Source organism: Phodopus roborovskii, unplaced genomic scaffold (genome assembly GCF_943737965.1).
Source record: "Phodopus roborovskii unplaced genomic scaffold, PHOROB, whole genome shotgun sequence".
Lineage (NCBI taxonomy): Eukaryota > Metazoa > Chordata > Mammalia > Rodentia > Cricetidae > Phodopus > Phodopus roborovskii.
This window is the reverse complement of record NW_026126433.1, coordinates 50,915,170-51,059,348: the sequence shown is the minus strand read 5'-3', so window position 1 is coordinate 51,059,348 and position 144,179 is coordinate 50,915,170. Positions and strand designations below refer to the sequence as shown.

The 144,179-nt window shown below is 39.3% G+C and overlaps 1 protein-coding gene across 10 annotated transcripts; it reads left to right on the top strand.

Annotated features, from left to right (window-relative positions):
- Positions 1 to 35,619: 35,619 nt before the first annotated feature.
- Positions 35,620 to 140,399, top strand: Enah (ENAH actin regulator). Of its 10 annotated transcripts, none has more exons than XM_051186462.1 (16): positions 35,622 to 35,766; positions 53,532 to 53,670; positions 85,903 to 86,068; positions 90,606 to 90,783; positions 104,052 to 104,108; positions 108,593 to 108,677; positions 118,756 to 119,027; positions 120,084 to 120,902; positions 122,733 to 123,043; positions 123,712 to 123,857; positions 124,015 to 124,072; positions 124,829 to 124,877; positions 129,494 to 129,560; positions 134,927 to 135,005; positions 136,985 to 137,042; positions 137,473 to 140,399. In XM_051186462.1, the coding sequence occupies exons 2-16, from the start codon at positions 53,615 to 53,617 to the stop codon at positions 137,508 to 137,510; spliced, it is 2,439 nt and encodes an 812-aa protein (XP_051042419.1). In that variant the 5' UTR covers positions 35,622 to 35,766; positions 53,532 to 53,614; the 3' UTR covers positions 137,511 to 140,399. The 10 variants fall into 10 exon arrangements, with proteins under 10 accessions (XP_051042423.1, XP_051042419.1, XP_051042421.1 ...); XM_051186467.1 differs by lacking the exons at positions 35,622 to 35,766; positions 53,532 to 53,670 and adding exons at positions 40,493 to 40,634; positions 131,404 to 131,466 and having other exon boundaries at positions 120,792 to 120,902; XM_051186461.1 differs by lacking the exon at positions 35,622 to 35,766 and adding an exon at positions 40,507 to 40,634.
- Positions 140,400 to 144,179: the final 3,780 nt, after the last annotated feature.

The following is a 144,179-nucleotide window of genomic DNA, read 5'->3' as shown; positions in this document are numbered from 1 at the left end:
CTAAGTTAATTGCTCTATGATGAGCAGGGCTTGCAGGATTGGGGATGGGGTTAAGAAGCAGTTGTCAGGCCAGACCCACCCAGACCAAGAATATGGTTCTACCCTACAAACTGCCTCCTGATGCTTTCTTCGTACTAAGGTATAAATGAGTGTGTGTGTGTGTGTGTGTGTGTGTGTGTGTGTGTAGGGGGTGCAATTCTAATTTAAAGTTGAACTTGCATTGTACACGAAAGGCTTCAATTGATGGGAACAGTTTAAACATTTTACCAGAGTTAGAAAAGAATATCATTTAAAAAAACAAAACAAACAAACAAACAAACAAAAAAGGTGCATCCCTTCCCCTGTGATTGTCCAATTTGCAAGTTTTTCCCATGGAAGAACTGGGAATGAACTTACCAGCTCTGTTATGCAAATATTTGCCTTGCTGAGAGGTCAGCATCAGGCCTCAGCCTGCCTCAGGCATACAGCCTTCGTCCTCCATGGGCTATGTGTTCTCAGAGCAGGCTTGATGTCCATCTCTGTTGCCTCCCTATCCAGGGTGTTCCTGCTATCACGCAATTTTTTATTTTTGTTCTTATTGTTGATTACTTTAGATGTTGGGGATTAAATGCAGAGAAGCATGAACTCTGCCACTGAGGTGGACCACTGGCCCCGTTTATAAACATTACACTTTATTTTTATCATGTACATCTGTATGTGGAGGATGGGAACACCATGGTGCCATAACATGTCACTGGAGGTCAGAGGACAACTTGTAAGAGTCATTTCTCTCCTTCTGTCATGTGGGTCCTGGGGTTATAACTCAGGTTATCAGGCTTGGTGACAAGCCCCTTAACCCACTAAGCCACCTCAGACTGTCTCCTCCTCTTTTTCCTCCCCTTCCTTTCCCCCCTCCCTTCTCTCCTCTTCCTTCACCTCTCCCTCTTCCTTCTTTTCCTACATTATTTTGTGTACACGCGTTGTCTCATGCATATTGTGAGTAGCAACAATAACAGGTATTTACCTAGTGTTTACTGGAGCCAGACAGTGTTTAACAAGGCAGAAGATGAAGGCCAGGAAGAGAAGGAGGACAGGAAGTATGTATTAGTACAGTGATGGTTTATGGTATGTAATCCACAGCATGATAGTTTCCAGTGTGTGATCTGCAGCAATGCTTCTCAGGCTCCGTCAGAGGACTGACTTTATGTTCAGCATTAAAGACTTCCAAGTCATTGCATACTAACACTTTAGTGACTGCTATAAAACTTCCCAATACTCTCAACTCCTGTCCTCATGAATTGTTGCAGATTAAACATGAATTGTTGCAGGCCAGCACAGCTTGAGGACTATATTTTGAGAGGCACTAACACATATCAGCAAAAACCTTCACACCTGTAAATTTTCATTTATTTAGTAAGTATGTGTTAAGTGGCTGCTATACAGCTTGGGGCTACAGTTCGGGCAGCAAACAAGAATATTTGGGTCATCACAAACATTCTAGCAGGCAAAACAGCAATACAATGCTAAGGAAAGGTAAAAACATTTAGAGTTTGAAACTAGTTGGGAAGGTCAGAAAAGGCTTTAAGAAGGTTTTTGTCTTAGGGCTGAAGAATGAACAGAGAGTACAAAGAGCCAGAACAGGGAATGAGCTTTCTGAGGAAATAGGTCATATGCAAGGGTCCAGAGACAGACAGACAGATGACAGAAAATTCATAAGATAAAAGGGACAGCCACTGTGGCTAAGGCCCGTGCCAAGGACTTTGAGTGATGTGGTTTGAATGTCCCTTCCCAAACGCATGAGGAAATGTCATTGCCACTGTAACAGCATTAAGGAGTAGAGCCTTGGTGCTGGAGAGACTGCTGAGTGGTTAAGAGCACTTGCTCTTATTACAGAGTACCTTGGCACACATCTGCCTCTAAAACTCAGTTCTGGGGGATCTGATAACCTCTTTTTGCCTCCTAGGGCATTGTACTCAAGTATACATACCCTCATATAGGTGCACATCCGTACACAGAACTTTTGAAAAAGATACAGGATCCTCAAGTAGTGAGTAGTGGGCAGGGGAGAAGGCTCAAAGGGTGCATGCCTCCAAGACTGAACCTGAGATTGGTCTCTGAGACTCACATGACAGAGGGGCAGAAACGCTTCTACAAGTTGTCCTCCAACCATCACAGGCGTGTGACAGCATGTGCGCCACCCCAGTATACAAAGAAATGTTTAAAGAGAGTTTGAAAGAGGTGATTAATGTCATTCTCTCAGAGTGAGTTCATTTATAACTTTGGTTCAGACCTTTTCTTCTCTTTCTCTTTTTCTCCCTCTACTTGCCTCATGCCTGCTCAATTGCCTCCTCTCCCTTGTTGAGCCAATTGAAGTCTCTCACTAAATGTCAGCACCTTGTTCTTGGACTTCCCAGCCTCCAGAACAGTGAATCAGACGAACCTGCATAATTTAGCATTTATTCATCTATGGCTGTCTGTTATGCCATCCAACAGCAGACTAAGATGAAAGTGATGGAAAGTTCTTGAAGGGTTTAAGCAAATGAGCAAAATGGCCATTTCCTTTTACTTTCCCTTTAATCTAAACAAACAATTTTTATAATAACTTTAATGGAGAATTAACGATTCATTACAAAATGCTTCCAGATGAACAAAATGGGGACCATTGTCTTGTAGGCAGGGTTGTGATTCTGTGCATCTAGAAACCCACTGTGGCAACGATCACTTCCCCAGGAAGTCAGTATGTTTCTAGTCTGCCTCTTTTCCTTGTTCCCACTGTCACCTGTGTACTAGCTAAGGATCAGCTGCTGTGGAATGCCACAGCAGAACCACTTAACAAGGCTTTGATTGAGTCAAGCCAGCAATATTCCCTCTAAAACTTACTTTTCTTCATTGTCACTATCCTGTTTGTTTATGTGGTGTTGGAGATGAGACCAGGGCTTTGTTGATGCTAAGAGGCATTCCTCCACTGAGTTCTTAGCCCTAAAACTGACTTTTTAAGCCTTTGAAAGTGACCAGGTGACAGTTCTGGCCAATGAGTGGCTAGAAAGAACATTTGGAGGTTTTAATAGAAACCTTTTCCTTCCCTTTCATTACCCCCAACACCCTTGACCCTTTTTTCTGTTGCATTCCCCCAGGCTGCCCCAAACTCCTATGCACCCACCTGTGACCTTCCTGCCAAGTGGCTGGTGTCTCCCATCTACTGCCGTGCATATGAAAGGAGACCATATCAGGTACACCACGTATCCCTCCGTCCTAACCTAAGAATCATCTGTCCCTGGAGGAACACAGAAGGCGTCACACACAAGGACAATACCTGCCTAGTAAAGGTGGTAAGGCAGAACAGGAGTTCTGGAGGCCTGGGATTGGAACACCCACTTCTGATCTTATTGTGTGATAATAATAAGATGCTGTAAGTCTGATTGTCTGGATTTTCAGCTTGGAAGTGATCGAGCTGTTCAATTGGAAAGGGATGGCCCACAAAACCAGCTCGTCTACACAGCACAGCATTCTCCCGCTGCGGCCTCTCCTGTCTTTGAACATTTAGCTATTTCAAGGGGAAAAAAGGGCTTTTCTTTGATTCTGACATCCCTTGGCCCCTCTCAGCAGGCACTATGATGGGATACCTAAGCTCTGCCTCTGTCCTTTGTCTCCTAGAAGAGGAAGGGCAAGAGGCTTCTGGTGGAAACTGCTGATACACTACACCACAGCAGAATGTGCTGTTCTCATTTATTTTTTAATACAAACCCATTTTTGCATGTGGGCACTGGCAAAGAATTGATGGTTACGAAATATTGGACAACAGTGGTTATATAGGAGATGACACACAGCAAAAGAATCTTGTCTTCAAATTACACAGAATGCAGAACCCACTGTGGTTCATGACACAGCTCTCACATTTTTCCACTCTTACCCTGTGGGGCTCCAGTGAGAGGGACTGCTTCCTGTGTGCTAAGTGAGTGTGTAAAAGTACCTGGCAGAGCTGTGGAAAATGTGTGTAGATGCCCCCTGGAAAGGTAAATACAGCAGGCTGTCTACTGCTACCTGGGTCTGCCTCAGCATTGGGGAGCTATATTGAGAACCGAAAAGAACAGTCTTCAGGGATGGAGTCAGGAGGGAGATATCAGAAATTATGTAAGTTGCAGCTCCCATATGCAGCAATGCAAACAGAAAGGACAGGTTCAAAGGTGGTTTCTTCCGAGGCCAGTATCACCATTGCTGATGAACACTGTCACCAAGGCCACATGGCTACAAGGCAAACGGCTTTCCAAGATTATAAGCTGTCTTGCAAACAAAGAGCCTCTACTAAAAATAATTTCATTTATTCAGACAAAACTGAGAGAATAGCCCTAGATGGTATTTCAAGGACAAAGGATCAAAAGAGGATAATCTCTTACACTTACAGAAGGGTCCTTTAAAGGACTATGCAAAGAGACATGTTTTAAAGGAACGTGTGCACTCTTGGGGTAGCCATTGAAAAGTATCAAACAATGCATAATGGAGCCTTGTTGGTTTGTATCAAGGCTGGGACTTCCCTGATGGGAAGCTGAGAGTTCTGGAAGAAGACAGTGAATTGAAATCCCTATGACCTTGAGGCAGCAGCTGAAGTTTAATGTATGTACATTTTCAGTCGCTAAAATTTTGTAGCATCTGGAGCGTGATTAATACCCAAAGAGCTTTAAGAATTTCTAATGACACTAATAGCTATCGGGTGCCACTGAAAAGTGGTCCTGCTGCCAAAGGGACAAATGGCCAGCCACTTAGAGCCTCTATGGGGCTGGAATGAGCTTGAGGCCAAATGTAGTCCCCTCTTGGAAACTGTGCTCAACTTCCCAAACTATAGCCGAACTCTAGGAGTCAATACTCACTTCACTGGATAAAACAGTTTTCTTGGCATTTCCAGAAAATTTAAACATCCTTGGAAAGTCTTAAAAATCTTTAAAACCCAACTTGGATAAAAGAAGAATATTATAAATACAAGCACAGTGACCTATTAGGGAAAATGTTTAAAGTTAACCTCAATTATATAGAGCATATTACAACTACTATGTCCTTATTAATTTCATACTTTCTGAATTTCTGAGTATACAGTATTGCTATATACTGGAAACTTGATAAGAATACCGACTTTTGGGTGTGGGAGATGGCACAGCATGGAAAGTCTCTGTTTCAAGACAGGGCTTCTGTGTGTAGCTTTAGAGTCTTTCCTGGAACTCGATCTTTAGACCAGGCTGGCCTTGAACTCACAAAGATCCACTTGCCTCTGCCTCCCAAGTGCTGGGATCAAAGGCATGCACCATCACGCTTACCCAGTCGTGTTTTTATCATAGCAATAAAAAGGTAACAAAGACAGGTACTTGCTGTGCAAGCCCAGTGACCTAAGTTTGAGTCCTAGAACACACACATAAAGGAGGGATGAGAGAACCAACTCCACAAAGTTGTCCTTTGACTTTCATGAAGGTGCTGTGTCACACCTTCACACACACACACACTCACACACACACACACACACGCACACCCGCATGCACACGCATGCACACACCGCACACTAATAAATTAAAAACGTTCAAGAATAAATGATACTAATAACACTGGCTTTCTTTCATGGTGTTGAACACTGAACCTCATTCATGTGGTGCGATCTCACTACCACTGAGCAGCTGCCCAGCCTTGAGAATACTTTTAAGAGAGGAAATATTTCAAGAGACTCATTTAAAAACTAGGTAGCCTTCTGCAGAGGGAAAGGATAAACTGGACTCTACTTTCTTAGGCACTGGCTTGGTGACCTTGGCATTTGGAGCTATGCTTTTATAGAGCAGTGCTACAGTAGTGTTAGTACTACAGTTGTTGTTATTCTCGATTGCACAGTGCTCCATGGTCAAAACACTATCCAGAGAGCCCTAGGGGCAGGAACCTATCCTGATGAGAGATTTACTTGAAGTGTGTGTGTGTGTGTGTGTGTGTGTGTGTGTGTGTGTGTGTGTATGTACTTTCAAGACAGGGTTTCTCAAGGTAACCCTGGCTGTCCTGGAACTCACTTTGTACACCAGGCTGGCCGCAAACTGAGACCTGCCTGCCTCTGCTTCCCAAGTGCTAGGATAAAAGGTGTATGTCATCATTGTCCACATGATTTACTTAAAATTTCAAATGAGAATAAACTGTCCTGAAAAGAGGGTAAGAAGATAGTACCCTCACAGTTCCAAAGTGCAGGAATTCTGGCTACCCTCAAACTCTGAGTTTCATGGTAAATAAAGCAAGGGACTGCAGAATGACAAGTTTACCTGAATTCACTGAATATCTGTGCTTTGGATCCAATTTGGCTCCCCTTCACTTCCAATTGGCTTCCAGACAGATAAAGAATGTACAGCTCTCAAGACCATTTGTCAGGAATTCCCATGCCTGAGGTCGGGGCAGTAGCATGGGTCACAGCAGCTGCTATTACCACAGCTGCTGGCTATGAGCCCTGGCAGGGCTATTTCAAGTCTGCTGAATGCTCCTTGCCTTGCTTGCAAAGATGTAAGAAACACTTTGAACTCTTCAAGGACAAAAAGGCCTTGAACAGCCTTGGTTCCTAGGCATCCAGCCTTCTGCTAGTTTGGCCAGGGTAGGTTTGCTCCTGGTGGGGAAGGTTTCCGGTATCTGTAGGCTGTAGTTTTTTGGCAAGCTGATGCATAATCATCCTTCCTTCAAAACCAAAACCTTTGAAAAGATTTCTGCCCTTTTCTTTTTCTGGTAACCACAGCTAAATATCTAATATGAGTTCTTCCTGAGATGGAAGCAGAGAGCATCGCATACAGCTTGAGTTGCCCTTATCTGAAATACTTAGAACTGGATTTTAGTTTGTTTGTTGGTTTAGCCAGGGTCTTGTTATGTAGCCCCATGTGTCTTTTAGTTTATGGCCAGCCTTTGAGAGTATCCTTGACTACATGACACTTTGTTTAAATACCACCGCCACCACAGAAAAAAGGCAGACAGGTAATATGGTTCATAAGGTAAAGTTGCCCACCACCAGGTCTGGTGACTTAAGTTGGATGCTCAGACACATGATAGAAGAGAGCCAATTCTTATAAGTTGTCCTTTAATCTCCATGTAGATGCTGTGGTACACAGGGGCACACCCACACACAATAAATAAAATGGTTTTTATTTGTTTGCTTGGTTTTGGTTTTTTGAGACAGGGTTTTTCTGTATAACCCTGGCTGTCCTGGAACTTACTCTGTAAGCCAGGCTGACCTCAGACTTAGAGATCCTCCTGACTCTGCCTCCCAAGTGCTAGGATAAATTGATTTTAAAGGAAAGAAAGAAAGAAAGGAAAGGAGGAAGGAAGGAAGGAAGGAAGGAAGAGAGGAAGGAAGGGAGGAAAGGAGGAAGGAAGGAAGAAACAGCGAGCAACCAAGTGTGGTAGTCACATGGCACCAGTACTCGGGAGGCAGAGACAGAAGGAGCTCTGAGTTTGAAGCCAGCCTGGTCTACAGAGCGAGTTCCAAGACAGCCAGGGCTACATAGTGAGACCTTGTCTTGTAACAAGCAAACAAACAAACAAACAAATGAAGAAGGAAGGAATGGGGGAGAAGAGTGAAACAAAAGAAGAGGAAGAGGAAGGAAGACTTCATTTTGAAGCATTGGGAATCTTGGATTTTTCACGTCAGGTATGTTAGACACTTGGTAGCTGACAGAGACTGCCATCTGCCCTGGGTCTAACCTTGTACTAACAACTTCAATCTCATGTGCAGATAGTTGTTATTACCACAGTGCAGTGTACTGTCCCCAAAGAACTGTTATTTCATAGCTGCCTTGTCATGCACGCAGCCCCAGAAGTAACCTCCTTTCTATTGACTGAGTAAAACCTCAGTGGTTGTCAGGGAAAAGGCAGACCACATCAGCCAAAGGAGCAGCTTTACTGGCTTCTCTTTACCTTTTTCCATCCTCCCAACCCACTGACCCTAAGTGCCTGTGATTCCGAGTCCATGCTTCAAATATGACTTTTTAAGCCACATCCCTAAAGACCGATGAGCTATTGACCTCCACCCTCCCCTGAAAGCTGTTTTTTTTTTTTTTTTTTTTTTTTTTTTTAATAGACTAGGAACAAAGGTACAAAGGTGCTTTCAGAGTGACAAAAAGATAAGATGGAATAGAGCACAGGCCACAACCATATGCACTGAATTTTTTAGTGTAACAAGAAGCCTAGGTGGGGCACATTTGTCATTTATCATGCAGGCAGCCCCGGGCAACAGCTGACAAGTGCAAAATGATGCCCTGCCTGTTGGCAGACTGTTGGGACACTCTATGTAGACCAGCATAGCAGCCCTTTCCTCTGCCCCCTCCACCCTACCCCCAAAGCCTGTTTTCAGCAAACATATGGGAGCCATTCGAGGGCCTACTTCTTTCCTTCCAGTGTCCGAGGCACGTTGACAACAGGGGATTTACAACAGCCCAAAATGGAGAATTTTGTTTTCTTTTGGATTATTCCAAGTTTGGGGCCTGTTATAAGTTTTGTAACCACATAAATATTTATCTGGGGGATTTGGTTACTACATAAACATAACAAATATGACACTGGGCCCCAGCACTGTACGTCACATAAATGTCCTTCCAATTCAGAAAGGGGGAAACCAATAGAGGCCTTTGGAACCGAATATTTTTATCATGAAATATTTTCATGGCTATTTTTATACTAGGCTTTTAAAATACCAAAATATATTTGTCCTTGACTGTATATAGCTATTCAGCCGTCACTTTCTGTTCATCTGCCAACTTGTTTAAGCATGTCCCTGGATTGCAGGGCTATGGAGAGAATGTGGATGGTGCAACACAGGGCTGCACCTTTATAAATACACTCAGGCTAACAGCTGGAGCCCAGGATAAAATGCGGCTGCTCTGGCTTTGTCTCCTCTGAAGGTGTCAGATATTACTTTGTATCCAAATGCCACAGATTTATATTTGTTAACAGGTTCTAGTTGACATAGATGCTAGGCATTGAAGAGCTGAAATGTTCAGTGCCCCAGATATTAATTATTATTATTTACTATTACTATTATTATTTGAGACAATTTTCTTGTAGTCCATTCTGGTCTTGAATTTACTATGTAGCCAAGAGGGACCTTGAATTTTTGGTTAGAGCAGTGGTTTCAACCTGTGGTGCGTTGTGACTGCTTTGATGTTCAAACCACCCTTTCACAGGGGTCACCTAAAACCATTGGAAAGCACAGATATTTACATTATGAGTCTTAATGATGTAAATTACAGTTATGAAGCAGCAATGAAAATAATTTCATGGCTGGGTCGTAGCATTAGAAGGGTTGAGCGTTTACACTGTAGCCACATCTCTATGCTTCCTTTATGTAACGCTGGAGATTGAGTTCAGGGCTTCTTAAATGCTAGGCAGCGAGTGTACAATTGAACTACACCCCCAACCCAATTATTCAGAATGGAGCACATGTTTATGAAAAATGTGGTGGAAAATAATACTGTGTACGTGTCGTCCCTCCCCCCAAACCCCCCTCACCCCCCACCCCGGCAGTACTGGGGATGGAACGTAGGGCCTTGTATTTGCTAAGTAAGTGTTCTATCATTGAACTGTACTTGGCCATTCTTTTCTTAACCTCTCTGTTTGTCACAAAGTCATCCTCCCCATCTAAAGGGCGAAGTCTGGGTGTGCATACATGAAGTTTGTGTTCTACAGGGCTATCAGAGTCAGCATGTTCTACCTACCTACAAAGGTTAAACACATAACCTTGATGCTGAGAGAAGATACCTGGCATAATGTTCCATAATGTTCCATAATGATAGTGGTTAGTACAAGAAAAAAGCAGCTAGCTGGAGGTCCCACTCCCTGGAAATCCTGTTCCCTGGATCCTGGCTTGGATCTGACTCTTCCATATTTCCTTAGATCCGTGCTACCACAACTAGAGGACGTGGCAAAGCAGGCCCATGTGTCGAGGAATGGTAATGGGAAAGTAGTATTACCTGTTGCCCTTGTCTTCTCCCGTATCTGTACCCAAGCAAATATTGAACAGCAAACTGGCTTAAGGACTTGTTCCATTTTTTCTAACACATTTATGGAGGTATTAGCTGAAATTTCTGACATTCTTTTTTATTACAATTATTTATTTATGGGGATGGGGGTAGAGGGAATGTGTGTCATGGCTTTCATATGTGGGTCAGAGAAAAAATCATGGGAGTTGGTTCTCTCCTATCATGTGGGTAGAACTGAACTCAGGCTGTCAGGCTTGGCAACAGGTACCTTTATTTGTTGGTCCATTTTGATGGCCCCAATTTCTGATTTTTCAAGCCCAGGAGACTCAGTTCTAACTGGAGATGCTCAGATATAATAGACAAGATGGTTGGTTCCAGCTCATCCTTGTTCTTCTTCATTCCTGATCCGATAACCCTTTCTATAGCCAACAGAGATCACAAATCCACCACTGGGTGCAAAGAATTTGAAATATTCCCACATCCTTCTTTACCAGCTAAACTTTCAGGGTCTCAAACCAACAACTGGCTGCCCACTCTCCTTGAAGGCCACACTCTGGTCGGTTCACATTAGTGTTTGGGAGGGGTGGTTAGAGACAGATCCTCACCTTGCTTCCCCTCCTCCTACAGTGGCTTACTCAGTTTAATGCTCACACATAATCTTGTTCCTTAGTAGAGCCCTGACAAAGGGGGAAACTGTAGAAGACACGAATGCTCAACCCCATGGGACTCCCAGCTCACTGGGGAGCTGGAGCATTTTAACAGAGCCAGCTGGGATCATTGTGGTAAAGGGACAGATGAACAATAAGGTGTGCACAGCCTAGGGTGTCCAGTGACTTTTAGAAACAGGTAGCAGAGTAGCCTGGGAATAGACACCACGTTCTGTGTGGCATGTGGCCACATATAGACCTAAATGGACAGAGAGACTTCTCCCCTGCTTCGGGCTTCAGGCCTCTGGCTCTTTATCTACATAAGAATGGAAAGTGAGCCATTCGTATATTGAGCACAGATGAAAACAAATGCTGACACTGAAGATTTCCCATCTAGCCAACAGAAATTCCCTTGGCCTGCCATACATGGGTAACTTGAGTCCTGGAATTCTAGCCTTGGTTAACCCAAATCCACAAATCTGCTGGAGTTGCGAAGCTTGGGGAGAACACTGTTTTTCAATTATGTTCTGTCCTGAGCCGACCCACTGAGTTTATTTCTCCCAATTTCTCCCACAAGTTTAACCCTCTGCATGGCAGTCGCTTCTTGGCAGATAACCAAAAATAAACAAATGAGCCAACAAACCAGACAGACAGACAGACAAAAGAAAAAAAAAGGGGGAGGCAGTGGTAAAGTCCTGTTTTTGGTTTTGGTTTTCACAGCACAATTTTAATTTCTAACTTGCCTGGAAAACTCCCCTAGTTGCTCGTGTAGTTGCCACATTTTGTTGGGCCTAGATATTCTGTTAAAAACAGTGCCACTTTGGGGCTGGCTCACATGTTAGGAGCACTTGTTCTTGCAGACCTGGGTTTGACTCTCAGTACTCACAAGGTGACTGCAACCATCTGTAACTCCAGTCCCAAGGGATCCAATGTCTTCTTCTGACCTCCGCAGACACCAGGCATTCACATGGTGCACATACAAACATGCAGACAAAACACTCATGCACACAGAACAAAACAAAACACGCTGCTGCTTTGGTTAGTGAGTCTTCCAAGGCCCTTGTGTGGATTGTTTTGACACCTTGTGCTGCTGTTGGAAGGTGGAGGAATCTGTAGGAGGAGGAGCTGTGAGAAGTCAGATCATGGAAGGTATGTCCTTGAAGGAGATATTGAGTCCCTGGCCCCTTCTTCTATCTCCTTCAATTTGCTAACACCAAAAACTGAAGGTTTCCTCTACCATTTGCCCCTACCATTGTGTGCTATCTTGCGAGAGGGCTAAAAGCAATGCCCCAGGGAACTATGAACTGAAACATCTAAAACTGTGAGCCAAATTAGATCTTTCCTCTATTTAAATAGCTTTGTATCAGGCATTTCATTTCAGTGATGGAATGCTGACCAACACAATTACAAAAAAAAAAAAAAAAAAAAAAAAAAAAAAGAAAGAAAGAAAGAAAAGAAATAAAAAAGAAAAACACATTAAAGACTGCAGATATAGCTGTTAAAATGCTTTTGTAGGCTGTATGAGGCCTTGGGTTCAACCCTCCCATCCCCACCCCTACCCAAGGTGTTACTAATACTCTTTGGTATTAGCATCAAGCCTTGCCTTCAGAAGGAAGACCTCTGATTAAAAGATAACATGACTTGGGAGGTACAGGTAAATGATCCTGAATTCAAGCCCAACCTGGGCTTCAAAATAAGATCTGTTTTGATTTAAAAAAAAAAAAAAAAAGCAAAACCAAACAAAAATAGATGGAAGGGAGGCTGGGAATGTAGCTTAGATGGTAGAATACATGCCTAGCATTCATGAAACTCTGAGTTTGGTCCCAAGTATTGCATGAACCTGTAATTCCAGCACTTGAGCAATGCAGGCAGGAGGATCAAAAGGTCAAGGTCATCCTCAGCTACATAGCAAGCATAGAGGGCAGCCTGGGCTACATGACACCTTGTCTCAACAACAACAAAACCTATGGGGGAATAGCAGCAATCTAAATGTATTTCTCTCAGCAAAATCCAGGTCTTCCAGAAGCTTCTTGTAAAACAAAGTTTTATTTTTCAAGTGTGTGTCTATGTATCCAGAGTGTTGACTCTAGCAACTTAGGAATATATAAGTGGCATATTAGGAAACTCAGGAAAATGAGGATTTATTTTTAGCACTGATTTTTCTTCCTGTGTGTGTATACCATGTACACCTTTAGCACTAATTTTTGTTTAAATTATAAAAAGGACAGAAGGAAGAGAAATGTGGTTAGCAATGTAGGAGTGTTGGGTCCCTGCTTGATCATAAAAGCACCAGAAGGAAAACCAACTACAACTTACTTGTTTCTCTGGAACCAGAATGACGTTGACAGAAGACATACATGAACAGCACAGGACAGCCCTCTTAACAGTAATATGTTTGAAGAGTGTGGGACTCCCAGGATCTACAGCAGAGGGAGTGGGCCTTTTCAGACACCAAGGGAGTTGGCTAGTATCATGTTAGCTTGACATAAGCTAGAGTTGTGAAAGGAGGGAAACTCAATTGAGAACATATTTCCATAATATCCAGCTTAATTAGTGATTGACAGGGGAGGGCTCAGCCCATTGTGAATAGGGGCCACCCTTGTGCTGGTAGTCCTGGGTTCTATTGCTCCAGCTAGGGGAAGCAAGCCAATGAGCAGCATCCTGCATGGTTTCTGCATCAGCTCCTGCCTTCAGGTTCCAGCTCTGTTTGAGTTTCTGTCCTGACTTCCTTCAGTGATGGACAATGCTTTGGAAGTATAAACCAAATAAATGTTTTTGTCCTCAACTTGCTTTTTAGTCATGGTGTTTTGTTCCAGTAATAAAAACCCCTACTAAGACACCAAGCCATGGGCTTTCTGGAAATGTGTCTCTGGACTTCACATGATCACAATTCCAAGCTGTCTATCCTGTATGTCTTGCCATTGTATGGGCTGACACCAGAGGGTTCCTGACAACTCTTTCCAAGCCAAGGTAGTGCAAGAAGAGAAGAGAAATCACAGGTGGGGTTACCCAGAAGGCTGTGTCTGCTATGAGAGGAGAGGGAGCTGCTAGAGAGAGCTCTCAGTCAGGAAGGGGATGCTCTGAGAAGAAACCAGGAGAGGAAAGCAGGTTGTCTGGCTCAAGAGTGGATGAGGGGCCAAGGTCAACAGACAGAAATGCCCAAGGTCAACAGATGGAAATGTCCATCTCTCCTTGCTCACAGTTGACTTACACTATATTGTCAAATGTGATCAAACATTTCATCATGGCTCATTGGCAAAGCTTGTATCTCAGAGCTTGAGAGCAATAGGAAGTATCTGGGGTTGGGGGAGGAGAATCTGGACAATTACAAAAGCAGTGTAGAGTCATGGGGCTCAGAGAAAGCTGGAGCACTGGTTTGTATACTCAGGTTTGCTACCACTCTACCTTCAGTAGATCACATAAGGCTGTTTCCTTTTCTGTAAACTGAGGACCGAGTGTGCCCTTTACTAGTTTCTTCAAAGAAGAGGTTCACCAAGCCTGCCACGGGCCCTTTCTGCTGTCCTTCTTATAACACACGCAGCCAGCCAAAAGCGTCTCCATGGGGGGAAGGGCAGATGACACCTCTTGTAGCCATCATCAGTGTCTTATTTCTGTGGAAAACTTGCCCCCAGATCCCACTACCCAAGCTATCAAGGCTTTTGACACTCAAGAGTATCTCCTCTCTCCCCAACATCCGCAAATTTCAGAACTAGCCCCAGTGAGCCCAAGCCTGCACAGCTAAATTTGCTGATATTGTTAGTGCGGGCAGAGATTTCTATCCTGCAAGTTGCTCCTAAGTAACCACTCAGAGGCTTAATATTAATTATAAATGCTCTATCAATAGTTCAGGCTTGTTACTAGCTAACTCTTACATTTAAATTAACCCTTATTTCTTATATATGCTTTGCCTCGTGGCTTGGTACCTTTTCTCTGTCCAGCATGCCCATCTTGCCTTTCTCTTTATCTGCTGGTGACTCCTGATTCTGCCCCTTTTCCTACCATTTTCAGTTTGGCTCTTCCTCCTAACCTCATCCTGTCCAGCTATTGGCCAGTCAGCTTCTTTATTAAACTGATCACAGGACATATGTTCACACAGTGTAAAAGAATATTCCACATGTTAGAGTACAAGGTTTCGGGCCATTGAGATGGCAACTGACTGGAGACCCATATAATAATCTGGAAGTCAAATTGGTCCTACTGGAGAGACAGTTGTGTTTCACACAGCTCTGCAGAGACCCAGACATTTTCTGGTGTGTTTCTCCACCATCCTTCAGTTATCCTCGTTTGTATGAAGAGGCCCAGAGTCACCATGTAAATTCTCAGCTTGTAGGCAGATGAGAGAAGACTCCTGCTAACACAATTTCTTTTTAAGCAAATAGTGTGGAAATGGCACGAATCACTTGTGCTCACAATGCATAAGGGACACCATGGTTTACAGTCACATGGAACTATGAAGGGCTGAAATCTCTTTCTGGGCAGTGATATTCTGCCTAAAGCCCATTGCTATAGAAGAACCTGGCACAGAGCTGGGCAGACAACCCTTAAGGAACTAGACAACTAACTATACCAGCTTGCCAGGGGGGGATCATGGGTCCTTGAGCAGGCATCAACAATGGGAAAAGGAAAAAAAAAAAAAAAACCACTAAAATTGTCAGGAACTTTATGTCTATCAGAAGAGAAATTAACCATTAGCAAACACTAGCTTGCCTCTTCTCCCTAGCTCCAGCCGGGACTATTTTAAGGGCCTCTATCACACAGTGAGCTATCCCAGCGATAGTCACACTTAGGAGGAAAAAATATGTACTTACACGAATTTTTACATGGGATTCTGTTTATGACAAAAGAAAACAAAAGGAATACTCTGGCTGAGGCAGAGAGGGCCCAGAGCCCTGGCCACCTACTCATCCTCCCTTCTCTGGTTGCCATGGAATCTTGGAGGCTGACACAGAGGCTTGATGGGAAGTGAAACTCCTCTCGTCCCCCTTGAACACCAGGGCTCCAAGGAGCCCACTTTGAAAACTGATCTACAGGAAGCAGGACCTGGAAGAGGCTGTCAACAATGAACGCTGCCACCAAAGCTTAACTGGGGCAGCAGTGAACTTGCTCCAGTTTGGGCAGACAGAGTACAGGATCCATGTTCCCAATATGGGTGGGCTGTAACCTGATTATTACAGAGACCCGTGGACCATCTGATCTTTGTTTTTCTGACATTGGGGTGTCTGTATATTATGATGGATTTATTTAAAAACACAAGCAGCAGAGCATGATGGCTTACTCCTGTCGTCCCAGCACTCAGAAGACAGAAGAATTATCTCTGTTTGAGGCCAGCCAGGGTTACATAGTGTGTTCTAGGCAAGCCTGGGCTATAGGCTGCCTCCAAACAACAACTAGCATAAACCTCAATTGTATCATGGTTGGTATGAAAATAAAAAATGTCATGTGCTCTAAGAAGTAGCTTCATAGTTTGCAAGAATGTACTGTCATGCAAAGCCATGAGAGGACAAGCCCCCTCCTAGCCCAGAGACAGCTATGGGACCACACTGCACAGAGCTGGTCAAAAGGCACATCTAGTGGTAAGGCACTGTTATCACTACCACCCAGCAATCCCTGGTTTTTCCTTCTCTTGGTGTAAAATATGGAGGAAGACCGAGGTGCGTGAAAGGACTGCAAACTGCAGCTCAAGATTGATCTGGACAGCATCAGACGAAGCCTGTGGAATGTGCAGAGCCGGGGGCCCAGTGCTAGAGGGCAGATGAATATGATGTTCAGTTTGGGTTATAGAAAAAGATGTAGGGAATGAGGAGGTGAGCTAATTTATTCCTAACAAAGGTAAATAGAAGGCTTATGTAGTAAAACCATTCAAGATAGGCAAAAACCGAGGCCATAGTTTTTCTCCTACACCTTTAAGACCAGATGAAGGCTCCTGATTCCTCAACCCATCCCCCAGAGAAATAATCTTCCCACTGGACCTTGGGTTAAATGTGATGTTAATTCTTCAACAGGTGCTCTGTTCCAACACAGATGGGGCAACTGCATGGACACAGTGACCCATGCTGGTAATCCCAACACTTGGGAGGTTAAGGCAGGAAGATCAATATTCATAGAAGAAGAAGAAGAAGAAAAAGACTAGACAAGGAGGGTAAATAATTGAAATGATACTTGACCCAATTATTCCTTTGAAAATATTCATATCAACTATTTCACATTTGGAAAATTAAGAGCCTTGACAATGCCACATGTGGATCTAAAATCTCTACGATTTTTTTTTTTTCATGTTGCTAGGGAGGGTGTAAACTGGTATAACCATTTCAGAAAACAATTTGTTTTGTTGTAAAACAGAATGTTTAATTAACTAAGACAGGTATTTCATTCTTTGAGATAGATGGGTAGGTAAATATTATATTTGTTTATTTTGTGTGTGGGCGGTGCATGCGGTGGTGTGAATGTAAGCAGTCAGAAGAACTTGCAGAAGCTGGTTCTCTCCTTCACCAGAGTAGCTTTCAGTGTTGAACTCAGTGCATCAGGCTTGCCATCAAGCACCTTTATTTGTTGTTGTTGTTTTCTTTTCTTTTTCTTTTTTCTTTTTTTTTTTGAGACAGGGTTTCTCTGTGTAACAGCTCTGGCTGTCTTGGAACTGACTTTGTAGGCCAGGCTGGCCCCAGACTCACAGAGAACTGCCTCTGCCTCTGGAGTGCTGGGATTAAAGGCATGTGCCACCATAGCCCTGACAATCTGTTGTTTTTATGAAGCCCCCAAACAGTAAAATACGATACACACACACACACACCTGCGAGCTTGGTAAAACTTTACTTTTAAAGACCCAAAGTCACAAATTTAGGACAGTGAAGGGGGAGGGGAGAGGTACTTGTCATGTGCTACTTAAATTGTAGGGAAGGCATCACAGGTGTTTGATTACGTAGTTTATAATGTATAGATATGGTTCATATGTATACATATATGTAATACTTTAATGCACATAATATATAAAACTGAAATCAATGTAGCTATAAAATTGTCTGATATACCAGCTCAAAAACATATGCTGTAGTGGACAGTGCTACTTGCCTGTAATCCCAACACTTTGAGGCAGAGGAAAGAAGATTGAGAGCTTTATGATACCCAGGGCTACATAGAAAATTCAAGGATACAAACTAATTTAGGTGTATGCCTTTAATCCCAGCACTTGGGTTACAGAGCCAGGTAGATCTCTGTGAGTTCATGGCCAGCCTGGTCTGTATAGACTGAGACTTCAAGCCAGCAAGTCATACATAGTGAGATTGTTGGTATAATAAGATTAAATAAGCTATCTAGAGAATCTGAATGTGATGGTTTATACCTGTAAACCCAGAACTTTGGAGGCAGAGACAAGGGGATTGTAGTGAGTTTGAGGTTTGAAACCAGCCTGAGTTGCATAAGATTATAGAAAGCAAGGAAGGAAGGAAGGAAGGAAGGAAGGAAGGAAGGAAGGAAGGCAAGCAGAACTTCAAAAAACAACAAAAACCGCTAAAAATCAAACAACAAAATAAGCCCTCACATCTGTTTATAGTAAGCAAATATTTCTACACTACAAAATAGAGATTTATGTCAAAACCACCAACAACAACAAAAATATGGAGTGATGAAGAAGAAACAGAATGAGCCCATCAAGCTGTCATCCTTACTGTAAAGCAGTTACAGTGAGGACCAGTAGTCATTTTCATAGTTGGGAAATGAGTCAGTCAAGACCATTGTTGGAGGGTAGAAAGATTTCTCCTGGGATTGGCCTTTGACTGCTACAGCAGAAAAGTTTTCCAGAATAAATTCACTTAAGTTAATGACAGATCATGTGCCTCTATGCCTCTGACTAAAATCCACTGTCTTTTTCAAACTACATTGTTGCACAAACCTATTTTTGCCAGTGGGAAAGTAACAGGCTATAGACAAACCAAGTTCTTAGTAGACACAATTCATTTGCTCCTCTCATTCTCAAAATTCAATTGAAATGGTTGCCTTCTTTAAGCTTCACACAAGCAATGGCTTTTAGGCACGTACTTGCCGCCATAAATTATGAAGTAGGAGCTGGAGAGATGGCTCAGTGATTAAGAGCACATACTGCTCTTGAAGAGCACCTGAGTGTGGTTCCAAACACCCACAACTGAGCAGGTGAACAACTGCCTGTGAATCCAGCTACAGGGGATTTGATGCCTCTGGCATCTGTAGCACCTGGACAGATGCAGCATACAGGTACATACGTGCATGTTCTCACACATGCATACACCTAAAATAATAAATCTTAACAATAGTAACCCATGAAGTCCTTCATGATTACCTACTACTGAGATTAAGTGAAACTGATCCCACAGTTTAGGGGCTACACCTGCTCTAAGACAGTAAGTATGACTACACTAAGACATGCTTTACTGATTTAAAACCCTTCCTGGTCCCAAGGACACAGTGGAATACAAATATCAATTTTGAACTGATGGTTCACATGAATGGAGCCAATTTTCATATCTTTGAATTATAGGTTATATTTTGCCATCAGATTTAAACATTGTAGTCCTCACCCCAGTGTCTCAAAATTCCTTATTTTGAAACAGGGTGATAGAAAGTATGTTCTTTAAGGGGGTAGGAGGTCACACTGGAGTAGTGTGGACCCCTAATCCAGCAGAAACACTATCCTCATGAGATGGGAGGTTTAGATAGGGACACAGATGTGCACAAGGAGAGAAAATGCCATGTGTAGAGGAAGACAGATACCAGGTTGTAGAAGCTCATACCAGAAGACACCCCCCCAAAAAAAAAAAGACCAACACAAAACTAGGAGATATGCCTTGTAAGGTCTCCCTTGTTCTAAGTCCTCAGTTTGTGGTGCTCTTGTTATAGTCCTCACAAATTCGTGCCTTCTTTTTTCTTTAAAGGTTAGAAAAAATGCTTCATCTTTCATTTATCTATTATAATTATGATCTCTGGGTTTTTAGTCAACATTTGAAATATAGGACCAGGAATAAGTATTCAGTTGTTTTCAACCTGTGACTTGTGGGCCACATGTATCTCAAGATACTTTTGAACATGGTCTAACAGAAAAACAGTAAACTTATTTAAAACATTATGAGGTTGGTGTGAGTGTGTGACTCACCTGTAGCCCTGGCTGTCCTAGAACTCACTCTGACGACCAGACTGGCCTCCAACTTGGAGACCCACCTGCCTCTGCCTCCCCAGTGCTGGGATTAAAGGCGTGCACACCATGCCTAGCAATTCTTAAATATAAATTTTAGAAATGACAATATCAAGTCACCATATCAAAAGGTTGCGTCTAATTAGATACTCTTTTTTTTTTTTTTTTTTTTTTTTGGTTTTTGAGTGATACTGTTGTATTATGTTGTCCAGGCTATCTTCAAATTCTTGTGGCTCAAGTGATTGTCCTCCTGCCTCAGCCATCTAAGGAACTGGGAATATGGGGTATATTGTTATGATAGGCTCAAAAGTGAATTGTTTGGTTTAAAGTAGATGCCCACCGTCTTAGACAAACTATTATATAATCCAAGCTGGCCTCAAACTCACTATCCTTTGCCTAGAGCATGTGCCACCATGCCTGGCTTTGCTTTTTTGTTCTGTGTTTGCTTTTGGGAATTGGTGGTAGGGACTGGGCACAGGGACTCACCTGCCAAGTACATACTGTGTCTCTGAGTATGTTTCTCTATCCAGCTCTCTGATCTCTTTTTCGTTGACCTGTTGGGACTAAATGAGTCACTTCCCTAATCTAATCTATGTTGCCATGTGTAACACTCATGATGCTAATATTTGCCCCACTTACCACTCACAGTGGCAGATGATCCCAGTGAAATGGCATATGACAAAGTGATTATAGTTGTAAATCAATGCAACTGTTAAAAGTATTTGTTACATTTTCTCTGTAACTCCAGCTCCAGAGGGACCTGATGCTATCTTCCTAGCCTCCAAGGGTACCTGTATTTATAGGCAGACACACACACACACACACACACACACACACACACACACACACACACACACAGACACACACACAGACACAGACACACACACATTCACATCAATAAGAATGTCTAAAAATAATAAAAAATAGAATGTTGAAAGTTGGGTCCCCGAATATTGCCTGCATAGCATGTCAGCCTGTGAGACAAAGTTGCTTCCCAGCTACTGTAGTGATTGTTGGTTACTGTGGTAACAGAGACCACACATCAGCAGACAAAGCTGGGGTCTTAGAGGAGAGGGCAACAGGGAAAGTCAGAATTTTTAGAGACTGTGAAGTCTGAAGCGAGGCGGTTCTAAGTGGGAGCTTGTGGAGGACTGAGTGAGGATTGTACTATGTTGTTTGGTCTAAGTGAATACAGCAAAGTGAGGATTTTGAGTTTCAAAGAGTCCAAGGGCATAAAATGCTACACTTCAGTCTGATATAAGTGAAGCCTACTATAGCTAGGCTGGCCATCCTGTCACCCTCCACCCCGCAGCCATTCCAATGTGTGTGTTCTTTTCCATTTGTTTCTCTTTTTTTTCTCTTTCCCTCCCATCTTCCCTCTCCTCCCTCCCCCTCCCTCTCCTTCCCTCCTTTCTTCCCTCCCTCCCCCCTCTGTTCTCTTCTTTCCCTCCCACTCTCCCCTCTCTGCCTCTGCCTCCACTCCCTCCTGTATACAACCTGGTGAATACTAGAAACTTGTTTGAATAACACCAAGTTCTCCCTCTGAGTCCTGAATCCAAGAACTCAAGCTCCTAATTGCATGGATTTGCCATTTATGCTCCTCTCCAAATGTACTCCTCTGCCTTGGCCATGCTCTTGGGGTCCCCTTGAGAGCCCCCTTGCTGTTCTAGCTGGGGATCCCTAGGGTGTTCCATCGCCCCTGCCACCCTTGTCCCTGTTTCCTGGCAAGGCTGGTGCACCCACAGCTGTCCCTGGCTCATTCTCTTTCCCTTGTGCTAGTTTCAGTTTGTGAAGGGTTGGGCACAAGAATGGCAACCTTCCCAGAATAAGACTACAAATAAGACTTCTCATGAATGAGACTAACAAACAGCCTGGGAAGGTCTCATGTGAATTAAGTGCCTGGGTTTTTATACATTTATTATCATTGTCATCATCACTATTATTAATGTATTCATTTGGCTTTTTTGAGACAGGGTTTCTCTATATAACATCCTTGGTTGTCCTGAAACTCACTCTGTAGACCAGGCTGGCCTCCAACTCACAGAGATCCTCCTGCCTCTGCCTCTGGAGTGCGTGCGCCATCACTGCCTGTCATGAATGTGATTTAAGAGTACAGTTCAGTGGCACTAGTTGCATTCACATGGTCATACAATTGCCACTTCCATCTATCTCAAAACCTTTTCATCTTGCAAAACAGAAACTCTGAATACCTGAACAACTCACTTCTCATCCATTTCTACTTCTCTCCAGCTCCCTGCTGCTTCCATGAGTGGCTTAAGGTATTTCACAGAAGCAGAATCGTACAGTATTTCATATAATACTATTCTCAAGATCCATGATTGTACCACGTGTCAGAACTTCCTTCTTTTTAAGGCTGAAGACCATTCCTTGTGTGATTACAGCATACTTTCTTCATCCGTTTGTTCATCAATGGGCATGTGTCACTTAATGTTTTGACTAATGTGAATATTACTGCTTTGAACATGGACATGTAAATGATTCCTTGGGTCCTTGCTTTCAGTTCTTTGGAGGATATACCCACAACTGGGACTGCCAGGTCACATGGTAATTCTATTTCCGCAGGAGCCACATCATTTTATGTTGTATGAGGCTCCGAGTATTCCATAATCTCATCCCTTGTCATTTTCTGTCAAATGCCTATCTGCTAACTTACTGGTTCTTTGTTGTCTTTTTGACAATAAAAATCACAGCAGTACCATTATTGGTTGGTTAAGGTGTTTCCAATATGGAGTAGTAAGTTAGATTATGTGTTTCTCTTTGTAGTAACGATTATCAAAGCCCTATTTTTATTTTTGTATGTGGGCAAGCGGGTGTGCAGTGACAGTGACACACATCTTTTATCCCACTACTTGGGAGGCAGAGGCACACAGATCTCTGGCAGCCCAAAGCTAGCTTGATCTGCATAGTGAGTTCCAGAATGGCCAGAGTTACATAGTGAGATCTTGTCTCAAAAAAAACAAAACAACAACAAAACAAACAAACAAAACAAAACAAACAAAAAAACTTAGACAAACAAACAAGCACTTTGAGGACATCACTTAAGTTTTGTTTTGTAATATTTAATTTAGTGTGTGTGTGTGTGTGTGTGTGTGTGTGTGTGTGTGTGTGCATGTATATGGCTATGTGTATAGGAATCAGAGAATTTTAGGCATAGGTTCTGGGGATCAAACTCAGGGCACTAGGCTTGGCAGCAAGTCCCTCAACCTGTTGAGCTGTTTCACCAGCTTCATCCAAGTTTTCAAAGGGGGAAAAAAAAAAAAAAAAAAACCAAGAAAGCAAGAAACATTTTTATAGGAAGTGTGCTGAGTGGACTCTTTCTCAGGATCATTGTCTTAATATGATAGATCCAGAGAGGCCTCCAGACTCCTGGAGAAGTGTTTTTTCCCCTTTAAATATCAGAAGTATTTGGCAATATTCATACAGGAAAGTGACACACAGAATGAAAAATCAATTCAGTGTTCACTCAGTATGTTAAAAGAAAAGCTCAATATTTGAACAAAAACATAGGAAAAGGGTCCTGGAAGGCTGTTGTTATATAATTCCATAAGCAGCCATTGCTACAGAATTAATGGACAGGTAACAGCAACCACCACTGTTTTGGCATTATCAGACCTTTGGGGATCATGCCTTCATGTGTGACTTTTGCAGAGCCTTTATTGAATCTTGGAAGTATGCCTGTGATTCTTCTGAAATGCTCAAGGAAGATATCGTTACTGCTGTAGTTTTGTGTATTGGGGGTCTTACAAATGATTATTAAAATTGAAATCCAAATCATGGGTTTATCTCTGGTTGTTGCCAACTAAAAATGTTATAACCTTGGAAAAAAGTTAAGCAACCAATCACAGACTGCCTTGATTTCTAAATTCATGTGGAATAATCATGCAGAAAAGAAATCCTCAGATTTATAGATTGAAAACACAATAAATCATTTATACTATTAGAAATATTTGTCTTACTCCATATGGAAAAAAATGTCTTCCTACTATAATTTAACTTGATATGTTTGAGTAAGAGAAGAGAGGTGATCAATACAAGTTACAATTCAAGTGTGACTATACTACTAAATTATGTTAGTTTTCTTCCTTTTTTTTTTTTTTTGAGCCAAACCATAAAAGAAAAACCATGACATACAACAATACACAGCAAGGATGAACAGGAATTTGTGAGGATGTCATGTTATTGATGCCTTATAGAGTAGACTCAAATGGTGTAATTCTTCATTATCACATCTACTAGCAAAGTTAATTGAGAAGTTCCTGACTTTGATCTTGTCATTCTACTGAGTACAAGATGCTGTCCCTTGAAGCATCAGCACTAAGACAACACAATCAAATTAGCACCATTTGATCCATTACTCAGTTTTGAAATCTGTTCACGTATGCTACTTCACTGGCTTTCCAAATATAGAATTTTAAGAACATTAGAACCAGAAAGTCAACCCTGTTGAAAAACAAAGTAAAAAGTCTTGCATGGTTAAATTGGTAGGATTATTTAATTGTCATACTAATTGTGATCCCATCCCCTTCTCACCCTGAGAAAACATGGAAAGCTTATGAGCAGGGCTGGCATAAACTGTGGTTTATGACAAGATGAAAATTTACATTCTAGACAGGGGATGATGAGAACCTGAAAGTAGAAATAAGGAGAACAATAGTGAAACATAATGATTATTAGCCTGTGAACAATGGGAGAAGTGTTCATCAAAGTAGTAGAAACAAGAGAACCCTGTTACATATCCACTGTCTTGTTGCAAATTAAAAAACTAATCGTCCCAAGTGTTGGCAAGGATGTGGAGAATGTAAAATGGAACAATTTTGTTAAATAGGCCAGCAATGTTCTTTAAAGCCAGACATACACTTATCGTGCAATGCAGCCATTCTAGTCCCACTACCCAAGAAAAAGAAAACATGCATCCCTCCGTTTGTTTGATAGTACTTGTCCCCTCTGAAACTCATGTTGAAATTGAATCCTCACAGTGAGATATTAAGGAGTAAGAAAGTCAATCTGGTTGTATTTAGAAGTGGAGCCTTTGAGAATAATTATACTGGCTGCCCTTGCAGAGGCTCCAAAGTTCCCAGCACCACATGGGGCCTCACAACTGCTTGTAACTCCAGTTCCAGGGATCCAATGTCCTCTTCTGACCTCTGAGAAAGCCAGGTATGTGTTTGGTGTACGGATATCCAGGCACACACACATATACACAAAGTACAAAAAATAAACTTTTTTTTTTTTTTAAGATCGTGACATTACCCAGGACTTACTTCTGCGTCATTATTTAAACTTTTGTAAGAGTGATACATGGGAAGCAGCACAACTTGGTAAGAGAAACACAATTAGAACTGCTCTACTTTTTCTTCAGGAAATGATCCCTCCTTTTAAACTTTTCATTTATTTCTAAGGCAGGATCTTACCGTGTACCTCTGGCTGGCCTAGAATTCCCTATGTAGACCAGGCTGCCTTCAAACTCAGCGGTCCACTCCTGCCTCCTGAGTGTGAGGCCCTGCCCCCACTCTTGAGATTCTTTGCTCCCTCCATGAACACGATTCTAAAAGGGTTCACAAGCCAAGTACATGCACAACCCAAGATTGATGAGGTTAAAAAGTACTTTATCCTGCTGGCCAGCGTTAGGATCAGCTATGGCCATGACCCAGGCAAGTCAACTAGAGCTTTTCTTAGGTTTCCCACCCCCCAGTCCACTGGAGGGAAGCCCAGGCCCTCTCTGGTGACCAAAGAACAGGTGAGCCAGGAGCTGCTGGCAACTGTGGTTACAGCTTTGTTAATCTGAGAGAAGCTAATACAAAGTAAAATAAAATAAAGTAAAAAAGCCCCAACCACGTGGCACTAGTCATCTCTGTGTCTCCTGAGGTCTCGTCAGCAGAGAAAGAATCCCTTAATTCTAGCCAACTTTCTCCACTGAAGCTTTTTTTTCAAATGAGTGATTCATATAGGTTTCTTATCGTCTGCCAAAATCATGATCCAGTCAACATTCCCAGAGAGCAGAGTTTGGGGCTCCTCCGGGGAAGAAATCAGGGTGTCATCCAGAAGCCAGAGTCAGATGGATATCCCATGTAAGTGATTCCCAGGACTCCTTGTAGCCCACTATACCCCAGGTGTTTGTGCTTCCTGTTCCCTATAGCAGCCTTATGCTTCCTTCTTTCCCACCGAGATGCCTGTTTCTATTGAGATCCAAATATCCTAGGCTCTCGGTTCCCTTAACACAGCCTTCTTGGATCTCACGTAATCTAGTGTCCGTGCAGTCACTCTCCTGGACTGAAGCCTAGTACATGCGGAAGCCAAGATCTGAACTATTGCTCTGAAATCTCCAGGAATACTGCTTCCTCCTTCCTTCCTTCCTTCCTTCCTTCCTTCCTCCTTCCTTCCTTTTTTCCTTCCTCCCTCCCTCCCTCCCTCCCTCCCTCCCTCCCTTCCTTCCTTCCTTCCTTCCTTCCTTCTTCCTATGTCTGAGTGAACTGGATCCCTTGGACTTTTCTGAGGGATGACATCAGTGTCTTTCAGTTGGGAAAAAAGCATGGCTCTGTGCCTATCCATGCTTGCCTCCTTAGCTGTGACGCACAAGCAACAGCCCCACGGATCGTGTGGCCAAGTGGAGCTGAGTAGCGGCTGTTGCAGTGTTCATGCCTACAGAGTTCATTAGGTAGGCGAGGGAAAGCATCTTCCTGACAGTTCTACCACCAAGAGTCTCTGACCTGAATGGTGTCCCCTAAAACTTGAACTTGAGCTTTTCAGTACCTTGTGAACCAGCTGAGAATGGTTTGAAAAATTCAAACGAAACTTTATTAAATATCTCTAGGCAACAGAAAGAAAATAAGCAGACAAGGAAATGAGAAGCTAGATTTTCACCTTATTCTTCTCAGCTTTTGCTCAGGGCTTCAAGAACCAGTCTTAGGTGACATAACTTGGTGCCTTAGGAGCCTTTCCTCGAATCGTGCTCTTCTTCCCTCACCTTTGATATTTTTCTGTCTCCGGAGGGGAACCGTAAAGTATAACAAGCAAGCAGTTGGGAGGAGTTCTGGTGTGTCAAAACCTAGGCCCTGAGAAGCCATCAGAGCACCGGCTGATGTGAGATCCTGAATTAAATTCTTGTGTCTGGAATGAAAGCTTCAATCAACACATTTTTCCCTTGGTGCAGCAGCCACCGCTCTACTCAAAGACGCTTGAGAAACGCCTGAAGAACTCACACTGGCATATGGTTAATTTTTGTAACATAAATTACCTCATACATTTAGTGGCCTTAAAACAGTAATCATGGGATAGGGGTGTAACTCAGGGGCAGAATGCATTAGCATGTGTGAGGCCCTAGGTTCAATACCCAACAAAAACAAACAAAAATTATTTCTCGTTATCCTGTGGATTAATTGGGCAGTTATTTTGGACTAGATCTGCTCACCAGATATTGGTAAGAATAGAATTGCTTTTTGTGATCTGCGGGTTGGCAGGTTATTGGTTCAGGAGTTCAGCTTGACTAACCCCACTCTCCTCTATACAGCCAGGCAGAGCAGTTCAGGCCTCTTCATATGACCATCTCAGTTTTCCAATGAGCAATAAGAAAGGACAGATTCCAATGTGTAAATCCACCACAAAAATTTGCTTCTGTGACGTTTGCTATTGTACCATTGGCCCAAATAAGTCATATGGGAAAAGTTTAGCAGCAGGGATAGACACTGGGAGGGACATCAGCATGACCAGTTAGGATGGAGAGAAGGGTAAGAAGGGGAGGCTGATCTACATGCTGTTGGTGCTGGGGCTTCCGTTGCCCCGGACTTTTATCCTGCAGAGCAGAGCAGGGTACTGGCACAAGTTCAGCTTCCAGCAGTACCAGGCATCTGTGGAAGCACCTCTGGCTATGTTTGGGCCTGTAGAAACATTACTCTCAGAGGGTTCTGCTTTCTGTTCTTTGTAAACCCCATCACCAAAGAAAGCCTTTCCTTTCCTTACCATTCCTCAGAACTTTGTCCTTGTTTAGCTATACCCACTCTGCCCACCTAGAGGCTTCATTCCCTCTCTCTAACTAGGGCCTTTGTACAGTTTGGGTTTGATGGCCACCAGTCTGCGATTCCACTGTGGTGCCTTCCAGAAATAAAGTCGTCTTCCTGATCTCAGAGCCAGGATGAGACTTGGTCCCAGTCAGCTAGAGGACTTCCTCACTCTGGCTTAGGATGGACAACCACTACCAACCCAAGCTGGGCCAGTCAAAATCCCGTATTTCTCTGAGGGAACTATATACAGTGAAAAGATTAAATCAAGACAAAGATAGCTGTAGGCAAAGCTAAGGGGTGGTGGTGACTCTGTTTGAACCCCTAGAACTAAGTACCCTGACGGGCATACTTGAACGTACACAATCACCAAACTGCTTTGTGGAGTTGATCATGTTATTGATCCCAGAATCTTAACAACAACAACAAAACAGACAACAAACAAACAAAAACAAACAAACAAACAAAAAACCCTCCCTGCATCTTCCACAGATTAAAGCTGAAAAGCTCATTTGATGAGGGAAATATTAACAGTGGAAGGTTAGTCCTGGTACCAGCACCTCCCTGTACTGTCGATTACTACCTTAGAAGGTGCCCCTCATTAGAAGATGGCCATGTGCCTTGTGTCTGATGGCTCCATGGCAAGCAGATAGGGTCCAGTCTAGAAATCAAATTGTTCCTTCTCAGTGTCTTTTACACATTTGCAATCACCACTTTGCCTGCCTCCATTCCTTGTTCTTGGCTCGCCCTCTTCCCTCTAGAGGAGTTGCTCTGGAAAGCTCTACTGAGTCACACCTGACATAAACTATGGACTTAGCCAGTGACATCAGCTCTCAAAATTAAACACACTGTCTAGTGCTTAGAATACCAGAGGAGCATGAAGACTCACAGGCCAGCATCCTTAGGAATTGCTTCTTAACTTAATTTGGGCATTGTGCAGCGGAAGAAGAATGCCAAGTCAGACTTGCTATTAGAGGGAGGCCTTAGGATATAAATAACTCAAGGCAAGTTAAAAACCACTCTCTCATTAGTAATAGGAGAGAAAACAGTGAAAAACTAGAAGGAAAAGACCAGACTGTGAACTTTTGAAGGGAAATATTGTTTGCAAGTGAGAGACACTGAATAAAATCAAGTTCAATGAGCTACTCAGTGAAGGCAACATTATAAAAAGCACACAAAACAGAAATCATTTACAGAAAGCAAATTATGAGCCGGGCAGTGGTGGTGCATGTCTTTAATCCCAAGATTCTGGAGGCAGAGACAGGCAGATCTCTGTGAGCTTGAGGCCAGCCAGGTCTGCAGAGTGAGTTTCAGGACAGGCTCCAAAGCTACAGAGAAATCCTGACTGAAAAAATAAAAAAAAAAAAAAAAAAAAAAAAAAAAAAAAAGAAAAAAAGAAAACAAATTATGAGATGTTTGACAGAGATAAAATGGCACCTGAGTAACACACAAAAACCTGAATGGGAAGCTAGGCTCTATTCAGTGTCTTTTTCTGAAATATAATTGTATTCATCTATGATAAATTTTAAATGAGTATTTAAATCCCGAGTCTTTCACAAGAATGCAAATGAAGGAATCTATGCTCTTTGCAAAGAGTTTGGTGGATTTCATCCTACATTAAGAGTTGCATGTTTGTTCTGCAAACAACCAAAGCTAAAGACAGCACAGGGTCACTGTAGGGTTATGTATACCCTCCCTACTTTATGTGATATGAATCAAACTGTTAAAAAAGAGAATGTAGACATTTCTCAAAAGACCTTTGAAAAAGTATATGGGTGACTAGAGAGGTGGCTGGGTGGTTTAGAATGAGTACTGCTCTTCCAGAGAACCCAAATTCTATTCCCAGAACTGAGATCCAGTTTCAGGGGGATCTGACATGGCTGCATGAATCCATACACAGGTACAGTTCTAGCATTAATGTGGAGATTCATTGCGCTCATTTATTGAGTCCTCATCACCAGAAGTACAAGGTAGGTCCAGGTGATCGGATGTCTGCCTAGGAGGGGGCTTTCTAATAGCTTGGGACATGGGAATGGATTTTAATTTGGGAGTGTGGTATAACTGTCACTAAGTGATAGTCAGGCTCTTTTTCTCTTTTTTCTTTCCTATTTGGGACCTTGAGCATGGCATGCTCTACTGAGCTATACCCCAGCTCCCTCCCTTCATCCCTCATCCCACTCCATTCCACTGACTGTTTTTCTTCCTTTTTCTATTTTGATATAGTATCTCATATAGGCCAAGCTACCTTAATCTTGCCCCTGTAGCTGAAGACGACTTTGAACTGGTGTTCCTCCTGCCTCCACTTCACTACTGAAGTTTGAACTTTTTTTTTTTTTTTTTTTTTTTTTTAATTAGAGGAAGTAAAATGAAATAGAAGAGATCTACCATAGGCTATGGAACTAGTCTTTCTCATCTATTACTTACAAATTCTTCTCACATATGAAGCGTGTCTATGTCCAATCCTATTAAAGGAATATTTGTACAGAAGATAGAAATGAGACTAAAATTCTTCCCTTTGGGGCTTTTTCTTTTCTTTCTTTCTTCTTCTTTTTTTCTTTTGCAGTGCCAAGCAGTCAAACCCAATGCCATGTGCATGCTTACCTGCAATGGCTTTCATTTTATTGTTGTTGTTTGTTTATTGCTCAGTTCATTTACAAGTACAGTATTCAGCCAGAGATGGGCTCCACCTCTCCATACGTAAGAGTACAGTATCACTATTTACTTCATCCTGAGGGGGTACTAGAGATTAATTTAAGCCAACAGCCCAGGCTGGCCTCATCCTGGATTTCTCTGTAACTGCAGATGACATTGAACCCCTGTGTGGTGATATTTTGTTTATGGCCTAACAGATAAATCTTGCCTGAGGATCAAAGTGCAAAGCTAGCCACACCAGTTAGCCACAGAGGCGAGGCAGTGGTGGCACCTACCTTTAATCCCAGCACTTGGGAGACAGAGGCAGCTGTTCTCTGTGAGTTCAAGGCCACCTTGGGCTACACAAGATTGAATCTGTCTAAAGGAGAAACAGAGCTCACACAAAGGTGATCCTAGGACTTGGGATCACACACCTTTAATCCCAGAAGTAGGGAGATAGAGTGATATCACTGGGCAGAGAGAGGCTTATAGGGCAGGAGGAGACTCTCAGACAGTCAATGCAGTCAACCTGAGCATTCGGCCTGAGATTTGTGGAGACAGGATCACCTCTTCAGTCTGAGGATTCAGTAAAGGTAAAAAATCTCTCTAGTGACTGGTTGCAGGGCTGCAGGTGTATTCCTTCCTCTACCTCCTGTGTACTAAGGTAACAGGCCTACATAACTACATCAACTTGAAGGTAATTTTCAAACTAGAACTTTGTTGGGTTGTTGAGGTATCAACAGTTTTTTGTTTTTGTTTTCAAAGGAAAATAAAATTGGGATTTTTAATGAACTGTGAACTCTACCTGAAAGATTAAAAAGCTACAAAAGAGGCAGTGTTAAGTAGTGTGAGTTAATTTCGGGGAAACTTGTTCAGGATATATCCTAGTGATACCATCTTTCTTCTCTGCTGTGATTAGTCAGGAAATAATCTTTATTAGCTTTTCTTTTGATCACCTTTTGAGGAAATACTCCAAAGTCAGTTGTCATCTGATCATAATATCCATGAAAACTGCCATCAAGTTTGATTACAGTAAATAGAAGTCAATTCAGCGTAAGAAAGAATACAATCCCTTTGTTTTTTTCCTCAGGTTACTTGCTAGATTTCAGGGCTCAGAATTAGATTATGGCTACACTTGTTTGTAACCATTTTCTAAAGCATGGCCATAGCTTGCTTAGTGCCCAGAAATGGACCCACATTCATTAATGCAATCATGGCTGAATTTTGTAGAAGTGATGCATTGTATTGTCTAGAATATGACCTCTAGTAATTAAATAACATAACTCCATTCTGGCTGTGGGAATCTCCTGCCAAGTCTAAGCACTGTCAAGCTAAAAGAAGACGTGAAGTTAACCCAATCAATCCCGATTCAGACAGGAGAGGGATGAGAAATAGAGCCAGATAACAAATGGGAAGAATCGCAAATGACAGAGAGGCCAATCATTTTTTCTGTCTCCTGGTTTAATTTTTGAACTGAGATTATATGTGGGCAGCTAAGGTGGCTGAAAGAGGAGTAATAAAAATGCCTTGAACCCTGCTGCAATGTCATGTTCTACATTATTTTCCCACCGTTTTGTGGGGGAGGACAAAATTTTCACTATGAATTGTCAGAAAATACAGTAGTGCTAGCTGTATAAAGTATACGATAAAGTTCATTCCAAATTACATTTCCATCCACCCCAGGGAACTTCAGGAAGAACTTTCTTTTAGGAGATGAGAGAGGGGAGGCCTTCAGCCCTTAACAGTGATTTTCTGACTGTGGAGTAGCATTAGTCATGCTTCCTCCCCATGTCCATAAATGGAGGAGAAGCCTACTGATGCTATCAGATGCATGTAAAAGGTCTGCTCTAGGGAAGTCCTGAGAGCCAGACTGACTGCATAGCCAGCAGCAGATGCATGCTTTCTTTGATTTCTATCTGCATGCACACTGCTTACAGCTGTGAGGGTCAATCTGCCATTCCAAAGGGGGTAAAAAGTCCCTGTGAGGAAAAGTTGAGATCCAAACAGTCTGTGTTAGGGAGAAAGTTTGAGGTGGGAATGTAGCTGTAGCTAGTGGTTGAGTGTAGTAGGGCTTAGCATGTGCAAGACCCAGGGTTAGGTCTCTGGCACAAAGAAGCATATTAATGAAATGCATTAATCTTCTGTAGACAGAGCTGCTGTATATCCACTTATTTCCTATTCAGTCACCTTTCAAATATCCAGGCCCCTACATGATGGGTCAGGCATTGTGTTTGATGGGCAACCCTTATGGAGTTCAAATCATTTTCGAAGACTTCAATAATTCCCTCACACCAACTCCAATTTTTAAGTGCTGTTTAGGTTCATGAAAAGACAATCCGCTGGACTTCTTTCCTTAGTGAACTCTTATACCACAGGAAGTCAGTATGATTCGGGAGGAGGGACAAAGGGCAAGAGCTGGAAATCTTGGGTTTGAGTAAACTTCTATTGCAAAGGCACTTCTCGATGACAATGGACAAGTTACTTAATCTCTCTGGCTCTCACAGTCCTCCTCTTAAAAATGAGTGAGCAGCTTAAGATTCTCCTCATCTTTAAAATTCTTTTATTTTATATAGTAACACAATCCACGAAGTTTCCCCTGTGACCAGAAGTTTTTAGCTTGTTTCCTTTTTGCCTTCTTTCAATGTTAGACCAAATATGAACAAGAAGTAATATTTTGACAGAGCTAACAAAACTGCCCCTCCACAAAATGACCTTTGGAGGTCAGGTCAGCCAATGCAAGATCTAAATCCAAAGGCAATGGTGTGACCAACTGTGAGCGGGCAGACTGCCATTCAAAAGGATGGAAATGGGTGTAGGCAGCCAACATTCTTGGCTGGTACATTTTTAATAAACACAGAAAACAAAAATAGCATTTTCCTCTTGGATCACTTAATTTGGTACCCATGCCACCAGGACATTTGCTGTTAGGATAAAGATGATGATGAAGATATACAATTTATTTAGACCAGGATGGATTAACTTTTACAAATGAGTAGCAGGTTATGGCATCACTTGTGAGGAATTTTTATTGGTGTTTCTTGTCTCTGACAAGAGATTGTTTGAGTCATTACAGCAATATCTCTCCACCTCTTTGCCTATGTTGACTTCTATCTGAAACAAGCTCTGTTGCATTTACTGTATTGGTATGAATGGACTAAAGAAAGCTGGTGTGACTTGTGGTTGAATGTGTGTCCTAATTTTCCCCCCAAGATGATTCAATATACATTAATACCACCCTTTTTTTTTTTTTAAAAAAAAAAGTCAAGAATAAAGGCTTTCATAGCAAATGTTCTTTATTTGTTGAATACTTGAGGTGCATGCATTTTAAAGTACAGTAATTTATTCAAATACGATGCATCTCATAGTTGAGATGTTTCTAATCACGCCATCATGGCTACTGTACTAATAATGCATAGGATTGCTTGATATGTGTATTTTTCTGCCTCTTCTTGTCATATGGCAACAAGGACATTTGACTGACAAGGCTGTTTTCTCTTCAGTCCTTGGAGATCCTTGAATAAAATGCTCTGTGATGGCAAGCTGTAATTAGCTATGTGGGTGGAAATTAGTGTTCTTCAAGCACACCATGTTTAGGGCAGAGGCACCGTGCTTTTTACTACCCGAGGCCACCCTGGTCCTGTGCCACAGCTGTAGGTCACTGCTTCTTGCAGGACTTCCTTCCAAACAGCACATTGTCTTTGTTGAGCTCTGAAACCAGGAGGCTTTTCATAGTTAAAAACAGGTTATGCTGTTCTCCAGACGAGTCAGGCATTGACCAAGGGATGACTATAATGTGTTCGCTTTTCATTTGAAAGTGCACATTTCCCAGCATTCATAACTATCTTTTGAATCATTGCCCGTTTCATAAGAACATCAAACTTTTGAATGGATTCCTGCAGCACTGGTAGGTCCTCCATTTTGGATGCAATAGGAATCCCGTAGCAGTAAAACCTTTTTCTTCTAACGCAGTCATCTTGAATACCGCACACACAGGCGGGCTATTTGTCAGGTTTAAGTTTTGATTAGATCATTGGATTTTTTTTTTAATATTAACACCCGCACCCCCTTTTGCAAATCCGGGCTTCTCAGTCTCCCCCTGTACCATGTGACTATAATACATTCGCCGCGTTAGTATTTTTCCATCTACCTTTTCAAGGAGGTGAGCTCCAGGCTAGGTGAAAGACAGAACATTTAAAATTATCCTCAGTTCCCATCCCTCCCCGCCCCCGGCCGGGATTCCCTTTCAGCTGGTGACGACAGAAAGGGTTCCACGGGCTGCGTGTCTCGCGGCTGCACGGGGTTCCGCGTGCCTCGGGCTACCGCGTTTCCCGGCGCCGGTGCGTTAGTTAGCTCCGCGAGTGTGTGCGGTCACCCGCGTGCCGTGCGCGCGTCGGCCGGGTTCCCGGGTCCCCAGGTCCCGCACGCTCGGGGGTCCTGGGGGACCCGGCGGGGGGGGCGACGATGACCACGCTTTGCGTGTTCGGGACTCCCTTCCACCCCGCCCCTCATCGGGGGAAGGAGGGGGAGTCGCGCCGCAGCGGGGGCGCGCAGAGACGACTGCGGGATGCCTGCCCGCGCGCCCGAGTCCCCTCCGCGATCGCGCCCGGCTGGCTAGTCACGCCCCCCCGCGGTCCGCTGCTCGCCTCGGCCTCTGGGCAGCGGAGGGCCGCGGAAAGAGAGCGAGGTCAAGGGCAGAGCGGGCGCCGAGCCCCCCTCCGGCCGCGGGGGGCGCGGAGCGGGGTGGGCGGCAACAAAGGGCGGCCGCCCCAGCCGCCGCCGCCGCCCCTGCCGCCGCCCCCTCGCGCGCACTGCCCCTCGCCCCGGGAGGGAGGGGGAGGGGAGCGGGCGACGCGGGAGCGGCGGGGGCGGCGGGAGGAGGGCGGCGCCTGCGTGCTCCTCCGCCGCCCCGCCCCCGGCGCCCCGCGGCGAGCCCGGCTCTCCTCCCGCGGCTGCAGCAGCTGCCGGTTCCTCGCGGCCTCGGCGGCGGTGGCGGCGGCGCGCTCGGAGCGGCCTGCGGAGCGGCGGACGGACGGACGGACGGACGGGCGCGCGGCCCCGGCGGCTCCCGTCTGAGGCGAAGGACGAGGCTCGGCGGCGAGGAGGCGGCGACGCAGGCGGAGGAGGCGGCGGCCGCCGGGGACCCCCGTCGGCGCCTCGGCCCCCGCGCCCCCTCCTCAGCCCGTGCTCGCTCGCGCTCGGCGGGCCGGCGCCTCGCCTCTGCGCGCGGAGATGGTGTAGCCCGGCCGCCGAAGCCGGAGCCGCCTCTGCTCGCGCGTCCCCGCGGCGTCCGCCTCCCCGCCCGAGGAGAGACCCTCTGCTCGGCGTCTCCCGCGCCGGGGAAGCCTCGGCGCCGCCGGCACCATGAGGTGAGGGGCGCGCGGGCCGCCGGCCATTGTGCCGCGGCGCCGCGAGCGCTCTGCGCGGACCCGCCTGCCCCTGGCCCGCGGCGCCGGCTCTTCCCCGCTCCCTTTTGTCCCTCCCGGCTTCTCCTCCCCCCGCCCCCTCCCCCTGCCCAGGCTCTAATTTGGGGGAGGGGGTCTCCCCCAGATGCTCTTCTTCCAGCCCGGGTTTTCCTTCCTCAATGTGGTGTGCCTGCTCCCTCGCTCCCTCCCTCCCCAGCCCCGGCTAGCGAAACCCAGGAGATGGGGAGGGGCTCGAGAATCGTAGCGTGCTTGTTGCCGAGAAACAGGTATTTTCCGTGTAGATGTAAAAATTCCCTGCACTTTTAGTACAAAGCTCTAGTGTTTAATTAAAAAAAAAAAGGGGGGGTGGGTGGGAAGGTGGGTGGGGGTGGGGGAGGAAAGTTTGGAAGGTCTGAGATCTCTGCGGAGAATAAAGTGCTTCTGATAGGGGTAAGCGGAGGAGCCGAGAAAGGTGAAATTTCCCAATGGTGGGGGAAGGGAGAGGATTTACTAGGTTTCCACTGGCGGGGGACAGTCAAGGCTGGGATAAGTTGTTTGAGGTTTGTAAGCCGGAGCGGGGGAGGGTTTTGTTTGGAAAGCCTTTCTCTCCGGTTCTGTAGCAGCAGCAGGCTGTGTTGCATTGCAGCAGGAGCAGCCGCCTTCCCCTTTCCTCTGTGATCAGTACAACACTTTTTTTTTTCAGCCCCCAAGGAAAGAATTGGATGTACCGTCGTGAAATGTTTTTTGATTAATACGATGAAACATATGGTGTGATATCTTTCTTTTTTGTTTTTTTGTTTCTCCAGTTGTGTAGGAGAATAAACCATAATGTGGTGTGTCATCCATTGGAGGGCCGCCCCCCCCCCCCCCCAGCCTTTCCTAAGCTTGTTTTGTGTCCATTACCTCCTGGTTTTGGATTGGTGCAAGACTTAGTGAGAAACGGGACCTGGTAGACTGAAGGCTGATCCATTTTGCGTTATCATCCTTAAAGGACATCTTTTAGGTTAAACAATTGTGGGTGAAGTAAATGACTCCATTTCTTTCTCCCGAGACAGTCTTTCAGCTCCTTTGGATTAGAATGTCCTTTGTGTTAAAGATTAATGGCCAACAGTTGCCAAGACCTTTATAATGTAAGGCAGTGAGATTTGAATGATACAATTACAAATTTCTTCTCTTTGGCATGAAAATGTTATGTCACTGGAATTCCCCCCCCCCCCCATTTTAAGTTCCGTTTTAAACTTTAGTTTTTATTAACTCCCCCCCCCCCCCCCCCGCCCCCAATCAGGGTTGAACACAGACCCGTTTCACTTTTTTTGTGTGTTGTGTTCACTTAAGCTTACTATGAATTTTTCCGATTCCAAGTGTCAGATCTTTATTTATGTTAGTCTTAGATTTTTGATTAATGCTTACTGACCCTTTTTTCCTTAGTGACTTCACACAAGCTATTTCAAATGTTTAAAAAGTGATTATGACCTTCAAACCAGAAATCAAGATTTATCTTTATAAAATGCAGGGTGAAAAACTTCAGTTATATTTTTGTGCATTTTTCTCAAGTTTCTAGTGGCCTTGAAAATTCAGGAACTGTTAACAAAATACACGACAGTTCTGTCATGTAATGTTATGTACTGTTGATTGCTACTTCAATGACTTAATGATACAGAGGTCTTATAGAACAAGTTAGTAATTTTTTCAGACTTGGAATACTTTTCTTAGCATTAAAAGTTTAAAATAAGGCATTTTAACATTCGATCAAAGTTGTCTGAAAGGTTATGTACAGGTATGTTAAAGTTTGAAGTATTTTGTAAAACTTAAATACCATATATTGTCTGTCTCTGGTAGATTATATCTGGACTTACAAGTTCTAGTTTCCAGTAAAATGTTAACATTTTTAAGCTGTTTTCTTCCTGTGTTTCTTACTAGTTACAGAGGTAGAGAACTCACCCTTCCAGTAGCATAAACAGGGAACATCCTCCCAGGTCTAAGGAGTTTGAGCTGTCTACAGTAAGTCTTTGTAGGCTGAATTTGCATAATTTAAGAGCAGAAAAGAGGATCAGCTAGTTTTCACTTTGAAAGGCTTGTTTGGCTTGTGTGTGACCAGTTACTTGGATAGCTCTGAGGGTGGGATGCCTTGGTGTGAGGTAAAGACTCCAGTGTTGGAAACAGCTGTGGGGATATTTTAGTGCTTAAGAAAGGACTTTGGCTAGTCTTTGTTTAATCTCAGATGCTGTAGGAACTAAATGTTAACCTTTTAATGGATTTTTAAAAAAGTTATATGAAGGATAGTTTTGGTGTTCAAAGACCATCCAGAAATAGGAAGGAATATGGAGTAGGAATTTTCTATTTAAGTTGATCGGAACTCTGAAGGAAATAAGTTTCTTATAGTGTTATTTGTGGCAAGATCTCTCTGATATTTTAATTTTAGGAGCAGCATGTTATTGTCACATAGTGTAACCTTATACAGAAGCGAGCTAAATACTTTACATTCCTGAAAGTCATAAGTCACACTCCACATTTAAATGCTGTATATAGATTTATTAAATTTTGATTAGAGGTGGGCAGTAAAAAAATGATTTAGTATTTGCACAGGACAGTGGAAGGAATTGAGGGATAAAGAGCCACAAACCCCAAAATACCAAGCTTGTACATATAGTAGCCTGTTGAATTTTTGGTTCTGTTTTTTCATTTGTGTAATGTTTCAAAAGTATAAGATTTTTTTTTTTTTTCAGTTGAGAAGTACATGTTTGGGATTTATCTTTTAAACACGGTTGATCACTCAAAAATTTTCCTTTTTTTTTCTTTTCTTTTTTTTTTTTTTTCAGAAAAAAGAGCCTGTTAAGAGTTAACATACTTAAATCCTTATCGTCTGATCTCTAGGAAGAGTTCAGAAAGTTTTGGATTGACCTTTACGTGTCATATTGTATGGCCCAGGCTACTGTAACAGTAGATACTCAGACTTTCTCTTGTAAAAAAACATAATGGGGTTGTGAGGATTTGACCAAAGCTACTTACTGGGTGACCTTGAGCTAAAACATATACCCTGACTGGCTGGCACACACACACACACACACACACACACACACATCCACTTACATATCACTTATACAAATCAGTGGTAAATATCAGCATGTATGTATGTAGTTGCACGTAGTTTATTTGTTTGCTTTTTGAGACAGGATCTTGGGTATTCTGTGCTGGCCTCAGACTCAAATGTGTAACTGAGGGATGATAACTTTAGTTCTGATTTTCCCATGTGATGACATGCACAGCTTTATGCTGTGTATGGAATTATGTCCAGAGCTTGCTACAAGCTAGACAAGCATTTTAAGATGTGTACTGTGTGAGCTTCCCTTGTTTTGAGGTTAAAAATCTTACTTTTAGACTAGTTGCACAAAAATTTGCTTCACCATTTGCCTTATTTAAGGATGTCAGGAGGTTACATTTTGCTAATGTGGTCCAGTAGGTAGTGGCTAAAATGCAGATAAGGGCATTGATGCATCTCTGGGATTGGTGAGGAAGAATGCCATGTATTCATTAGTAATATTTGCTTGAGATATGGGTCCAGAGGGTGGTTACAGGAATGCTACTTATCAAACTGTTTAATGCCCCGCTGTATTGGTTAGGTGAGGGAACTTTTTTCCAGCTTTCTTCTTGTGGGTATGTTTGGTCTTCGAAACTTTTTGTGGTTATGTTACCTTAATTCACTGTAATGATTAATATACATTTGTGAAAAGTACAATCAAGGTACAGAAAATTCAGGTTGTCTGAACTGTCTTGTTAATTGAGCCTCTTGGTAAAAAGATAGTCCTATTATTTTACAGGATTGTAGTTTCAAGTTATATATCCATGGAAGGATGAAAATAGTCTCCCCAGCCATAGGTCTTCTTAATGCCTGCAGCTGTTGAGTATGTGTCTCTTCCACAGATACTTATTTTAGAAATAGGAGCCACATCCTATTTTTGAATGTTAATATTATAGGTATTAAGTGAATAAACATTGAATATAAATGTAGATAAGTAGATACAATTTACTTAACTTTACATAGTATTCAGGTTTTTGGGTATCTTACTAATCTATTTGGAATAAGCAAAATAACTAGGCAGGTACATTTTGGACAGTAAAGAGGAAAATACATTGTTTTCATATTTTACCCTACATACAACTTCAGATCAGTGATTATTGTATAACTTTCAAAATATCCAGTCTTTATTGTGAGAGTAAGGAAGTGTTTGGAAAAAGGAGTGTCGATTTTATGTGGTTGTGGGCTAGTAGATAGATACTTAAACCCTGTTTCCTTTCTCCCCCCTCTATACCATCTTTGAAATTAATGGGTAGAATTTAGGGGAAGTAAAACTTAATGATCTGAGTTGAGGTACCACAGGAGATGCCTCTCCAAATATAAGTTTGAGAATTTTGCTTTATGGAAAAACACGAAGAGCCAAGAGTCTTCCCTGTGATAGATACCTTTGAGAAGTAATTTTTTTTTCTTCTTTTTTGCCTCTAAAGGATCTAATACTCTACTTCCAAGTCATGGTTCTATATTTTCATATCTGTGTTACCAGTAAAATACTTGGCAAATACTGTCTATATCTGAATGTGTTTGACTGGCATTCCTTTAGAATCTTCTGTTCTAACAGTAATAGTCACAGTTTTGGAGTGCTTGTAACATTCTAGAATTGTACTGGGTACAGCTCTGGTAGGATGTGGTATAGTATTTGCAGACATAAGTACTAGTATTACTTAAACAAAAACCAGCATCACTACTACAAGATGGATGTAGAATTTGTTTCTTACTCATTACCAAAGCTCAGAAGTAGCCAGAGCCTCCGATTCAGGTTTGTCTACCCACAGAGCCCTTTGAACCGTATTTCTGTTAACAGAAGAATAGCCTGCTTTTTAGTGTCTGATCAGAGACTTGAGCAGATTTAGCTTGTGTCCACAGCACTAATTGCTTTTATCCTTTTTGGTGCTTGAGATTCCGGTTTGGTAGTCAATGATATACATGACAGAAGACTGTTTTCTCGAAGCTGGAGAGTGGAAGTTTAGGGTCATTGGGGTGTGATGAGGGCTCTTTTTTGGCACTTGATGGGGTGGGAGTGGGGTTAGGAGGGATGGCTAGAGATTTTTCTTTCTTACAAAGCCATCAGTTTCACTGGCTTCATTTAACTGTACTTACCTTCTAAAGGCCCTGTCTCCAAATGTAGTTACATGCTGGGTCAGGGTATCAACAGTATAAACTGGGAGGGCACAATTCAGTCTGTGTAGCAGAACATGCTTGCATGTTGTTGGGAAAAGGTAATCTGTAACGTTTGTACTAATCATAGATAATGTAACAAAAATAATTCTTTAAAGAAAAGTATGTATGGGGAGCTAATATACCTAAGTCATTTATGATTTTTAGAAATGTGTTTACATTGGGAAGTTTCCATATTAGGATTTGAGTCCTTTTGATGTGAGACTGTGTATCTAAGTGTTAAGTAAATGATATGGTGTAAAATGGCATGGAATAGAGTAAAGAATACAGACTTTGAATTCAACTCTGGATTCGCAGTCTAGTTTTGACATTTACTAACTGATCTTTAAGATGTTTGAAGTTTTTATTTTATTTAGATTTGAATTTCTTCTGTAAAATTGAAATAATTTGTGCTTTTCAGAGTTGTTGGGAAAATTAAATAAGGCTCCGGCATAACACTTGGCACACAAAATGGGCTTGATGAGAAGAATAAATTCTGTTTCTAGGAAAGTCTAACATCTTTTATGTTAAGAATTTGAAAAGGTCCGAGGTGGTGACACTTGCCTTTGATCCCAGTACTCAGGAAGCAGAGGCAGACTTAACCTCTTTTGAGTTCAAGGCCACCCTGGTCTGTAGAATGGAGTTCCAGGCCAGCTAGGGCTACAAAGAGAAACCCTGTCTCAAAAAAACAAACAAAAATGGAGTGTTGATACGTTGGACTATATGGATGGAAATATGCTAAGAGAGGGAGGCTAGATCCAAAAGACCACATACTCAGTGATTGTATTAATATGTTGGTGGTTGCTAGGAGTGAGAGACGAATGGGAAGTTTGGTATATGTTATGAGTGTGGTTGTGTCTTTTTTGTGGGGAGGGTGGTTTTCGAGATAGGGTTTCACTTTGGCTGTCCTGGAATTCACAGAGATCCACCTGCCTCTGCCTCCCAAGTGATTAAAGGTGTGAGCCACCACTGACCGCCTGGTTCACTGCCTTCTTTTTGACCCAGTGAAAATGTTGAATTGGTATAACCTTGTGTAAATTTTGTAGTGTCTTGAGTTATAGGCCAATGTCTACCCCCAGGCCTTGGATTGTGTATGTTTACTTATTTTTAACTAGAATAGACAATACCAAAAGAGAATCTCATCTTTTTCTTACATTTACCCCTGATACTTTTGTTCCTTTGAATTAACATTGACATCTCCATGTTTACTTAACTGAGTGAGACAGGAGACATAACACTGTTGTCTTCTCTGCGGAGCCAGCTATGTGAGTGCTTATATTGAATCCTTGACAGTGGTGTCTTTGAGAACCCTGGGCAAGTTAGAGGGTATCTGTTACTGCTAACAGTTAGTTCCCTGGTTACATATAAAATGGCAGGCAGTCCAGATGGCTCTGCAGGTCTGAAGGTGCCTGCCACCCAGCCTGTGTTTGATCCTGGACCCTCATGGTGGAAGGGAAGAGCAGCTTCTGCAGGCTGTGCTCTGACCCCCACCCCAAAAATAAACTAAAAAAAAACAAACAAAAAAAAAACAACTAAGTCTTTAAAAATAATAAATATTGACTAAAAGCTACCCATAAAATGTGATAGAGCACATCTATAGTCTCTTTAGAAAACTGTTTAGTCTGAGTGCTGTTTTCCTTGAGTCTGTTTACAGTGATCTCAGATACCAGCGAGAGTTTTGTCTTTGGGGAACAAGATAGCTGTGGTGACATTTTTAAATGAACTGAGTACTTTTCCAGTGGAAAAGGCCCGCAGGAATACCTGATCTTGGTAATAATGATGGCATGAATTCAAAATAAGTACCCTTTACTGTTCTTCAGAAGGTCTTTATTTTCTGTTCTCTTTGGTATCTCTGTCATATCAATTTGATAGGGGAGAGGCTTTAGAAAAAGAACTCCAGAACATAAGTAAAATGAATAGTCTTTAGGTCAATTCTCAAGGGAGTCCAAATGCTGGATTTATAGTTCAGTGAAGGGCTGGCTCTTCCTGTTAAGGTTATAGTTACTCTGTATTGGTTAGGTGTTTGTTTTGATCTGCAATCCTGTTTTTGTTTTTTAAGGTAGGTTTTTCTCTGTGCATCCCTGTTTTCCTGGAACTAGATGTACAGAAGAGGCTAGTCTCAAACTTAGAGCTCTGCCTGCCTCTATCTCTCTTGAATGAGGGGTTAATGTTCATTTAAAAAAGTTCTTTATAATTTACTTAGTAATTGTATTTTAGCAAGTGAACAAGTTACTATTGTTCAAATAAACATCTAGTGAAAATTGCTTTTTCCCTTCCATTATAAAAATGGCACATATTTTTTAAAGTGTAAAGATGTTAAACACTCAGATCCAAACTAAGTAGATTTGTGTATTTATGTGTGATGTACTTGTGACTTGTGTCTGTACGCCAGTGTATATTTACATGTGTAGGTCAGAGGTCAGCTTCTGGTGTCTTCCATTCTAAAGTTTTTTTTTTTTTTTTTTTTTTTTTTTTAAAGACAGGACCTTTCACTGAACCAGGAATTCATCTGTTTGGATAGGCTGGCTAGGTAATATGCTTCAGGAATACACTTGTCTCTGTTTTCCCAGCAGTAAAGTGCAGTTAGTTGGCTTTTAAGTGGGACTGGGGATCCAAATTCAGGCCTTTATACTTATATAGCAGGCCTTTTAAAGACTGATCAGTCATTCTTTTTAGTCTTTTCCAGACAGGGTTTCTCTTTGCAGCTCGGACTGTCCTGAAACTCACTCTGTAGACTATGCTGGTACCCAGTTCAGAGAGATCTGTCTGCCTCTGCCTCTTGAGTGCTGGGATTAAAAGTGTCTGCCTCCATCACCTCCCTTGAATTACCAGGTTTTGATACACATTATGTACGTTATTAGAGTTCCTTTTCCCCCCCATATCTGGCCAGCTCATTGTAATCAGTCTTTTTAATCTTTGTCAGTCTGACAGTCTGATAGGGAAAAGTATTAGTGTGTACACACTAGTAGGATTGAATATCTCTTAATGTGCTTAGGCTAGGTATCTGTCTTTGAGTATCTGTTCATGGGCTATTTCCTCAACTTTGAGTATCTATATCTGTTCTTGACTATTTCCTCAACAGTATTAGTTTTTTTGATGATTCATATATTTTAAGGATACCGGTCTTTTATAGTGCATGTCTATTGTACTTCTTAACTATTATTTTTAACAGACCACCTCAAAATCTAGTATAAGGTTTATTGGTTTTCTGAGTAGTAAGGTTTGGTCTTACTAAGTCTGCTGTGTTATATTTCATTTAGCTAGTCTTCTAGCTTCATCTCTGTTGCTGTGTTACACACTATGCCCCAAAATAGTTAATGGGAGGAAAGGGTTACAGTTCATCATTGAGGGAACTCAGGAGCTCACAAGAACCACAAAGAAATGCTTCCTGTTGTCTTGCTTGCCCAGGGAATGATGACACCCATAGTGGGCTGGGCTGGCTGCCTTCAGTTAACAGTCCAGATAACCTTACACAGGCCTCTCAGGTGACTAGGCTGTGTTAAGTTGGCATCTCTGAAATAGTAAAACAATATCCTTTTAATGCATACATATCCAGCCTCTCCTGTATCTCCTTGTTTTTATTTACTTGGCCTCATGTTTTCAAGCCTAGAGTGAGTATATCAGTATGGAAGGAGACTACAGATCATGAGGTATTAATCATTCAGGGGGCATCATGTAAAATCTGCTATGGGTGTCTTCTAAATTTGTCTCCTTTTAATTTTGCTTGGTCTCAGAAGATTTGAAGTTTTTCTATCAAATTCATCAGCAGTCCATCTTTGTAGTCTCTCTCTCTCTGTTACCATGCTTTCTGTAACCTAAAAGTAGATTTAGAGTTGCCTATAATTTCTTCTGTTTTATAGTTTCATTGGTGTTTAATTTAAACATCAGGAATTGATTTTGGAGTAAGTGAACTATGAACTATGTAGTCAGCTAAATAGCATTTATTGAATAACCCATCCTTTAGACTTGAAAGACCATATTCATTTTTACTGAATTTCCATAAGTACTCAATTCTGTTTCTGAATTCAATGTCCCCCTAACTCCTTGCCCTTTTGTTTGTAGTAGCAGTGATTCAGGCATGTGTCAGGTACTCTGCCGTGGTCTACTGTTGAGCCATTCCAACTTCCCAGTACCTTTTTTAATCAGAGAAAGGGAAGATGTTCTTTAATTTTCAAGTTTTGATTTGCTTTTCTTCTGTTTTCAAATTAACTTCAGAGTAATTTTGTCAAAACTAGTAAAAATGAAGTAACCCCCTGACCCCCAAATATGTTCTGATTTTAGTTAGAATTACTGACACCAATGGATTAATGTGGTTGGGGAGCATAGTGAGCCTTTATTTATAATTCTGCCTTTCATTTAGATTTTCTGTCATCTTTAGAAAGTACAGCTACATACTTAATGTTTTTTAAGTTACACATAGCATGTAAAAAGTTATTATTATTATTTTTTTTTTCTTTTTGAGAGAGGCCTTGCTGTAAAGTGCAAGGCTGGTATGGAACTTTAAGCTAGGTTTGCCTCAAATGTGGGGTCTTCCTATCTCAGTTTCCCCAAGGCTGTGATTGCAGGAGTGTGTTTTCAGGCCCAGGTGACTTTTTGTGTGACAGTCTTAGGCTGATGAAGCTCAAGTTGCGATCTTTCTCCCTTGGCCTTCAGGCTGCTAGGATCAGCATGTATCTTGTTTAATTTTATATAATTTTTTGTATTTATTATTTTCAATCATAAATCTTGTGTTTAGAAAAAAAATTGCTAATTAATTCCATTGTTAGCATTTATATTCTCACTTTTTAAAGAGTTTTAAGAGTTCAAAACATTATGGAGTACCTACCACCTGAAAACTTACTGTGTGAATTCAGTAGATGTTGCTTGCACAGCTAAAAGCTAAGGGACTATTGTCCCACTTTTGTGGGTGGTGAAAAAGAGGCAGGGACAGCTAAGTTTTTCTCACGGTTATCTATCCAGTTTTCAGCTGTTTTTCTTGCTGAGAGCCTTGGTTTTTACTAGTAAGTTCTTAGGTTTCTCTGTAATTGTTAACTTCCACTGATTGGTAATTTGATGTTTGGTGAATAGTTTTATCTTGCTATTTCACGTACAAAGGGTCTATAATTTCTTCAAATAATTGGTGTAAGAACAAGACTATGTAGAATGAATTAGCCTAGAATGTTTCATAGATAACAGTGCATTGCAATGATGGAGAGAAATGGATTTATTTTCACTTAATCTTAAAAAATGGAACAAAATTATGAAAACTTTGATATTATGGTTGCACTTATGTTACATTGTTAGAATGCAAGGATAATGAATCAAGTGTTGGTTGCTTTAATATTCGTTTCATAATTTTCTGACAAAATTGCAAGGTATCAACAAACCAAAGTTTTCATGCTGTAGTGAACTTTTCTAATATGATAAACCCATTTTTGCTAAAATACTTAAGATGTAATTGTTTTCCTAAGGGCTTTATTTTGCATTTTTTTTTTTTTAAGATTATCTTCTTTTCACCTTGTCATAATCAGGTCTTTGTAGTTGTCACCAAGCATGTCATGTAACCTAAAGTGCTAATTAAACATTAAGAGATTGTTCTTTGACATACTTGAGAGGCTAAGACAGGAAGATGTTAAGTTCAAGGCCTGGGTTCTATAGTGGCTTCCTAGCCAGCCTTGTCTGTTCAAAAGAAAACAAAAGCCCAAACAAGCAAATAAAAAAAGAGAAAGAAAAAAATTTATCTCATATAATTTGAAGTCTAGAGGTAGAGTGCCCTCACTTAGCACACACTGGAGTTCTCCCTGACTTCTGAGGACCCAGGCCTCTTGTCATTTCTGGTACCCACCTTATCTTTACCATGCATGTAGGTCATAGGATCTCCATACCTTAAATTCAACTGGGTAAGTCTTGCAGAAAATAGAACTGTTTTTTCTTTGTTCCTATTCAAACCCCTGAAGGCAGTGATTTTCAAACTGTGGACTGTGACCCCCTTGAGGGGTTTCACATATCAGATAGTTAAATTACGATTTACAGTAGCAGCGAAGTTATAGTTAGGAAGTAGTGAAATAATTTTATAATTGGGGGTCATCACAGCACATGGAGCTGTATGAAAGGGTTGCGGCATTAGGAAGGTTGAGAAACTTAAGGTATAATAAAGTTCACTGCTGAAATGATAGGTGATAAATAGCTGAGGCTGTCAGCTATGCAGGGATATATAGAGTGAACTTTAAGACCCCGCATGCCTCTTCTCAGTCACTATCCTTAGTTTCATTTTTGTCAGGAGCATTGCATTAATTAGAAACAGTTTTCATCGACTTCATAAAGGGTTGTGTTTTTGAAGGGTTTGCACTTTCAATCTGTAGATGTTTGCATTGTGTGGCTTGGAATTGGAATAACTGATGGAGAGATTGACTGCAGAGGGGAAGTGGTGGACACTTTCAGAGGCTGTGTTGCCTTGGGAGGTATATTTAAAGGGGTCGATTTTGTTTTTATGAATTTTTCTTTAGTGGTTATTCTTTTAGGATTTCTTTTGCCTCCCGGGCAAGTTCTGGGAGTCTACAGAACCTCTTTGCTAAGATCCCTTTATCTGTTTTGTCTTCTCTTACATTTTCATAGATACATTGCTCTGAGTCATTTACTGTATTGGTGTATTATTCCTATCTAGTCTGTCATCTCTACAGTAGTCAGATCTTTCTGATTTAGATTTTATTAGCTCAGCCTCATCCTTATCAGCCCTCCTTATCTTCTGTGTTTCTTAGAATTAAAAACTAGCTTTTTGTTATCATGGCCCAAGTCCTACATGATTGCTTCCACTCTGTGATTCCAGAGTTAATAGAGTAGTCCCAAAGTGACTTATAAAGACAGCATGGAAATCACCCATTCCCTTGTACTTGGCTTAGTAGGGAGAGATGTATTTATCTGTTTTCAAGAGCAGTAAAGAAAAATCCTTGATATCATGAGGGTAGGGACTGTTTTACATATTTGTGGTTGATTTCTTTCTAAGTAGTGCCAGTCACACATGATATGTAAACTTCCTATAGTATTTATACCTCTTAGTTATAGTTTGTCAACGTTACTGAGTTTTCATTTAAAAGTTTTGAGTTTTGGAGCTGGATTGAACCCAGTACCTTGCTTAGCATGTCCTTGGTATTAATTGTCAAATCATAGTTACATTTTTAGAGTACAGTAGGATGTTTCATACATATTGTGTATGATATGGAATGATTAAATAAAACCAGTTAGCTTTCCCCTTGATGTATTTTTGTGATGGCATATTTGAAGTTGACTGTTTTGAATATATGGTATTATTGACAAGGTTCAACCTGCTGTGCAGTAGTAGATCCCTTGCCACTCTTATTTTGTATTGCCTCAATAAAGTGCATTTTGTTCTGCTTTAAGAGAATTGCTTTTGAATGCCATCTTTTAACATTATATATTCTTCTAAATTGGAAGTTTTCCATTTTTGGAGGCAGGTATTCAAGTTTAACAGAAAGAATTGTGTCTGTGAAGGACAGCAAGTTGGCTCAGTATGTAAAGGTGGTTGCTGTCAAATCTGATGAGCTAGGTTCAAACCTCAGAACACATGTGATAAAAGAAAAGAGCTACACATTATCTCTGACCTTCCTACATAAGAGTGTTCTGGTGGGTACTCACACAAACAAGCTTTAAAAAAATTAAAGAACATTGCCTTTGAGACCTTGCCTATCCCAAATTTCAATTTCTTTTCTACATAAATTAGGATTAATAATTAATTGCCATATTTTTGAGACCATACTAAGTTTAGAAGATTTCTGTATTTAGAATTTTAGAATTCCCGTGTGTGTGTGTGTGTGTGTGTGTGTGTGTGTGTGTGTGTGTGTGTGTAAGGAAGGAAGGAAGGAAGGAAGGAAGAGAGGGAGCCAGGCTGGCTAGGAACACACAAGAGTTGATGTTGCTCAGTAATAAAATGTATGTTTCACGTGTGTGAAACCTGGGTTTAACCCCAGCACCAGAGGGTGTTAGAAAAAGCAGCAAGTTGATTTTAAATCTTGAGTCTGAAATTTGTGGATAGCCTAGTATGTTAGGAAGTCAGATAGGATTCCTGTGTTCTTTGCGTTTTCTAGTTTCTGGTCTTTGCTCCAATTCTTGCTTGTAGATAAAAACCTTTACTTTCTGCTTCTCTGGTCATACAATTCTGCCTCTATTAATATGACACCCCCATTTGTTTGAGTCAGGGCCTCACTATATGTATGCAGCCCAAGTACTTTAGCTTCTCAAATACTAGTGCTTGATACCAAGCCCAGTGATAAGTTTTCCTTTTCTAAGAATTCCAGCCATACAGGATTAAAGGCCTAACATTGTGTCCCTTCTTTAGTGACCCTGCTTATAAATAAGGTCTTACTCTAAGATATTTCCTAAGTCCTAGCCTGAGTTTCTCATTTGGATATTTATGACAACTTTTATCTCATTCATTGCTCACTTTGGGAATTCAGGTTGCTTCATGACAGATATAGAAGGAAACTTGTATATATGTTTTTAAAGAAATACATGCAAAGGGTCAGAAAAAAGCTAATATCTCTGATAAATTCAGAGTTGGAGGATCTGAGATTACACAAAAAGCAGTTTTGTTTCTATACACCAGTAATGAACCATTGAAAAAGAGAAATTAAAAAAAGTGGTTTCATTCACATTAGTATCTAAAGGAATGAAATGCTAAGGAGTAAATTTAATCAAGGAGTTAAAGTTTGTATCTTCAAAATGAGAATTTTCTGGATGAAACAAAGATCTACATAAATTAAAAATACAGTTAAGAGGACGTTGGTACCCCAAATGATAGATATGAACACTGCCGTCCTGTCAAAATTGATAGTGGAATTTCAAGGGACCAAAAATAAACTTAAAAAGCAGAATTAGAAGGTCTATCTATATGTCCAGTTCCAAAACTTACTAGAAAGGGCTGGTGGGATGGCTGGCTTCACTGGTCAGTACACTTGCTCCCAAGACTGATGACCTGAGTTCAATCCTTAGGGCCCACATGGTAGAAGAGAAATTGACTCCTTCGTGTATATTTTTATGCTCACACATGCACCCTCTCCACCCCTCCCCACATATTTTTAAAAAATCTTCCTAAAATGTTGTAGTGATCAAAATATCCCAGTGAATAGAAGAGAGTCCAAAAATAAACTCTCAGGTACACAGTTCAGTCTATTTTCAACAAGAGTGAAAAGCCTGCTGGATGTGTTGACTTAGACCTGTAATTGCAGCACTGGAGAGGATGGGGCAGGAGGAGTTTTAACTAGTTTGAGGCCAGCTTGAGCTAAATAATGAGTCAATCCTACTTTAAATACCCCCCCCCCCAAAACAAAACAAAACCAAAGGAACAAACAAGCCAAGAAAAACAAAAAGAGTGATAAGATTATACAGGGGGTGAAATTTATCTTCTTTTTAACAAGTTACACTGAAGTTAATTCCCAGGTCTTCAAAATGAGATTTAGTGCTTTTCCCCCAGTTTCAGAGCGCACACGCGCGCGCGCACACCCACCCACCATCTAGGCTACATGAGACCTCTGAAAGAAGCAAAATTACTGGTTGACGGAAGCCTATTAGTTTGTTAGGAGTTATCTGAAGGAAACAAAAGAAAAACATGCTCTTGAATTTTAGTATTAGTGAAATGCAAAAAATAAAGCTCTTCAAAAGAATGTGTGTTTCATTGTTTAGTGCAAATATTTAACATTTAAAAATGAATCTTGTTTTGAGGTAGGGCCTTGGTGTGTATCCTCCCCTGCTTTCTGACAGGCTGTATCACCAAGCTAGCCTTGAATCTATGCTGCTTCTGCTTCAGCCTCCCACCTGAGACTGCAGTCATGCACTACTACTCTTCCTAAGACAACACCTTTTTTTTTGTTTGTCTGTGTATGTGTGTGGTGTGTTTGAATGCATGTGTGGGGGGCTAGGGATGAACAGCAGGCATCTTCCTTGATGTCTTTCCACTTTATGTATTGAGACAAGCTCTTATTGGAACCTAGTGCTCACCAGTTTGGCTTCCTGGCTAGCACTCTGCATCTCAATTTAAGTTTCAAACTTTGTCAGCAAGCACTTATTCATACTGAGCTATTCCCTTCAGCCCCTGAAAGATGAATTTTTCTATTCTACAAATACTCTATGAATATATCTATAGACCTGGTAGTTGATGAGCACTGAAAGGCTGGCAACCTCGCAGATGTTCTTCCTGTTCTTTTACGGCGGGGAAACTGAGGCTTAGATGGTGAGGTGACTTGGCTGAAGTCATACCTTTGGTAAATGGTAACTGAGCTTCAAATCTAAGTCCTTCCTGTTAAACATACGGCCTCTTACTAAATTATACCTTTCAGTGCTATTTACTTCTCTTTCAGATTTGATGTTTTTATACTTAAGGTTCTACCCGGTGCTGTCTGAATGCAAGGTGGAGCTTGTGAAGGAAGCAGTAGGAAAGATGGCAGATGGGCAAGACTGTATAAAGTTTTTAAGAGATGGATGGTGCCATGTACTTCCTATAAATTATTTCTTCTAATTCCTTTCATCATTCATAGTATATAGGATGCCCTTGTGTTGGAGTATGTAGTGGTAGAACCTTGTTTGAAACCCAGCTTTGTCTTATTTCCAAGCTTACATTTTTTTCCCCTTGAAGTCTCTTTAAAATGATTTGGAACTTTTCTGCTAGATCAGTACCTTGAAATTTAGAGCTTGCAGGGGTTAATATAGAAAATTATTTTAGTGGCTCTTTGAAGCAGCGTGTCAATTCAAAGTGCTCCTAAATAATTTTCTCAGTCAACACATTGTTATAAGTAGATTAACTGTTATATGAATTTAAAAGTTTTTTTTTATCATTTAAAGGTTTGGAAAACACTTTTAAACTGTGTGTGTGTGTGTGTGTGTGTGTGTGTGTGTGTGTTAAATCTGTTATGATAAATAGAGGTACTTCATAATGGTGGAGGTATTTAACTGCAGTTTTTAATTTTTGTTTCTTAGGTGAAGTAGAGTTTTACTTGAAAAAGTTTTGTGAAGTGATACCAGTTACCTATATGCACAATCCATAGAGTTCGTTCAGATTCTAAGATTTAAAATGTCTGTAGTTTTTACAGTCTTTTGAGCAGCTGAAGGTGTCTATTGATATTAAGTTATGAAACAGAAGGTGTCTGTGCACACATGAGCACTATTACCTGTTACTTTAAAACTATATGGGCCTGGAGAGATGTCTTAGCAGCTAGTGTACTTGTTGCTCTTGCAGAGGAGAGCCAGGTAACCTAGTACTCAAAGGCAGTTGACAATCATTTGTAATTCCAGTTCCAGAGAATCTGACTCCCTTGTTTATCCTCAGTGGGCACTGTACCACACTTGGTGCATGGATATATATGCAAGCAAAAATATCCATGTACACACGATTAAAACAAAACAAAACCAGAACTACCTTATAAATGTTTTCAAATACGGTATGGCCCCAAAATGAGCTTTTGCTCATTTTTTTGCTAAGAGAAACAAAACAGACATTGAGAATGAAGATATAATAATACTTGGAAGTTTAAGTAATTTAGAATTTGGATTTACCATTTTGTAGTTTTACAAGTTATTTATATAATTAGATGTATGTTGGTAAGACATGCAAGTATACACACACACACACACACACACACACACACACACACACACACACACGATACTTTGTTACCTTGGTGGAGTTAATTGTGGCTTGGCAAATCAAGAAAGGGAGTCTTGTACTGTTTTCAGATTGCAGAATCTTGTTGCTATGTAACTAGCATTGTCAGTCAGCATTGGGCGTAGTAAATTGGTATTCTCTGCCCCTTTTCACCACAGGCTCACTTTGTAAATGGTTTGGGACTATTTTGTAAGTTTTTATTTTAAAACGGACATTTAAAGATTTTTGTTGCTATTCATAATTGGTTCTATTTAAGGTTTGTAGAGTTTCTCTGCACATAGAAAACACTAAAATGCTTGTGCTGGGAGAGTTTATAGATCTGTTTCCAAGTTGTTTCAGGTTAGAACAGTGTATTTTGGTTTTGTTGCTGAAGAGATAGCACCAACTTCCAGAGTGTATTTTTTGCTTGAGAATTCAAGTTAAATATTTTGAACATCAAAATTTTATCATAGTACAACGTGTTTTGAAATTTACTTTTGGAAAGTAAGGAAAGTATCTTAAGATGCTTTTAATTGTAAATGATTTTTAAAACAGGAATCTTGAACTTTTATACAGTCTTATATGGAATATAATGATTTATTTTCCAGTAGGAGAAATGAAAATACAGTGACAAAATGGGTGATAGATAACAGTAATAACAGGGTTTCCCCTACAGTTCTGGCTGTCCTAGAACTCACAGTGTAGACCAGGCTGGCCTCTGAACTCACAGAGATCCGCCTGCCTCTGCCTCCCAAGGGCTGGGATTAAAGGTGTGCACCAAAACCACCCGGTGCAATGTTAATCTTTTTGAATATTGCACATAAAACATAATATAAAGTTTGCCCTCTAAGGTACATACTTCTGTTCCAGATCAAAAGACTGAGGCATAGAGTGATATAAAATTAGCGGTTGGTGGAGCCAGGCTTCCAGCGCCAGCAGTCGGACTCTTGACTATGCTCAACCACTGTGTTATGTTGCCCTCTTTTGGAATTACTTCATGCTATGTTTGGTAAGAGCAATGATAAAAAATGTATTTTTAATTGCTTTATGTAGCTTTTTCAAGTCAATATTCACTGCACTTTGCTATTTACTTTGTAAATCACTGACATATTTAGTATATTTTTTTGTAGATATTTGTACAAATTTTGGTGTTTAAAGCCAGGGTCTCATAATCTAGACCAACCTAAAACACTCTGTAGCCCATACTATGTTTGACCTCATAGACCTCCTGTCTCAACCTTACAGGTGTTATGAATTCTAGTACAATGCTGTCCAAAGCTTACAGCCAGTTATCATTGGGTCATCTACTTGGTCTAGTATTTTCTGAATTTTGGCTCTGGGTGACCGATAGTAACTGTGCTATTGCAAATCTAGAGAATAGAGCATTGGGCCTGGGTAAAAGAAGGGAAACATTACTAAGGCGGTGCTTACAAGATGAAAGTGGACTTTTGTAGATTCTGCTTTCCTCCTGCTTTGTTTAATGTGGACACTATATTTCTATTTCTGCTCTCCCCCTCTACCCCATGAGACAAGGTTCCTTTGTGTAGCACAGTCTGCCCTTGAATTTGCAGTCCTTATACAGCAGCCTCTTGACTGCTGGCATTATAGGCATGACCCACCAGGCCCTGCTTCTGTGTCTATACCTTAAGGACTTGACTTTTCCCTCTTTGAGCCCCACCCTGCTTTCTCAGCTGCTAGACTTTCCTCCCTTAAACCCAGAATCTTGATTTTCTGGATTTATACATTGTCTTGTGTTGCTCAGCAGATTTACTCCATAATTTCCTCTTCATGTTTCTTGCCGTTGCACCATGTTTTAAAGACAACTTTTTTGTTGTTTGTTTTTTAGTCAGGGTTTCTCTGTGTAGCCCTGGCTGTTCTGGAACTCACTTTATATACTAGGCTGGCCTGGAACTCACAGAGATCTGCTTAAAGACAGCTTTTACATTGCAGTTTATGTCCAGGTGATTATGCTGCATGCATTTTGCATTGTTAGCTTGGTGTATTTTCCATTTTTAATGTTTTTAAGAAACTCAGAATTTTATTACATGAATATTTCACTGTAATTTACCTTTCCCGCTGTCTATTTACATAGTTGAAATTTATTTTGTATAAGGAATAATGCCCTTTTAAACCCAAAGTTTTTTTTTTTCTTCTAATTGTAGGCTGTGTCCTTAAGATAAAATTCCAGAAATAGTAATAGATCCCTGAAGAAATAGAAACAGTTTTAAAAGCTCTTGAATCATATTGCCAAAATGCTTTCTAAAAGTGTTGTGCCAGTTTTTATTCCGGCAGGCAAATACACAGCTTCACAACACACAAGAGTGTCCACACCACAGCTTCACAACCTGCAGCTGCAGAGAATGTTTGGATGTTGAACTTTAAATGGAAGAGTCATTAACTATGGGTTCTGCTGAGCTTTTATCCTAAATTATGCTTAGGTTCTAACTGGTTATGGTCAGATTCCTGAGAAGGAAGGCATAGCTTACCAGACTCAGCTCTTTAAACTGTTTAAGTTTTGTTATGATGCAGGTCTTGCTCTGTTGAGACATTTCTCGGGCACATTAAGTGCCTTTCTGGTAAGAGTGAGCCTCAAGCATTTTGATAAGTTGACTGATGGGGAGAGATTGGTATGGTTTCACATGACATTTATTTACCTGGATAACTGGGTAGCTTTCCTCAGATGTGTAGTAGTATCTGAAATTGCTCTCTTAAGGATGGATAGGACATTTACCCATGAATGAAAGAGTTCATGGGAAAATTCCTACCAAAAGTTGGTCATAATAGTGACCTAAGTCTTCAATGCCTATATAACGTCATTTCTCTTTGGCCCAGATCACTTTGACATAAGTGATTTTTAAGGTTTTTTGTTTGTTTGTTTTCTCCTTACGGCATTAGCTGATGTCTTGGTCTTACTCCCCCATACAGCTTCTCTCTTCTCAGTGATATTGGGCTCCTGGTCTACACAGTTTGAGTGCTGCTGATTCCAAGTTCAGAATTGTTTTGGTTTTGTTTGAAATGGGGGTCTCACCCCATCACATATACTGCCATGAAACTCACAATGTAGCCCTAGTGTATCTCAGTCTTTTTTTTTTTTTTTAAACATTTTTAATTTAACTTTATTTTATGTGCTTTGGTGTTTTGCCATGAGTGTCAGGTCCTCTGAAACTAGAGTTCTAGACAGTTGTGATGCCATGTGGGTGCTGGGAATTGAACCCAGGTCTCCTGGAAGAGCAGCTGGTGCTCTTAACCACTGAGCCATTTCTCCAGCCCCCGTGTGTCTCAGTCTTTAAGCAGTCCTCCTGTTTCTGCCTCTCAGGTGTTGGGATTACAGGCATGAGCCACCACTAGCAATTTGTTTTGCCATATCTTTATAGAGCATTACGTGCATTTATTTGACTACTGTTGTGTTTTACTCTTAGAAAATCTTTTGAAAAAGAGAAGAGGACATATATGAAAACTGTGTCATCAATAATTTCATTCCTTCCCAAAGTAATAATCCTTCAGTATGTTTGATCTCACTGCTGTGATGAAACACCTTTGACTAGGTAATTAACAGGAACTTGTTACAGTTATAGAGGCTGGGAAGTCCAAGATCAAGGAACTAGCAGATTTATGGTATGATAAGGATTTATGGGTTCTAATGTTGTGAAAGACATACATCCATTTAACTTGTTGCCTCTAAGTCTTCTGAAGATATTGGTCCTGTTTAATAAGGATGATGGCTTAATGGTCTAATCACTTCCCAAAGGTCCAACCTTCTAACACTAGCACTTTGGCAATTTGGTAACATAGGACTTTTGGAGGATATGTTCAACCTCATTGGAACTGGAGTGTCAGTAAGATTTGTTATCAGTTGGTGGTGGAGGATGCCTTTAATCCTGTCAGTTGGGAGGCAGAGGCACATGGATCTCTGAGTTTGAGGCCAGCCTGGTCTACAGGCAGGGATACATAGAGAGTCTCTGTCTGGAAAAATAAAAGAAAAAAATTTGTTTTTTATACCAATCAAAAGATAATAGTTTATAGTAGGTGTGTGTGTGTGTGTGTGGGTGTGGGTGTGGGTGTGGGTGTGTGGGTGGTCATGTTTCCGCAGTTCTAGGGTGAAAACAGCAGACAATGTTGGTTGAACTGGAGTTATTCTAACTTGTAATTTTGTCTGGGCTCATTTTGAGCCCAGGTACATCCTCCTGTCTCAGCGTTCTAAATGCCAGGGTTATACTCATGCACCACGTGTTCAGTAGTCTTCACATAGTTCCTCCACAGTCCCATTTGTGTAGTTGTAAGTTGAGAGCCAGCAGTGTTTCCTTTAGTCTCCAGGGAGAAAAATCTTGCTTGAACCATTGTCCCTTCTATGGGATTAGGTCACTGTGGAGTGGGGAAAGGGGCTGCTGCTTCTGTGTTTCATTTTGTGGGAAAGGGAATGTTGACAACTAAGGAAGAAGGTAGCAAAGTTACATAGGAAACCTATAGGAATCATATCTGGTTGGTGATTTCCTTTGTTTGTTTGTTTTGTTAACTTGATACAAGCTAGTTACCTGGGAAGAACCTCAGTTGAGAAAATGATAATATCAGATTGTCTGTAGTGTCTTTTCTTGATTAATGGTTGATATGGGTGGCCCACCCCAGCCCACGGGTAGAGTGGGAAAGTTGTATAAAAGTAGAGCAGAGCAAGATAGTCAACAGCACTCCTCCTTGGCCTCTCCTTCAGTTCCTGCCTCCAGGCTCCCGCTTTGAGTGTGTGCCTTGAATTTCCTCAGTGATACAATGACCTGAGAGGTGTAATTAAGTAAACTAAAAGAAACCTTTTTCTCTCCTGGTTGCTTATGTTTACGGTATTTTTGTTGTTTTCTGAAACAGGTTTTCTCTGTGTAGCCCTGGCTGCCTGGAACTCATTCTGTAGACTAGACTGTCCTGGAGCTCAGAGATCTGTCTACCCGTTACCTCATCCTCACCCTCCTGCCTTGGAATTAAAGAAATGAGCCACCACCACCCGCTCGCTATTCATGGTGTTTTTATCATAAGAATAGAAACCTTAACTAAGACAGAGGTGAAATTCTGTGATGCTATTTCAGTGGTTTGTTAGATTGCCCAGGTACATAGTGCTTTTTAGAAATGCTCACTGCAATATTCCTTTTCTTTGAAAGAATAAGACTGGGTATAGATCTATGTGTGCAGTTGTTTTTGTTGTTCTTTAGGGAATAGGATTGTGCTGTATACCCTAGGCTGGCCTCCACATGGTAGTTCTTGTGTCCCAGCTAATCAGCACTCATCATTATGTCTGCATTCTAAGATTTATTAATTTGGCAGGTTTTTTTTTTTTTTTTGGTGTGTGTGTGTATCCCTGGCTGTCCTGGAACTAACTCACTCTGTAGACCAGGCTGGCCTTGAACTCCGAGAGATCTACCTCTGGATCCCTGCCTCCAGAGTGCTGGGATTAAAGGCGTGTTCTACCAACGCCCAGGAAAAAATTTTTTTTCTTTTCCTTTTTCAAAAAAGTTTATTTGCTTTTATTTTTATGTGCATTGGTGTTTTGCCTAAAGGTATGTCCATGTGAAATTTTGATATCTTAGAGTTATAGACAGTTGTGAGCTGCATGTATTTGCTAGGATTTGAATTTAGGTCCTCTGGAAGAACAGTCAGTGCCCTTAACTGCTGAGTCATCTCTCCAGCCCCCAGGCTTCCCCCCCCCCCGGGGTGGGGTGGGGTAATTTTTAAATGGAATATCTTTCTCCAATAATCTCTGTTCCTTTGTTTACTTAGAATTTCTATATAATGAATATAGTTTTAGGTATTTGAAGAAAACTGGAGTTTGAGATAATTTAAGAAAATCCATTTCCTGTTTTTTGTATTTATTATATAAGTGATTGTGCCCTGTTTTTAAAAATTAAACATTTGTTCTTTAAGACAACTAAGGATATTTTAACTCTTGGAATGAAAGTCCATCAGTTTCTTCTGGGGCTGGAGAAATGGCCTAAAGGTTAAGAGCACTGGTTAGTTGCTCTTCCAGAGGACCTGTGTTCAATTTCGAGCAACCCACATGGCAGCTCACAACTTCAGTCTCAGCGGATCTAACACATATACTGTGTACAGACTCACATGTAGGCAGAACACCCATCCACATAAAATAAAAGCCTGAAAAACATTTTTTTAAAAATCAGTTTCGTGTTCATCTCTTATGCTTGTGTTTCATATGCTTTTCAAGAATGGATTATGTATAAGAAAGGAATAAAGGACTCTGCAGTGGTCCACATTTACATTACTGAGTACAGTACTTCACCATCAGCTGTTTAATATGCGTTTAGAGTAGGTTAGGTGGTACTCATTTGTCCAACTAGAGACCATGTCAGACTGGCCTGGGAGGAATCAACACATCAACAGCTACAGAAGTGTCAGAATTTTGGAGTATTTCTTGTAGACCTTGGTCTTGGGTCTTCATACCCTGTGAGGTTCAGATGTTGAGGAAATTAGGCCCTCTTTTCATTGTGTAGGGCAGGTCATCCACCCTGACTGGAGAACACAGCCTAGAATGGGTCATCTCCACTATTAAGGAGCCTGTGATTTGTTTATTATTCTGACCTCCAGAAAATAAGGCAAGACTGTTTGTTAATAAGTAACAGATTAGAGACCTGGTTCTGACCTGGTTAAAGGGAGAAACCGGTCCTGGTCATATTTAGAGTCTGGATCCTGACATAGTGTGGATTTTTAGGCAGCCCGGCTTTCACAGTCAGTTGTTTAGCAGGAGATTAGCACTCCTTTTTCTGTGGACAATGTTACAATAAGGGTCAAATCTTAATCCAGTACTGACAAGGCTATTGGAATCATTGTTCCTTTGAAGTATTTGTCACACTATTAGGGTAGGCTGTGCAAAATTACTGATTTTGGCAATTTTAAATTTTAAATGGTTAAGTTCAGTACATTTAATTATCTCTTGAACTTCTTTTTTCTTTTAAACTTACACAGTCCTTTCCCTCTTTGTTGTGTGTTTGAGCGTTTTGTCTGCATTTATGTCTGTACACCATATGGGTGCCTAGTGTCCACAGAGGACAGAAGAGGGCATTGAACCCTTGGAACTGGAGCTACACACAGTTGTGTGTGCTGGAATTGAACACAGGTCCTCTAGAAGAGCAGTCAGTGCTCTTAATGACTGAGCCCTCTCTCCAGCATATTTCCCTCCCCCTTTTTGAGACCCCTCCCCTTTTTTTGAGACAGGGTCTTAGTATATGACCCTCGCTCGAGACCTAGAACTCACTGGTAGATCCGGTTAGCCTCAAACGCTAGAGATCAGCCTTTCTCTACCTTCCAAGTGGTGGGATTAAAGGCATATGCTTAGCTGTGAACATTTTTGATGGTTGTAATTTCAAAAAAACACAAGGAATACTCAACAGACAGATTCTTAACATTTAAAAAAAACATTCTCTCTCTCTGTGTGTGTGTGTGTGTGTGTGTGTGTGTGTGTGTGTGTGTGTGTGTGCGCGTGTGTGCGCGCACGCGCGCGCGTGTGTGTGTTTACCATGGTGCAGGTATAGAGGCCATAGGATTTGGTTCTCTCATTCTACTTCCATTTGTGGGATTCAAGGATTGAATTCAGTTTACCGGGGTTGACATCGGCATCCCTTGACTCACTGAACCATTTATCTAGGACTATAAAGAATTTCAAACAGGAATACTTGAGTTGAATGTTCTCTTTTTCCTTTTATATTGCACTTTTTTGCTCACTTAGCTGCTTTGGGAATTAGGATTCTTAGTCTTGAGATTCTGATAGGTTTTATCTCTAATTGTCATCCTTCCTTGTACAACTACCACATAAAGACTACAGAGTAAGTGGAGGAAAGAGGATAAGGTAGCATTGTTTTACAAACCTGTCCTCTAATGTTTATCAGACATGGAATAGGAATATCAAAGTAACTTTGAACATGGTAATGGCAAAAATTATGAAGATAGTTTCTCTGTGTGTGCATACTGAATTGCATAAGCAGTGTCTTTATTATTAGCCCTAACAATTTGAGATACACTGGGAGCTATGGCATGATGTGTGTTGGCTATCTCAGGAGCTTAGGGTGAGTTTGAGGACAGCGTTCTGTCACTATGAGCCTGAACAATAGGCCAGTGGTCCCACCAATCTCTTAAAAGTGACTCATAGGGGCTTGAGAGATGGCTCAGCAGTTAAGAGCACTGACTGCTCTCCCAGAGGGCCTGGGTTCAATTTCCATTACCCACTTAACAGCTGTCTGTAACTCAAGACCTGACACCCTCACACAGACATACATGCAGGCAAAACACCAGGGCACATAAAATAAAATAAAATAAATAATAATAACAAAGTGCCTCATGTTCTTGCTGGGTAGTGAGTGTAGTCTAACAGAATCCTTAGGGGGTTTTAGTTTTTATAGGCATTTCTTTAGGAGGAAGTTAAGAGAGAAAATTTATGGCACAGAAGTAATATGTTTTCATTGTTTTAAGTTAAACATGAAAATTCCACGAGTTGAGATTTTAGAGAAGCCACTGAGCGTTACTCAGTATGTAACTGGGAGAATATTGCTTGACATTTAGTAAGTACTTAGAAATGCTGTGAAATGGAGAGTCTATGTACTTGTCTAAGATTAGTGGATTACTTGTTAGTGAATGATGAAGTAGAAGAGATGGAGGAAAAGAGAGGTGATTATTCTCATTTTTGGGCTGTATTCTCTTGGAAGGAGAGATCAGGAGAGAGGAATCCCAAATTGGCAAATGGGTGATTAAAAGAAATCCCTGTAGCAAATTTTGCATCTAGATGATTCCCCTCCCTCCCTCCCTCCCTCCCTCCCTCCCTCCCTCCCTCCCTCCCTTCCTTCCTTCCTTCCTTCCTTCCTAAAATGGGCAAGCCATTCATACAAAGAGTTGCTGGTGGGATATTATTTTTAATTTTAGGGGCATGGGTCCATAGTTGTTCTTTTTTTTATCCCCAGTTATTGGAAAAGTTGATTGCTAGTGAGGCTGATGCTTTCCACTCAGTTGTCATTCCCCCCCCAGGGGCGTGTTTGGATGAGTAGAGACTGCTTTGGCAAGGGCAACAGCTGTTGAACAGTCTGTTTGGGGATTAGGTGCAAGTTGGTATGTGGTTGAAACCTGCCTCCTGGCTGCTGAAATTACGATTTTTGCCTCAAGGATAAACGATTTGCTGCTCACTCTGATTACATTTAGCTCTGGCTGGTAATGCTTCTAACTGATGTTTTTCTGCAAGAAAGTTCTCTTTAAAGAGTAGTTGGCAGCTACTGTAATTGAAAATGTTACCTGTGTTTTTTAAAAAAGTTTTACTTGGAATTGAACAATTAGTGGTAACAATGTTTGGACTTAAAGTTAATACTTTTTTGGTAATGGTAGAGATATAAGCCTTCTGACTGTCTCGATGAAAGCATCAAGTAATACCCAGTATGTGTATAGGAATGCAAATTCTAACAACCTTTAGCAGCGTTTAGATTTTCCTTAGCTGGATGATTGCTCGGCATCCGCAGTTGGGATTGCATACTTGGACCAGTCCCTAGTCGTGGTGATACTAATTATGTTGATTTTAGAGAAGAGACTAAATCAGTTGCAGCGTATTGTCAACTAAAAGCCTTTTGGTTGTCTTACGTGAATACCCATTCGATTGCTCTATATCAGGATTTAGCATAGATGCTTTTAATGTGGGTGGGTGTATGCTGGTTTTGTGTATCAGATAATGTATCTAGATCCTGAACCAGTGTCATAGAGTAAACCCAAACCTTTTTAGACTTGCCCTTTGTGGTCTTTTTGTGGTGTTTAGGTGCTACATTGTCAGCCCTAAAGAGTGAATAATGAATGTATAAGTAGGTTTGGGCATACTACTGTGTTGGCTTAGTTTGAGTGTCATTTTTGAGTACAACTTCAATTCTGTTTTAAAGGCGATGATGCAGTAATCAGTGAATTGGTGTACTTCAGAGTTGTAAGGTGCTAGATTATAGCTGAACTCAGTTGTCTGGCATAAATTGGGAATCTTCAAATGTTAATTTGTAGGTGGGCTCAGTTTTCCAATAACTAGAAGTTTACTCAGTGTAACTTTGGATTACATATGTTAGAAGCTATCCCCTTCCAAGATAGTTAAGTTGACTTTGAAGTCCTGGTTGATAGTTTTTGATTTCCAAACAACTAGCTTATCTTTTCAGAAATAGCTTTGTTTTTTCTTTTGGTGCTAGAGTTTAAACGCAGGGTCTTGAGCATACTAAGCAGATGTTCTACCGCTGAACTATATCAGTCCCTCTCTTCAGTTTTTATATGAGGGTGTCATATATAGTTAGAGATACGATTCAGATGAAATGTCCTGAACTTGAAAAGCCTGGAATCAGAGGCTATTATAATTTGGAGTATTTGTATAGACTTTACCAATTAAGCATCTGAAAATTTTCAGAATTGCAAACTTTTGGACATCACACACACACACACACACACACACACACACACACACACACACAGAGAGAGAGAGAGAGATGGAGTTAGGCTGCTTTTCTAATGTATTATACTTGAAATGTATCTGTAGAAGTAAATTGTTTACTTAAGGAAATCTGAACTTTAACATATTCCTGTGAGTTCTGAAATAATTTTTTGTGCAGTAATTGTGACTATGTGAAATTTTTATGCTTAGGGTTTGTGCCTGGGGAGCATATAAGATGGTGAGATGAGGTAGCATTGGTGTTGGGCTTTTTTTGATGTTATTTTGATGTATTTTTATGATGCTAAAAATTTGAAGCAAGCCATTTTAATTTTCTGAAAATAGGTCATTGTGATATTGCAATATAATAATAACTCAGTTTTTGGTTTCTGTTCTTACTGCCTAAAATACAGTTCTTAAAACTCTTGGATTGTTGCAAAATACACTGAGCTATGGGAGTTATGGTTGGGAATGGCCTATGATTTGATTAGTCAAACCCAGGTTTGAAAGGCTTCCCTGGGAAGCTGTAATAAAGAACACAAGTGCCCAGAGGATGGAGTGCCTCACCTCTGTGAGGGTTTCCTACTCAGGACCCTTCCAGACCCAACTCTGTGAAGCTCGTTATTTTCGTGTTCACTTGTGCCCTTTGAAATAACCTTCATATCAAATGGGTATTAGCATAAGTGTTTTCTGAGTTCTTTGAGTCACACTTAACAAATCAAAACCCAGGAGGGGATTGTTCTAATCCATCACAACCCGGGGCTTGAGACCTCATCTGAGGTGCATGTAGGGCACCCAGTCGGTTTGGAGAATCTAATGTCAGAAGTTGAGCTCTTTCCCAGGGTGCTGGGAATTGAACTTAGAGTCTCACACATGCTAGGTGTGTGCTCTTCTGCCCAGAAATGTTGTCATGAGTGCTGTGGAAGAGTGGGGCAAGCTGTTTGTTCTTGTCTAAGATAATGCTGTACATGTTATTACTCTCCTTCATTAGGAAGGAGTTATGATCAGGTTTGTTCCTGTGAGGCTTGTTCTTAGGGACTCTGTGTGCCCATTCACCTAGTTACATATTTTTTAAAAAGGCCATATGCTTACAGATAAACTAAATGCTTAGTGACAATCCGCTTACTGACAGACTAAAAAGAAGGATTTATTGGTTTACTTCACAAGTGACATTACTGATAAGCACCATTGTGTGGTCTGGGAAGGTGGAGGCAAACAATGGAGTTTTCTGTTCTTCCATATTTCTTGTTCATCTATAACTTACATCATTCCATTGTATGGATGACTCTCAGGTAGAGGAGCATTTGAATCGGTTGTAGTTTTATATATTATAAATGCTGTTAACACTCTAGTGTTTATTATTTTTTTTCTTGAACATTTATGTGCAGACCAAATACAGTCTTGAAATTGGAAATTAGTGGCGAAGCCATTTGATGTGTGTTCCGGGAATCAAGTGCAGGTTGTCTGTAAGAGCAGTACACACTCTTCACTGCTGAGTTATTTCTTCAGCCCAGCAGGGTTATTTCTTCCTGTTATGTTTTGTTTTGGCTGCACTGCCTGCTCTGGTAATAGATTAAGTAGCTTAGGTTACCCTCCAGTCCATGACAGTTTTCTTCCCTAGCCTCTTCAGTGCTAGATTATAGGTGCACATACAGCAGAAGGCTGTTTTTCCTGATGCACTTCAGCAGGTAGATGTGACTTAGTGGAAGCAGCATGGATGTTGTACTCATAGATGTAGTTTTAACATTTCACTAATTGCACTTTCCAGACTTTGGCCTCCATTTGTGTAAACTGGAGTTGTAGTGTATCATACTTTATAAAAATCCAGCTAATTGAATCAAGTATTCCCTTCTTAGTGTGCTTTTTTTTTCTAAAGTATGTTGTGTTTCCTTTTATTCTTATATCACTGTCCTTTTAAGTTATGATATCGCTTTCCTCCAAGAGTGGTTGACTGTCAGTTTCATAAGACTTATCCCCAAAACGTGCTTACCCAGTCCCTTGTTGGGATTTTCAGTCATCATACGGAGTTCTGTTCAGCAGTTTAAATTCTGCATTGTCCACTTTAAGTGAAACCTACAGAGTTGTAACCTGTGGAGTCCTGGAATGTCTACATTTCAAAGGCTCTTGATGCTTATGTACCAACAGCTCTGCAGAAAGCTCATTTTATTTGTTTCAGCAAGAGATGAGGTTGCCTTTCCCTGCTCTCACTCCCGTTTTCCTCCCACAGTAGAAAAGGATATCTTGTTTTAACTTGCATTTTTTGTTCACCAGTGAACTTTAGTGTTGGCCATAATTTTATTATCCCTCTCTAAATCTTTTGTGAATTGTCCAGTTTTATTTTCAGAGCTGGGATTGAAACCAGGGAATTGTCTGTTTTTTTAGTGTGCTTTGTTTGGAAATGGAAAATTCAGTTGTATTTTCTACCTGTTAAACTAATGGTAATGAAGTTTTTTTTTTTTTTTTCTTTTCTTTTCTTTTTTTCTTTTCTTTTTGGATTGTTAAGGTTGAAATCCCTGCACTTGGGGAGATTCTTAGCCCCAGATGCCCACATTTGAATCTCTTATAGGTTTAGTACTTTAACCCAAACGAGTGCTCTAACCTCTAGGCTTCAGTTTATTCTTCTGCAAGTGAGAGTAACAATGACTTCATTTGACTGTTGCTAGAATTAAATGAAACAGTGGTTGCAAAGTTACTATAGCTCTGTGCTAACTACTCATCAGGTTAGCTGTCTGTGCTAAGTCATTAATGGAAGTAGAATTCTTCTGTACCCCTTGTTTCTTGCCATTCATGACCTTTTCACTGGAAACTTCATCGTGTTATAGAACTTAGTAATTATTTTAAGACAAGGTGCTTATTTTTAGCTAATTATGATTACTCTTAAAATGATTTCTTGAATACATCTATTTACTTGCTTTTGATTTTCTAATTGTGTTTAAAAATAGTACAGACTTTTTAATACATCCTATTTAAGAGGGGCCTCTCCTGTAAATCAGCTTTGGGTTTCAGTAGAGATTAGTAACAGCAGCTGCCTTTGCTTTATACTTGTTTGTGGCAGTCTCTCCCTTCCCCTCACTGTGTCTTTATTTTGGCTGACACTAAATCACAGGACAGCCTACCAGGGGCCTCACACCTGTAGAAATCTTTCTTTCCACTAGCAGCCATGACTTCCTACTGTAGCTTCTCAACTAGGAGTGGGATCTTGTGAACCCCTTTCTCCCCATGCTTGGTGGAGTATTGAGTAGATTGATCTTATGCAGGTTTTGTATAGGTAAGTCACAGCTGTTGAGAGCTTGTGAGATATTTCTTAGCTAAGAACTAAAAGAATTACCTATTTTGCTATAGAATTTAAAAAATAGTTTGAGTTTGGTCTGTTTTAAAATTAGATTATAATATCTTTCCTGCTTCATTGGCATAGTTTATAGCCTTTGTGATACAGTACAACTAAGTGTCTGAATGAACAGGGACATCCCTTTTACATCTGTTTTAAACTTTTACTTTGGAATATGTTTCAAGTACTAGGTTATAGTATTTAAGCCCCTCACCACACCCCCTTGAGATATGCATTTAAGAGATTAACAAGTAACTTGATTCCCCTTGTTTTCCTGTTGTATAGATTTCTTGCAAGTCCTGTGAAGAATTCTGCTCTATAGCTGACATAATCCCTATTGTGTGTAAAACATTTAACCCTTCACAAACCCTTACTTAACATCTGGTTAATGATAAGCAAAGTATGCGCATAGCCATCTCCTAATCTTTTCTTTTGGGGCTTAAAAAACCTAAATTGGGTCTGTTTTAAAATTTTGAGTGTTTATTAATTGAAAATGTGGGGGGGGGGAGAGGAGAGATTTAGCTGATTAAGAAGGGTTTTTCAATTTATTTTCTATGTTCCACTGTTTTAGATCAACATTTGTACAATGTAAACTTTTGTTGCTCTAAGTCACTCAGATGGCTCTCTAACAGTCTACCATACAGTTTCCTACCTACCTAATTACTTATTTTTGTACTGTCTTCATTTTACAGCTTTATCTTTGATCATTATTACTCAGAAAGCCATTGGCATTTCCACTTACAGAAAAGAACAAAACAAAAATCACTGTAATGTCGTCATCTATGGAGGTTTAGGCAAGAGGGTTGCTGTAAGCTTGAGGTCTGCCTGCGCTTCATAGTAAGACCTGGTCTCAGCGAAACAAAACAAAAGAAAAGAAACAAAGCCACAGCAAGAAGAGTATTCACTTTATGTCTTGAATAATACTGTGATGTTTTGATTAGATTGGGCCCTGTAGGCTCACGTGTTTGAATACATAGTCGCCAGAGTGTGGTACTATTTGAAAGGATTAGAAGGATTAAGAGTTGTAGCCTTGTTAGAGTAGATAGATGTGGCCTTGTTAGAGGAAATGTGTCACTGGGGTGGTGGTGGTGAGTTTTGAGGTTTGAAACCCCACACTAGGCCCAGATTCTCACTGTCTCTGGATCAGTGCCTGCTGCTTGCACACCAGCATGCTATGATAACAGACTAAACCGCGGAAACTGTAAGGGAGACTCCAGTTATAGACTTTCTTTCTTAAGAGTTGTTTGCTCATGTTCTCTCTTCACAGCAGCAGAACATTGATTAAGAAAAAAAAAAAAAAAGAAAATTTAAATAAGAATGTCAAGGAATTCTGGTTTTTATATATGCCGTTAAGTTTGCTTTATGTTTCTGAGTTTAGTGGACAGTGTTATTTTACTTCATTCATATTGTGTAGTGCCCATTAGAGTTCCCAGAAATAGTTTTATATTATATAGTTGAATAAGATGGATCCCTTGAAATCAGCTATATGGAGAAAGACATTGGACAATGTTTTCATTTTGTTTTTTATTTTATTTTAGGGTGGTCTTATTGTGTAGCCAAGGGCTAGCCCCAGATTCCTAATTCTCCTGCCTTAGCTTTTCTAGCTCTGGAGTTACAAGGGCACAGTACCATGCCTAGCTCAAAATGTACTGCATTTCTGCTATCTTCTAATCTTTAGGGTCCTGAGGGAACAAGGGTTTTTATTTTGATTATTGAAACCAATAGCTCTAGGTGTTAAATTTGCAAAATTTTATATAGATTGTTTTAGTTTTAAACACTTGAATGTTGACATCATGTAAAAATTTTACATTTAGTGAATGCTGTTTTATTTATTCATTCACAGGGTGCAGCGTGCATGCCATGGTTCATGTGTATAGAGGTCAGAAGACAACTCTTTAGAGTTTTCTCTTTTCACCTTACTGGGTTCTTGAATTAGAAATCATACCATCAAACTTGCATAGCAAGTGCTTTTACTTGCTAAACCACTGAGCCATCTCACTGCCCTGCTAGTGTTTTTTGTATAATTTCCGGTATTCCTGAATGATGCTCCTTAATTGTTATTTTTGAAATAAACATGACTCATAGCCTTGAGGTACCCAGAACATAATTTTTTCTCCCCCAGACTGGGTTTCTCGGTGTAGTCCTGGCTGTGCTGCAACTCACTCTGTAGACCAGGCTGGCCTTAAACTCGGAGAGATCCGTCTGCCTCTGTCTCTTGCATGCCAGGATTAAAGGTGTGCACACACCACCACTGGGCGCCAGAACATACCTTTAATGAATGAATACTTCTCTGTACAGTTGAGGCTATGGTAGAATACACAAACATAGCTATTTCTTTACATTCCAGATTGAACTCAATACTTCTGTTAAATTTAAAGATGAGCAGAACTGGGAGAAAAGGAAAAGCCCACTTTGATTTAAATTTCAAATGTTACTGTATAATATTTTATAGGAACTGAAAATTAGCATATCTTAAACCCATTTCAAGATTTAAGAAAATAATTCAGTCTCTTGTGAATATGTTCCTTGAAATATAATAAAGGACTCTGTGTGTATGTGTGTGTGTGTGTATGTGTATTAATGTGAGAAGTTTTAAGAACTTATTTACAATTCTAAATGTTTAATTGCTTATATTGACTTAGGAAAAATGACACTTTAGGGTGAGATTCTAATTTTGGATGGCCAAGAAAATTAATTTCCTTTTTAGATTTATTTTATGAATGTTAATGTTTTGCTTGAATGTATATTGTATACACCATTTGCGTCCCTGGGGTCCAAAGAAGTCACAAGAGGGCGTTGGATCCCCTGTAACTGCAGTAATGGATGCTTATGAATCCTTTGCAAGAGTAATACGTGCTCTTAACTGCTGAGTAATCTCTCTAGTCCCATTAATGTATTTTTTTTTTAAAAAAAAATTGTTTAGCTGTGAGTGTGAAAGTTTGTGCATGTATATACATGTTTTGTTATGGAGACTAGAGATCACCCTCTGGTATCTTCTTACATCACTCCATCTTTTTTGGAGAGAGGGCAGGTTATTTTTATTGAACCCAGAGCTCACCCGTTTCACTAGATTGGCTGGCTAGCAAGTGCATTCATTAGTCCTCGATTCTACCCTGCAGTGAAGTACCACAATTATAGGCACTTGTGTTGCTTCCAGCTTAAGTGAGTTCTGGGGATGCAATTTAGGTCTTCAGGCTTGCTCAGCAAGCACTCTTATCAATTGAGTCATTTTTCCATCCCCAACTCACCTCCCTTTACACTATTGATATTTGTGTCCTTTTCTCCACTAAGTTTGTGTCTGGACTATTTTGTGATCAGACTTCTTTTTCAGAGCAGGTCTTACTCTAGTCTTGGCTGGCCTAGACAGCTATTAAGAAAAAGGTTTCACCATGGAGTTAGGTTTGGAATTTTTTGTTGTTCTATTCTTTCTTTTAATCCACTCACACTGTCATATATTTTTGGTATTTTTATCTAGATTATAAAATCACTAGAGTGGTGACTGGAGAGATGGTTCAGTGTTTCTGGCTGTTCTCCCAGAGCACCAAGATTCAATTCTCAGCCTCTCCATGGTGGCTCACAGCTGCCTCTAACTCCAGGCAAGGGGACCTGACACCCTCTTCTGACTTGTGCAGACATTGCGTGCACATGGTGCGTATACGTATATGCAAGCAAAAATACTTATATGGGTAAAGTAAATCTTATTTGAAAAACAAAATCACTAGTATTTAATTAAAACACTAAGTCACTTTATTTCATTTTGGTTTTTTTTTCCTTCATAAATCTTTCTTAAGTTTTATTTGTTATTACTGTTCTCTAAGAAGCAACTTTTGTTTTTTAACCCTCTCACTTGTTCTTTGGTCTAGATTTCTGCTCTTGTCTTATTATTCCTTTTTGTTTCTTTGGCTTTCTTTTATTTTATTTATTCTTTTAATTTTTGCTTTAACCTTTCCTGTTTTGTGATTCTTTGGCTTTTGTTGAGATGAGGTCGCTTTAGATAGCTGTGGAAGTCCTGGAGTTCTCTATGTAGACTGTCCTTGAATTCACAAAGATCTGCCTGCCTCTGCTTCCCCAAGTGTTCAGTTAAAAGCAATTGCCCCTATACCTGGCTTAACTTGTGATTCATAAAGCTGTATGAATGTCTCTTAACATAGATTACTAAATGTTTCTTTAAATTTGTATTTTAAACTAAGAGTAATGTAATTCTAAGGGTTGTGTAATTATATTTTGTTTAAAATTTGCTCTATCATTGTACTTCTCATATCAAAATATAATCTGTAAGAGACCCTAAGGAATTAATGAGGCTTCCTTTTTATGAGGTCTAACATATGGTTTAATAACACAGATCTTTAGGGTATGCTAGCAATGCTCCTATCTTGTATTTATGTGTGCATTTTTGTCTGTCTCCTTTCCTTGCTTTGAGACAGAGCTTCACTATGTATGCCTGGCTGGCATGGACCTCAGAGAGATCCTCCTGCCTCTGCACACTGAATTCTGAGATTAAAAGTGTTGTTCACATTTTCTTTCTTAATTTGGAGAAGGAGGTGAGAAAGGTTTTCATTCTGTATCCTTGGCTGTCCTTGAAATTACCATGTAGCTTAGGCTAGCTTTGAACTCATGGTAGTCTTCCTGCCTCAGCTTCCCAAGTATTGTAATTTCAGACATAAGCCTCCTTGCCTGACTACATCTCTATATTTTTGAGTCTTTAATAGTGTTGGTCATGACATGATACTTTTGCTTTTAATTTATGTTTGATCTATCAATTTTTTTTAGCAGATTATGTTAAAGGTAATTGTATTTTCTTTTGACAGTTATTAGTCATGTATACACACACACACACACACACACACAGGCTGTTTTTAGAGTGACTGTATTTGTGATGAGTAGATTATATTCTCATTTTTATCCGTGTGTGGTGTCTTTGTTATAGTCTGATTTTATTGTTTTTTGAAACATTTTACATCATTAGGAATGTTGTAAGATTACAGAGAAATTAATGTAATCTTCACAGTCATTCATACATTATTACTAGACACCCTCACCCCCCTTTTGTGGTCAAGTTCTCTTGCACCTAGGCTGGTCTCAGATGCTCTGTGTCCCTGAGGATGAGTTTGAACTCGTGATCTTGCTGCCTTCATCATCTGTGCATTGAGATTATAGGAGTATGCTACCATGCTCAAGTGATTGAACCCACTACTAGTGAATGCTAGGCAAACACCACTAACTAAACTGTATGACTACTTGCTTTTGAAAGCAAACAGGCTGATTTTCTGTCAGTGTGTGTGCATTGCAACACGGAAATTAGGCCCATGTAAACTACATGGACCCTCCTCTACATACTCACACTATACGTACCTTACTCTGGAAATTTTATAAATATAATTTTCTGTTTTTTGCATAATTTGAATGTTGTTTGAATATAGTTAAACTAGGGGAGGGGAATGCATGTTTTGGAGCTAGTCATACATTTACATACATACCTGGTAAGTTTCACTGCTGCCTTACAGCTGTATGTGGCTTTCTTGGTTCGATAAGAAGCCTTGTGCATTTCCGGGACCATTTTGCTTTAGAGATCAGGAGCTTAAAACCAGAGAGAGTCAAACTCAACATGAGCTCGATTGCTGAGCAAGTGCCATGTCCAGCTGATAGAAGAGTCAGTCATGTAAGTTTGCCCAGCAGGCTGTTAGCCCGTTGTTGGGTGGGTGGGGTATCTGGACATTGGGCTTTTATGAGGTATGGCTGTCTGTCACAGTAGCAGTGAGCTCTCAAGGACAGAGGGTTAAAGGATATGAGCTTTTTCAGCTTTAGTAGCAATGAGGTCAGCCAAGGAAAGACAAATGAGCTTTGGAGAAGTCCTTTTCAACAACAGAAGTTGTGGGAAGGCGTAAAATTAAGTCAAGATAACTAGGAACTCTAATTTCTAAACTTTTACATGAAAACTAACCTCTGCAGTAGTAAGGAAGAAATAAGATTGTTTAAAGCTGGGGCAAAGCGCAGCTTTGGGAACTCAGCATACTTGCAAGGATGGCGCCTTAGGTCTGGTCCCCAGCACCAGGATAAAACCAAACAAAACCCTTACCGTTACAGGTATTGTGTGGCCTCAGGAAAAGGGACATTTCTGAGTTACCAAAAAAAAAAAAAAAAAAAAAAAAGCCTATAAACATTTTTACTTTTTATGAATTGGATTACTCATCATTTTGAGAGTTGCCTTCTGCTAAACGACTCTGTTAACATGAATTGAGTTGACTGTATTTTGTTCAGTCATATTTCTGAATGTTAGATGAAACTCATTTAATGTTTTAAACTATATTTTTAGGCATACTATAAAGATTACACAGCTGTTGCTTAGAGATGCATGTGAATTGCTTCGAGCATTTGGATTATGATTTGGATACTATGCCAGCTGATAGCTGCTACAAATGAGAAGAAGCCAGCATGAGAATAAAATTCTTAAAGGGTGTGAACATGAGACTTCAGCACATTCTGGGTAATGCCTGCCTTGTTGGCATCAAACTGAATGGCCAGGTGCAGTTAGGAGAATGGCTTTAGGTTGTTTGTTGGAAAGTTGGGAGTGTGTTCTCCTCCTTTTGTTGGGAATCAGAATAAGTGTGACCAACTACTCATGTCAAGATACATCTCATTAATTCAACTCAATTTCCACACTTCATTTGATAAAACTTTTATCACTCAGTTGAAACATTTAGTTTGATTCTTTGTGGCATGCCTAATTGTGCATAGATTGAGTTGCTCGCAAGCAGCAAATAAATCTCTGACACTGTTACATGGTGAATTTTCTATTCTCTTGTCCTTCTTCCCAGTTGTGTCAATTCCTCATGCCTATTAGGTACATGCATTTATTTTTATTTTATGTGTTTTGCCTGCACATATATGTGTGTGCCATGTGCACGCCTGGTGCCTGCAGAGATCAGAAAAAGGCATCGAATTCCCTGGAAATAGAGTTTTAGGCAGTTGTGAGCCACTGTGGGAGTGCTGGGAACTGAACCCAGGTCTTCTGGGTTATTCTTAGCTCTTAACTGCTAAGTCATCTCTCCAGCCCCTAGATATGTAGTTTTATAGCCTCATTGATTATGCTTTTACTAGAGTGCTCTATATTCTCTGCCTATGGCAAAGGTTCTGTATAAATAAAATTTACCACTGACATTTAATTATAAAATTGCATATTATTTTTGTTCCAGTTATTTCGTGCTTTCATAATAGAATACTTGATGTTGGGTAATTTACAAAGAACAGTTTTGTTTCTTGTAGTTCTGAAGGCTGAGAAGACAACGATCAAGTGACCCACATCAGTCTAGTGGAGGCCTTGCTGTGTCATCCTCTAGTAAAAGAGTAGAGATGTTGGGGAGAGGGGATCTCTCAGTCTCTCTGTCTCTCTCTCATTTCTTTATGTAGTTCTAGCTATCCTAGAACTCTCTCTGTAGAACAGGCTGATCTCAAACTCACAGAGAGATCTATTTGCCTGCCCTTTGCTTCCTAAGTGCTGGAATTAAAAGGAGTGGATTTCTTTTATCATGAACCTACAACAGTTACAGCTTAATATACTCTTAAAATAATGTTGTAAATCCATTCACGAGGGAGTACTTTTATTCCTCTTCAAGGCCCTACCTCTAACAGTTCTGTTTGGGATTAAGTGGACTTCGGGGAGCACTGCAATTCTTTGAAAGGTAGCCCTAATTTTTGAAAGACTTTAAAAGACTTAAATAATGGTCATCTGTTTCTTGTTGGGCCTTATGATCCATTTGCTTGCTTGACATTCAGCAAGTGTCTGAATATGCTTTGGGTATTGATTGTGGATGCACTTCTGCCCTCAGTACTCTGTGTCTAGTACATGAGTATAGTGAGACTGGTACTGTGATAGTGCTCCTGGCACTCGGAGGCCATATTTGAGGTGTACAGTATGGAAAGGACAGTCTTAAGAAGACTCTGTGGATGTGAACTGGAAGATACAATGAAACAGTATAGTCAAGAAATTAGCTAAGTGAGGCCTTATTTGCAAAAGTAAGTAAGTGCTAACTCAGAAATGAAATTAGCAAGTTGGAATTGGAAGGATGGAGAGGAGAGACTTGTTACCCAGTGCATAAGATAAAACTTAGTATGGTTTTTAAAAAGGTGGGTTGATTTAGTTTTAGTTTTATTATTGTGTATGAGTGTTTCACATGTATGTATGTGTGTATGTATGTATGTATGCATGTATATTAAGTATGTCTAGTACGTTGGGGAGCCAGAAGAGGATTTTGAATTCCTTCCAACTGAAATTACAGATGGTTGTGAGCCACCATATGGATGTTAGGAACCAAGCTCAAGTCCTTCCAGAGAGAGCAGGGAGTGCTCTTAACTGCTGAGCCATCTCGCCAGCCCATATAGGTTGTTTTAGTGATATGTCACTCAAATCCCAGAAACAGCTTTTGTGCCCTGCTTGAAGATAGTCTCACTTACACTACAAATAAAAAGTACTTTCATATGTTTGTCATTTCACAAGTAAAATTTAAGAACAGTTTGCACTTAAACTTTGAATCTAGCAATATAACAAAGAAGCAGTATAACTGGCATTTACAAGAAAAAGACTGTTGGGCAGGCAGTACATGTCTATAACCCCAACATTCAAGAGACTGAAGCAGGTGGATGGCTGTGAGTTAGAGACCAGCCTGGGATACATAGTGAGTAGTGAGTTTTGGGCCAGCTTGAGCTACAGTGTGAAACTGTGCGTGCGTGCGTGCGTGCGTGCGTGCGTGTGTGTGTGTGTGTGTGGAGAGAGAGCATCTCTGAGTTTCTAGCTTTAACACAGTTTCTGACTTCAGCTTCTCCTAAGACTGAAAAGAGAACTTTTGCATTTTATGACATAAGAATACAGGATAGTATATTTTTGAAGGACATCAATTTGATCACTTGCACTAGATTCCAGCAGGCAGTCTCTTGACAGCCTCTTGACAACCCCTTTGTTGACATCACCAGAAAAGCCCACTATTAAGGCCTTTTTAAAACTTAACTAAAAAAAGATGTACTAATGAACATTGTATCTTATTTGAATGTTTTATAGGAGCACAGGGCATGAAACTGTCAAACCTCAGGAATGTCATACAGTTTATATTTGGCTGAAAATTTTAGACTATAGCTAGTGATTGTCTTCAATTATCCTGCACTGTCATTACTTCCAAATACTGCTATTGTGTGTACAGAACATCATAGGCTGGTGATTGCTAAGTCATGCTTCATTTTCTATTTTTCTGTTGTCAGGGACAGACCCATTAGCATTATCTACTACCCAGCAGTCCCCTTAGGATTTAACTTCCCCTACTCATACTTTTAAGTTCTTTGTGATGCTTTTGTGTTTGCATTCTAGGGTACTTGTCATCTGCCTCAGGATTAACTATAGACAGATGTGGGTTATCCACATGGAATGCCAGTTTTACTGAAAGCTTTTTAGGGATGCCTTCATATTAAAACAGGTTATATAATGGGGTAAATTACAAAATAATGGTATCTTAATGTGAAATGAGTAACTTCTAAGAAGCTTGTTTGCGATCAGTGTTCCTGGGCTTTTAGACTTACTCGATGTATGTGGGTAGAAAGGTCTACTATGTGCTGCTCAGTTTCAAACTTCAAATCTTTTTTGGAATTTATGTTGTATGGTAACCATCATAGCTAATCTGGGAACTAAAATATGTTGAACCTCATTTGAAGGGCCAAGTTCCTCCTCTTAATGGAGAAACTGTGTATGGAAAAAGGCAAAAAGCATGTTTTCCCAGCTGTAGTAGATAAATTGCTTTTCAGGACAGAATTGCCCAATTTATAAAGTAGTTCTGAGCCGAAGCTGGCAGCTGGTAAATGTAATGATACTTGCCAGACTATAAATATCTGGTCTGGAATCGTCAGTGTCCAAGAAATACTCTTGGAAAATTAAGAGTTTCCTTGGAGTAATAGGAAAACCAGGCTTTCTTCCAGTAGTTGTACTTAAAAATGGGAAATTTGAGTTGTGATTTAGCAGGACTAAGTATTCAATGCTACTGAATATTATATATACTAGTACCTTGTTCACATTAATGACTAACAGAAGGCAGTTTTGAAGATTTCATGTTCAACCTTTTTTCAAAAACAACAACAACAAAAAAAAACAGAATCTTGCTGTACATACGTAGTTCATGCTTCTTTCTTAGCCTCCTTCTTGCCAGGATAACATGAATTTCTTACTACACCTGGCTCCATCATCTCTTATGAACTTATAGCCATTGAAACCAGAGGTTAGAATTACATTCTAGTGTTAATGAAGTTGTGCTAAGTAAACAACAGCCATTTATAGTTTGCTGAGAAATTGCAAGGCCATCATGAATTCCCAGGGTTAGAAGTAATCACTGTATCTTACAATAGCCTTCACATAAGCTGGGTTCTGAAGGGTGGGTAAAAATAAAGGAAGTCTGCTGGTCTGTGGGAGAGTAGGAGTTGAGTCTGATGGATTCTATCAGAGTTATGTAGGCTCATTCTCCACATGTAAGAATGGAAGAGGCTTGTGGTAATTCAAAGTGTGCCATGGATTATGAAGATTATTTGGCAGCTGAGCAAATGTTAGAGTGTACTCCAGTTGGTAGTGTGTGTTCTGTGGTTTTCAAACTCTTTTATTAGTATTTCAATTTCCAAAATGCTGTTTCTAATAATAATGGTCAGTGTGTACAACTGTGAGTGTTCCAGTGCATGACAGGTACTTGAAGGGCTTTACATACATAGTTTCGTTCTCACAATAGATGCATGTGTCTCTTTAGAAATCGGGAAATTGAAGCTGTTAAAGGCTTTATAAATCATTTAATACAACCAGAAAATAAGAGTTAGCATTGAAATTCTCTTAGGCTTATGTTCATATTCTTTGCTCACCACCAAATTACATTTAATACTTTCTTTAATGTTTTGGGTTGAGGTGAGCAACTGAAGTCATATCATGATCAGCCCTATGCTGAAGGTTTTTACTGTGAACAGTCTGTATAAAATTTACTGAAAAATAAATCAGACCTTTAGATTTAAAAACTTAGAGTGGTGCCTGTGTCTGTATCCTCATTACTTGGGAATCTGAAACAGTAGTTTTTTGAGTCAGTACATAGCAAAACTTCAAAGCAAGCAAACACACAACTCACTTTTAAAATTCAATGGTGTGGAAAGCAGTTGTTTTATTTACAAATTTTCTTTTTTTTTTAATTAAAATCAATGCATTAATTGTAGAAAATACTAGGGTTGTAGATCCCAATTCTTCCTTCTCCAGAGAAATAAAGCCATTCATTATTCTGGCTTCCACAGATACTATTAAAAATGATTTAGTATTGGTAATATGTACACAGAGAATGTACACATTACACATACATACATACACACATATATACATATTGTATACAAATATGTATATATGTGTGTGTGTGTATATATATTTCTATGTATCATTTATGAATAGGGACATATTTTTTTTCCCTGGTTTTGATCTTTTTTTTAAAGGCAGTCTCATTTAACTGAGGCTGGCCTCAAATTCACTGTAGCTAAACACGATCTTAATCTCCTGGTGTTCGGATTACAGACATGAGCCATTGTACTCAGCTAATATACATTACTTTATAACCTGATTTTTTTTTGCCAATACTTTCATGATTTCTGTGGGCTCTGTTTTATTTCACCATATGATACTCCTCTATTTTTGTCAACCTGTTGCAATCTCACATTTGTTTCTGAATCTTGTCACTGTTGTAAACAGTGCTTACAATATTACATATTTAGGTTATAGCTAAATCTCCATACATTATAACCATTGTTCAAAAGTCATAGCTAAACAGTTAGCAGTTATTTGCTTCAGATAAATTCCAGTGTTGGCTAATAAGCCATATTGCAGCTCCATTTCATTGTATGAGTACGGTCATTTGACCTGCATGCGTATCTGTGCACTTTGTGTACACAGTGCTCCAGGAGGCCAGAAGAAGGTATTAGGTCCCCTGGAGCTGGAATTACAGATGACTGCACTGCAGTGTGTGTGAAACAAAAAAGTTAGAGCAAGTGCTCTTAAGTACTGACCATCTCTCTTGTCCTGTAAGCCCACTAATGTAATTATGAGTGCATAGTAGCAAAAACCTTGCTTCTTTATATAAATGGAGTTCTTAATGGTTTAAAAAATAAAAGCCTGGAGTCAGGTAGAGAGGAGAGTGCTGAGAGATCAAAGAAGGAGCAAGCCAACACCTTTACCTCATTAGCTTCCCGGAGGAAAACAGAGCGAGTTCCTGTTTCTTCCTGCTTATATTCTCTCCATGCAGCATCTCACTTTCTGTCTGTCTGTACAGACCTCCAGAACTCTTTGGCTAGCTAGTGGCTAGCTCCATCCTTGGATCTTCAGACAAGTAGGATATCACATCTTTATCTCATTTACTCTCGGTAAATGGTCTCTAAAGGTAAAAGAAGCATAGGAGGCAGATCTACAAATGAAGGGGACTCTGTTCCTGTTGTATCTTTGTAAGGGTTGCTCACGCCAGCCCCTGGGGTAAACTAAAATTCCAGAGGTCTAGTGCCCTGAGAAGCAGCTCTCAGTCAGTGAGAGACAGAGATTAGTGGACAGGTGCACCCATTCCCCCCACCTCCAGTCCCACCTCCCCAGGATGCACGACTCTGGACTTGCACAGCTTTTTAATGTTCATTTACTCATTGGCAACACTTTTTTTGGCTTCCCCCATTTGCCTGAGTTTCTTGCTGCTGAATCCCTTCCACACATACCGCCAGTGCTCAGATCTATGTCAGCATTTCTTTCTTTTCTTTCTTTCTTTCTTTCTTTCTTTCTTTCTTTCTTTTTTTTTTAAAGATTTATTACATATACAACATTCTGCCTCTGTGTATTCCTACATGCCAGAAGAAGGTTGTGAGTCACCATGTGGTTGTTGGGAATTGAACTCAGAACCTCTGAAATAGCAGTCAATGCTCTTAACCTCTGAGCCATCTCTGCAGCCCCCCATGTCAGTCTGCAGCCCCCCATGTCAGCATTTCTTCTCAACCTTCCTAATGCTGCAACCCTCAGGTTATGGGCACCCCAACCATAAAATTATTTTTGTTGCTACTTTGGGAAGGCGGAGGCAGAGAAGCAGACAGATCTCTGTAAATTCCAGACCAGCCTGGTCTGCAGAGTGAGTTCCAGGACTACACAGAGAAACCCCGTCTTGAAAAAACTAAAAAGAAAAGAAAAAACAAACAAACCTGCAAGTGTGTATTTGGACTGTGAGATATATTCAGACTGCAGAAGTTTTCTGTGGTTATAATTTTTTGTTCTGAAATTTTTGCATATAAGAGTTAGCCATACTTCTTAGAGTAGGAAATACTTTTATCATTTGTTAGTGTGTATCCCTTTATTTTTATTTAAAGCATTCCCCCCCCCCCTTAGCATCCTTCCTTCTCCCTTCCTCCTTCTTCCTCTGTCCTTTCTAAAGGTCCCTAAAGTTTCTCTGGGCATTTGGACCCAGGAGTGGGTCCGAATGATTCAATCAGTCACATGGAATGCCTATAAAAGTCTACCTGTTTAGTATAATTCCATTGTGTCACATCCTCATCAACCTTTAATCTTTTTGGTTTGTCTGCTGAAGTCATAGTTTTTAAAGCATTTTTACAGTCTTTTATAATGGAAACCTTGTTTTTATATTATTCCTAACCAGTTACTCAAGTTCCTTGGATAAAGTTCTATACTCTTTATACCTATGCTCTAGAGCTTCTAAACATATACACCTTCAATCATAGAACTGAGCATTGACGACGAAAATCTCAAATCATCGTCAATGCTCAGTTCCACCACCCAGCTCCCAAATAAATCACACATGGTGGCTTATTCTAAATTACAGATGTTCAGCCTTAGCTTGACTTGTTTCTTGCCAGCTCTTCTTAAATTATCCTGCCCACCTTTTGCCTCTGGATTTTTTCTTTTCTTCTGTAAATCTTACTGCCACTCTTACTCTGTGGCTAGCTGTGTAGCTGGGTAACTAGCCTCTGATGTCTTTCTCTCCTTGTTCTATCTTGCTCCTCCCTGTTCCCAGATTTCTCCTATTTATTCTCTTGTGCCTGCTAGCCCTGCCTATCCTTTCTCCTGCCTTGCTATTGGCGGTTCAGCTCTTTATTAGCCATCAGGTGTCTTAGACAGGCCAAGAATCACAGCTTCAGAGTTAAAAGTGGCACATCTTTACATCATTAAACAAATGTTCCAGAGCATAAACAAATGTAACACATCTTAAAGTAATACTCTACAACGTTTCCCCTTTTTTGGTCTAAAAAAAGAAAGGTCTTAACTTTAACATAGTAAAACTATATACAATAAGACTTAATTTGCAATATTCTATCCATGTGTAATTAGCATATTCAGAGAAAATAATGCATTATTTATCCTATCTTAGTGTATCCAAAGTTTTACACCTAAATTACTTTCTACGATAACTAAGGAAAACTGCAGCTATAACTATCTAGTCTTTAACTCCAAAGAACCCCAGAATGATATATTACCTGAGTAAACAGGAAGTACATTGCAAGCAACTTCCAAAACTCTAGAAAGGACAGACACATTGGAATTCCTGGAGAGTCACCCAAAGTTCCTCTGCAACCTTGGGGCATCCATCTTCAGCCTACAGGCCTAGAATATCTGATAAACTTTTCTGTGAAGCAGGAATTTTGATGGACTGTCCTGCCTTCTTTTGGCAAAGTTCAGCAGTCTTTATGTGTATTACATGTCCAATCTGCATGGCATAGTGGCTAACCTTGGCCTCAATGAAAGCAAACTCAAAGTTTCTTAATGCCCATCTGTAAGCGGTCCTGCCTGTAACAGTGGCCATACCCCTTTGGGCGTGGCTCCAGGCAGATGGAAGAGGGAAACATAAGGTGGGCTCTCTCTTAGGTTGGCAGATCCAGTAGGAAGGGCAGAGAAGCACTCCCATGGTTCTTTGTATTTTGCTGTGTAGGTGTTTCCCAGTAAACACCCATTTGTCCTTTATCATGGATGTAGTGAAATCTTTATACCCTTGCCTTCACTGTTACAGGTAAGACCGCTACACCCACCGTCCTTTTATAAAGTAAATTGGGTTACAAACATTTTAAGTGTTATATTTTATAGGTCTTTGAAGCGTTTGAAAATCATCTATCTAAAATATATCTATTTAACCTTAAAAATATACCTAATGTGACTACAAGTTAAATTCTTATAGAACTTCATTTCTTATTTATATATTTTTAAATAAACTGCATAAGCACATTACTCCAAACAAGAGTGGCAACAGATATACAGTGTAACAAAATTAACTTTAAATTTGTAGCAATACACTATATTCCGTGCTAATGCAAAATATCTGAGATTAGTAGTTGTCTTTTTTTTTTTTATCCTGTATTCCCCTAAATATAACAAACATCCATCTCCCACAACCCAACTCTTGGGAATGTGGGCCTTGTTTTCTCTAGATTGTGTCCTGTTATCTGTGGACAAAGTGTCTTTAGGGATTGTTAGGGGCTTCCTGAGAAAATTTGAGATAATAGCCAAGTCCTGGAAAGACCAGCAGCCATCTTTGTTTATATACCACCTGTCAAGTTTCAGGAGGTCTCCTTGATCAAACCAGATTCATATCAGCCTGGAATGAATCCATAGCCTCTTGTTTCCTGTAGGAACAAAACACCAAAACAGACTTGATTTCCATTTGTAAAATATACTTTGTGACTTTTTAAATTTAAGATATTCCTAAAGTATCTAGGTTGGTTCAGTTTTGCAGTCTTGTTCACAATCCCAGGTCTCCCAGCAGCATTCAAAAAGATTCAAAATTAACACAATAGCATACCTGACCCTGACTCCCTGTTATTTCCCATCTTATGCAGACTCTTTTCTTTCTATGACTGCCCGTACCCCCTCCCCCGTTTTTTCTTTCTTAAGCCTCCTGCACATTATAAAACACACTGGAACCCTTTTCGAGTTTTTTTTTTTTTTAACGTCTTGACCTTTTTTAAATGTGTGTCTTTTAGCCTTTTTTGACAGCCCAAGCAAACTTTAGACTGTTCAGCTACACCTGTTTCCTCCACATGCCTGAGTTTGCTGGCTCTGCCCACTTCTCAGGTTGGGAAAGCCAGGTGGGAGGTTCATGACTGAGAGCTGCACTAAATCTTTCTAGCTATGGAGTCTGCTACCCAGGTTGCCACAGAGGTTATTACTTAGCTTAATGCTGCTGAATGACCGGCAGTGCCACTTAAAGGAGCCATGTTCTTTATTTTATTGTATTGTATTTTATTTTTCTCAGCTTTTTTAGACCCTACATGGAAATTTGGGCCCATGTTGTTATGCCAGAATGTTGTTGCTTTGTTATTTATTTATTTTTAACTCTTTTGGCATTTTGCTCTTTTGGAGGCCCTCTTTCCTCTTACCAGATTCCTCCTATTTATTTTCTGCTTGCCAACCCCACACCTATCCTTTCTTAGCATCATTAAATAAATGTTCCAGAGCATAAACAACTATAACACCTTAAAATAACATTCTACAACACAGATGTTTTATTGTTTTTGGGAGATGGTAGAATACCATTTTTAATAAATATTTATAAATTTGCAAACAAAATAAGCATCACACACCAAAATTTATTAGATTTAAATCTGTATATCTTAATGAACCTCCTTTCTACATTTTAAGTATGAGGAAAGAATAGTGGTTAAGGGATTTTTCATTCTGAAAGGTAGCCTAACAGATTTACCAAAGTATTTTCAAAAATGTAAAGATTTTGACAAGTTTTTATTTTGAGGTTTGTCAATGGTGCATATAAAGATGCAATGTTCTGTTCTTGGATATATACCAGCAATGCTTTCTGTGGCTGAGAACAGCCATAATTAGCTAAGAGTTTTTCTCTGTAACCAGACTGGCTTTGAATTTTTACTCTTCCTGCCATCAGCCTCCTGTGTGCTGTACCTCACAGAGCCATCTTATTTTAAATCATATCTTCGATGATTTCACCGGACTAAAATAAAATAGATAAAATACAAACATGAGCAATGTAATGTCTAGAAAACTAAAGTTACTACGCTTGATCATTTTAAGTTTTTGATTTTTGTAATGTGTATAGGTATTTGCCTGCGTATTTGGTGTTTTGCATATGTATATGTATGTGCTACATATGTGCCTGGTGCCTGCAGAGGCCAGATTTCCTGGGACTGGATTTACAGATAGTTGTGGGCGGCTGCTGGGAATGAAATCAGGGTCATCTGGAAGAGAAGCTGTTCTAAGTGCTGAGCCATTTCTCTATCTCTTTTACTCTTAGAGATTTTTTTCTTTTTTTAAAATCCTCATTTTAACCTCTTATGATGGTCTTCCCTCTGCAGTTTCTTATCTACCCAAGATGCTAATAGACCAAAACATTGACATCCCATTCCTTATTGATTGATTCACCCAGTCTATTTTAGATTTGTAAGTCCATGAAATAAAAATTGTGATTACTGTTGGCTTAATATGTGTCACATCTGTGGCCAGAGTTGGTAGAGGGACTGTCACCTTTTGTGAGTTGTCTCCTGTGTTCTGTCTCCGTAAGATTGCCAGAGTTACATGTGTGTACTGTTGCATCTGATGAAGTTATCATTTATTTATTTATTTGTTTTTTTAAAAGATGGAGTCTTGTTTTACAACCTGGTTGGTCTTAACTCAGAGATCTGTCATCCTATGCCTCTCAAGTACCTGTATTAAAGGCTTGTGTGGGCCTGGCCAGTATTAATTTTTTGAGATAACATTTTACATTAATTCACAGGGTTGTTTGTCTTTTTCATTTCATAGTAAATTTGTTTCTGCACTTGTAAGCTTAGGAAACTTTGCTTATTTCAGTCATCTTTGCTGTACTTAGATAAAGTTGTCACTTAGTATTTGTTTCTCTTGTGACTAATGAGTTTATAATTTCTGTACTGAAAAATACCTTTCAATAATGTAATTAAAAAAAAAGAACAACAACCCAGGCTTTAGTCATTGACTTGTCTTTGTTGTGCCCAAGTCACAAAGATCCTCAAAGAGATCCCAGGGATACAGACCCACTGATACAAATGGAGGTTTATTGTTCATCCAACCATGACAGGAATCAAGTTCCCTGTCAGGTTTTACAGACAGAAATCACAGAATTCTATCAGTAGATATGGGTTGATTTCTGATTGATTGACATTTGGGGAACAATAGGGAATTTCTCAAAGTTATATTTTGGTATGAAATACCTGTGTACTGATTATTCTCATTAACCAGTGCTGACAGGGAACATTTCTGTGGTTTCTAAGGCTTTGTCTTGTTTCTTGCAGGTGGCCTGTTGTTCATAGATAGCAATAATTTTTAGAACTGTATCCTGGAGACTACAAGGGGAGGTTTTTGTTTCCCCTGGAGATTCTTTTGTGGCCAAACAGTTCCCATGAACCAAGTATCTAGGAGGCTAGGGGGTTTTTGGATTTTCTATGTGTCATGTGCTGAGTCAGAGGCTTACATGTCTTTTCTGCGGTCTGTCATGGGGCTGAGTGAGGGTCTGGTTTCTTTATTTCTCTCAAGTATGAGAACTTTAGGTTTTGTCACATTTATACATTTTTTTCCCTGTGTGAGTTATTAGAAGTGAAGCTTATTGAGTTTAGTTTACCTCCTTTTAGTCTCTAGTTCCAGAAAATTTCTAGGCAGCATAAAAGTTGAGATAGCACTACAGGACTTAGTACAGTGTTGCCGTTTGTATTTTAGGTTTTGTAGAATGTCCCTAATGGAAAATTAAAGCACGAGTTGGGGAGGGTGTGGTTAGCCCTTTCTGAGGGTTCTAGGGAAAACCCACATAGTGTGTTGTCTTGAGGTCTCCTGAGGCAGATATTGGTTGATTGGACAAATACTTTCATTACAAGTGGTAACCAGAGACATTGGGTCTCCTGGCTGGAATTACAGGTGGTTGTGAGTTGTCCAGTCTGGGTGCTTGTACTCAACAATTGTGCTCTTTATGAGAGCATTAAGCTCTCTTAACCTCTGAGCTCTTTCTCTAGCCCCCTATTCTTATACTTCAAAGGGGAAAAAATGTTCAAGTGTAGGATATTAACTTGACTAAAGGGAACAGAAGGACTCAATCATGTTGTTAGCCGTTGATAGTTTTATTTCCATGTTTGGAAGAACAGATACTCCTTTGACTGAATTTGTTAGAGACCTTTAAGTGATCCTAATGATAAAACTAATTTTGTCCATAAGCAGAAAATATTTCAGACAGGTCAAGACAGGTCACCATTGGATAGTTAAACAGGTGGTGGTTAATGTTTAGTTGTATTAACAGATTCACTCAGTTTGATAATAAATTAGATACATCTAGGATAAAATACTTCTGGTGTTCCCAAACTCCACCCTTACTATAAGTTGCCACTGTTAGTTATTAACAGTGTTGGTTAATCTTGGCTCATGGCTCTATGGCATACCTCACTTATCTTAAATATCTCTCTCTCTCTCTTTTTTTTTTTTTTTTTTTTTTTTTTTTTTTTTACAGTGAACAGAGTATCTGTCAGGCAAGAGCTGCTGTGATGGTTTATGATGATGCCAATAAGAAGTGGGTGCCAGCTGGTGGCTCAACTGGGTTCAGCAGAGTGCATATATATCACCACACAGGAAACAATACATTCAGAGTGGTGGGCAGAAAGATTCAAGACCATCAGGTAAGGGTCTGCCAGAACCATTTATAACTTGTGTGTGAGTGCAGACGTGCACATGTGAAGGTCTGTTTCTCTTACCACTTTGTAGGATCTGGAGATTGAACTATCATCCATCAAGTCTCACTGAGCTGTTTTGTTTGTTTTTTTTCTTCATTAGATTGTCTTATTTGGACATCCAAATGACCAGTTTTTATAATCTAAATTCAGAATAGACAAAGATGAAGTACAATGTAAAGTGTTTTCCAAAGATGTAATCCAAAGTAATGTTTAAAGCCATCCTGCTATAAAGTGCAGAGAAAATACAGCTAAATTCTATCTGTGCCCGTGAGTTCTTGTTAAAGTTAGGTCTATAATTTTCTAGTAAGATGTAGTGTAAATAGATGCTGCAGTAACCATTAATTTGAAGTTGGTTTTTAAAGTATTAATAGCTTGGGACATATTTCTCATGCATGCAATTTGAAACTTGCATTTATGCAGAAAATTGGGACTCAGAGAGGCTGCATCTCATAAAAAGAGAACAAAGAGAAAACCCTCTTCTTTTTGTCTGAGGAGATTTAGGAATTTCCCTGGAAAATAGAAACTGTAGTTTGTCCCTTACATAAGTGATTGACTGACATGGGTTGCAGTGAAACTCTTAGGATACCTGATTTAAAATGCAGCGCTTCTCTGATAGTTCTGGGCTAGTCTCCAGTAATTAGTTCACATCTTATCTTTGTTGCATGTCCCCTTCTTCCTCCCTAGCCTTTCCTTTTCTTCTGTGCTTCAATTTCCTCTCTGTGTTATAGTCTGTAGTCTCCTCAGTTTCTACCCAAAACTCCACTCATCACTGCCTGTCTGTTGTTCAGCTACACTTTTCATCTGTCTTCCAGCAGAATGGTCCCTTAGATTAGATCAGTGGTTTTCAACCTTCCTAACACTACAACCCTTTAATACAGTATTAATGCTGTGGTGAGCCCCTAACTATAAAATTGTTTTCATTGTTACTTCCTAATTGTAATATTGCTACTGTTATGAATCATATGTAAATATGGCTATACAGGATATCTGATATGTGATCCCTGTGAAAGGGTCATTCGACCCCCAGTGGGGTCTTGGTCCACAGGTTGAGAACCACTGGGTTAGAGTCATGTTAGTACTGCCCATGATGCTGTTAGGGAGAACAAAATGAAAACTAAAAGATAAAAACTAGCTGGGTAGAGGTGGTGCACACCTTCGAACCCAGTAATTGGGAGGAAGGGACAGGCACATCTCTGTGAGTTCAAGGCCAAGCCTGTTCTACACAGTAAGTTAAGTTCCAAGACAGCCAGGGCTACACAAGAGAAGGGAACCCTTCTCTTGAAAAACAGCAAAAAAAAAAAAAAAAAAAAACCTTTAAAAATTTTTGGACATCTTTCTTCCATGAATGGATGTTTTGCCTGCATACTATATTCCCAAACTGTGTTATGATCTTGTGCAATCTGAGTCCATGTAAATGGTATGTTTCATCTAACATGAACCTAATTTTTTTTTAGCCTGGTCAACATTTTTTAAAAATTCCTTGTTAGCTTTTTTTGTTTGTTTGTTTTTAAATTATTTTATTTGCTTTAGTGTGAAGGTGTCAAATCCCCTGGAAGTACAATTATAGACAGTTATGAGTTGACATGTGGGTGCTAGGTATTGAACCTAGGTCTTCTGGAAGAGCAGCCAGTGTTCTTAACCACTGAGCCATCTCTCCAGCCGGAATACTCTTGTAACCTGCTAGGGTATTGACCTTGTCTGTGAAGTCAGCTTATGACTTGTTTCCCTATCTTCTCAACAAGCTTGTTTCTTTTATGTCCTTGCTGTAATTTATCACAACTTAAGCATTTTATGGTGCATCTTTACCTAACAAGCTTAATTAATATCAGTACTCTTCAGAAGATAGCATCAGACGAAAGATACTTGGTGTTAACCATATCTTTTTAACATTGTTGTATGTCTAGCAAGTAGATTAAGGTAAGAAAGAGAAAATAAAATATACAAGGATTAAAAAGAAGAAATGAAAGAGTTAGTTGTAGGTAACATGGTTATGTATTTGGAGGGAAGAAACCTGAACATAAATAAATCCTAGATTACTAATAGGTTAGAATCAAGAAATAAGTTTAAAAATGCTCTTGGTATGTTGTGTCTAAAGTAGTTTTTATCTGAGTTACTAAATGACTTTACATGATACTGTTTACAATAGTGTCTTAGTGACTTTTCTAACACTGTTATAAAATACAATGACTAAAGTAACTTAAGTCAGAAGGATGTGACTGGTCACATCCAATTGCCAACTAGGAAGCAGAGGATGAATCAGAAGTGAAGCCAGGCTGTAGATCTTTAGGGCTTCCCCCAGTGACCTACTTCCTCTAGAAATACTCAGCCTCCTGAAAGTTCTACAGCTTTTTAAAGCAGTCTCACCATCTAGGCACCAAGTGTTCAATCATGAGCCTATAGAGAACATTTTAAAACTAAATAACAATATTTTATCAAATACCTGACAAATTTACAATAGGTACTCAAGATATACAGAGAATCATTGAGTGTTAAGGCCAGCCTAAATAAGGAATACATGATACTCATGAGATAACCCTGGCATTAGTGATCAAATTGTTCTGTTAGCTTCAATGCAGCCTTTTTTATTTTTGTTTTTTCCCCCCGAGACAGGGATTCTTTGTGTGGCCCTGGCTGTCCTGGACCTCACTCTGTAAAATTAGAGATTCATTTTCCTCTGCCTCCTTTGAGTGCTGAGTTTTACGGCATGTGCTATCCCTGCCCTTTTTAATTTTTTTCCCAGTGCAGTCTTAAATTTGGAAATTGACATTGAGAGTGTAAATGGTAGTGTTATACAAAGAAAACCAAAATTGCTAAAGTAGTAATGCGGAACAGAGTAAAACAAAGTTTTACAGCAGAAAGCTTCAGTAGTTAAGACACTAGAGTTGGGCAAATACTTGATATGTTTACCAGTGGAACAAAACACAATTTGTGACTATTGATAGGCCTGCATCTTTGATTATAGAAGTGACTCAGAACCCATCTCATACCATAGGCTTGAATTAATTCCAGTTGTACTAGAGATACAGATGTTAGTGGTAACAGTAATAAAGCTCCTATAAGACAAAATGAGATAGTATTTTCATTACTTAGATTGAGAAATATTTCTTAAGCAGAACACAAAAAACATTAAAAGAAAATAGTATTACTAATCTGAAATAAAAGAAAGTAAACATCACTAAGAGTGAGTAGGCAAGTTATGGAATGGCACAAGATATTTATCGCATGAATACCTTCCCTTTTGGGATAATATGTGGAGAAAAAGATGGATCACAGAGGAGAGAAAAAAGAACCAGAGGAATTCACAATAGAAATGTTTTGAAGAAAATAAAACACAGAAAGGGAGCCTATGTATGTGTAATCTACTGGGTAAAGGCACATGCTATGTAGCCCCGGAACCTAAATTTTATCCCTAGAATCTTCATAAAGGTGGGAAGAGAGCCAGTGCCACAAAGTTGTCATTTGACCTCTACACATGTGCCATGACATGCATGCCTTCTTCCTAACCCCATTATGCACACACAACATAATAAGTTAAAAGTTTTTCCAGAACTTGGAAAAGTACTAAATCTCATTAGTGAGCAGAGTAGTGTAATGTACACCAAAAACAAAGACACACACCAGAATTGCTATAAAGACTAACATTATCAGTAGAAATGCTGCATAGTATATGGAGCTATACAAATTTTCATACACTGCTCTGGAAGAGTAAATGAATGGTAGGACAAACTTAGAAAGCTACATGTAGTTTTTTCTACTAAAGTGAAATGCACACGACCTATGTTAATTCCACTTGTGGGTACATGTTCAGTGTAACTCCTGTGTATAACAGGTGATGTTTAGTAGAATTTTAAAGTCATTTGTGGAAGCCACAAATTCTGAGCAGAAAAATGTTAGTACAATAATGGGTAGATTGGGACGGGTAGATTGGTAGTTTATACAAAGGAATGTTTCATAAAGCAATGAAAATGAACAAACCACCATTGCACTGACAAGCAGAGGACTCTCATGTGAATATGAGGATAGAGGATGGGTACATCTCACAGAGATCTGCCTGCCTCTGCCTCCCAAGTGCTGGGACTAAAGGCATGCGCCACCACCACCCAGCTGAACATGGGTTCTGTAACTCTGCTTTTCTCAAATCCTCAGGATGGGGGAGTCAAGAGGGCCCCTTACAGTTAATTTTCCAGTTTTGTGTTTGTAGTTTTTCAGCAAACATGTTCAAGTGTATTTAATGAGGTGGATTGTTTTTGTTTTGTTGATTTACTATTTTAACGCAGGCCTTTTGTAACTCTAGGATACCTTAAGTTTTGTCAGACTCATTTCTGTAGACTTGCTTTTACTGAGGTAATTGTTCTAACTAGTTTTGAAAAAAAGTCTGCTAGGAACCGGTTTTAATAAATAACCCACAGTCAGGATTTTCCTTGGCTTATATTATTTTTCCAATTATCAATCATCCTGACTTTATTAAATCATTGTCTTTTAGGTCGTGATAAATTGTGCCATTCCTAAAGGGCTAAAGTACAATCAAGCTACACAGACTTTCCACCAATGGCGGGATGCTAGACAGGTGTATGGTCTCAACTTTGGCAGCAAAGAGGATGCCAATGTCTTCGCAAGTGCCATGATGCATGCCTTAGAAGTGTTAAATTCACAGGAAGCAGGTAAAGTGTCTGTGCTTTCTCTGTATTCTTCAACTGAAATGCTATGTATATGTTAAAGCAAACCTTTCTTGTCAACTTTTTAGTCGTATATATATTTAAGGTAATTCCTAAGTTATTTTCCACAAAATGTGAACTCTTCCTTATGTTAGAAGTATCTTCTTGAAGCATAATCCTGTGAGCTTAGTCTAGTTATTTCTTAAAACTCATTTGAAATTGTTTAGATTTGTCCATCCTGTCCTAAAACGTAATTTTTGATACTAGGACATGGGAGCCATCAGAGATACAAGGTCTCTATGTTGATCAAGCTAGCCTCAAATTCTTCACTTAGGGCTGGCCTCCTGTCTTCTGATTCCCAGGTAGCTGGTATTTCAGTCATGTTATTTGCTTTTTATGAAGAAATACATAGGTTTCTAAAATACAATTTTTAACCTACTGCTGATCCTAAGGATTTAACATTAGAATAAGATCTAATGGGTACGAGCCTGGCTATAACACAGTGGTTCTAAACCTTCCTAATTCTTTGACCTTTTAATACAGGTCTCCATTTTGTAATGACACCCACACATAAAATTATTTTCTTTGATACTTCCTAACAAACTTGGCTACTGGTGTGTGTGTGTGTGTGTGTGTGTGTGTGTGTGTGTGTGTAGTGTTTTTCAATGTGAAAGGGTCATTTGACTCCCAAAGGGGTCATGACCTGCTGGCTAGGAAGCACTGCCCTAAAAGTTGTTTTGAAATTTGAGGCATGCCCTCACTGGTCAAAGTCATAATTGGATTCTTAAACTACATGTTGCTTAAAAGAATAGAAATAATTTGTTTTAAAAAGCTGAAGTATTTGAAACTTTATGTCAGAGATAAACTAAATTTCTGTTGGCTTCATGCAATAAATTTTAAAAGAAAATGTTAAATATCAAAAAATACAAATATAAATTGTTGTGTTTTGGTAGTTATTTTAATGATATAAATGTTATGAGTAGAATCAATGAGGAGTATTATAGCCAGATGAAATATTGATACGTTGTTGACAATATAGAATTCTAAAAACTCATTATAAATGTTACTTATATCTTACTCTGAAAATAATTGAAGCATAAAAAAGAATAAGGCAACTAATTCCTCTGTTTTAAGAATGAGTTTTAAAGGAATAGGCATTTTGGGATCTTGAAGAAGGTTTTATATCAAATTCTCTTTGGACGAAATCAGTGTCTATAAGGAACATAATTTTGAGAAACTAAACCACTGGAACTTATTCTGATTTGTCTTTTAGTACAAAACCAAGATAGTTAAGTCTGGCCTCATGTAGATCATTTCTCCTCATCACTATACTGTTTTTGTCGGTACCAGTACTTTATTAGCATATATTATAGGAATATATTTATACTGCAATGATTGGGAAAGGAACTGGAATCATGATTCCTATATCTTAAATAGGTCAGTTATATAATTTGAAGAGTGTGTTCATAGCAGCTTCTATTTTCCTGTGTTTGGAATCAACTACCATTTTTAATTTTTCAGCTCTCAAAAAGGAGGTCCAGTTAAGAACTAAATGTCACTTATAGTTCATATTATTGTTGATGTTGGTTTTTGTTTTACTGGTATTTTGAAAATACTATTTTTTATCATTGAGTGATATTAGTTTGTTTTCAAAATGCAAATGGCGAGTACTGGTTTTGTTCTGACCCTGATTATTGGAAATTGAGTCTTAATATGGAGAAACTCAAATTACAATTTCTTACAAAGCAACAGACATTAAGAAATACTGTTTGAGTTATGTAAAGTTTGCAAATAGGGAAATCAATGGTTTTACTTGCTGTAGAAGCATTTTTGGCGTGTACAATATATAAGATTATGGTTACAGATAAGTTTGATAATACATTGTCTCTTCTCTTTTCACAATTTCAATTGTGGTAGTATAAACTGGTTGAAATTTCTGTCATGGACCTAGTTATTAACAGTGAAGCTTTTCTTTCTATCTTGTTCATTCTCAGAGAAAACAAAACATTACTTTACAGATAGCATGATTTATTTAGGAAATTTTTATTATAAATACCAATTTGTGAATTTTGATGACATTAATTGTCCATAAAGTGGAAGCATGGGTAGAAATAAATGTTAAGAATCTGGAGTGTCATCTTTAATCCCATCACTTGGGACAAAGAGGCAGGGAGATCTTTGTGAGTTCAAGGTCAGCCAGGGCTACAGAGAGCCCCTGTCTCAAAAGGCATATGGAGTGTTCTTCCTTGGAAAGGGATGTGATTTCTTGTGCAGATTGTCACAGCAAGATAGGTCCTTTACCTAGTATTGTGCTGGCCCCTCCCATCCACCTAAACAAATATACCAAACAATACTGCATAGCAGCCTGATCTTAGCATCCCTTGCCAAAGCTCTTTACTTGGGGTTCACAGCCCAAAAAAAAAAAAAAAAAAAAAAAGAAAGAAAGAAAGAAAGAAAGAAAGAAAATCATATGTTGAGATCATCTGTTGAAATCATCTGCTATCCTTCTGCTAATCCAAGCTGTTGGAAAAGCTTGACTTCAGACTCTCCTGTAAACAGTAACCCAACACAATTGACCAGAATCAAAAGAACAAACTTAACCCATGAAAGCAGAGAAATTTTACGCACCAGTCTGCCTGTTGCTTAATTTTTTTTTTGTTGTTCTTTTAAAATTTATTGGTATATATTATTTGTACCAAATAATGAATTGTGCGATGTTGATATTTACAAATATACACATAATGTATTTTGGTCATATTACTCTCCATTTCTGTCTTATTCTTTATACTTGTGTATCTCCCTCCCTCCCTCCCCTCCGTCCCATGGTGCTGGGGATTGAACTGAACCCAAGGCCTTATATATGCTAGGCAAGTACTCTACTACTGGGCTACATCCTCAGCCTGTTTTACTACTTTATATCGTATTCACTGTTACTGCTTTTAGGTCGGTATCACACAAGATTCAGATTGCTATTATCTGTTAATCCTTCTTAGTGATTCTCAGACTTTAAGGTCACGGGTGTCTTTGTTCAGATGGAATTCTTTTCTGAAGCTCAGTACAAATGGACCAAAAGTTGGGGCAGGGAGAGTGTTCTGATTAATGTGGGGCAGGGCTCTCAGCCACTGGTATTATATGGCTCTCCAGAGCATTATTTACAACACTGTCTGTCTTTACGTCTCTTATTTTTTTTTTTTTTTTTTTTTTTTTTTTTTTTTGAGGCAGGGTTTCTCTGTGTAGCCTTGGCTGTCCTGGAATGTCTCTGTAGATCCAGGCTGGCCTTGTACTCATAGAGATCTGACTTCTCTGCTCTGGAGAGCTAGGATTAAAAGCATGTGACACCACTGCCTGGCCACAGAGCTCTCTTTTTGCCCAAACCAATGACTACATTTCTCCCTGCTTTTGTTGCCATTCTTCAAAGCCTCTAAGTCCTCAATTTTTTTTTTTTAAATTAAGAAATGAGTAATTTTTGTATTAGTCATTCTAACCTTCACAAGCTACACTCATATATGTTTAATAGTTTCAGTATTTTTTTTTTTTTATGAAAAGGTAGGTGGCAGGAATGTTTTCCTTTATTTTGTTTTTAACATGGAATGCAATTATCTAATATACTGGAAAGTACAGGAGGTGCTAAATACAGTGAGTTATATTTGGAATTAAAAAAAAAAAAGGAATCACATGTTCTTGCCTTTACCAAATGCTACAGTGTAACTTTTCACCAATGGAAATTGTCTCAGTTTAAATACATTGTGCAGACCAACCTTTTTTTTTTTTTTTTTTTTTTTAATTTCTGTATTTATCAAGTATATTTGCAGGCTTCTGTAGATAATAGCAATGGATTATATAAGTTATAGTGTCAATCTTGTTGATGGTTGGCCGAGGTAATTTTGCACAACCTTGTTGTAAAAGGGTTGAATCATTTGGAAATAGGAAATGTGTTTTTAAACCCATTTTTTTTTTTTAAAGAAAATGTTATGCCAGTTAGCTATTCTATTTTTGTTCAACCACGATTAAACATAGCTTACCAAAAGAAAAACCTTAATTATTTTACCACTAACTAATAAAAGACTGGGTTTGTTTTGTCTTTTAACTGCTGTGAATGAAAACATAGCCAGGAATAACAGTACGATTGTCGTTTTCATCAGATTTATAATACATTTCGAGATTCTATTAATTATTTTAACATAAATCTGGCGTAACATTACTTCCTGTGTAAGCATTGGCAATATTCTTAGCATTATATAATATCTTTATGGTATACTTGGGACCTCAGAATATTTCCAGAAATTCTTGAGGTTTTTCATTTTTCTTTTTTGAAGCAGGATCTCTGTGTAAGCCTGGTTGTCCTAGAACTTTCTGTGCAAACCATGCTGGCCCTGAACTCACAGAGATCTTCCTGCTTCTTCCTTGCAAGTACTGGGATTAAAGTCATGCTCTATTATACTGGGCCCTAAAATAGTTTGTTCCTAGTGATAGTTTTACTTTCTAGTCTCCTAGGTTGCTGATATGAATAAGAGCAACACTAAGCTTATAATCACAAAATTATACTGGGCTGATAGCCACCTATAAGAACATCGATATGATAAAGCCCATCCCTTTTCTTCCTGGATTTTACACCTGGCCTATAACTATCTAGAAAAGTCAGGAACATTGGGATAGTTCTTGAATAAGGTTTGAAATGAAATCTTGGATTGTTGAGAAGAAAATTCTAGGGTCAGAGCAAAATTTGCAAACATGGGCTTGTCATGGGAGGGATGTGACATATGGTAAACAGACCATGTTGTGGTTGGAGCATGAGAACTTGTATGGTCTGGGGCATAAATCCTAACAGATAAGGCTAGAAAGGTTGGAAGGGGGCTGGTGGTGTCTTGAGGCTCATTCTATCATTTGCCCTCAGGTGGGTAGTCAGGCTTGTGCTGTAGTACAGGAGTGGTGAACTTGGACCTATAGCCAGACAGCATTTGTTCCTTGATCTTATTTTCAGATTCAGCCTCCTCTGGCTGGGACAGAGGAAGGAGTAAATGATGTTTCCAGATGATATCCAGGCACCTAGCTTGGATCACTGGTGAAGTTGGTGCTACGACCCAGAGGTAGACAGAATGGGAAGAGGCTTTAGGTGGATAATGAAGTTAGTGCTGCCATACTGTATGTAGGGAACTTCATTAACACTCTGATAATCATATACATTTGGACTGGAGAGGATTCCCATGCTAATCTTGGATGGTGCTTTTGCTTTGTGTTAGGTTTCCTGAAGTGATCTTACTGTGGAGGTATTTGCTCCCTGGGATGGACAGCATGTAATATCCTGCATATTCACATCTCCCCACTTATAAATCAGCCATTTTTACAGTGGTGCTGGGTTAGTCTAGTGTCCTTCCCAGTTTCCAGGTAGGCACATGTGCGTGGAGAGTTGGACCTTTGCCTTTAGAAAGGGATACACAAAGGAGATAGCTTCATTTTATAGTGGCTGAGTTTCTTATTTTTTATTTGCTTTTTATGAGACACTGTTTTCTTAGTAGCTGTGAGGCCTGTTTTGGAACTCGCTCTGTAGAGATCCGCCTGCCTCTGCTTCCCGAATGTTGGGATTAAAGCTGTATATCACCACTGCCTGGTGATTTTTTTTTTTTTTCTTTTTTCTTTTTACATTTTTCCTCCTTTCAATTCAAAATCTCTAAGGTGTTTTCTTTTAAAAAAGACATCTGGGGGTGGGGGAAGCCAGTTTAGAATGAGAAAGAAATTAAAAAAAAAAATTTACTTGCATTTTTTTTAATGTCCCTTAGTAAAGTTTTCAGACCTTCAATGTAACTTAGTGGAAAAGCTTGAAAATGGAATTGAGTTTCTAGTTTTGTCCCATCTTGGGGGTGGTGGCAGGTCACATCCTCTAGAGTGGTTTCCTCATTTACTGACCATGTGGCATGGGAATTAGATGACACGGGGGCTATTGGAATCCTTAAAGTATAAAATGTTGATTTTGTAGGCTAATTAACAAAATTTCATGTGAAGTGACTTTGAGAATAAAAAGTTTGTCAGATCTCCTCTGGCTTCTTTACTTTTACCCCCTGTGAAGAAAATTATTGTCCGAAGAAAAGTTTGAGTGCATGTGTGTATGCAAAGAGGATTTAGAGAAAAATGGTGTTCTCAGTGTCCTACTCTTAAAACTCAACATGACCATAATACAAGAAAGAACGTTGTATCTAAGAATACTGACCTTGAACCTGCATATACATAGACCCCACACATGGGTACATATGAAAATAGAAAAAGGAAATAAAATTTTGGGCTCTTTGTAGAGATAATCTAACCTGAAATAACAAGACATTCTAATTAGCATTGAGGGTATTTTAAGTATGTCAGGGTCTTAGGGTTTTCACAGGATACTGATAGGTACACTATAGCCACAGTTCCTGAACTGACTAATTTTCAGTGGCTTGTGAAAGAACAAAGGTTAATATTACCCATACAACTAATTTGGACAGAGTCACACTAAATACTAAGTTAAAAAGATTTGACAAAGAGTAAGAGATAGCACAACAATTAAAAGCACTTGCAGAAGTCTAGGATTTGGTTGCAAGCCTCCACATGGCAGCCAGCAACTATCTGTTAATTCCATTTCCAGGTTACCTGATGCCCCCTTCTGGTCTCCAAAGGCATTGCACGACATGGTGCATAGACAAAACATGGCCAAATTGCAAAAGAAAAAAACAAAACAAGAATCTTTTTTTTGAGAGAGAATATCTAACTTTTGAAGAAGAATAGGAATTACTGAATCACTTTTACCTTCTCTGTCCCATCCATTATATACTTCCAAGTCCTAAATTTTCCCTTCAGTGTGATTAACCTTTTCAATCAATCAGAAAATGGTTTGGGTGACTGTTTCAGTTTTTCCCAAAGAGAATAATTAGGTATCTTCACCTGCACTGCGTGCATTAGGCCTAAACTATGTTAAGGCTGTTTTCTGTGTGTTTCCCTTTCCTCACTTTAGCTTCTATTCTTGGCCTTCCCATTTACCCTCAATAAGTAATTGCCGTTGTGGACTAGAATTGGGATAAGAAAGTTTCTGGTTTTCAAGAACTTCTTAAATGCCAGTGTCCTCATTTGTTCTGTTTAGCTCTATCTTTTATCATTCGTATTGACTTATATTTGAAATAATTTCATGTCTAGTTCTTCTTAGATATTAAAAGAGAAATTGAGTGGATAAGTAATGAAGTTAGCCAGTCTACACTGTGCAGACTGTCATATCACCTAGATTGCTCTGGGTTTGTGTCTTACTGTGATTTTCTTCTTTGCTAAACCTGAGGTAGAATCAGGAATCTTGAGTTTAAAACCCTCACTTAGGGATTCAGTAAATGTGGCTTAAGGACAATTAAGGTAGTTAGTTCCTGTCTAGATCTCTCCAAAGTGCTCCATTAAAAAAAAAAAATCTCTTTATTATATATCAATGAAAACAACATACTGCAGCATATTGAATACAAAGGAAAGAATAGTTCTGGGCCTTCTGTGAAACTACATATCAGAGGGCTTTATTTCAGCCCCTTTTCCTGCAGTGAAATATCAAAGAGTATCTGCATTATGAAAAAAGTTTATTCGCCAACAGTTCAGCCCATTTTGGGAATATATAGCACAAGCTTTTTGCTGGACTCTGGTGAGGGTCTGTAACCAGTGACATCATGGTGGTGGTCATACACATGTCATCAGTAGATCACCCTGCCAGAGTAGAGGCAGCAGAAACAGATCTCCTCTTAGCAAAGCCCTCCGGTAGGTGTAGGCCAGGCATGGCAGTGCATGTCTTTATCCTTGTAAACCTCTGTAGGCAGAGGTAGGTGGATCTGTGAGTTGGAGGCCAGGACAGCCAGGGCTATGCAGAGAAACCCTGAGAGAAGTCTTGAGAACCGCTGCTAACAGAGTTTATGTATTCTCTGCTTCAGTTTTACATTAGCAGGAAAGCTATCTATTGGATAGGAATTATTTATTCCTATTTTTCTATATTTTTAATAGGTAGATACCCCTAGGTTTGCCTGCAACATAGAAACCTTTGTTTCTATCATTTTTCCCCCTCTGCTCTGTTCATTTTATTTATTTTCTTTCATCCCCATAGAAAAGAATCACAAGAGCTGCCATTTAGCAGTGGTACTTTGCAGATCAGAAGAGGGTATTTACTATTTCTCCATCTTTTACCACCACCCACCCACCCACCACCTACTTCTCTAGTAGCGAAAGGGATAGTGTAAGTGTGGTAGCCTTATTCATACTCAATTCAAAAAATTGTTTTTTAGGTGTGAAACTACCATTTCTTTAGGGTAATAACCATTTATTTTTTCTAGCTCTGCCCTTTAAAAATTAAAGCTCTCTGCTTTCTATGCACTTGGTACATTTATGATTTTACTTTGGTGGGGGTTGTTTTTGTTTTCAAGATAAAGTTTTTCTGTACAACCCTGGCTGTTCTGGCACTCACTTTATAGACCAGGCTGGTCTCAAATTCAAGAGATCTGCCTGCCTCTGCCTCCTAAGTTCTGGGATTAAAGGCATGTGTTACCACAGCTGGCTGACTTCCTCTACACCCCCTTATCCCCTTGTAGTATATAAATTCTTTTTATGTATGTAAATTACAATAAACCATACCATTGTAATTTTATATAATTATTATATATTATATAATTTTATGTCTCTGAGCATCTGAGTACTTGGGAAAGCTATTAGTTTGATTATAACTTGTCTAATTGTTTTAGAACTTCTTATATCTTGTAACAGCTTCATACCTATATACAATGTATCTTGGGCATTTCCCTCCACATAACATCCTCACTGTACTGTCCTGTCAGCAGTCCCTCTCCAACCTTCATGTCTTTTGTTTTAATCACTGAGTCCTGTTAGTGCTTGCTGCTGGAATGCTGTCCGATGTGGTTGCCTTGACCTTGGCTGGCAACTGTTAGCTGCAGTGTGGTATAAGTACAGTCGCTACGTCAGGTCTGGAAGAAAGACAGCATTTCATAGCACTCCTCCCCAACTGAGCTTATCCTACTCTTCATGAAGTCTCCTGCATTCATGTCTGATTTTTAGGGAACATCACCTTAGTGTCTTTAGAGACTATAGAGAAGATAATACTTGGTTGACATATCTGCAAGGCAGTGTAAATACTGCACAAAGAGGTGCTTGGGAATTGGGTTTGATAAATAAATTTAGCAAATAGAGCGTGCTACTTGTGTAAAGTTACTAAAAATGGTTGTTGAGGTAGACTTGCTATTTCTGTGAGTGTAATTTCTAAGATTATTCACAAGAAAAAACACAAGTTGAGTTTTCTGAAAAGTTTGCAGGTCTTTTGTTTTGTTTTTTTTTTGCTTTTTTTGGAGACAAGGTCTGTCTTAGTGTTTCTATTGCTGGGATAAAACCAAAACTAAAGCAACTTGGGGAGGAAAGGGTTTATTTGGCTTGTACTTCATATCTCTGTTCGTCATTGAAGGAAGTCAGGACAGGAACTCAAGCAGGGCAGGAACCTGGAGGTGGAAGCTGATGCAGAGGCCATGGGGGGGAACTTCTTCCTGGCTTGCTCAGCCTGCTTTGTTATAGAACCCAGGACCTGGGATGGCACCACCCGCCATGGGCTGGGCCCTCCCCTGTAATCTCTAATTAAGAAAATGCTCTACCTGTATCAAGGGCAGGAAACACGATTGATTGATTGATGTATAGGTATTGATGTGTGCTTAGGAAAAAGAACCAGTTAAATGAATGAGGAGGCACAGGTTAATGATGTCTCTAGAATATCAGGATATTACAGGATTGGTAAATTATAGGCCCCTGAGCATCTAGTTGAGTTGACCCCTAAAGTTTCTTTAGCTACAAATAGTCTTGTAGTTCCTTGGTTAAAAAATAAAGAACTAACAAAACATAGTGGACTGAGGGGCCTGCACCGTGTAATAAATGCTGCAATTTATCTATTGTTTGCAGTCTTTTTTTTTTTTTCTTTTTAAAAAAGTAAATGACTTTTTTCTTTTTTAAAAAGTATGTTTGAAGCCCTAAGTTGAAGGAACATTACCTTCTGGTAGCAAAGGAGAGGAAGGCACGTATGTACATATGTACATACATCTCTAGATTAAAGAAATGAGAGATCTAGATGACGTTGGGTTTTTCATATGAGGTTATAACTACACAGTGCTCCATTTCTTCCCATAGATTATTTTCTTTCATTAAACATACATGTTTCAAAACAAAATTTGAAATAATGATGTAAAAGTGTTTTAATGGTGAAACATTGGTTTAGCAGGAGTGGTGTACACCTTTAATCCCAGCATTTGGGAGATTGAGGCCTGCCTGGCCTACAGAGCAAGTTCCAAGACAGCCAAGCTACACAGAGAAACCATGTCTTATAAAACAAAAAAGCAGCCTTAAAGTACTTTGAACAAATTTATTGTTTATAATTCCATGTCTCTGAATATTGCCCTGCAGTTTGGAACTTGGTTGTTGTTTTTAGGGTTTTACATGTTTTTAAATTAAAATATAGATTATGTCATTTTCCCCTTCCCTCCCTCCAACCCCTCCCCCCAATCCCTCAAATTCATGGCCTCTTTATTTTTTCCCTTTGCTTTGCTTTGCTCCTTTCCCCTCCTCCACCCCTCCTCTTTCCTCTTTAATATAGTCCTGGCTGTCCTGGAACTCACTCTGTAGACCGGACTGACCTCACACTCACACCTCTGCCTCCTGGGTGCTAGGATTAAAGGCATGTGTCACCACATAAATACATAATACAACCTGTTTAGTCTGTTTTAAGGACTGTTGTTTTTTTTTTTTTTTTTTTTTTTAAATGCAGTAACTACTGTTTGAGTGCCTGCCTCCGTTCTGTTCTTACCTCAGCCTTAGAACAAGCCTTTGCCTTTACTTAACTTCCTCTGGGTCATGAAGAGCTTTATTTAAATGATCAGGCAAACATTATCTTATTTAATCCTTAGAAATACAAAATGCTGAGATGCACAGTGTTGCCTTTACAAATTATCTTGAGATGGCTAATCATTAATAATAGAAATGGCTAATTTTTTAAAAGCACAAATGTTTTAAAATTCTGCTGTAGGAATTATTATAATAATAAAATGCACACAATAGAATGATATGGATCAAAGCTAAGAAGCCTGTAATATCCATTACAGATTAACTCACTTAAAGACTTTTTGTTTCCTTGTTTTTAAAAAAAAAAAAAAAACAAAAAAAAAAACAACCCTTAAATGGTAAAGGGTAATATGGGCAGGGGGCAAAGCCTGAAGGGTTACTGTTTCACAAATTGCTTTAAGAGACAGATGAGCATTGGCAACAAGTTCAAAAGCCAAATATCATGAAGTTGTTAAATTCTACATTCTTGGTTAATTTTCATGGCTCTAGGTTTGTTTTCCTTTGCATTTCACCCTTTTCCCTTAGCCCTAATTAAGCTTCTGTTGTATGAATTTCTTTTTAAAAAGTGTCTTTTCATTGATGAATGCTAGCATTAAAACTGGTAGTACTGAATTTACATGTATAATCTCCTCAGGTGTAGTAAAGAAAGAGTTAATGGCATCAACAGTAAGCAGGAAGCTGTTAGCCTTATGCATATGATGGAATGAATAATTTAGTATCTTCGGGAAATGCAATCTGCAGTAGAATTTAAGAAACCCTATCAGAAAGTAGATCAATGTTTTCTTGTTAGCAAAAATGAAAGTCACCAGGAAGAAGATGCTTAAAGATGACAAGTGCAGGGACATTGCTTAGTAATTCAGTTGTGAGAAAGATTAGTTCTTGGTTGGAAATAGTCTGCAGTGATAGGGGTGCCTGCATTCTGACAATTGTCAGGTGACTTTCTGCTGAAATGATTCCTCATGGGATGGGGCCATTTCTTTGCTGTCAGAAACAAGATATTTTCTCAGGCTTTTCATGTGAGTTTTTTAATTATCCTTATATTTTTTTCTCATTTAATGCCCATTAAAGGAACTAAAGGGTAAACCAGATAATTAGGTATCTATAAACACAGGTGAAAAAGATTTTTATAAAGGACTTTAAATTTACAATGTAATTATCATAATTTTTCTAAAACATTTATCTCCCTTAGTATAATCTCATTAGTTTGTTGAGCTTGTCTTCATGTGCCTGTGGTTATGTAATTACTCTTAAATATTGTGCATGCAGTTTTGAAAGATGGCTGGGTGGAAGTACTTAGCAAAGCTTGCATTAGCAATCTTATTGGTGTTTGAAGTACCTACTGTATCTAATACTTTAAGATTTAATTGGATTATGTTGTCTTGCTAAAAGTGATGAAATTTTTTATTTATGATTGTTACCATATTAAGACAATCCCTTGAATATAAATTGATTTGGTTCTGAATTGTATGTAGTTAGCAGTAGTTGACTTATTTAAAGAATATACTGAAGTACTGTCTTGTTCGCTTTAATGTGCTCTTCCTTAAAGCAACATGTATTTAATCCATTAACTGTTTTCCTAGCTGGTACCCATAAGAAAAGAAACTCTTTTCGTTGTTGAAAAGGGTTTTTTGAGAAATTATTTATGCACCTTTTGCATGTTATTAATAGAAGGAAAAACATTTCTCTCCCAGTTTTGAGTATTGCCTTGATTGGATAAAGCATTTCTCTTTTCAGAGGTTACCACTCACCCTTTGAATTTTTCTTCCTAAAAAGAATTTATGAATTTATTTCCTGATTAACTAAATTTTAATGTTACTCATTTAGGTTAAATGGCCAGTTGTGGCCACACAGAATTTTCAGTAATTCATTTTGTCAAATTCATATCTAGAGAAAAAAACAGTAGTGAAGTGTGTCTCTGTAAACCTTTTTGGTTATTGTTAAGTACAAAGAAATCTCATATCAGTAAATATATATTATAGCCTTTTAAATGATAGCCTTTGTTTTTTTCCCCCAACTGATTTAACTGAGCAATCTTAACTAAATCAATCTTAAATATTTCCCTTGAGTTTCTTTTCTTTTTTCTTTTTTTTGAATGCAGTTTTTTTTTTTTTTTTTTTTTTAAATGGGAGGGTAGACCTCATGAAATATCTTAACTTTCTAGAATACTTCATTTTCACCAGCGGTTTAAAGAATACAGTCTTAAGATGCAGATTGCATTCTTTGATTGTATGACTTAGGAAATACTTACGCTGTAAAATTATAAAGTTTCCAGAATGAGGATCTAGATAGGACATATGTATAAATACATTTTGAACATTTCAAAGCACCTTTTAGTTAATGTGAAGTTCTTCAGATGGCCCCATTGTCCTTCGAAGCTTCTAACATCGAGGTGTCTGTTGCAGCCCAGAGCAAGGTTACTGCTACCCAGGACAGCACTAATTTGCGATGTATTTTCTGTGGTAAGCAACATTATGTTTACATTACTTTTTCAAGCTGTGGTACATACGACTTGCACATTTCCATAACTTTTGTTTCCTAGGCCATAGTCTGGTTTGTGGTATCTGGGAAATAAAGCAAGCTTCTGTTTTATGTTGTGATATTTGTTGTGGTTGAGTTAGCTTTTGAGTTGGCTTATCAGTGAGGATTTAGTTAGAAATAGAATCCTAAAAGGGTTTTTTTTTTTTTTTTTTTTTTTTTTTAATTACAACATTCAGTTCAATTTAAGTGAAAAAGGTATATGCATTTTTCATATGATTTGAGTAATGTAAATGTGCCTTATTTGAAAGGAGCTTTATTTACCTTGAATGAATTCAAGATGTGCATGTTGTAGAGATAGATGTGTGCTTACTTTTTTCATAGGTCAGTTTCAGGTGACAACCTCCTCTATTTAGTAGGTTAGGTTTCTGTGGCTTAGAAGTGAATTTAGGCTCATAGATTGTTTTCTGTCATGCTCACCTTCATAAACATACATGTGTGTACATACATGTATTATTTGCATGGTTAAATTAGGTATGTCACTTAGCCACCCCAGGATGGACCTGATCAATTATTTATATATAAACATGTATATATATATATATACACACACACACACGTATATATACATACACATATATATGTATATATATGTAAATTTGCATAAGGAAATTGTTTATATAGATAAGTATGCAGGTATATATTATTGAATTATTCATTTCTATTTGATTCTGAATCTTCCTGTTTTAAAAATCCGAGTTTCAAAAAAATGTCTAAATTATTTGAATTTTTTTATTGGTTCACATGCCTTTTTGACTGTATATACCTTGACTAGCTAAATATTTTGTGAGAGAAAACTGTAAGGTGATGTAGTTAGTGTGTGTACTTCATCCATGTGATCCAGAATTTTTAGTGTAGTGTCTCAGTATTGTTGATAAAGTTTCTTTAAGTTTCTATGCTTACTGGTTTAGGCAAGCATACTATAAATGAGAAAAAAGAAAATTCTGATGTATTTCATGGTCACCTAAGTTACATTGTGATTGTTCCAGTTCATGGTCGCAGCAGTGAGCGCCTATTTTATGACTTGTTGTTATAAATCTCTCCTGCCTTCTCCCAGTCTGAAGCTTAATACTGTAGGTTGCCCAGAACCAGTGATATCATTTCTGCTGGTGCTTTTCCCTGGGGTTCTTCTGGCTTCTGTGTGCAATCACTGACATTTGTGTGATGAGGCCTCTCTCCAGCTCATATTGAAAACACACTTGATACTGTAACTTTGTGCTTGGGAAGCTTGAGACCCATGGGTAGAGTGATAGTTTAGATAGTTTACCTGTTTTTAAAGGGAAAGAGGTGATTTGACCTAATTAATAAAGGTGAATTCCTAAAACATAACAGGTTAAAATAGATTTCCATTATAACGGTCTTCACTTTGTGTAACATCTACAATCTAATTGCCAGGTTTAAGTTTGATTGGATTACATGTAATAGGACCTGCTTTTGTATTGTGGTCCATGTGGAACTAGATTTATGAGATTTAAAATGGGGAGAGTAAGTGAAATGTGCTTTAAGCAAAACTCTATTGAGGGCAAGTCTGAACCGCCATTCCTGTTGGAGGGAGGGGTTCATATCAGATTTCCATCATTTATAGGATACTTATTGGCAACATTGCCATGTTGTCTTTGTTAGGAAAAGTAATTCACAGACATGTCTTTTCACCTTCTAGCCTTGGGCAAATTAGGACCAACAGTTATCTGGTTATAAAGTAAACCCTCAGGAAGTTGCCATTCTTCTATGTGGGAGGCTAGGGCAGTGTCACTTATTCTGCACCTTGGTGGTTTCTCCTTTTTACCCCTTCACAAAGGTTACCGATAACGTCCCTCCATACCATGCATGTTAAAATATTGTCCTTTGCCCACTGAGATGCTTATGAAAGTACCTATTTTATATTTTATGAGAATACAGATACTCATTTAGGAATGTGGCCCTTTTGAAAAAATACTGTACATTCCAGAAAATACAGCCGCTCATGGCCTTGCCTAACCCTGGATTCTGCTCTCCTTTGTTGTGTGACGCCCTTTTATACAACTTACCAATTTTATAACCCATTAAAATGTTGACAATAAGGAAAATGTAATTGTGTACCTCTAGTTCATAATTTACCTGGAGTTTTTAAACTAATTATGTTTAATTGCACATATATTTCAATATGCTAGTTTTTACAGCTTGGCAATTTTGATGAAAAAAACAACAAAATAAGCAGATTAAATATAGATGTCAAAAAATGCCAAAGGGAGGGATTTTGAGAATGCCTGGATAAACAAATGGCTCATCATCATAAAGCTACATAGCAAAGAATTGTAAGAGTTATTCTTAGATCAAAATTCCCATTTAAAAAGGATTCCGAAGTTTTTCTCATCTCATGTGCCAGGATTAAACTAGTCAATTTCCCTGTTCAGTGTGTTTTATGAGTCATATCTGGATTATTAGGGGGGTTTTTTTGTTTTTGATAGTTTTGTTGTTTGATAGTAAGTAAGTATATATAGCCCAGGGTGATCCTGAACTTAAAATTTTCCTGTGGTTGCCTCCCAATTGCTGAGGTTACAGGCATACAACACCATGCTGGGTCCAGAGTTATTTTTACAAAATGAACAAAATTGATAATATCAAGAAGGTTAGATTGAAATTTTAACATCTCTGACTTGAATTTATAGGTTTCAGCTAACACACAGGTTTAATTCATTAGTAGAATCATTGAAATACTTCTCTAAATGTGAGCATGATAGATTACTGACTTCCAGCTGTCCCATTATTTATACTGGCTGAAGTTTTAACACTCAAACAATATTATTAAAAGTAAATAAGGCATAATTGTCTTTAAAGTTGACATTGCCTAAACTTTGATTTTATAGTCCTAAAATGTGTGTATGTAAATTTACTCCTTAAATTTTATAGGTTCTTAAACATATCCTCCCAATTCAGGTGTGTCTCTTTCTCTACAAAACAGTAAGCATTAGAGTACAGTGCAGCATGAGTTTTTCAAAAAGCCATTGTGTTAGTTTTCCAGACATTCTATTTATCAGACAAGTTATACTTTCATTTATGTCTGTATTTGACTTTGATTTTAAAACTTTTTTTTGTTTTTTCTTGTTAATTACATGGGGTTGATTTATATTTTCTTTGTTGGTTTTCAAAGTAGCAGACTTAGATCTAATTGAATATATTGCTGCAGTTGTCATCTAATTTGTCATTAGAGGGCAAATTAAATGGTCAATCTAAAAGCATGTAAAGAGATGAATGAAAAATTTAATAGGTGAGTTCAGGTCATTTTCCTATTTTTTATACCTGGGAGATGCCAGCACTGTATTAAACACCCTGATGAGCCTCTGCTCCCAGCTGTGGGGCTGGCTGCTCCACTAGGATAAAATAGCATGCTCCCAGATCACTATAACATGATCTGGTACACACAGCACTTATTTACTTCCCTATAGCAGTCTCTGCAGACTCTTGAGAATTCCTGCTGGGGGTTTTTGGTGGCACACTAGAAGTCAGAAATCTACTTCTTAGAGAATGAAGAAAACTCATTACTCTTGCTTTTACTTTTGTGCATTAAAGTAGTTCTAGCTTAACCTTAGGTCAGTCTCTATATATTATACTAGTTGCAACATGCCTCTCACTTAATTTTTATATCCAGTGACAATAAGACTTCCCATAACTTAGTGACAGTCTAAGATGCTAAAGATGGATCTACAATATACATAGATGTGGGAATGAGTGGTCAGTGGTTTCTCATGGCAGTCATGTTGGTGAACACAAGGTCTTCCCCTCCCCCGTCTTTCTTACCTCATATGAAAGGTTATTAAGATTACCTGTAACTAAAAATTGAGATAAATAGGTTAATACAGTATATGGGAGTTTAGCAAATGTTTATTTCACTGGTATTGGAAATGCCTTTCCACGAAACAGAAATGGCAGCTCAAGTTGGGCAAGTTTGATAAATGCATTAGCATACTTCAGTCTAGTAATGAGGTTCTCATGCTCTCTCTCTCTCCTGTTTTTCATTTCCAGTGTTCTATTTAGGTGAGTTTTTTAATTCTGATTTTTCATTTAAGTTCTTCCTCTCCACCTCATGAACAGTTACAGAGTGTCTCATTGTCTTAGAGAATGTCAAGCTCAGGTGCCTTTTCAGGTGCTCATTGTTTTATTCAAGCTCTTCATATATAAATGTTTATTTTTTTCTTTTATTGTTGGTGTTTCCATTTGTTTCAAGTAAGCCTTCTGAAGATGATGACAGTATTATGTTGCAGTCTTTCATTTGCTGTGTGTTATGTAAAGCTTAACATTTTATTTTGCTAGACAAAAGAAGATGCATTTTTTAATATGTGACGGTTTTATGTTGTTCTCATGGTTTAATTTCCTCCATCTAGCTAAGTAGAATGGTAACATTCATCTGTAATGTTTCCCTCCCTTATAGGGCCAACATTGCCTAGACAAAATTCACAACTACCTGCTCAAGTTCAAAATGGCCCATCCCAAGAAGAGTTGGAAATCCAGAGAAGGTAAATCTATACTTTTGTCTTTTGCAGAAAGGGATACTGACCCAAGGGATTCTGACAATACATTATATCCTCGAGTTCTTTGAAATTGTGATTTCCATTTTATCCTTTGTGTAAAAAGCATGCTTGTGATACATCTAAAAATGCATCAAATAGACTTAGGATATAAAAGTGTGTTTTCCCTTCAATCAGCCTTGTCCTTTTTTCTGTATCTGTGTGTCCTGCATGCACCTGTATACCAATGCTTGTAGAAGTCATGGGGCAACATCAGGTGTCTTCAGTTGCTCTACACATTTTTTTTTCCAAGTAGTCTTTCATTGAACCTGGAGCAGGCTGATGCAGCTAGACTGGATCTCTAGCAAACTGCAGGGATCCTCATCCCCACCTCAGGGATTATAGACATGTACCATGTACTGAATTTTTTTTTCTTCATATTGTGCTAAGGATTGCACTAGAGGTATACTTGAAGTATCCCTTCTCTGCCTTTTAGCTAAAATCAAGTGTATAATACAACCTCATTCTGAATTAGCCAGAATAGAGACAGACACATGCACGCTGTCACTTAACATTTCGATGTGAGTGTTGGAGAGATTGCTCAGTGGTTAAGAGTAATGGTTGTTACTATAGCACCCACATGTCATTTGAGAACCATCTGTAACTTCAGACCTGGTGGTGCGCCAGTGCCCTCTTCTGGCCCCTGCAAGCACTGCACATTCACACTGCACAGACATATATGCAGACAAAACACCCACACATAAAATAAAAACAAATAGTTCTTTTTTAAAAAGACAGTTTATGCCAGGCAGTGTAGTGCCTTTAATCCCAGCAGTTGGGAGGCAAAGGTAGCCATATTTCTTGAGTTCTCTTGAGTTTAAGGCCAACCAGGCCTACGCAAGAGAAACCCTGTCTTAAAAATCCAAAAATAAATAAGTATAAAAAGAAAATAGACAGTTTATATCCTAATATTTTTTTCATCAAAATGCAGTGTATATTTTGTACTTAAAACATTTCTGTTCAGAATAGCCACATTCCTACTGCTTAATAGCCATATGTGGGAATGAGAAGAGTACATCTTTTAATGAAGATTTAAATAATTTGTGTCTCCATGATCTTTGAGGGGGGGATTTTTTTTTTTTTTTTTTTTTTTTTTTTTTTTTGGGCGACAGGGTTTTCCTGTATATCCCTGGCTGTCCTGGAAACCAGGCTGACCCCAAACTCACATAAATTTGCTTACCTCTGCCCTCTGAGTGCTGGCATTAAAGACATGTGCCATCACCCCCACCAGGCAGGACATTTCCTTTTTGTCCATTGTTCATATTAATTAGTATTGAAAGGAAGCCCAATTTAAAGCAATATCCCCCCCCCCAACCCCTCAACCCCTACTCCCCAGAGACAGTGGAATAGAACTATACTCTCAACACTTAAGATGGTAGGGATGGGGGATTCTGAATCAAGGCTAAATTTTTATAACATTTATATATTTGTGTTCAAACATAAATACATGTCTGTATGAGCATACTGACTTCATTGTGGGCATCTGTTTTCATTTGAGACCCTGTCTCAAAAAATACTTTTATTTTCTATACAGCTTTATGGGAAGCTACTGAATGTTGTAGTCTGTCAAAATGAGGGAAGAAATTAAGAATTGTGTAACATTGTTGGAATCTAAGAAAAGTGGGTTTGATCTTGAAACAGTAATTCATAGTCTGGGAACAGCATCCCTCCCTGGAATCAGGGAGCCCATGGTCTCTCAATGGGAAGGAGAACAGACTAAGTGAAAAATCCTGAGCATTTGACATGTCTGTTCATATAAAGGGGGTTGTTTACAGTTCTGATTGACAGCTTGAAGTGATAAAGGGTATGTAGGGTTGATGTGAGGATATAGAGGGGGAAATAAACTTAAGAATAAGAAATTTCCCTGGGAAGTAAGTATGATGGATGAGCAAGGAATGCGACTCCACATTAATACTGCTATAGTCAAATTGCTATGACTTCATAGGGAGAGTGTGAAGAGTAAGGGGCTAGAGTATAGCTTTGAGATAGAGCTCGTGGAAGCCCTGGGTTCAGATCCCACCACCAAACCACCCAGATGATAGGAATTAAATAACTTGTGTAGTAGGAAAATGATGACATCTAAATTTGAAAAGTCAAGAAGAAATATTTCTTATAATTTTGGTTTTGAGCCTAGCCCTCAATGGCTGAGCTGTCTCTCCAGCCCAAGAAGAAATGTTTCCAAAGAAATTGCTGTTTTAGAAGTATGAAATAAAGGCAAGACTATTGAACACTTAATTGCTTCTGTGGAAAGAAACCAGAAGTGGCGAGCATTGAAAGATGCTTTGCAATGCTGCTCTACTTTTTAACCAGTTTATTTTTTCTGATCACTGTGAAGTTAGTTGGTAAATTTTTATTTTAAACATTAAATCTTATTGATCTAATACCTTTATTATACCTTAATATAGTTTTCTACTTGTGTGTCTATCATTCATTTAATCATTTTCTGGTTCCTACTCATATTACTAATATTTGGCTCTGTTGGCTGTGATGGAAAAATATATTCTAAGAAACATGAGTCAGTCCTGTGCTGGTCTCAACATAGAGGATAATTTAGTTAATATCTATAAATAGCTGGCAAATCATCACTACTCTCTGAAAGTTATAAAAGGGAGATACTAATCCCAGCCCAGAACTGAGGAACTGGAGAAATGAAAGTGTACCATACTCCCATTATCCTTCAGAGGCAGGATGGACCAAGGGCTGATCGGATTTTGTTGTAAGTATTGACTCTTGTCCCAGGAGCTTTGTGGCATTAAAACTCAACTGTCTTTCTAGACGTTTCCTTTCTTTCTTTCTCTTCTTTTCTTTTTTAACTAATAGAGAGATTAAATGTCCATATGGTGCAATAAAAACTATGTACCAGGTGTAGTAGTGTATACCTTTAATCCCAGCACTTGGGAGACAGAAGCTGGTGGGTCAGTGTGTATTCAAAGCCAGCTAGGATACATAGTGACACCCTGTCTCAAATTGAAATCTATATTTACCCAGCTACCATTCAAGGTAAAGATGAATAAAATGTGTCTTTTTTTATTTTATTTCACTTTATTTACATACTTCACAAGACTCTGTCTTAAGTAAGCATAAACTAAATGCATGTTTGTAAGTGTGTGTGTGTATACACACACACATTCATATTCATTTTGTTGTGGGCCAGTTCTTCAAACATCTGTTTGCATTTGGGGTCTTATGTTTTGGAGAAAAATACTTAGGTGATAGAAAAAAAAAAGCTATATCTTTTACATTTTTACTCAGTATGTTTAAAATATTTAAGTAGCCATAATAGTACATGTTTATATTTATTTCTGGAAAAGGTAATTGTTTTCTGTGAAACGGTCAAATTACTGAAAATGTATATCTAACTCAAAGAAAACTAGCCCATTGGAATTTTCCTAAGGCTCCAAACTCACACTTTGTGCTGTGGCAAAATCTGGAGGTGCTGCTGCTAAAGGTAGAGACAGCAATGTATGTGATCTGTACGAGGAGGGCCTTCGTGAATTCTAGTATACAGGCTAGTAGTGATGTCCTGGGGGAAGCAGCGTTTATAGTTTTAGAGACTTGGGCATATCTCACTTTATAAGTCTAAACATTATAATCAGAATTGTAAGCCATTCGATTGAGGTAATTAGTCATGCCACCAAGGATTTGTAAGTCAGGAAATTGGTGCTATACACAGTTTCTTCAATTACATATACATAGTCATTTTTTCAATAAGCAGGCCAACAATATTCATTACTTTCTTCAAACATCAGCTTCTTGAAGGTATATGGTCTTCATACTTATCAGCAAACTTGGAAGTATTCCCTGGCCATTGTGCCTTGTTCCTTAGTAGACCCTCTTAACTTTATAGACTGGGACCCTTTAGAGATTATTTTGACAGGTAGAGCAATCTTCTGAAGTCAGTACATTCTCGTTAGAAATGTCTTTAGTCAATACTGCTCCTAGAGTCATTACATACGTACCCATCTTTCCTACGATGACTACCAAAATTTACTTACTCTGTGTGCTAAAACCATTGTGTTGCTTAGAGAAACAGGTATTTTATTATTATTATTAATTTTTCTTATTTTACATATCCATCCCAGTTTTCCCTCCCTCCCATGCTCCCTACCACCCTCCTGTCCCATCCTCTCTTCCTCACCCCCTACTCCACAGGGAGGATGATGCCTTCCAGAAGGGACCAACAAAATCTGTCAAGTCATTTGGAGTAAGGACTAGGCCCTTCTTCCTGCCTCTAGGCTAAGGGAGTATCCCTCCATGGGGAATGTGCTCCCAAAAACCTTTTGTGCACCAGAGATCCATCCTGGTTCCACTATCAGAGGAACCAGGCCTTCTAACTGAGACCCATGTTCAGGGGGTCTGAGTCAGTCCCACGCTGGATTCCCAGCTATCAGTCTGGGGGCCCATTAGCTCCTCCTTGTTCAGGTCAGCTGTCTAGAGAAATAGGTATTAACAGCTTTTGTGTGTGTGTGGTGGTGGTGGTGGGGTGTCATGGTAGTTGTGGAAGGCTTTTGCCATTAGAAAATAGGTATCTAAAGTTAAGACACAAGAATCAGCTTAAAATAGGAAATGGTTAGAGAAGTGTTAAGACAGTAAGCTGATGTTTGTTTTGTAAGCGTGATAATATTATAATATATATATATATATATATTATTTTGAGATGAATGAAAAGAAACAGAAGCACAAAATGTAAACATCCTAAAACTTAAATTTTTTCAAATTAGTAGTGGTCACTTTAAAAAAAATTTGTTTTTCATGTGTGTGGGTGTTTTGCCTGAAGGCCAGAAGAGGGTCTTGGATCTTCTGGAACTGGAGTTACAGATGATTGTGAACCATCATGTAGGTGCTGGGAATCAAACCCAAGTCCTCTGGAAGAACAGCCAGTACTAGCCCCTAATTAAAATTTTAATACAAACCTCAGTTGAGTTTCTTCATTATAGGCATGTTATTGAAAATTTGTCTTTTCTGTCTCGTTTTTTAAAGATTTGTTTATTCTGTTTATTAGTGCCAGAATTAATAATATCCTGTGCTGGAAACCGCTTAAACTTAAGACCTAAGTAATGCTGTTGTCAGACTAAGGGTTTAGGGTAACTTTCCAGTGTGTGTTGTGTCAAAGAAAAAGCAGATTTATGTGTGTTATATAAAAAAGGTCAGCCAGACGGTGGCTTTTAATCCCAGCACTTGGGAGGCAGAGGTAGGTAAATCTCCATGAGTTTGAGACAACCTGATCTATAGAGCGAATTCCAGGACAGCCAGGACTACACAGAGAAACCCTGTCTTGAAAAACAAAACAAAACAAAAAACCAGGGGCTCTAGATCCCAAAATTAACTATTGTGTAGTGAGATATCTATCCCGACTGCACCTGTTGCACTGACCATATCCATTGGGGCAGGGGCCCAGGTGCAGTCTTATGCTGTGGTAGTTTGCGCAGCTCACTCTCTTACTTCCTGGTCCGGTTACAGAGAGCATCCAGGTGGCATGCTTGGGCAGGCTTCTTCGGTGTCTGGTCCGGTTTTCCTCTGCTCCATGCATCTCACCAAATGGTCTGGCAGCCACTGAGCCTCATTTTCTTCCTTCGAGAAAACACAAACATGCCCTTGACCTCATATTAGGACAGGATCAGGTCCTTTTCATAGACTAGTGTGTGGATCTTTCCATTTGACTTAGGCAAATGTCGCTAGAGTTCCATCATGCCAAAATCTTATCTGCCCCAGATTGCTCACAGGTATCTACATTCAAAAAATTTAAGAGTGCATGATTTAATACATCATGTGGAGACTTGGGGCACAACTCCCCCTCCTTATTTTTAAAAGTTGTGTTTTCAAGGAGCTATGAGCACAGTCCATAATTCCTTGCCCTTGAGGGTTGTAAGGAATGTCTATCCTGTGATCAATTTTCCATTGAGCATAAAATTTCTGAAATGTTTTTGTCTGTTTTTATAACTTTTGGAATGTAACGAGTACGGGTTTTTCCGCCTGCTGCCTCCCGGTCTTGTCCCGCTGCCGCACCAGCCCCAAATAATTCACTGAGACTCTGTATTGGTACAATACTGTTGGCCCGGTTACTTGTTTCTTATCGGCTAGCTCTGCCTTAATTATTAACCCATTTGTGTTAATCTATGTATGTCCACATGTTCTTACCGGGAGCTGGCTGCCGCATACTGCTTTCTTCAGACTCTCCATCTTGACTCTTCCTTCCTACTTCCTATTTCCTCCTTGTCTCCTATCTTCCTTTCCTATTGGCCAACAGTGCTTTATTATTAACCAGTATGAGAAACATACAGAATGACATCTCCCATCATCTCCTCTTTTCTGTCTAAATAAAAAGAAGGGTTTTAACCTTAACATAGCAAAATATATTATACAATAGTTATCAAGTAAGAATCACAGTTAACAATATTTAGTCCATTAACATTTAGCAAGATTTGAAGAAAATATTTCATCATCTATTCTATCTTTGTGTGTCTGAAGTCTAAGTAACTTATCTTTAATCCTAACTAATGAAAACTATAACCATAACTATTTGTCTTCAACTCCATCAAAGACCACAGAAGGATAGTATATAAACTCTAGAAATGACAGAGACAACTCACTGCCTGGTCACCCGAAGTTCTTTTGTAATCTTTCATCTTCAGCCCATAGGCCATAGTGTGTCTAGCTGACTCTTTAGCAAAGCAGGAAACTTTAAACTGTCTTTTTGTATTGGCAGTTTGACAGTCACTTTTTTCTGTGTCCTGCATACTGTCTCGCAGACTCTTCCATGAAGCAGGATCTCTGTAGCAATGTCCATCGTGAATCAGGAGTCACTTTCCTGTGGGTCCTGCATGTCCAGTTTATACATCACAAAGTCAAACAGTCCAGACAAGAGCAGTATCTTGTCCAAATGGCTAGTCTTGTTATATTGAAAGCAAACTTCATAACACGTTTCTTCTATGTCCATCTTCCTTTCTGACATAAATGGTGTTGCCAGGAGCAATTGTGCCTCATTGTCAAGAAAAACCCTAAACCATTTTAAATGCCATATTCTGTAGGCCTTTGAAAGGTTTGAAGAATGCCTATCCATCTCAAATATTTCTGTATATCTAGAAATACTAACTAACTTAACTATAAGTTCTAACTATCATAGGTAACTATCTATAATCTGTACTACATTATACATTACATTTCTAACTGAGCTCAATAAACACAATACCTAAACAAGAGGAGAAATATACATCTCACAAAATTGACATTAAATTGTATCAATAAATGAAAATCCATTCCAATACAAAGTATCCATATCTATACCATAATTCCCTTTTTACCTTTAAAAAGAATATTGGTTGTGATCATTAACCATTTATAACCAAGTCCATTTAAATGAAAACAAACATTTATAAACAATATTTGGGAATTGGGGCGTTGTTCTTTCCAAACTACTTCCTGCTGATAGGGGACGTTGTCATGGGGCAATCCTAAGAAGACGCAGAAATCTTGGCTGTAGTCTGCAAGGCTGCTTTGTTCAGCTGTTTTGAATGTAGGATCACCTGGTACTCTGTTTCAGGGGGTCTGGCTTGCTCAAACCACATTAGTCTGGAAGGAATCCACAGCTTTTCATTTTCTGTGGAAACAAAAATAGAAATCCTTTTCCCCAGTAACTTGTCCTTGAACTTAAATGTTGGAGTCAAAGCATTAAAATATATGAATTGAATTAATCCAGCAGCATTTCCTTTATCAGTTTTTCTTAGCAGTCAATGTAGAGACAACACAATAGCATACAGTAACCAGATTCTCTCTGAGCTTTTCATCTTTACGTGGCTTTATATTACTCTGTTTATTTTACTTTTATTTTTTCATTTTTTGACATAGGGTTTTATTGTGTAACTCTTATCTGCCCTGGAATTTACTCTGCATACCAGGTTTACTTTGAAAATCACAGAGATCTGCTTGCCTCTTGTCTCTTGAGTGCTGGGATTAAAGGCGTGTGCCACCACACCCAGTTCCTCTTTGTCTCTTTAAAACCATTTTTTTTTTCATGTCTACGTATATTTTAAAACACACTGTAAACCTTTAGAGGTTCTTTTTAATATGACTCTGTCTTTACTGTAAATCTTTATCTTCGTCTGGCCACAAGTCTTTTATCCGGTAAACAACAACATTGCTAAAATGAAAGTCATAGCTGTGTCAGCCACGGTTTACCAAAGATGGTGGCGGGTACTTTTACCCACCAGCACGGAAAGCTGTGCTCACCGCCTTGGTCTGTGCTGCCACCCAGAAAGCATGCTGCCGGCTTGGAGATGTGGTCACTGCCATTGCCATCTCTCATACACACCAATGAATTGTTAGCAGAGTTATTTAAAAGCTGTGCGGTTTTTTGCCTCTTAGGCTGAGTCAGGAATCTTCCCTTAAAGGAGCCGCGCGAATATCTGCTTGTCTCTAGCAAAGCAGAGTTCAACTGAGAAAAATGCTGCTACCAAGAAACCTTGCTTGTCTCTGTTCTTTTGTTTCTAAAACCCTTTGTTAAGCTTTTGTTAAATTTTAAGTGGAAGTTCTTACTAGCCACGTTGGGCGCCATTTGTAACGAGTACGGTTTTTCCGCCGCCGCTGGTCTTGACCCGCCGCCACGCCGCCAGCCTCAAATAATACACAGAGACTCTGTATTAGATATTATACTGTTGGCCAGTTACTAGTTTCTTATCGGCTAGCTCTGTCTTAATTATTAACCCATTTCTGCTGATCTATGTATTTTCACATGACCTTCTCTTACCGGGGAGGCGGCTGGCGTCCAGCTCTCTGCAGACTCTCCATCTTGACTCTTCCTTCCTACTTCCTATTTCCTCCTTGTCTCCTAGTCCCTCCTATCTTCCTTTCCTATTGGCCAACAGTGCTTTATTATTAACCAGTATGAGAAACATACAGAATGACATCTCCCATCATTGGAACACCCATGCAAGCAAAACATTTTAAACAGTGACTTATCACATGCTTAGTGGATTCTCCAGTTTGTGCACTGGCCATTAAGAAGCCTGAATATGTATCAATTGTCACATGTACATATTTTAATTTGCCAAATTCTGTAACATGAGTACCTTCCATTTGCCACAAATGATTAAGAAGCAGGCCTCGTGGATTTACTCCTAAATTAGTTACAGGTAAATATTGTGGGCACACAACACATTGACAATTTGACGAGCAGTCTCTCTAAACCAAAATGTTTTCTTAGACTTTTACTATTTTGATGATTAAAGCTATGTGACTGCTGAGCTAATTCTACCTGAGATAAAGCCACCATTTTTGTTAATCTGCTGATTCGTTCCCTTCAGCCAGTGGGCAGGGAAGGTTTGAATGAACTCTTACATGACCCACAAAGCACGGTGACTTTTTCTGATGAATGGCACTCTGAATTTGCTCAGTATTTTAATTTGATCATTATTCCAATGCACAGAACTGTCTCTATTACTTGAAAAGCTTTCGAAACATAAAGGCTGTCAGTATACAAATTAAATGAGTCATTCACTAGAAGCTGAAAAACTATTGGAACAGCTCATAACTCAACTGTCTGGGCTGAAGCTGGATCTGTCTGTACAACATATTTTTTTTTTTTAACCATTAGTAACATAAGCTGCTTTTCCATTAGAAGAACCATCAGTAAAAACTAACAGCATTTTTTACAGGATCACTCCTTACAATTTTAGGAAATATAAAAGGATGCATTATTGCAAATTATAACAGTCTGTCTATAGGCATGAAATTTAACTGATCTATAGTTTATTTTGTACTTAACTGGTTTATTTTCAATTCGGCAAATGTTTATTCAACTATAGCCATGGTCATTGTGTTTTGTGAACTGTCACCTTGCACTTAAACTTGGTCATTAAAGTGTTAGATGTATTCGTTCTTCTCTATTCTCAAAAATTGTGTGACTGAGCCCATGTGCCTGTTGAAGTCGGTTCTTTTGTATAAAATATGAGGTGGTCTGTAAGGAAGCCTTCCTTTGTGTGGAAGTGGTGTCCACAGGTCCTATTTTCATTGATTCAATTTTTAATTTCAGGCAGCTGCAAGAACAGCAGCGACAGAAGGACCTGGAGAGGGAAAGGCTGGAGAGAGAAAGAATGGAGAGGGAGAGGTTGGAGAGAGAACGACTGGAGAGGGAGAAGCTGGAGAGGGAGCGCCTGGAGCAGGAGCAGCTGGAGCGGCAGCGGCAGGAAAGGGAACACATGGAGCGCCTGGAAAGGGAGAGGCAAGACCGTGAGCGGGAGCGCCTGGAGCAGCTGGAGCGGGAGCAGCTGGAGTGGGAGCGAGAGCGCAGAATGTCCAATGCTGGTAAGGCGTCTGCAGACTTAGCCCGTGCCGTGCCTCCGAGCTGGGCGAAGTAATGTGCAATCGTGAATATGTGCAGGGCTCGGGAATAAGCAGTACTCTCTGGAGTTAGGATAAATACTCAGCAATTATTGCTTCACTGTTTCTTTTATTGCTTAGAAACCAAAAGAAAGCTTTTGGGAATGTTTATTATGTCATTTTAATTTTTCTTGCCACCCCAAAATTCAGCTTATAAAGTATGAGTGTTTTTATGCAAAGATTTTTTTTTATATTGATCTGGGAAGATACTTCCCTTGTGCAGTCGCTTAAAACAACACATACTATATGTATTATGCTACATGCAGCAAGAAGTTAGCTTGGCTACAGTTAGGTTTCTGAAGGAAAAATTAAAATAGATGAAAATATTCTCTTAAAAGTAACTGATTATTTAAGCACTTTCTGGTATTGTGAAAAATAACAATCTGATGGAATTTATCAAGTGTCATAGAGGTTTGTGATATGGTAAAGTTTAAGGTGTTAGTATTTATCAGAATTTTTAATCTTTTTGAGCTGTATCAGAAGCCATTATGGGTGCAGTACTGGCTCTAGTTAGTTGTTAGTTAATTCATTGACTTTAATTGCCTGATTGACTGGAGTTACAGCTGAGAAGATAGAAATGTCTACAAATAAGCAGAGTTGGGTATTCTTTCCCTTTGCAGTCAACATTTTGCCAGGTCTGAAACAGCTCAGTTTATTCTGCTGTTTGTAATAATTTTGATGCTCTTTTTGTGGACTAAATAATAAAAGTTATGTCCATTACTATCCTTTTTTTTTTAATGAAGGAAGGAGTTTTAGTCTACACATTTAAAAGAACTTGTTTCATCTTCTTTGGGGTTTCAAAACGTTTTTACAAGTTAAATTTTCTCAAGTGGAGACAGTTGTCTGCCTAGTTTTCTGGTGCTAACTGTAGTCTGCATTGATGCATTTTTGTCTGATTGCTGGTTTTGTGGGTTCACTAGCTCCCTTTTTCTCTCTCCTTTTTTACCCTGTCTGTGCTGCTGCTTTCCTCCTTATACCCAGCTCCATCTTCAGACACCTCCCTGTATAATGCTCCACTTCCTGAGTATTCCAGTTGCCAGCCTCCTTCAGCACCTCCTCCATCATACGCTAAAGTCATCTCAGCTCCAGTGTCAGATGCCACTCCTGATTACGCTGTAGTGACTGCTTTGCCACCTACTTCCACACCCCCTACACCACCACTTCGACACTCAGCGACACGTTTTGCAACATCTCTAGGTTCAGCCTTCCACCCTGTTCTTCCCCATTACGCTACAGTTCCTCGTCCTCTGAACAAAAACTCTCGACCTTCTTCTCCTGTGAACACACCCTCTTCTCAGCCTGCAGCTGCGAAGCCCTGTGCCTGGTCTACTTCCAATTTCTCGCCCCTCCCTCCATCTCCTCCGATAATGATTAGTAGCCCCCCTGGCAAAGCCGCAGGCCCAAGGCCAGTCCTCCCGGTTTGTGTCTCCTCTCCTGTGCCCCCAATGCCTCCGTCACCGACAGCACCCAATGGGCTGCTGGACTCTGTAACATACCCGGTGTCTCCGCCGCCTACCTCAGGGCCAGCAGCGCCGCCTCCTCCACCGCCACCGCCGCCGCCGCCACCGCCGCCGCTGCCTCCCCTCGCCTCACTGTCACACTGTGGATCCCAGGCTTCTCCTCCTCCAGGCACCCCTCCTGCCTCAACTCCCTCATCCAAGCCCAGTGTTCTCCCTTCTCCCTCTGCAGCTGCCCCTGCCTCTGTGGAGAACCCTGTAAATCCTGAGCTGGGAGACGCCTCTGCTTCCGAGCCAGGCTTGCAGGCAGCCTCTCAGCCGGCCGAGACGCCAACCCCACAGGGTAAGGCTTCACGATCCCAGTGCAGACCTCTAGTCACTTAAGTGTCTAGCAACGACTGCCTAGAAGAATGGATCGGAGGTTTTGATAACTGAGCATCTCTGTGCCACAGCATTACCTCCCTGGGTTGTTTTTTGTTCTTGTTTTTTTTTTTTTTTTTTTGTTGTTGTTGTTGTTGTTGAAGGTTTTCTTTTTTTTTTTATCCCAAGGCCCTAATTGTATATAGCAATTTAGTATTGGAGATGTCTGTATTAAATTTATGTTTTTTGATCCATGGCAGTAAGAATTGTAGAAGGTGTTTTCTAATATTTAGGGACCCCTTTAGTAATAAATTTGTTTTAAGCTTCACTAGGAAAACTTGACCAGTTCATGTTCCGTGCAGTAAATAAGAGGTCTAAATACTGTCCTGGAGACTTGGAGAGCTGTTCAATACAAAATTATCCCGGAGTTTGTTCTGAGGCCACTTCTCTCAGGCAGATCCCTTTTATCCTTAGCCTCCAGTGTTGAACTTTTGGATTAGACTTCTAGGGTGGGTAGCCTCTGGCTGTTTGCAGGACAGGGTTGGCAGGCTTGGTGTGTGCCCCCAGAGGATTCCATGGTCCAGGTGCAAGTAGTGGTATAAGGGCAAACAGGGTCCTTGAGGTTTTTCTCAAACACAAGCTGTGCCACATGGCAGCAGGAAAGAACCATATAGCAACAACTGTGAAGAATGTACATAAAGACAACCTGGTTCTGTAAGAAGACACATGCTGACCCTGCTTTTTGTTGTTGATTGTTTATAAGTATACAGTGTAGTGGGGATGCCAAAGACAGATTCATGCTTACAGAAACAATATTATAATCTAGATTTAAACATAACCTCTTTTGTTAGAAAGTGAACTTTTTGATGATATCAGGTTTTTCTAAAAGGTGGATCAAATTAGGATATGTGTAATTTCATATCTGTGATTGACATCTGATCAAGAGGCACAGGCAGCTGACAAGGCTAACTACCTCCTGCTTGGCTCATAGCTCAGTCTGCAAGATGGGACAGCACAGCTTCAGCCTCTCATTCCCTATCTGCCTGTTCAAGCCTCAGAAGTGATCACTGCTACCCAGTGTGCAAACTCAACCCTGTCTTTACACAAACAAAAGTTAGCCCTTAAGTAAATACTCATTAATTTGGTATTTTGATATTAAGTAAATTCTTTACTCTTTGTGATTTTTTTTTTTTCTTCAAAATTTGACTTCTTCTTATATTCCCTACCCCGAGAGCTAAAACATCTCTGTATTTAAATTCTTAATTATTTTTCAGTTATTTTGAGGTTTTTCCTCAAAGTTAATTCATTTTATTCTGTAATTCTCAATTTAGGCTATATGTTGAATTTACATGTAGAATCACTTTAAGATACTAAAACCTGAGTTCCACTTCTCTACAGTTTCCATCTTGTCTGTAAATAAATACCTTTTTTCATCATAGTCAAGTATATTATCTCAGCATCTAAGGTTTTACACAGATTATCTTGGGTCTGTTATTTCAGGCAGTACTAACTGTGTGCATGCGTGTAACATTTCATATTTTTCTAAAATAGTACAAGCATTTGTTTTCAAATCCCTTTGGGGGGGTGGTCTCATTGGTTCTGTTACTAAAGGTCAAATATTAAATAGTTGCCTTTCAAGTCTAGTGTCTTTTGTTAAAAACTAGTGTAGACTGTAAGCATTATGGTAAATTAATCTCTTAATGTACAGTGTCTGAAACAACTTACTCTAGAGTGTCATTCTATATCTCTGCTCCTGAAAATACAATGGTTTAGCTCTGTTGTTGATGGCTGTCTTAACTTTCCTTCCTCTCAGGCCTTGTCTTGGGACCACCTGCACCTCCACCACCGCCCCCTCTCCCACCAGGCCCTACCCTCTCCTCAGCACTTCCTCCTCCCCCTGGACCCCCTCCACCACCTCCACTGCCATCCACTGGGCCTCCTCCACCGCCTCCCCCACCCCCTCTTCCTAATCAGGTTCCTCCCCCACCTCCTCCTCCCCCTCCTCCTCCTGCCCCTCCCCTCCCTGCATCTGGATTTTTCTCTGGATCCATGTCTGAAGACAATCGCCCTTTAACTGGACTTGCAGCTGCAATTGCGGGAGCAAAACTTAGGAAAGTGTCTCGGGTAAATTACCAAATTCCATAACTTTTAAATGTGTGTCTCTTTGTTTCTAAATGTCTAAAATAGTGAAATTGTTGTATTATGGTGGCATGAACCCTGTTATTAACTCTTGATTAAAAACCAACATAATTTAACATTTCGGGTGGTGTAGAGTTTCTGTGACCCCCATCATCCCTAGATTTGCTAGTTAACACTTGACCACTATTTGCCTCTTGTTTTCTCTGTATACATCTCCTTTACCACACATTGTTTCTAGAGTAAGTAAAAAAAAAAAAAAAAAAAACAAACAAACAAAAAAAAAAAAACACCATGTTCCCATTTTTCTAAGTGTAGATTTGGAGGGAGGTAGCCAATTGTTTTTATGGCATATTTTTTTCTAGTTCAGTATTATTTGTTAAATTTATTTGCAGTTTCTATTATTTTAATCCGTTATTATCACATCTCTCCCTCAGCATTGAATTTAAATTATGTAATTAGGATGAAGAAAACCATACCATCAGGATTGTGTCTTTCTCAGTATATCATATGGAAAATCAGTACTGTTCCCCCCCCCCATTATTGGTGATCTTAAAGTATTTTTTAAATCAATAATGGTATGTTCTTCTGATTTGAATATGTTGGTAAACATTATTATCTACATAGGAAATTATTATGTGTACCTTCTCATTAAGGTGGAGGATGGCTCTTTCCCAAGTGGAGGGAGTACTGTGGGTGTGAACTTGGCCTCATCCAGAACAGATGCTGGTCGTGGGAATGGACCCCTTCCTCTGGGGGGCAGTGGCTTAATGGAAGAGATGAGTGCTCTGCTGGCCAGGAGGTGAGAGATTTTATTGTAGTGGCTATGTCCAGAGTCAAGGACACTTTGATGGTTTTGTCCTCTTTGATCTTTGAACAAGAATAGATAGGCAGGCAGGCAGGCAGGCAGGCAGGTAAAGATAGGTTACATAAAACTTTTAACCAATTTGCCTTTCCAGGAGAAGAATTGCTGAGAAGGGGTCAACAGTAGAAACAGAACAAAAAGAAGACAGAAGCGTAAGTGAATATGAGATCTCTGTACCTTAACATGTAAAACTCAAGCCCAGGTTATTAAAAAAAAAAAAACACAAGTAAAGATTACTTAATCTGAATTCAATTCACCTGAGCCTGTTTGCTTATTTCATTTCTACAAGTATATAAGTATTAGAAATAGCTTAAGTGTTATATATGAAATTATAGTCTCATTCTTGGTGAATTGAGTTAAATGTGGGAGTTGTAGGGAAGTACTGAAAAATTAACCTGTAAAGTTAATTCTGTTCTTACACCCACCTTTAAATGAGAGGAGTCTTACAGGTTTTCTAATCTGTTAGGCTTTTCAGTTTCTTTGTGCTAATATAATATTAAAGAATTATATTAAATCAGCAGTTTGTGTGTCTGTTGAGTGTGCCCTTCTTGTCCTACCCCACATCTTAGCCGAGTGAACTTCCCTCACCTGTTTTGTATGTTGCCTTCAATGCAGCCATAACTGTTTCCTCATGCCAGCTGGCCTCCTTTCATAGCATTCCTCAAATCAGTGTCATCTCAGGTTCCTAGTGTTGGCTGGTACAGGTTCTCAGAACTTAGCAAAAAGAGGAGCTTTATGAAGACAGTAGGGAGAAGACTGAAAGGCAGAGAAAGAAGTGGTGTGAACCAGAACGTGAGGAAAACGAGATAGATGACAGAAAGAATATAGAAAGGGAGCTTGTAAACCTTAGCTGCAGAGAGCAGTATTTCTGGTGATGTGATGTTAATTGACTGTTTCTGTGTATTTAGGAAGATGCAGAGCTTGTAACTTCTAAGGCCTCTTCAACAAGTACACCTGGTAAGTTCAGGAGAAAATTCTCTAAATGCTACTACTGTCCAATTAAAAAGTCTCTTTTCTGTGTTTGGACCAAGTGACTCCTTGGTCACCAAAATGTTAAAGTATTTTATGTATATTTGAAAGCAGTGACCTTTTTTCTGCCTTTTGTGATCTCAGAGATTTATGTTTTTCTTTCTGATGGTGTGAAATCTGTTACACAACATTTTTGCTTATGTGGTCTTGGCAAATCCCTCTGTGTGTGTGTGTGTGTGAGGCTATTCATTACAGGGAACTTATTTTAAACAGTTCCCAGAAGAAGACATGAAATGCACTTGTTAGATAGCATTATATGTCAAAACATTCCCATTTGGGGAAACAAACTCTCCTTTTCTGTGCAGCCATTGACTACTTGTAGCTCTTCATTTAGTGTTTGGGCCACATGGAATTTGCCTTGTCAGTGTTGGCTTGTCACCAGTGTTGTCACTGTGCTGGTCTTGTTCAAGCAACCATATTGCTTAGATGTCCTGGGTACAGCTTCCCTGTCATGTATAGGGGATGCTATCAGCATCAGGCCTGGTCCTCTGGCTCTTAGAAGCTTTCCATCCTCTCCTCTGTGATTTTCCTGAACTTCAGAGATAGGGGTTATATAGCAGATGTATTGGCTGGGCTTGGTACCACGTAAGTCAGTCACTTATTCTCTGCACAGTTGTGGATGCTGGGGGGGGGGAGGGGAAATGACCACTATATTTATCTGTAGATATAAAGAGAAATATTTAGTATATAGTTAGAAATTATATGTAGGAAAATGGCAGTAGTAAGTTTTCCTCTGGGTCATTTTTCCACTTGGTAAAAATCCTTTTTGAAGTTGGCTGTTGAATAGACTTATTCTTCTCATCAGCATCGATTCCATGAACTACTTTTACTTTATTCCACCTTGTTTTTTTCTAAATGGGACTTGGTATGTTATCTTCATGAAAAATTCAATTGTTTGTAACCAACATTATGAAATTGGGAATTTGTTTAGAAAGATTTAGAGATTTTTCATTTGTTTCATTCAGTTCTTAAAATTGTAGTCAGGCAGTGGTGTTGCACACCTTTAATCCCAGGACTCTGGAGGCAGAGGCAAGCAGATCTCTGTGAGCTTGAGTGGAGGCAGAGGCAAGCAGATCTCTGTGAGCTTGAGAACAGCCTGGTCTATAAAGCAAGTTACAGGACAGCCAGGGGTACACAAAGAAACCCTGTCTGGAAAAACCCAAAACCAAAACAACAACAACAACAAAAAAAAAATGTATAAAACATTTAATGAGTCAAAAGTGAGTTAAAGGTTAAAAACTCTTAAGCACAAAAACTCAGGTGTTAAATATGACTGTCAGAGAGGGAATTCTGTATTGAACCACCTTGATTATCTTTGGTGTTATCAAATAAGAACCACAGTTAACAATATTTAGTTCATTAACATTTAGCAAGATTTAAAGAATATTTTATTATCTGTCTTATCTTTGTGAGTGTGAGTCCTATATGTAACTTATCTTTAATCCTAACTTATCTTTAATCCTAACCAAGGAAAACTATAACCATAACTACTTGTCTTCAACTCAATCAAAGACCACAGAAGGATAATATGTAAACTCTAGAAATGACAGCGACAACTCGCCTGATCAGTCACCTGAAGTTCTTCTGTAATGTTTTACCTTCAGCCTATAGGCCATAGTGTGTCTGGCAGACTCCTCAGAAAAGCAGGAAATTTTAAACTCTCCATTTGTATTGACAGTTTGTCAGTCACCTTTCTGTGTCCTGCAGACTGTCTGGCAGACTCTTCCATGAAGCAGGAACCCTGTAGCAATGTCCATCTTGTTTCACCAGTCACTTTTCTGTGGGTCCTGCATGTCCAGTTTATACAGCATAAAGTCAAACAGTCCAGACAAGAGCAGTATCTTGTCCAAATGGCTAGTCTTGCCATATTGAAAGCAAACTCCATAATGCGTTTCTTCAAGGTCCATCTTCCTTTCTGATGCAGGTGGTGTTGCCAGGAACAGTTGTGCCTCACTGTTAAGAAAAACCCTAAACCATTTTAAATACCATATTCTGTAGGTCTTTGAAAAGTTTGAAGAATGCCTATCCATCTCAAATACATCTTGAAAACCTAACTTAACTAAGTTTTGACTATCATAGGTAACTGTCTATAATCTGTACTAAATTATACATTATATTTCTAAATGAGCTATATAAACACAATACCTAAACAAGAGGAGAAATACACATATCACAAAATTGACCTTAAATTTGTATCAATAAATGAAAATCCATTCCAAAACAAAGTATTCATATCTATACCATAATCCTCTTTTTACCTTTAAAGAAATTTTTGTGGTCATTAACCATTTATAACCAAGTCCATTTAAATGAAAACAAACATAAACAATATTTGGGAATTTGGGCATTGTTCTTTCCAAACTGCTTCCTGCTGGTAGGTGGCATTGTCATGGGGACCCCAAGAAGATGCAGAAATCCTGGCTGTAGTGGTCTGCTAGGCTGCCTTGTTCAAGCTGTTTTGAATGTTGGATCACCTGGGACACTGCTGGATCAAAGCATGTTAGTCTGGAAGGAATCCACAGCTCTTTATTTTCTGTGGAAACAAAAATAGAAATTCTTTTCCCCAGTAATCTGTCCTTAGACTTAAATGTTGGAATCAAAGCATTTTTAAAATATATAAATTAGAATAATCTAGCAGGATTTCTTTTAGCAATCACTGCCATTTCCTCAGCAGTCAAACATTACAAAGACAACACAATACCATATAGTATTGAGACTCTCTGTTTTCCATTTTTATGAGGCTGGTTTTTTTTGTTTTGTTTTTTTCCTTTCTATTTTTTCATTTTTTGAGACAGGATTTTTCTGTGTAACTTTGGCTGCCCTGGATTTCACTCTGTACACCAGGTTTACTTTGAAATCACAGATCCGCTTGCCTCTGCCTCCCTAGTGATGTGGAATTAAAGGCATGTGCCACCAGTGCCCCAGCTACTCTGTTTTTATTTATTTTTAAACCAGCTGCTCATATACACCATTGAAATGTTAGCAGTGCTTTTTAAAAGCCGTGATCCCCCCCCCCCGTTATGCTGAGTCAGGAAACCTCCCTTAAAGGAGCTGTGCAAATCTCTGCTTGTCTGTAGCAAAACAGAGCCCAACCAAGAAAAATGTTGCTACCAAGAAGCCTTGCTTGTCTTTGTTCTTTAGTTTCTAAAATCCCTTTTTAAGCTTTTGTCAAGTTTTAAGTGAAAGTGCCTCATGGTGCAGGCACCATTTTGTTACAAGCATGTTTTCCCACTGGCCGGGTCCCACAGCCACACCAACCCCAAATAACACACAGAGATGCTCTATTAGATATAAAGTTGGCAGGTTACTAGCATTACTTATTGGCTAGCTCTGTCTTAAATATTAACCCATTTCTATTCATCTAAATGTTTCCACGTGGTCTTGGCTTGCTGGAGAGAGAATCCGGAGTTCTGCTCTCTCAGTCCTACATGTTGAATCTCCCACTACCTGACCCTGAATTTTCCTTGTCTCCCAGTCCCGCCTATCTTGCTCTCCTATTGGCCAATAAGGCTTTATTCATTTACCAATAAGAGAAATGTATTTACAGAATGACATCTCCCATCATTGGCTCCATTCTGGTTTTTTGATGTTCCCTTACTAACTTTGGAAGCTGCCATTCATGAGTTCACTGATAGAATGCCTTAGCTATTCCCATAGAAAAGGAAGGATTAAGTGACTATGAAGTAAAGGAAGATCGATGGCAACTTAAGGTTCTTCCCTAGATTGCCTAGCAGCAATTCAGAGCCCAAAGCAGGGCTTCAGGGGAGTTCAGATTTAGTTTTGCATACAGTTTGAAGAGACTTTAAAGCTTCCTCCTGAGTGACAGTGTGCAGAAGCCACTTGAGCGACATTAGTTGATGAAACAGTTTCTTATATAAAACTACAGTGTGAGCATGACTCATACACAGACTTTATTTTGAGTGTGACTCAGATGCTTTTCCATTATGACAAGTTTCACTTTTGATTTTATCAAGTCATCTAGTCAGATCAGTGAGTCGACCAAATTAGAAAATCAGAATTCTAAGCCTGTGTCTATATGCTGTCTACTAAGTCCCTAGGACAGACTGATTCTGAAATTTATTTGGAACTGTTTTTTTCCCAAGAGCTGTTTGAATAGAAACACATCACAGATTGTTGTTTTTATTTACTATTGGACAAAAAGTTTAGTGCATTCTTTATCATGTTTATTACCACTATCATTTAGGTTATTTAGATTTTATAAGGGGTTTTAAGGAAACATTCATTTTTTTTCTCACTTTTTTCTTTTTACTTTGTTTTGATTTAATTTCTTATATAAGGTCTCGCTATGTAGTCTTGGCTACTTGGAACTCACTGTGAACACCAGGCTAGCCTCAGACTCAGTTCTTCCTACCTCAGTTCCTGAAGTCATACAAGTTAGAGTCCCTACTGTTCAAAATTTAAATGTTGTATCTGTATTACTGCTATGTACATAGAATGATAATTCTTTCATATCTTGTTTTGCGATGATTCTGGAAGGCTCTGAGGTGTGTTTGTTTAATAACACTTGTTTCTTATTTTTGAAGAACCAACCAGAAAGCCCTGGGAAAGAGCAAACACGATGAACGGTAGTAAGTCACCTGTCATCTCCAGGTATAGATTTTTCTCTAAGTTTTACGTTACATGTGTCTAAAAAGAAGTTAACACATTTTTATCATAGAAAAATTTTAGTTGTATAAAGGGAAACATAAAAGCGGCTGTGATCCATATACTGAGAACCACTGCATTCATATTTTTGCTACTCCTGCTTATCTGATAAATAATGCTGGAACATTTTCTTAATCATATTTATAGATATTTTAGAATAGTTTCATCCTTTTTAACTTGTTTTTTAAAAAATTGAAATGCAGCTATTACCCAAACTTAACAGTCACATGTCTTATGTCTTTGCATCCATAATTTTTTCTCTTAAGAGTTTAATGAAACTTCTCCCAAAGAACGCAGGACATCTCTAACATGACCAAAATAGAATCACTGCCCCACATCAATTAAACATTGAACAATAATGAAAATCAAATAAGAATATTGACCAAAAATGTCCTAACTAGTCTCTACGTAGTTTTCAAAATACAATTTTAGAAGAAACCTTTATGTTTTATATTGAAATTCAGCTAAAGATTGTAAAGAATGTAAAAGCAAAAATAAAGTACAAATTTGCTACATCTCAGTCAAAACTGGAGAGGTGGCTTAATAATTGGTTTAGTGGACCCAGGTTCAAGTCCTAGTACCCACATGGGTAGCTAACAATTGTCTGTAACTCCAGTTCCTAGGATCCAGTGTGTTTTCTGGCACTCCATGTACATGTAGACATACATGTAGGGAAAATACCCATTTGAATGTAATTTAAAAAATAAATAATTTGGGTGTGATGGGCACACTTTTTAATCCCATTCTCACATCTCTGAGATTGAGGTCAACCTAGACTACATAGTAAGTTCCTGGGCCAGGTGAGGCTACATAGTGAGACCCTGTCTTAAAGATCAAATCAATCAATAATAAAACATTGTAAAATTTTAATAACCAATATTTTTTAATCATAGTTAAGTTAGAAAAGAAAGGCTTGCTGACTAGTCAAGTGACCCTGCCTCCAAAAAACAAAGTGGAGAAAAACACCTGTCATCAACTGCGCACGGGGGGGCGGGGGGGGGGGGGTATACTCAGCCTAGGGCTGGAGAGATGGCTCAGTTTTTAAAGGCTAGGCTCACAACCAAAAATACTCAAGCTAGGGGTGTAGCTCATTTTTCAGAATGCTTACATAACATGCACAAAGGCCTGAGTTTAATGTTTAGAACTGCATGAACTGGATATGGTAGCATACACCTGTAATCCCAGTACTGAGGTATGGGGGTTGTGGGTGAGGCAGAAGAAAGGTCGGGGTCATCCTCATCTACTTAATAGATTTGAGGCCAGCCTGGCCTACCTGAAATCCTGTCCCCAAAAACAAAGGAAGGAAAGATAGTGTCCATAAACAGTACTGACTTAGTTCTGTGAGTTAATCTAGGCAGGACTGTTGTGGTAAAAGTACATTGAGATGAAAGATATCTAATAACTGGAACGTTCCTATGGTTTTCATTAAAAATCTACTGATTTCTTCATGATGACAGAATATGTTCTTTGTGTGCCTATATATAGCCAGTTTTGTATACTTTGAGTTACAGATATATTTTAGTCTACTGCTTTGATACTCACTCAATAGGGATGTCTTTGCTTATATTTTGATCCTTGGTCAGTAGCCTACAAAAGCAGCCATTGTATCATGTAAATTGGTATCAACACACCCTCTTAAATTTTGTAAAAATAAATATTTTAAGGATGATTAACACATTTTATTATTATTTTGCTTGCTATAAGTAAAAGCCTATAAATCAATAGCGCCATGGGAATTATCTTTTGAAGTTCTACTGTATACCCTTTAAATGGTTTTTCCCCTTCATAGACGGGATTCTCCAAGGAAAAATCAGATTGTTTTTGACAACAGGTCCTATGATTCATTACACAGGTATCATCCTGCTGTGACTTTGTGATTTCAGACTTTTCAATAACATGTCCAGGGTAGGGCTGAGCTTTTTCTACCTGGATTGGTAATCACCACAAGGGAGTCTGTGGGAGTACTGAGGTTTCTTGTTTTAACTGTAGTTTGAACTGCTATCACTTGATAGCTGGATTCAGATAAATACAACTGGTAAACATCAGAAGTGCTACAATGGAAAGTCGGATCATCTTACCGTGTTGGTCACTTTAGCATTTTCCTTTAAAGCTGTTTTCTTCATGATTCTGTTCAAGGCTTGTAAAGAATGGAATCATGGTTCCTGTGCTGCTTTTGCTAGGACACAGGACAGTTTTTTAGCTGTAGATAAAGCTGTTCCCTCATTGTATTGAGTGTCTAACAATCTTGAGCACATTGTTTCTAGATGAACCCTAAGATTTTTTTTTTTTTTTTTTTTAAACAAAAGCCCCAAACGTCAGAATATTAAACATACAGATCTGGGAGTAGGCTCAGTTATCATGTCCTGTGCACTGCCAGGTCCCTCTACCACCTCCCAAAGGGATGGGCAGTGTCAATCATCAGTTTCCTTCCTGATTGAAACATGGTATTATATCCCTGTTATCTTGGCACTCGGGACACTGAAGAGCTATGAATTAAGGGTATCCTGAACTATAGTGAGACCTTGTCTCAGATAAATGAAAGAATGCATAACCAAAGAACTGGAATACTTCTGTTTTATTACATTAATACATTAATGTAATACATTATGAAATACATTAATAGCCGCAGGCATGGTATTGCATGCCTTTAAATCCCAGCACTTGGGAGGCAGAGGCAGATGAGTATCTGAGTTCAAGGCCAGCCTTGTATACAAAGCAACTTCAAGAACAGTTAGGGCTATTACACAGAGAAACCCTTTCTTGAATACAAACAAAAGGAAAAAAATAAAAAAAGGGGAAACTTCAATATATGCCAGGCACAGTGGCACACACCTTTAACCCTGGTACCCTGGAGGCAGAGGCAGGAGGGTCTCTGGAGGCCAGCTGGGGCTACATAGAGCAGGGTTTCTCTTCCTGTGGTTCACGATCCCTCTGGGTGGGGGTGGGGGGTGGGGTCAAACAATCCTTTCATGGGGTCAAACATCAGATATCTTGCATGTCATATATTTACATTATGATTCATAACAGCAAAACTACAGTTATTAAGAAGCAGTGAAAATAATTTTATGGTTGAAGATCACTGCAACATGAGGAACTGTATGTATTAAAGGGTCACAGCATTAGGAAGATTGAGAACCTGTTTCAAAAGAAAAGAAATACATCCATGTTACATACATGCATTTTTTTAAATGTACTTCCGGTCTACTGAACACATAATTAATGGATAGAGAGGATATCTATGTCAGTAAGTAGTTCTGTAATTGGACTCTGATCATTCTTACTTGCTAAAATTACTTTTATGCCATTGGCAATCAAAATATTTGGCAGATTATTTTTGTCAACCAGTTACTTTTCCATATTACATGTTACAGTCCAACCTTTTTGTTTACTTGAAATAGGCTAATTGTTCAGATCAAAAGGTTTATTAGGAAAATTTGTTAGAACATAGAGAGAAGCAATGCCTACAAACAAAATCCTCTAAGTCACCTACTACTTCCATACTTAGTATGAGGTTAATGTTCCTTTAAAATAAAGTGGTGATTACTCCTTTCCTTCAGTATGAAAAGTTCCCCCCTTGAGTTAATTCTTGTGGTGGTGGTGGTGGTGGTGGTGGTGGTGGTGGTGATGGTGGTGATGGTAGTATGTGGTGGTGTGTGGTGGAAGAGGATTGCATGTTAGCATGAATTAAACTTTTTTTAAGTTGCATGTTTGCACAGTTGTTTATTAAGTAACATTTTAAATTATTTAACAAATACAGATATGTTTATATAGTGTAGCATATTTCTCAGCTTAGTAGCAGATTGTACCTGTTTGTTGGAATTTCAGAAATAGACATATATGTCAAGAAAAAGCAACTATTTGGCCTTCTTAAATGGAAGGGATAAAGGCAGATTAGGTAATAATTTATTTAATTCTGGAAAGCAAAGATAAATAACCTGGGTATATATGCTGTGTGTCAACCCTCAAGAATATTTGCTATGCCTGACTACACAGAACACTGAATGTTTTGCTGTGGGTCTTAGAATTAAGTAGGGTCTTCAACAAAGAAAGATGTCTTCATGAGAGCAGAAGTGGCTCTTCACATAAATCCTCTGCACTTACTAAACAACGTTTCTGGAAGTCACTGTTTAAGCAGATACCCAATAAGTTAAAATTGAGGGTTTTTTGTTTGTTTGTTTGTTTGTTTTGTTTTGTTTTGTTTGCTTGTTTGTTTCATAATAAGCTTTTAAGCAATAATATGTTTTGATATTAAAGCAAATTAAGTATTTCATTTCCATGAACAATGCCTTTGGGTTTGAAGTGTTACATCTTAAGAATTATGAAATATAACTTTATGACAAATTACATGTGTTGGGTCTTCATTCAGATAATTTACTAATACTGGTACTCTGCAAAATTGAAAATTGTGATTCACTAATGGTTTGTAGAATGGTTACTGTTTTAACCAGAAAATGAAGATGTGAATAACTGAACTCCAGGTGCCCCATGAGGAGTTTCTCTTATTTGCAGGATTGGAGAGGGAGTCATGACTGTTGTATTTTGTGTTGGAACTTATGTTTGAAATATGCCTAGTCCACAACACTTATTTTACTGTTTAAAATTTTTAATAAAAGCTAAACTTTTGAAAGTACAGTTGTAATCAACAGGTTCTGTCTTAGAATTTCCCAGTTATTAATTTTTTGTTTTCTTCTTTTTTAAAACAAAGTAATTTTATGGACTTTGTGAAAAGATAGCACCAATCGGATATGGGAGTATGCCTCTAACCTAATAGTCATTTTTCAGCATTTTTGTTTAAATGCTTAAAAACGAAGCAAATAGACAAAGAAATTAGGCTTACTAAATTATTTTTTACTAAAAACCAAAGGATCAGAACTTATAAACTGACCTATGTTAAAATAAAATATTGAAGATACTAGAGCTTTCCCTTTATTCATTTGCTTGATATTTAATACATAATATAAAATTTCAGAAGCACCAAACACGACTGCATTGTGCAGGCCTTGGAATTTCAGCAGATCTCCTTGTCATGTCCATGGTCCAAGGGAGTGCCGTCTCCTGTTCTCTTATAGGGACTTCTCCATATTGTCACCCCTTTATACTTTTTAAAATAGATGATTAAATTGAGAAAAGCAAAAGACATTTTCTGATTCCTGTTCTAATTAGTCCTACAATTTTGACAATTATCTCTTTAGCAAAATGTGTTTTGGAAATGAATTTAAATGTGGCATCTGGGTGGCAAATTTACAGTTACTTACAAACTTATTAGATGTTGAAAATATAACTTATCTGTTCTGGAAATTTCTTTTGTACAGACCCAAATCTACACCTTCATCACAGCCCAGTGCCAATGGAGTCCAGACAGAAGGACTCGACTATGACAGACTGAAGCAGGTGGGTACTAAGTGTAGCCTCCTTTCATCTTTCTCTTTTAAAAGGGGGTAGGGAACCTTGCACACATACATTCCACATGGATCCTGGGAGTACACTAAAAGATCACACAGTTACAAATATTTTAGACAAATTATAGTGGCTGTATTCATCCCTTTGAGCATCTATTTAGATTCCTTTCTGGTTCAGGAAGTTCCTTTAAGTTCTAGCAGCAGTGAAGGGAGCATGGTAGTGTAATATAAAGCTTAGATGTAAGGACAAAGCTTGCAATTACAGTAACAGTGACCTTCCACCTTTCTCTTACCATACTGGCAAAAATAGAGCAAACAAATTTGAACAAATTTGATTTTGGCAAGATTATATGGGAAATGGACATTCTTTGCATACTTAGGATTTCTAAGAAGCGGTTTGTCAAAAATAAATCTCCAACTTTTGACTCCAGCAGTTTTATTTGAAGCAGTTTATGAAAATTGATTAGTCCAAAAATAAAGGAATTTTAACAAGTTGGTAGTCATCAACCTCATTTGTACATGAAAGCTTTTTCTTTAATGAACTTTAAGACATAATTTAAAATTTTCCTAAAGTATACAGTATAACACATAATTTAAGAGGAACTGATGCTTTCTAAAAATAGCTGTTGTTTTTCTCCTATGAAAATTGTGGCTCTTTTCCATTGTCCTTTTAACTTTGTATCTACAATTCTTGTTGGAGACACAGGGCATCATTTAAACACAGACATGTATCTGTGTACATACACATACATGCACATGTGAAATGGTAGGCACATGAAAAATGAGCTGGTGATGCTGGAGACAGGGTTCACTAGTTAGGAGCGTGAGGCCCAGGTCTGCTTCTGAATACCCAGATGTTCTCTTAAAATCATACAGTTTCAGAGGATCTGATGCCCTCTTTTGGCCTGTTTGGGCATCAGGCACATATGTGGTACATATACTACACATGCAGGCAAAATACTCAAGACATGGAAAGGATAAGAAATAAATCTGTTTAAAATGAACAAATAAAAATATTCAATCTAAATATATTGAAAATGTACAATGTTTTGACATTTTAATGAATTGTTTTTGTTAAGTTTTTCATGTAATGGATTATTTCCTCTCTCAGAGACCAGAGGAGACGTGCATCAGCTCCCCTAAACCTAGAGTTACAAACAGTTGTGAGCAGCCAGCCATATTGGAACCAAACCTGGGTTCTCTGCAAGAGTTAGCCTCCATATTACTTTCTCAGTGTTAGGTTTGAAATCTGGAACATGGTTTATACTTACAGCCCATCTCTTTTCAGACTAACTTCCTTTGAAGAGCTCAGGAGCTCTGTGTGGCTGGTGCCCACTCTCTTGGGTAGTTGAAGTAGGACTTGGCGGTTGTGGGGAGTTCTAAGAAATTGCCATACTCGAGATGTAGTGACAAATCTGTCAAGAGCTGATTGTTCAGTGATATCTTCCTTGAAACTAACCTGCACATGACCTCTTAGATGTCTACTTAAAGGGTCAGATCCCACAGCTGTCTTAATTATACTTCTGAATGACAGAACTGTCAGTTCTTGTCTTTGCATTTCCTATCTTATTGGGCCAGAAGAAGCAGAAATGGGCTTGGAAGAAATATTTAGACAGTTTAGTAAGGCTAGCCTTCTAAGAAATAGAATTGAAAGTATGGAATCAGGAGCCACATGGTGGCTGATCCCTGGGGAGATGGTGCTCCATATGGAGTAAGCACAAGGGTTTGCGTTTGATCCCTGGACACTTGAACAAGCCAGGTGTGTTGGTGAGTTCCGGGCCACTAAGAAACTGTTTCACAAAGGGGGGCAGGAACACTGGGACAGATGGATGACGACCTGTGCTTATAGAATAATACCCACTACCCAAGACTGTCCTCTGGTCATGCACACACATACACAGAACTATATTTCATGATGCCCTTTCATCTGTCTGTTTGTTTGCTTCCTGGTGCTTTCTCTCAATACTTCAGGACATTTTAGATGAAATGAGAAAGGAACTAACGAAGCTGAAGGAGGAGCTTATTGATGGTGAGTACTCGGCATGCCAGCTTCCCCTCACTCTTCTGAGGGGCTAGCCTTGGTTTAGGTTGTTGGGAAGGTGCTGTCCTCTCAGGATGTGTGTTATTCATAAAAATGAAGATAAGCAAGTTTTCTAAGTGTCAAGTGTAGTATTTGGTGGGACCAGTAAGGCAGATTTTTCTCTAAGACACCTCTCCTCGCCCATTCCACTACACACTTCTTGTTTTGGAGCCCACAGAAAGTAGAATCTTTGTCTTATATACACAAGGGAAGGAAGGAAGTAAATATAATCACATGTGATTAGAATCTTTGTGGTATTAAAGATCAGTTAAATGAAGATTTATTAAATTTTATATCTTTCTATGACCAAGTTTGAACACATCATTCATTTATCTTTCCCCCTGTATTGACACTGGAAACCATTTCTTCCCTGTTATAGCAATCAGGCAGGAGTTGAGCAAGTCAAACACTGCATAGAGAAGCAAACTGAGGAGAGACAAGACTTGAATCTGGAGAAAACAAAAATTCCTACAAACAACTGTTCACAACCCCCTACGATTTTTAAGCTGTAAGAAGAAAATGGATACACAGTCAGGAGGCAAAAAGCACCAACCTCGGAAAGCCTTCAGACACAGTGACTCTGGCGATTAGCTGCTCCCTCCCGATGGTGGTGTGCTGCTCTTGACCTGACCCTTACCCCAGGATGAAGAACTATGTCTGAGTTCCCTACCAGTACTAAACCCGCCAGGCAAGAAATATTTTCATGTCTAGATGAAACTGCACGTTTTCCACAACCCATTGCTAAAATAAAGAAGAGAAAGGCTTTAGGAGGTGTTTTCAGAGGGCATGGATGATGAATTTAGCAAGTTCCGCTGTTGCATTGTAAACGTTTCTCTCAGGTTTGTCTTCCTGTCATTTGATATTCCGTGAATAGCTAAGATCATAAAATACGGAATGGATGCAATTGTCTGTGTTTTCAAAGGGTGGCATTTATAAGAAAGGTCCTAAAATGTTTAGTCCCCCTTGAGGAGTTTTAGAATGATAGGAAGTCTTTCGGGTTAGCCTTCATGCAATTTTGTAGTTTAAAACAGAATCCGTCCGGAATTTAAAGATTTAGATGCCTTCCTAAATTGTTACAATGCTTTACCAAATCTATGACTTCTACATAACTAACAGTGGTCAAATGTAAACCATTCTATTATAGATTTACCGTAGGTTTTCAACCTTTTTTAGACTTATGCATGCAGACATTTTTATAATGTAATTACAATCACCACAAAGTTAGCTTTTTTTAATTACAGACAATAATGCATGTCACACTAATATGTAGTGGCCTTTTCAAGGCCTAGTCCCAGGGAAGATATTTTGTAGTATATAGGGAAGAGGGAGGAAGGGGAGGAATAATTTTTTATTTAATGTTAATTCTGCACTATCTTTTTTTTCCCTCAATTATCTGCATGAGTTATAATGAGAAATATTTTGTGACTTTAATCGGTAAACATGTTAAACAAAACAAGTACTTAACCTCTTACATCATGTCTTCAGCTGTTTGTATTTAACCAGCAATCTCAATAGTCTGAAGCATGATTCTGAGCTTCACATGAATCACATCTCACTGTGGAACTTGAAAGTTTCATCACTGATTTTGGCTGTTACTGTCACTCAGTCCCTGCAGTGCTGCAGGGGTTTGGGTACATGCTCCTGACTGTGAAGCTGCTCTTGACCTTTGTTGTGCTAAAATACCAGAAATGTCATTGATAGCAGTAATTAGGGTCACAGGAATGGAATCACCAGCTAAAGGGACACCAATGGGGAGTTCTGCAGTTTTCTTTTAATAAAACTGAAGTGAGACTTGGGTGGTAGAAAGAGTCTGATACTGCTAGACCCTGAGTGGATGGTGTGTTTCTGTGTGTGCACGCACGTGCGTGCATGCGGTGGTTGTGTTCCACCCCTTTATGTTACAATTGGCCAGATTAAAATAAGGGAGAAAACCTATTTGTTCTAATGTTAGCTTTTTGGAAAATCTAGGAAATCAAAAATTCTCCAGGCTCTCCATCATGATTTACGCTTGAGTTATTAATGTGCCATACTTGCTTTGGAATCCTTAGTTATCAAAACTTTTACTGAAAAAAAAAAAAGGAAGAAATAAATCCATTTTCGTTTCCTTTTTAGATTTCATATATCTTATGTGTAAAACAAAGCTTGATGGCAGCGTAGTTTTCTAAACACTGTAATTTGCAGTCATTACACTACAGAGAAGTCGAATGAGGATTTTTTTTTTCCTTGTTAAGAGTTTGTTTCTGTAGAAACTTCATTTTTAGATTAAACTGAGGGATGAGCTATCATAGTTCAAATATACAGCTCTTTTTTATCCATTGTTCATTGTCATGCAGTAATAAAGGCATTAAAGATGCAGCAAGCTTCTAAGCTATTCTCTAAAAGAAATAGGCATTTCATTTTATTGTTGAACTTTTGATTATGCAGCTACTTTGATAATGTGTGTACATCCCTTACAGATCTGATCAAAAGTCACTTTTGATTTTGTTACTGAAGTTAAATATCTATAAGTAGGTAGAGTACTGGGTATAAGTGGTCCAAAGTGAGACAGAAGAATACTAAAGTCAAATGCTAAGTCCTAAAAGAAACTGGTTTATGCACTAAACGTTTTGTGCCTTGGTCTAATATTTAACACAATGTCTGTGTAAAATGATAAAAAAAAAAAAAAAAAAAAAAAAAAAAAAGAACCAGTGTTGACTCATGCCTCATGCTATATCCTCCAATCCTCCATAATATTGCATTATCCACATGGCTAAATGTGTTCCTTCCTAGACGCTTAATTGGACTATGCGTTCATTGTCACACCTGACAGTCTTGACATTATTAGAGATTTCAGTGATTAAAATGGGAAACGGAAGCTTAGGTTGTTTTCCCACAACCGTTCCTTGGAACTATGTGATGATGATGGGCTCTTTTGTGTGTTGAATGTCTTTGGCTGAGTACAGTTTAGGGACCCTTTCTAACTACAGGAAGGTACTGCTCTCCTCAACACTGTGATCTGACCTGCGACAACCCTGTACAACACACTCTGTGAATGGCTAGCAAGTCAATAGCAAACAAACTGAATGTACAAACCTTAGTGCTGGTGCTGAAGTCTCTAAAGAATAGTTGTCATGATCTCAAAGTTCGTTTAAAAATTTACAAGCATAACTAAAGATGAAACACTAGTGAATGTCGAATCCTCATGCCGCAGGTGTGTTTCCTATTTAGGCTTTTCAGGTCTCTGCTGTTTTTACCATAACTGTTTCATTTAAATTTCCTACACGCTAACTTCATTTGTGCGATTGAAATAAAATTTCAGTATATACATATTTCTTGTTTGTGACACCTAGATGATCTTCTGAAATTCCAGCGAAGTGATACTGGGTGTAAAATTAGCACCTAATGAAGCCAGGGGCTTCACTGTTTACAGTTTACACATCAAAGTCAGGAATAGTAAATAACATAAAGGGAATATGTAACACTCTGTCTGCCTTTTATTTTGAAGTAAGTGCTGTGTGTTCCTTATATCTCATAGTTTCTCAGCACACCTTGACAGTGTTTTTATAGTCAAGACAGTGAAAAAATGTTTCAATCTATTTTTTGTTCTATAGTGTGATCATATATTTCACCTCTTACACAGTTCATATTTGTTTTTATAATTTTCACATTAAAGGATATTGCCAAGTAATTAAAAGTATAGTCTATACCATGTAGTGATTTCTACATCACGTTGATCTCTTTAAATTGGCTGAATGTGTATAAGCCTCAGCGTTTTTATCTATTATAAAGTATCATTCCTGAGTTCCAGTTTGAAACTGTAATTTCTTCATTAGAAGTACAACAATCTTGTGTGTGTGTGTGTGTGTGTGTGTGTGTGTGTGTGTGTATACATATATATATGTGTGTGTGTGTGTGTGTAATTTTTTCCCCCCCTTAACAGACCCCAGCCTCTATCCCAAGCTGTCCTCCATCTTTGTGGACTACATCTTCCTGGCATTAGTTTGCATTTGTAGCCATTACATAGCCCACTGTTGTGAAAACACCAGCTGATTTTTTTTTTTTTTTCTTTTTTTGTCCTAACTCACATTCCTGTGACATTAGTCACTTCTCTTTCAAGAATGAATTAAGCAGCAGATGCTAAGCTTTTCAGTTTGCCTGGCTAAAATCCCTGCCTCATAAGTTCTGTTCATCTTTTCAGTGCTGTTCGTCACAGGGCCTATGAAGGTAAGCGTAGGACCTGTAGTTTCTTCATGTGGCCATGAAAGTTGAAGCCCTTTATCACGGTCTCTATTCCTATGGACATACCCATAATCCAGCATTCTGGAGATAGAAACAGGAGGAGTATGAGTTTGAGGTCAGGCTGGACTGCATAGAGAGACTTTGTCTAAAACAAATCCATAAAGTCCTGTGGGGCATAGCCTGAAAATGATGTCATATAAGGCAGAGTGTAAAAGGAGTGCCTATCCTTTACCAAGCTGTAAGAAAACTCACTTTCCTAAACATTCTAGTTTTCACTTCCAAACTCCAACCTGTTCCTGGTAGTGCCGTTTTTGTTTTTAATAGAATTGATACTTGATCATCTCCCCAGAGCTCTGAAAAATATAAAAGGATCCTAGGAGTTTACTGAAGTTGATACCTCTGATATTTTTGGTGAGAGCCATTTACCATTTTCTTATAAGTTTAGTGCTATATTTTAAGGAATCTGACTACACAATTACTCTGGTCAGTACTTTAGATGAAGATCATGGAGAACATGTACTTACAAGAATTATTTTTTGTTTAACATACACCTATTTGACAAAGAAGCTTAAAATCTCTCAAGAAAAGCCATTCATTTATACCAAATATTCTTGGGGGTGGTTGGCTTTCTCTGTGATACAGGCTTTCTCTTTTCCCAACATCAAAAGTCTGTGAATTAAATCTCATTCCCTCAAGTTTACCTTGTTGGTTTTTTGCAGGACCAAGATTCTTTTTTAGCATGTTTCTGTGTGGGTGGCCGTGCACATGTATGTGCACGTAGAGACCAGCGTTGACCCTCGCCACCAACCTGTTTCCTCTGAGACAGGCCCTCTCATTGGCCTAGAGCTCACAAGTTCAGTTGACTGGCTGGCTGTGAGCCCTGGGGACCCTCCTGTCTGCCTCCTGGTGCTGGGCTTGCTAATTTGTACCACCATACCCAGCATCTATACATGGGTTCTGGGATCTGGCTCTGGCCATTGTGCTTGCTTGGGAGGCACTTTTCCAATTTAGCTTAGCTCCTAGCCCCACCCCCTTTTTTCTTTATATTTTAATGTTAAAAAAATGAAACATTCAAAATTTTTAACTCTCAAGGTTGTTTAATTGATTTTAAAAGATGGTATAGTAAATTTATGGTGAAACAGATAGGTATCTTCTATCAGAGTACTAATGAATAGTCAACTCATACAAGGAAAATTGGGCTTTTTGGTAAAAATGAGTTTGAAAACTTGAAACATGAACTGTGTTAATTTGTAAATCAACAGTCACTGAAGGGTAAAAAGTGATTTGGTCTTAAGAATTTGCTACAGTCATTGATCATATCTATTGAAATCTAAAGATATGGATACCTATGAGAAGCAGGGGGTTGGGAAAATAGCTTTTCCCTTCATTATAGATGTCTGTTGTATCAACTCACTGAAATGTTAGCACCATGTGCTCCGGACACCCTGTTGGTCTCCAGGGTTTGCTCATTAACATATAGACTAGATAAAAACCGAAGCCTCACTTAAGCGTTTAGACCAGAGGTCTGTCCGAGTACCCTAGTTTGAAGCTTACCAGGTACTCCAATAGCACACAACCTTTAGAAGCTTCTGGTATAGGACCTTAGGATTCCTGGATAATGGAAGACCCTGGTCAGGCACCCAAGTAAGGTTGAGAAGGGAGCAGAGCACATGACTGACTTGCAGTAGGAAACTCAAGTGTACCGCAGAGCTCATCACTAAATTCAGCCTTTTCTTAACATAAATTCAGCTGTAAGAGAATAGGGCTTGCTGTTTTAATAACAAATAAAAATGTCATGTATTTCATGAAAGAACTGTTGGTAAGTGATAATCTCTATTTATTGTTCAGTGAATCTGGCTTAACTGTCTCCTTTTGACTCCAGGAAGTAGATAATAGACTCCTTTAAATTTTTTTTTTTTCTCTAATACAGGCAGTGAATGATGTTGCCAGTTGTGTTCAGGGTAGTACTTCCAAGTATGCTTAGAACATACACACAGGCAGGCCAGTCAGTAAGTGCCAAGGGAGTGGTAGGTATTCCAACGAAAAGACGTGTGCATACATTCTAGCACTGAGAAAATAAAAATGTAGTCTATTGTAATTGTGAAGTAAATGTGACACAGAAACCTTTTTTAAGTCTGGCACCTAAAAGCACCTGAAATTCAGTATTATTCTTTAGTTAGGCCATCTAACAGCTTTTATGATGCTTTGCATGGTTTGTTAACACCTTCCAAGAATTTTTGTTTTGGTGATTTTCAGCTTGTTCTAGGTGAGACTTACCAGCATAAGATTGTCTTCCACTGCTGTGCTGAACCTGGATGCAGGCATGTTTTGCCATTTATTTGGTAACTAACTTGTGGATTTTCACCCTCAAGTCTGAGGTATTACAATTTTATCATCACAGCCCTACCGGATGCCAAAGTCACTAGGCCTCTATTGTGTATCAGGAGAAATCAGAACTGAGCTGGCTTAGCCCTTCAGGGACTGAGATGGTGCATGATACCAGCATTGCACAGTGTCTAGGAGAACTATCTCAAAGAACTTAATTGGGAAAGTATCTGTATTTAGAAGAAAACCATGTTAAAAATTTAGATACAGTTTCTAGTTATCACTGTGTGGATGGGGCAGTTTTCAGGAGCTTGTTTACTTATCCTAGACACCTCATTTCACTTGCTGACAATGAATTGGAGCACACATGGTCCCTGTGTGATACACACTACTCTCTCAGATTGTGCTTTATTCCCGTGTCACTGCTTTGCTTTGACTATGAGCCCTGAGGCAGGCATTGAGTTGGGACCCCATGTGCTTGTCTGTAAGGTCCCTTCTACCTCTGAGATAATGAGTTTCTTCATTTACCTATTCTCTGCAGTT

Bases quoted from the DNA above. Each gene is read 5' to 3' on its own strand.
- Enah (XM_051186460.1), top strand. From the start codon at position 40,570: ATGGATGTAGAATTTGTTTCTTACTCATTACCAAAGCTCAGAAGTAGC. The intron at 40,635-85,902 runs GTTTGTCTACCC...TTTTTTTTACAG, and splicing joins AGCCAGAGCCTCCGATTCAG to TGAACAGAGTATCTGTCAGG. The intron at 119,028-120,083 runs GTAAGGCGTCTG...CCTTATACCCAG, and splicing joins GCGCAGAATGTCCAATGCTG to CTCCATCTTCAGACACCTCC.